The following is a 117977-nucleotide window of genomic DNA, read 5'->3' on the forward strand; positions in this document are numbered from 1 at the left end:
ATTGTAATGCCAAGAAACGTCTCAATCTCTGTTTGAACAGAGGACCAGGATGTTGTGATCAACAGACCAATGACCCCTCCATGAACCCCAATCCAAAGTAATACAATAGTATGTCATAAACAACTAAAAAAAATATATCATAGTATTGTTAGTTAAAAAATGTTTATAAATATATAAAACATATAAGTATATAAAACATTTCTTAATATAGTATGTGATAAAAAAGTCATAGTATTGTTTGTTAAAAAAATTATATATATATATATATATATATATATATATATATATATATATATAAAACAATTCATAATATAGTATGTGATAAACATGTCATAGTATTGTTCGTTAAAAAATGTATATAAATATATAAAACATATAAGTATATAAAACATTTCATAGTATTGTATGTGATAAAAATGCCATAGTATTGTTTGTTAAAAAAATTATATAAAAAATATAAGTATAAATATAGATATATAAAACAATTCATAGTATAGTATGTGTTAAACATATAGTATAGTATAGTGATAAAAAATATCATGGTATATTATGTGATAAAGAAGTTATAGTATAGTATGCCATAAAAGTGTCACAAAATAGTATGTCATAAAAAATGTAGTATAGTACATCATAAAAATGTCCTAAAATGTTATAATATAGTATATCATAAAATGTCATGTTATAGTATGACATAAAATGTTATAGTACAGTTTGTCATGAAACATATCATGGTACAGTGTGTCGTAAAAATTCATAATATACTATGTCATAAAAAAATGTCATGGATTACTGTCATAAAAATATGTCATAGTATTGTTTGTTAAAAAATGTATATAAATATATACATATAAAACAATTCATAGTATAATATGTGATAAACATGTCGTAGAATAGTATGCCATAAAAGAAATGTTGGTACATTTGATGTGTTTTATATAAAGTTTAAGCAGGTTTCATGTGTCTTCCTGAAGAAAAGGCTTCTGTCAGTCACTGCCATAAAGCTCACGGTGTGGAAACCTCTCAAAAGCACCATTTCCACCGGGGGAACTCTTTCCTGGAACTAAGAACTTTTTGAGGATGAAGATGATGAGAAGACGATCAAGAGAAATCGGAGGGAGACCTACCTGATCTTTACTTTAAGGGCCTGAATACTTCCCTTCTGTTTTCTTTATTTCTAAAATCCTGTTTTTGTTGTTTTGCTTCGTCATTATTCAGTCAGCACTGAAGGAAACAATCATTTAAAGGATTTTAGCAGAAGGCTGCAACATAACAAACTACTTACTTTCTGAATGCAAATTCATAATTCTAACATTTCCATCAGTTTACAGACATGAATTCTGAACAAGTGGATGAGTAAAACCCTGTTGACTTGTTATTCAACGGTCGGTAATCCTGCAGGCTACTGAACTGTTAAATATCTCTTATGTTTATACCTATTAATTATTTTTATCTGTGAAAATGATCAAGTGTAAATCAATGTAAACTAAGCTGTTGAATTTGATCTTTGTAACACCAAACTAGTTTCAATGACCGCTTCTGTTAATCCTAAATTCTGAGTCCTACTTCTGCATCATTAAACAATCTGAATTCATGTTAATCTCAGCTCAGCTGTCTTCATCTGAGGCTTCTACCTCACTGCAAAACAGAACACGCTGCCATCTAGTGTTGTTCCTACGGCTCTACAGTATACTCTATACTCTATGTACAATATTAGAGTTTAGTTTTGGCAGTTAGTAAAGAGAGAAAGTGATGTATTGCACCATTTTGTGTAACAGGGAGTACAGAATGTGCAGACTTTATAACAAGAGGGACAAAATGTAGGGTTTGTTTTCCACCAGGAAGCGGTCCCATCACATCAGTGTTTAGTTGAGCTGCTCCAGTATTTCATTGGGGGGACAGCAGCGCCCGTCAACACCAAGCTCAACATATATTAATGTGTACTTTTGTGTGATTCAGTCACTTTCTCCTGTGTGAATGCACCACATAGTCTGAACTCTGTTCCATTTAGTGTGTGTGGTATTCAGTTGATAAAGTGACACAGGTGGAATGGACGGTTTCCTCAGGGATCAGAGTTTATTTGGTTTCATTTAAAAACAAGAGAAAATGAAAGTCCATCCCAGACTAAAGTTTAATAAATACAAAACTGCAAGGTCACTTTTTTTTCAAATGCTCCTCTTTTAAACTTTGAAAAAATAGATTTCTTTTGAATAAACGGTTACAAGATGAAACCTCTACATTTAACTTTTCAACTATACTGAAACAAAGGATCACTGAACAGAAACTAAAATCAATGAAGACAATCACAGAGATCTCCCTGACTGAAAAGTGGTAACAACACTGAACGTTCCCTCGTCTCACTCATACAGTATGTGCTAACTGTTGTTAACTATCGGCGCTGCCTCCGTTTTCTACGATCCTGCGCTTCTTCTCCTCCGTTGAGGCTTTGAAGATGTTGGCTCTGTAGTACTGCAGCTCTTTAATGCTCTCCTGGATGTCACCCAAGGCTCTGCAGGAGGAAACCACAGTTTCACAGTATTCCCTTAGTCATGCACATTCCTCTGAACTTTAAAGTCAGCTTAAAGGATCATTTTGATTCATTTCAAACCGGATCTAGACGTCAGCTGAGGCAAGAAACATGACAAGCCCAGGTAACTTTAACTTATTTTGAAGAGTAAATAAAGCTGAACAGGTAAAGCATCACCCAAACTGTAGAACTCTATCACAGTTTACAGACCCACTTCTTGCTTCAACTTTAAACTCCTGTACTTACTGGAGTAGTGCAGTGTGTGGTTTAGATAACGTGGATAAACTGTTGGTTGGTTTCCAGCCTGTCTGACTGTGTTGTAGTGATTGAGTAGTGATGACTCAGCAATAACTGATAGCAACAAAGGCTAAAGCTACAAAAGTAAAACCTCAGTTGGAAAATAAAAAAGATCCACAATCATTCTTGACATGATGATGTTCATAAGCTTGTTTTGTTTACCTGTGGGCGGCTTTCTTGTGAGGCGCCAGCTTGTATTCCTCTGGAAACCACCGTCTGAAGGCATTTATTAAACAGAAACAAACACACATTTATCTAATAATACAGACATAGCGAAGAGAATTTAATTTTCTACTGATGTACTGCTAATTATACCACTTTCACACCAATGACCAGGGTTGGACCCGGGTTTTCTGACGCTTGTCAGGACAATTCAGATACAACCTGACTGTCACAACCCGGGAGCAATGCATACTAACTAGCTCAGGTGTTAGATACGGGCGGGGGGGTTACACCTCTGGAGGATTACAGAGAGAGGAGACGATAGTGACATCATCAATGTGTGCAAAAATGTCAAAGGATGATGCATGTTTTTGGTATACAGTTTAAATATAGAACACACAGCATCTTTAGCTTCATAAAATGTTTAATTATGTATGGAGCTGTAATGTATGCAAAAACTGTACATATTTACAGTATCTATTCATCAACAGGACCTGCTTTTCCTCTGTCTATATGCAGTACCCATTTATCATATATTAGACTATACGGTGTTATCTAATATGATAATATAAAATTTAATTAAATATTTTATTTAAATAATTGATTTTCTATTTTATTTAAACAGAAAATAAAAAAAAGAATTAAAAAAGTCCAGAGGACAGGTGATGCAACACTGACCTGCAAAGCTCCTTAATGGTGCTGACGTCAACGATTCGGTAGTGGAGGTGGTACATAAACTGTGGCATGTACTTGTCCAGGAACTTCTTGTCCGCATGCACAGAGTTACCTGCAGGAAGAGGAATCACAGGATGTACGACTGTAGGAACCTAATCAGTCGAGTGATATCACAGTGACTGCAGCTGATGCTAAACAGTATCTCACCGGCGAGGGGACACTGTCCAGGCGGGGTGTGCTGTCTGACGAAGGACAGGAACTCATACTCTGCTTGTTCCAGGGTGATTTTACTGTCCTGTACAGCCTGGGTCAGTCCTGACTGAGACACAATTACACCGGCTGTAAACATCACTCGCTTTGTGATTTTCTATCTATTTTTCTTCCACAAAGAACAGCTTACCTTTCCATGATGCTCTATACACCACTCCGACATCCCTTCCAGCAGCTCGTTTGGCTGGTTAATTATCAAGTTGGGGCCCTGCCGACAGAGAACAGATGAGCTGAATTAACAAGATGAGATAGAAGAGAAGCGGCAGTCTAATTGTGTTTATGTGTTTCTGTTACCTCAGCCAAAACGTTCAGGTCAGCGTCTGTGATGATGCACGCCATCTCAATGATCTTGTCCTTCTCAATGTCCAGACCTGTCATCTGAAATAACACACACAGAGACTTAGTTCTCCAACACGCGGCCCTCAAAAGCTGCATCGCTTTACATCTTACAGTACTTAATTCCTTCTTAAACAGCATGGACGGGTTCACAACAGCATCGACGGGCAGAGAACAACAGAATAACAGGAACATAAATAGTCAAAGTCTTTATCTTAAAGGTGTTTGCTGGGTTGTTCACACACTTTACCAGTAATATCCTATCAATAAATGTGTCCAAATCAGTATTTACAAGCAGATGTTACACCTTTTAAAAACCGGCTTATTGCTGCAATACTGTTTCTGGGTGTTATTTTGTACTCGTCGTCATGCATCTTTAAAGGTCCCATATTGTAAAAAGTGAGATTGTCATGTCTGTTATATTATAAAGCTGGTTTAAGTGATATATATAAATAAGTGAAAGTATTGAAATGTTCAATATACGGAGAAATACACACACAGTCCGTATTCAGAAACTCTGCGTTTGAAAAAAGCCGTGAGGATTTCTGTCCATTTGTGATGTCACAAATATACAATATATTAAACCATTACATGGTTTTAAACGTAAACATTCTAAATGTGTCCCAGTTTATTTCCGGTTGCAGTGTGGATGTGAATGACATCAGCTGACAGGAAGTAAACACGGACCTGAACTGTTGCCTAGCAACGCAATTCCGTTGAAATGAGCTAAAACCAAGCCCCAAGGGAGGGTGCCGGTCGACGATCTGGACTTTCGTAGTGGCCAAACGGCGGTACAACAACTTCCGTGTCTGTCACGTGATGACTGGGCACAAAAAGACTTTTTCCCATAGACTTATATTGGGAAAGAGACGTCTGGAACTCAGCGGATCATTTATTTTTGAGGTGAATCAACTCCACAGTACGAACACTCTAATAGCCCTTATTTTAAAAATTAAGTTTTCCCATAATATTACAACTTGTTTTTCTCGTAATATTTTAACTTTATTCTCGTAATAGTACAACTTTTTCACGTAAAGTTATGCCTTTTTTTCTCGTAATATTACGACTTTTATTCTCATAAAGTTATGACTTTATTGTGTAAATCTCAGATGTGTTTTCCCTCAATGTGGCCCTAATACTCCGTAGTACATTGTCTCTTTGGCCCTCACTGCATTAGACTTATATACTATATACTTAGACTATAAACTGTGTTACCTTCATCACAATGATCACATGTTTTGCGGCTCCAGACAGATTCTTATTTTTATTATTTTGCCTAAAATGTCTCTTTAGATAGTAAAGGTTGAGCCCTGGACTAAATCTTATTGAATACTGACTCTACTAGAGAGACAGTCAGGAGGATGGAGATCTAGAGAGACAGTCAGGAGGATGGAGATGTAGAGAGACAGTCAGGAGGATGGAGATGTAGAGAGACAGTCAGGAGGATGGAGATCTAGAGAGACAGTCAGGAGGATGGAGATGTAGAGAGACAGTCAGGAGGATGGAGATCTAGAGACAGTCAGGAGGATGGAGATGTAGAGAGACAGTCAGGAGGATGGAGATGTAGAGACAGTCAGGAGGATGGAGATGTAGAGAGACAGTCAGGAGGATGGAGATGTAGAGAGACAGTCAGGAGGATGGAGATGTAGAGAGACAGTCAGGAGGATGGAGATGTAGAGAGACAGTCAGGAGGATGGAGATCTAGAGAGACAGTCAGGAGGATGGAGATCTAGAGACAGTCAGGAGGATGGAGATGTAGAGACAGTCAGGAGGATGGAGATCTAGAGACAGTCAGGAGGATGGAGATGTAGAGAGACAGTCAGGAGGATGGAGATGTAGAGACAGTCAGGAGGATGGAGATGTAGAGAGACAGTCAGGAGGATGGAGATGTAGAGAGACAGTCAGGAGGATGGAGATGTAGAGAGACAGTCAGGAGGATGGAGATCTAGAGAGACAGTCAGGAGGATGGAGATCTAGAGACAGTCAGGAGGATGGAGATGTAGAGAGACAGTCAGGAGGATGGAGATGTAGAGAGACAGTCAGGAGGATGGAGATGTAGAGAGACAGTCAGGAGGATGGAGATCTAGAGACAGTCAGGAGGATGGAGATGTAGAGAGACAGTCAGGAGGATGGAGATGTAGAGAGACAGTCAGGAGGATGGAGATCTAGAGAGACAGTCAGGAGGATGGAGATCTAGAGAGACAGTCAGGAGGATGGAGATGTAGAGAGACAGTCAGGAGGATGGAGATGTAGAGAGACAGTCAGGAGGATGGAGATGTAGAGAGACAGTCAGGAGGATGGAGATCTAGAGAGACAGTCAGGAGGATGGAGATGTAGAGAGACAGTCAGGAGGATGGAGATGTAGAGAGACAGTCAGGAGGATGGAGATCTAGAGAGACAGTCAGGAGGATGGAGATCTAGAGAGACAGTCAGGAGGATGGAGATGTAGAGAAACAGTCAGGAGGATGGAGATGTAGAGACAGTCAGGAGGATGGAGATCTAGAGACAGTGAGGAGGATGGAGATGTAGAGATCCAGATGTTGAGTCAGAATGGACCTGAGCATCTGTTTTAACATCTGTTAACATAACGTCAGGTTCCCGTTACAAAACATACCGGTACCGGTACCGGTACTCAGAACACGTCAGCTCTGACTCAGCTAGTTTAATAACGTTACACGTTACACTTCACCGTTACCGGTAACGTCACCGTTAGTTACAGTCCTCAGTTCTCGTTACCATGGTAGCTCTGGTTACTCTAGTTACTCTGGTTACCATGGTAGCTCTGGTTACCATGGTTACTCTGGTTACTCTGGTTACTCTGGTTACTCTGGTTAGTCTGGTTAGTCTGGTCTGTATCTCAGTATCTCACCTCCAGGTCCACCCAGACCAGTCTCCGGGACATCGTGGTGGAGGACATGCTGCTGCTGGTTCTGCTGGTTCTGCTGGTTCTGGACCAGGAGGAGGAGGAGGAGGATGATGAGGGGTTTATTATTAGTCGGTTAACCGGTTCGTTTCTCTGAACAACAACTCGACTACTGAGAGAACGAGCTGCTGCTTTACTAAACCTGCTCCTGCAGAGACCAACAGAGACAACCAGAGACCAGGATGAAGACCGACAACACACCAGAGACATCCGGAGACAGACAGAGACAGAGAGAGACAGACAGCATGGACAGAGAGCTGCAGAGACAGACAGATCTGCGCATGCGCAGCTCCTCTTCTTCTTCTTTGGTGTTTATTGGCGGTTGGTAAACCAGCTTAGAGGTGCATTACCGCCACCTGCTGGACTACTGGAGGAGTGGAGCAGGAGATTGGCAGGAACAATAAATAAATTAATTAATTAATTAAATAAATAAATAAAAAACAAAAACAAAAAAAAACAATAAAATAAAAAATAATAATAATAATAATAATTATTATTATTATTATCAATAATAATAATAATAATAATAATAATAATAATAATTAAATTATCTCCATTATTCCTGTTGCCCTTCAGTAATTAATTAGAAAATTGTGTACTTTCTTAGATGTCTTTCCTAGCAGATTGTAATATTTCCATAATTTACTCCTGATATCAGTTCCCTTCTTTCTTTGTCATATTTGTTGTGCTCCATGAGAACATGTTTGACAGTTTCTGGTTTATTACAGTGCGTGCATAGTCCAGTTGGGTGCTTGCCTATTCTATAGAGTGTTTGGTTTAATCCTGTATGTCCTATTTCAGACGGGTAATGACCATCTCTTCCCATTGGGCTCCCCTCTCTGTATTCCACCAGCTCCTACATGTTTCTGAATACTGTACAAATGTCTCCCTGTGTCACTTAAGTCCCAATATTCCTGCCAGGTTTTGTGCATGTAGTCCTTAATGATAGTTTTAACCTCTGCTTTACTTAAAGGGACTGTTTGTAAGAATCAGAAATGTCTTGTTAACAGCAAAACCTGTGTCCATTAAGTCAACTAAAGTCAGCGTCCTGTTGCTGGCGCTTGTGCTCGCTCTACATAGACATGAAGGAGCATCGCTCAACACAGTGAGGCGACACACGTCAGCTAAAAGCACAATATCACTCTATATTTCAGCTTCAGGAGCTTCATTGAGCTGTCAGTGTGACTACAAACAGAGTTCACTCCACCGCGGAGTTGGAGGGTGGTGGGGCCGGAATGGAATTGGGCCTAATAGTGCCTTCCTGGTGCCTTCAACCCTCTCACCCTGTGTTCCCAGTATCCTCATCAAATCCCAGTTCCGTCCCTCCTCTCTGACTTGTTCCTGTAATCTTTGTCTTTCAGCCTCATACTTTTTTACAATGAATATAGAATGTGTTTGTGTTTTTGTGTGAGAGTGAGTGTCTTTGTCTGGTGAGGATCTTTGTTTCCCATCTAGGTGCTCTCTCTCTGATTGGCTGGAGGTGTGGGTTCTGTCTGGGGTGTGTCTGCTGCTGATTGGTCCAACCATCATCTCAGCAGTTTAAAATGCTCAGGTAGTCTGACAGCAGTCTGACAGCAGCCTTGTTCTGTCCTCTGCCTCCAAACCTTTGTGTTAAAGCTGTGATCTACAGTTGAATCAGTAGCCTTAGTGCCTTAGTGGCTTCATCATTGTGTGAGTTGTTGTAGGTTATCTTTGTTGCTAAAGATAGACTTCAGTACTGGACCCAGAACAAGGCCTATAGGTCAAAGACTCACCCTACTGGACCCAGAACAAGGCCTACTGGTCAAAGACTCACCCTACTGGACCCAGAACAAGGCCTACAGGTCAAAGACTCACCCTACTGGACCCAGAACAAGGCCTACTGGTCAAAGACTCACCCTACTGGACCCAGAACAAGGCCTACTGGTGGAAGATAGAAACTGTCATCAGGGCATCACATCAGACTGAACTCTTTGTCCCTGCTCACCTTTGAAAGGGACTATGAAGTCATTTCAGTGTTCAACACCAAGAAGCCCCGTCATCTCCTGCTGGAATCATCAACAGTAAGATCATTTATGGACTAATGGCCGATTTCATTATTATTGTTTATTGGGTTTTATGCTGATGTTGCTGCCAGCTGTGTGTGTGAATATGTGGCCACCATGCCAGGTTATGCTATGCTATGCTGTTTCTGTTTGTCTTGTTGGATCAGAATCAGCTTGGTTGTCCAGGTATGAGTAGACCTGCACACGTCGGCTACCAGGAGTTTGACTCTGGTTATTTTGCTCTCATTGTACGACGGAAATAGAAATGCAGCTAAAAACAAGGTGAACAAAGCTGAACAAGAGTGAGGAAAGAAGATAAATATACATGTCAGGTGACCTGTAACATTACCTCTGATGATGATGATGATGTAGAAGGCTTGTAGGATCAAACTGTGGTGCATGGCTCCTATTATGCCTTTCAGAGTCTTATAAGTAGATGTTTGGTCTTGGACGGGACATGCCCACCTGATTTTCTCTGTGCCCCCCCCACACTGTGATTTCTGCCTACACCACTGGTGCCCAAGATAGGATTATCATTATGTCCCTGTGCTGTTCAACACCAACACAAAGACGTGAGGAGTCCCAGAGAAAGGGACAGGCAGTGAATACAGAGGGTGAGAGAGGACGGAGAGGGAAATGTTGAAGGCAGAGAGACGAGAGGATTCAGGTCATTTATGCTACTGACCACTGACATGGTTTTAAAGCTATAGTGTTATTCATTTTTTGCTCTTTAACATCTTAAAATGCTCATATTTAGATCAGGGAGATCAACATTTTGTTGCAGCAAGTTTAACAAATTAAAATCTTAGTGACAACATCTATAACTTCGACCACAGAGAACAAAAATACCTCCGATCAAGCAGCATTGAGGTATATTTTAATTTTCTTTAATTAATCAAAACACAATGTTGGCACAAAACCTTTCTTTCTGTACAGTAATGTATGTTCACAACAGATATCCAATAGGATTGCCGAACATGATGAGATTCATTTTATTACAGTAGTAAGAGTGAGCCTAATGCATTTTGTAAGTGCTCAGTTATGACAGTACATCAACCCATGCTGTTCAGTTATAATCATTGGTAGAACTTGAGTAGTTATGGGATGTACCATTTTGTGCTTGCTTCACTCCAACCACATCCCTTTCTGACAACCTTTGACCTTATTATTTGTGTTCCTCGGCTGTCTCACGGCGTGCCCACACGGGGAACGTCAGCAGCGCGTGGCGGCTGCGGAACCTCTTGTTTTTTATTTCCCCCTCCGTGTTTCGCCTACTCTTTTACTGCGAGCCGCACATTCATTTAAAAATAAAAGCCCTGAAGCGTTTTTTTTTCTGTGGACAGAATTCCTTCATTTGTTAACACAAGGCTTTTATTCTGAAATATGTGCAGGACAGTGTTGTAGAACATGCAGTGACTTGCACAGCTCCATGAATGAATAAAGGACGGGGTTTTAATTGTGGATTATTACTATTATTTACAAATTACCATACGGTTCTTAACCTTTTTCTGTCTAAAATAAATAGAAATGACTTTTATAATGAAATGAAATGGCTGTTATGAAAGGCAAACTCTTATGTAGAAAGAAAGGGCTGGCAGCAGCAGCAGACATGCAGCTGGTGTGGACGCCACATGCGTGAAAGATGCAGCCGTTCAGCAAGGCAGCGGCCACGCGCTGCTGAAGTTCCCTGTGTGGACAAAGTGTCACGCTGTGTTGTCCATCATTTCTATTGGCTGATTGCCCTTTGGATCCTAAACACTTGTTGCAGCATGATTTTATTGTGTGGCTGCTTTGACTGATGGCCTATTAAACCACCCGGGAACTCACAATCATTTCAGAAAGACTTATCTTAAATTCCTCATAGAAGTTCTCAAACTGATATTTGCGGTAGTACCTGTGTTTGCTTTTTTAAGTCATTGTTCTTGATTCCAGCAATCTAATTTTTAGGCTTCAAACTAATGATAGCATTTTGTCTAGGGATGCACCGATACCGATACCAGTATCGGGTCCGATACTGTGCTCATGTACTGGTGCTCGCAAAACGGCTCCGATACAACGGCACCGATACCACTTTATGGCAGCGTCACGTTAACCTCTCTTCACCATCTTTCGGGTTCTATCGCACGCACTCATGCTCCTCCCCGCACAGGGGCGCGCCGACCCTAACTTTCATTGCGCAACAGGGTTTTGCTTGCACCCTCTGACTCGCTCGTGCGTTAGAGTCTTGGTCCGTGTTTCAAGACGGGTCGGGTGGGTTATAAACATCGCCGCAGACCTCTGGAGCCTTTTACGTGTGCCGAGCCGCACTAAGGACCAAGGAACGCCTCGGTCGACAGTCGCACCGGGAGCCCCGTCCCTCCCCGGCGAGGAGAGAGGGAGCTGCGAGCATTTTGTCCACGGCCCCGGGAAGCACCTTCGCCCCGAGCCTTTCTAAGCCGACCGAGAGCCGGTCGCGGCGCAGCACCGCGGGACTCCCCAGCCTGCCGTGTGTCGTTCACACCCTCCAGCTGGCTGTTAACGAGGGTCTTTTGGCACAGAGAAGTACTCGTATCGGTACTCGTATCGGCGAGTACCCAAATATATGTACTTGTACTCGGTCTGAAAAAAAGTGGTATCGGTGCATCCCTAGTTTTGTCTCCAGCTCTATAGCATTCTGGCTCACTTAAAACAGTGGGCATCAAAGTCCCCAGAAGACCAGAGATGTCAGACAGCAAGAATCTCACTTCATCCTCAGCCCATGTCAAATCACAGTACACAAAATGCTGGGTTTTACAGAGCTCTAGTGTTACGACATAATATATCAATCAAATATGGAAATGACAACCTGCTCTGGCAGCTAGAAAGTGCTTCCCAGAGATACAGTACACACACAAGTGTCTCACATTAAATGGGAAAAGTACAGACCTCAATACCCCTTGCACTACACTTGTAAACATCATGAGGTCCTTTCTGGAGGTACAATGGAACAAAAAGCAGCAGGTGGATGAACAAAAGCATCTGAAAGTTGCCTTTGCATGTATTGGGCAACATGATTCTCCATGCATTCTTCATGATGAATTATCCTTTGCGGAGCATTACACTGAAAGTCTGAAAAATAATAATTATTATTAAAGGGCCGAAACAATGTACAGCACATTATACAAACCCATTTGTAATGCAGCGAGCAGTAAACAGGGTGTTGAGGTGTCTGATGTGCAAGAAATGAGTGACATCTAACAGAGCTCGCTGCTGTGTCAGCTGCCTCCAACGTGCTCATGTGGAAAGCCATTTTAACAATAACCTCCGAGCTGTGAGCGGCAGAGGAGCAGCTAGATACTTTATTATTGCCACATAGCAGTGTTGGTGGTAATAGTTTGGTACAACATGGTTCTTGTTCTGATTGGTTGTGTCTGATAACTAACCATCACTAGACCAGAGGTCAGCAACCTTTACTATCAAAAGAGCCGGAGTCTGGAGCCACAAAACATGTGATCATTGTGATGAAGGTAACACTGTTTATAGTCTGAGTATATAGTATATAAGTCTAATGCAGTGAGGGCCAAAGAGACAATGTACTACGGAGTATTAGGACCACATTGAGGGAAAACACGTCTGAGATTTACACAATAAAGTCAGAATATTACGAGAAAAAAGAAAATAACACGTAAAATGTTCATCAATGTGACCCTAATACTCTGTCGTAACATAGACCTACAACAATGATAAATCAAAATGAAAATGTAAACAAAGAACAGTTATTCATTTCCATATTTAAAACTCCACAGGGAGCCACTGGAGAGGAGCTGAAGAGCTGCATGTTGCTGACCCCTGGTTACGTCAAGGCAGTCGACCAAGTGAACAAAAATGGAAACGGCAGAAAACTCCTGTTTGGTTTTTTTTATGAGCAGAGAAAGCAGACAAATGATTGTCATATTTTTTTTAAGTTGGCATGTTTTAGAAGTCCCACTTTGATTCCAGCAGGTTCATTGAGGTGTGTAGCTTCAAACGTTGGCATCTAGAATCCTGTTATGTCCTTCAGTTGGAATACCAATCAAGCGATGAAAAACATGTCATCTATGTAGGTAAAATGTTTCTTTGGAACACCTCGTCCATCCTCGTAATCCCAGTCATGAGCTGTTAGACGTGGGTCTGCATGCGTTTCTGCAGAGGCCTGGTGAGGTCGCAGTTCTGGGAGGAGGACTGGGAATAGTGGGAGGAGGATGAGGCCGAGGTCTTGCTGTCCTTGTCAAACTGCATGTAACCGTCCTGCTTGCTGTAGCTGCTGACGCTGCTGTCGCACTGCGTGTCGATGAAGGAGCTGGAGTCGCTGAGCGAGCTCCGCTGAAACTCCCGCTCGCACAGTTCGATGGAGCTGCTGCCCATGCCCAGTGCGAAGCGCTGGCTGTAGTCGTACAGGCGGTTGGGACCGGCACCCAGGGTGTTGTAGATGTTGGTGAAGGACATGCCGGTGGGCACCCGCTGCTTGCCGACGGTCATAGTTCCAGGAGGTGGGCTTCGGACTACGTCGGGAGTCTGGCTGGGGGCTGGGGACATGGTGGGGGTGGTGTGGTGCTCGTTGAAGGTGGCGTGGTGCTCGTTGAAGGTGGGGTGGTGCTCGTTGAAGGTGGTGTGGTGCTCGTTGAAGGTGGGGTGGTGCTCGTTAAAGGTGGTGTGGTGCTCGTTGAAGGTGTTGACACTGTAGTAGCCATTGGTGGGGTCCTAGGACGTGCAAAAGAAGTAAAAAAGATGTATTCAAAAAGTTGCAGTGAGACAATAAACTAGATATGTTGATACATTTTATTGTCTGTCAAATCATATGCAAGACTGCACAGCATAATTGAGCTGGTCTGCAGCTCTGTCTCATATTCTGGTTCCAGATGGATCTGTTCTATTGTGATGGTGTTTCGGCCCTCAGGCCTTCTTCAACATCAACATCTTGGCTGTTAGTCAGTTCCACAGCTTAAAATGAAATGCTTTGACTGGCTACTGGATATACAAAGAAGAACAACTGCGTTCCAGCTGGCATAACATCTGCACAGACGGGGGCGCTGTCATACAGCAGACAACATGCATTTCAACTTCAGTTGGACTTTTGAGTGTGTTTTGTTCCTCAAAATGAAAATGTATTGAGGGACAGCGTGGTCCTCTGCAGTGACCACTGATGGTGGAAGCATGCTTGGGCTACTGCGGACAACGTCATCACTGTCGGTTATAATGTCTTTGTGAGGATTCAGATGTGGCTGTGCTGAGCTTTAAATGACTATGAGGCAGTAGAAAGAACACGGTTGACTCAATGAGAGTAATAAGAGTCTTATCAAACCAGAACTAAATCCTGATGCTGCTGCCACAGAGCTAAGACATAAATATCTTTAATGGTTATCTCTTCCTACTCTTTTTCCCAGAAGGTTCAACAGGACCAGAGAGGGGAACCATTTCTCTTTCTCTCAGGTTATCTCTCCTGTGTGTGTCCCAACCTGCAGGCTGTGAGATTCTTTTGGACAGGCAGAAAGAAGATGTTCCACTGTTCCTCTTTTGATTGGTATTTGTAGTAACGTAAAGGAATGCTATGTTAGTTGGTCTCAACCTTTAAAGTTGGAGTATAGAAACGTGTGGCACGCTCTATCACCCCCTGTGCCTGAAGCCTCCGGTATGTGGCCTGATACACAGCCGTCTGTTATTGAACGGGACGCTAACAGTCCCTCTCTGCCTCAGTAAATACAGTAAAAGGGTAATTGACTCACTGAAGCTGAGCCATCAGATTTCCTGCAGGTGACATTTTGCCTAAATGTTGTCAGTGTTCACCCACCGTGATGTGCTGGAACTCCTTCTCTTCCTCCTCGAGCACCTCGAGCTGCTTCAGCACGGGCTCCTGCTGGAAGTCACCGCAGTCCATCTGCATCATGGTTAATCAGTTAATCAGTGTTCAGAGATAGTCGATACAGTAGACCAGTAAGCCTTAGACATAATGCCTAACAGATGATGAGAAAAAGCCTGCATCAGAGCGTCAAACTGCGTTCACTCACCATCATCTGTTTGATGCTCGTATGTTCCTCGCTCTCCCGCGCTGCGTTGTGATCTTTGTGGACGATCTCCACCCGAATGTCATTTTTAGCTGAAATCACTCCTTTGAGATGTGGAGGAGAGGAAGAGACAGAGCAGGGTCAGAACAGGGTCATTCTCTGCTTCTGTGGTCCTTACTAGAAATACCCTTTTGTACATTATCCTGTGGGAGAGGTGGGTGTCATTTCTTTTGGCTGATTTATTATCCTTATCCATCCCATTATTTATCGTACTGTTTAGTTTATATTTGTGTTCCCTACGATGTTATGTCTATTCCAACCTGTCAATATATTGATTTTAACAAATGTTAAAATGTCTTTACTATCTGACCAACACAACGCAGACGTCCACTGGTTACTCTGTACCACACCGTATCTAACCACCTAATGCACTCATGGCAGCTCCAAAAGCAGTTATCCTCACATCTCACTGTGACAGTGATAATTACAACACTCTTTGCAGCGTGCTGCAGTGGGACCTGAACTTATTACTGAGCACATGAATAAATTCCATCTTGGTAACACTATCGTGTTCCCGAACATCTGGCCATTTAAAAAGCTGGTGTTGTTATGTTGTGATTTGAGGTTCATAAACTTTGCAGTTCTGTCCGTTTGTGAATAATTCTGCTACTGTAAATGATGGACACTGAGTAATCTGTTCAGTAGTCTTCTTGTTTTTGATCTCGGAGCTCAGGTCAGAGAGTCGTCTTCTGTTCGGGAGGTTTAGGTTCTGATTAGTGGACTTTTGTTTGTTGTTGTGGGCACGGCTCAGCTCTGAAGCTTTTAATAAATAAAAATAAATACAAATTATGATATATTCTGTGTAACTGGGGAAGGGTGGGGAGTCACACTATACGTCTCATGTCTAGATTCCCCGCCTAGACCCCCAGGGGTCAGCAACCTGCGTCTCTTTAGCTCCTCCTGTAGGTCTATGGTACGACGGTATGACGGAGTATTAGGGCCACATTGAGGAAAAAAATAAATCTGAGATTACGAGATTAAAGTCATAGGTTTATGGGAAAAAAAGTCATAAAATTATGATAATAAAGTCAAAGGTTAACAAGAAAAAAAGTGGCAGTGGAAGCACACAGTCTGTGAACCATTCACACATTGTTGTTTATTAAGGCCTTACTTTCTGTTTTCACATCCCTCTGGCGCGAAAGGGACACAGGAAGAGAAGACATGACCAGATGGACATCCTCTGTAGATGGTGACAAACACAACATGTACTCTAGTCATACAATATGTAGGGTGGAGAATCCTGCCCTCCACACAGTGAAGCAGATATAAAGATCAAACTGCACAAACCCAAATCAAAGATTACAGCAACTCAACTGAAGGAATGTTTCACATCAGCTGATGCTGGCAGATACGTCTCTCTGTTACACTGTAAAAAATGATGGTTCATTATCATGAATGATCCTTTCAGGTGTGTTGGTGTAACCTTTGATTCTACAAAAACTGACCATACAAATTCAGATTAGATAATTATACATTTTCAGAAAGTGTCTGAATGTTAGTGTCGGGTGTTTCGGTGTCTTTGTCTGAACCAAAGCTTCAGTTCAGTGGGATCTTACTTCTCTGGAATCTGGTGCAGCAGAAAGCGCCCAGCGTCCCCAGGAGGATGGAGATGGCTAGGAAGGCTCCCACCGCCACGCCGATGGTGACGGCCAGTCGCAGAGTCTCTGAACAAACACAGCAGGACATTTCAGAAGGACAGAAACACACACACGCACACCAGTATGTAATTAGTTTTCTTGTTTATGAGGCCAGTGTTTCCTCTCTCACAGGCCTCTGCCAGGCTTTCTGTGGATATCATGACAGGAGCTCTGGAAGCTCTCCAGCACCAGATAGTGAGTCCTCGGGTGAGCGGGTTTGACGGGCCGGCCAGCAGACATAACTCAAGTGTGGAGCATTTAATACAAAAGTTCTACAGTTTAACATTTAAAACTTATCGTTGGGAGGAGGCTAAATAACACTCCAAAGTTGGTTGAATTCAGATGTCTGATATCCGTCTGATATGTCGTCGTCCTCACCTTGTTCTTTGAGTCGTATGATCTCGGTGTCGGAGCCGAAGCTGTTCCAAGCCGTGCAGTTGTAGATAGTCTGGAAATCACCGGGGACGATGTTACTCATGGTCAGTGTAGAGATCACACCCTCCTCTGTACGGACCGTCTCCACGGTGTAGCGTCCAGACGTCCCCGACTCTAACACCGTCTCCTTCCAGGACCAGGCCTGAGGGACAACATACACATGTTATTGGGAGCACACCTATCACCTATATTATCTGTAAAGTGTCCTTGGGTGACTAGAAAGATGTGTTATTATTATTACTAAGAGGGGAATTCAGCTGGTTGCAATCTGCAACCACACCTCTTAGATGCCACCACATCCTACACACTGTTCCTTTTAAATACTAAACGTATATCAAAAACATGGTAAAATGTGTTATACATCAGTGATATGAATCAATAAATGGAAGGAGGACTGAGATGACTCACGATCCGGTCGGGAGGAGGGGTGCTGCGGATGAAGCACTTGATCTGACCCTTCTCTCCGTAGAGCGCCTGCTGGGTCTGGGTGCTGGAGATGGTGGGAGGACCTGTAGAGGAACAGACGAGGCATGAACACTCAATCATCACAGAATATAAACTGGAGGGCAGAGCCATGCTCACGTCCCGTTAACAGTAAAACCTTTGAAACATTATTTATTTACTGGTTTTAATTGGTTTTGAGATGTAGTGCAGGTTGAATCAGTTTGAACCTTAAGTCATTTTACCTTTCTTCTTTAAAATTCTCACATAGTTTTCTCATATTTGACTGATATGGATTTTTAGAAAAGTAAATCAGCAGTATAGATCATACTAATATGAAACTGATGCACTGGATGTTATATAGACATCATTATATAAATAACAAATAGCTGCATACACGAGTGCTTTCCTCAAATACTAGACTAATCCGGTGGTTCCCAACCTGAGGTCCAGGTCCCCCTTAGGGGGGCGCTAAAGATCACAACAGGATTTGTCTGCTCTGAGGTTGTCAAAATTAGATTTGCACATGAATAACTAAAATTATAATAACACACTGAATGGATAATTTATACAAAAGTATAAGATAAAACATGATCTGTTCCAGTTTTCTGTTATTAGAACTTCTTCCTCTGTCTTACTTTTAGACCGGATCAAGTGCTGTGTGGACAAAGTGCACGACAGGTCATCGTACGTACCGTTCACAGTGAGCGACACCTCCCTCTCCCCGGCACCCACTCGGGGGACTACGGCCCGACACACATACTTCCCAGCATTCTCCTGCTTTACTGCTTTCATTGTCAGAGTGTTCTTGTTGCTGAGGACCTGCGTTGTGAGGGAAACCGTTTCAAAGGTTGGAGGAGACACTAGTTAATTCTGTCTAGTTAATTGACACTAAAGGATTTAAAAGCATTTCACAAGCTAAACCGTTTAAAGTTTAAATGATCTCTGCTGAAAGGATACGGAAGCGGAGGTGGGAGGGGATCGGAGAACACTGATGGAAACTCATGCAACTCATTTAGCTGACCTAATGTTTATCTAAATACATTTCTATAGTATTTTTAAAGTAACAGTACTTTTACTTGAGTATAATCTTCTAGCACTCTTCCCACCCCTGGGCCCAGGTTTAGGAGAAGCTTGTGCAAAATCTCCATGATCCTCTGGGACTCCCATGAATATCCACACACTCCTGCAGCTCCAGATCACTGTTCTGATGCCCCTATATTAAAAAGTCACAATGCATTTTTTTGGTGAATAATATTACATACCACTCCTGAGCCACGTTTCATCCATACGATGGTTAGAGAGGGGTTTCCTGTCCAAGCACAGTTAAAAACAGCGTCAGATCCCAGGTCCACCTGCAGAGACTGAGGCTCTGCCGCCATCCTCGGCCCGACTGGAAGACAGACATGTTGCAGAAATGATCTGTACTTTGGAAGTATCCGTACGTAACATTTAGGAAGACAACACAATGTCCTGCACGTTGGGGTTACTGGTGGGATGGCGGTTGACGCGGCCACGGATGTCTGTGACCGTTGGACGCTGCACAGAGTGAGATGATGTATTGCACATTTTTGTATCACATCCTTTGTCCTGTTTTAGGGATGCACCGATACCATTTTTTTTCAGACCGAGTACAAGTACAAGTACTTACATTTGGGTACTCGCCAATACCGAGTTCCAATACGAGTACTTCTCTATGCCAAAAAAAAAAAAGCTCTAGGTCGGCTTGGAAAGACCCACGTAAAAGGTGGCAGGGGTCTGCGGCGATGTCTGCAACCCACCCGACCCGTCTTGAAACACGAACCAAGGAGTCTAACGAACGCACGAGTCAGAGGGTACAAGCAAAACCCGGTGGCGCAATGAAAGTGAGGGCCCGTCTCGCCCGCATCGTCGGGGAGGTGGAGCTTGAGCGTGTGCGATAGGACCCGAAAGATGGTGACGAGAGGTTAACGTCACGCTGCCGTAAAGTGATATCAGAGCCGTTGTATCGGTGCCGTTTTGCGAGTACGAGTACATGAGCACAGTATCGGACCCGATACCGCAGGTTAAAACATGCAGGGTCAACAGTACAATGACATGTATGAGATGAGAGAACAGTTCAGCTCAGCACAAAGAAATATACTATATATACATATGAATATGAGGATTGTGTGTGAAAGTAAGTGACTGTATATCCAACAGTATTGCCACATCAGTGTTTTGTGTGTTTATTCAGAATATTGTTACATAACATGCATCATATCTCAGCTCGTCTGACAAACACTCACAGTAGACGTCGACGTTCCTGCTGATGTTGGTGTTCCCCAGAGCGTTGGTGACCTCACAGGAAACGGGCTCAGTGAAGAAAGAGTGATCCACAAGAATCTCATAGGTGTCACCGAGCACGTCTAAAATCACATTGCCTCCTTTGGCCCATCTGAAACCACCAGAAACAGAGTACAGAACAACATGTGTGAGGAAACTAAACGGCCTGTTCCTCTTAGCGAGGACTTCTCTTTAAACACACGATGTGGAGATTCAGTGTTGTTGAAGTCAGATGACGAAGACTCAAATGACTTTACAGTAATAATAATACAAATGTTGGGTTCAATTCAAACCAATGAAAAAGTCTCACAGAGCTGCTTTACACCAACAGCACTACTGCACGAACTACACGACTACTGTAACTAAACACTGCACTAAATGTAAGTTCAACTATCATGCATGCACACTCAAGAATAAAGCATTTATTACAAGTTTTAGGCAACAGCACGCAGGAAAGAGAAGCTGAAAGCTAACGGTGGCAGTCAGTCCTATCTATCTCTACTGAGTGGGATGAAGTGATTTCTTCTTTCTCCCACCGCTGCCACTGCGATCGGTTCTCATCTCCGTAGCCGAACTGTCTTCGTCCTCAGTCCAAAAGTCAAAATGTATTGGAAAGAAGATAAAATTCAAAGCATGTTTTTACCTAATTCCTTTTAGTATAGTTTATATCGACAGACTTTCCATTCAACATGTTCAGTTCACTGTTAGTCGTCTACATGCCAAAGTAAAAGCTGAATATTTGAAGGGTAAAATGCGCTGTAGCGGTGAGATCAGGATTTCTTTCTTCCAGAGTTGAACTGAGTGAAATCTCGACAAGACCCCGGGGTCAGGAGAAGACCCTGCAGGACTCGAGGAGGGCACTAATGGAAGGGTTAGTTATACAAAGAGGCCGATTCACGACGTGACGGGCTTCGTTAATAACCTAATAACTGCTGAAACTTCCACATGCATCCAGGATGTGGCCTGCAGAGTCACAGCGCCGTGAACCTCCAGAACAAAAGACTGCCTTTTCAATGTGGAATGGGAACATGTGAACGTCGAACCGGCTAATTGATCATAACGTGCAATAACACAAAGCGTAGGTTGGAAGGCCGTGTCTCACATAACCTCAGAGTGCATGTGTGGGTGTTTACTCGTCCGTCCTACTCTTTGGTATTCCTCTGGGGGGGATGGTGAGAAGGACTCATGCTGTGAAGAGCACTGGTAACTATTTACTTTCTGTGCATATGCAGTACACATATACATAAGCATTCATTGATTATATGTGAATAGCAACTCCCTTTGTTGGTTCCCTTCCTCCAGCTTCAGCTCTAACTAGCTGCTTCCTTCCATCCTTCTCACTGCTTCTGCAGAAGAGATTTTGTTTTCCTTCCTTATTCTCTCAACATGTTCTGCTCTGACATAATTAGAGCATCCTCTGTAGGAAGCAGGATGGTCGCCTCCGCAGCATTTCAAAACTTCACTACATCCTCGTCCATCACCATCTTTTCCACTTCGTCTGCACCGTTGTGTTTCCTTGCACACAGCTATCACATGCCCACATTTCTGACAATTAGAGCACCTTAATGGAGGCCTCTCGTATGATTTCACCGAGGAGCTCGTGAATCCCAGCGTTACCTTCCTCGGTATGTCATCATCTTTAAATGTGAGGAGCTCCTCTGCCATTTTCACCTCTCAGATTAGTCAGCAGTTCTCGCTTGGACACATCCAATGATAGATTATATATGACTCCTTTAGTTTCTTTGTTAGAACATGAACGTTGCTTTACTACTTCAACTCCTTTACCTAGCACAGAGGTACCATGCACCACGTCACCTATCTTTTATTTTAGTTCTTTCGTTAGTTTCAATGGACTGACAGAAGAAAAACCAGCTTAGTTTTAATCAATGCTTTAAAGCTCTCTTCATCATTTTGCTTTGGCCTCGTTGCTTTTGTCTGAAGGTTATCCATATCACTACCTTGGGAGTTATCTCCCCCCCTCGGTCACAACTATTCCTGTTAACAACACACAGAACATCCCAGTGAATGTGGTGAAGCTCACCTGTAGTAGATGACAGGTGGGTTGGCTTTGGCAGCGCAGCGGAATTTAACCAGACTTCCCTCCAGAACCGGCTGTGGATCCACGGTGAGGTTAACAATCGGCAGGTCTGAGGGGAGATTATGAGAGGGTGAAGGTCAAAGCAGGAAACGGGGGGCTTGGTCATCATTCTGACATATTCTTGGATGTATAAGCAACTTTACATTATACAATCACAGGTCGAACACGCCACTTAAGTTTCATTTTCACACTCCAAACTAATCATTTTAACCCAAACCACTATGTTTTTACCTAAACCTAGTTAAGTGGTTGTGTTGCCTAAACCTCAGCAAATGTTTTAATTTGAATTAACAACGTTAACCACGTGTCTACTGCGACTGTAGTGGAGCGTTGTAGTTTGATGCGTTGGCTACACGTTGCGTGAGAAAGTGACGCCGAGGTGCGTGACAAACCGTCGTTATACGACGAGTTGGGATGAGAACGAGTTGAAGCGTTGCGTTCCAACCCGAACAAACTAAAAATCATTTAGCCGACACTGAACAAAGATTATGAAAAATAAAATGCACAATAGAAATGTTATCAAAACAAATTTTAATGTCGAAACTATCCTAAAATATTGCATTTTCCCATTTTCACGGAAAGATACTTGGTAATCATGTGACGTGGATACAGGACAATAGAAAAGAACAGGCAAAAATTATTGAAGATGCAATCTACACCAACCACTACGTGCAAAGCACCAGTGTACAAAATGTTTCTGAAGTTGGCCGAGAGGCAGGAGAAATCACGTCAGTGACGGGGCATGGATGTGAACCGTCCCTTCGATCTTACTGGTGATTCTGGAGCAACGTCTTCGCTTCTGGCACCGCAAAATGACCTAGTCCAGAGACAAACACCCCTGTACCAGCAAAGAACAACGATCACATGATCGAACACGACTTCAACAACTGCACAATTAACGGCGACATCCGGGGAAATGTTAATAATCAACCCCAATCTGTGTGTTGCTTGGCAACCGTTCTGCTCATTGTTGCTGAAGATCTACAGGAAGAAGGATTTATTTGTTATCAGCAAATTATTTTGTTGCTGTGTGTTTATTTTATGAAACCTTGCCAGGTATATGTAGTAACTTTTTTATAAAAGCAATTAGCTACTTATTGTCGCCCCATAGCTGTTCTAAAAACTCTTAATCACAGCCTCAAGTGGCTTATTGATTCAGTAAACAACCTGGGAGAGTCAAGGCTGTATGAAGAAGAATGAAAGTTGCAGTACACTGTCGGCATTTCATTTAAGAATAAGGTCCAACGCTCCGGTTCATAGTCAGACAACGCTCCAAATACAATACTTTGTTGAAAAACTGAAGCAGTCCATGGACTTCTATATACCAGGGGTCAGCAACCTTCACTATCAAAAGAAGCATTTTCATCTGTCTGGAGCCGCAAAACATGTGATCATTGTGATGAAGGTAACACAGTTTATAGTCTAAGTATATAGTATATCAGTCTAATGCAGTGAGGGCCAAAGAGACAATGTACTACGGAGTATTAGGGCCACATTGAGGGAAAAAACATCTGAGATTTACAGAATAAAGTCATAACTTAACGAGAAAAAAAGTCGTAACATTACGAGAATAAAGTAATATCTTTATGAGAAAAAGAAAATAACACGTAAAATTACTACTTTATAATATTATGACTTTATTCTTGAAATCTCAGATTTATTCTGTTTCCGCAATGTGGCCCTAATACTCCGTCATACCGTCGTACCGTAGACCTACAACAATGATAAATAAAAATGAAAATGTAAAGAAAAAAACAGTTATTCATTTCCATTTTTTATAAATCCACAGGGAGCCACTGGAGAGGAGCTGAAGAGACGCAGGTTGCTGACCTCTAACCCCTGATATATACAGTGAACTGCCTGAATTGACTTTATATTTAAAATCTGAAAAAAGAAGAAACTGCTTCAGTGTAATACTGCACAGCACCTCTTATGCATCAAGAATGATTTTCATATAAAGTTCTTCTCGATGTTATATTTAATCTGTGCTTAACGACGTCTTCAGTGATCGACTTCTTTTAGACTCGAGACACATCTGTGGTTAGTTTAGAGACCTTCTTCTAGTGCCGTGTGTGATTAACGTTGGACTAACGTGGAGAACGGTGTGATAAACCACACCCTGTTCTACATGTGTGGCTCAACTTTAGCGATTACACCAGAGAGAGTGTGTGTGTGTTGGCATCTTTAGTGCGTGTGCTCTGTTGGTGTCCGTGGGGACGTTTGTGGACACACCGCTTCTGCATTTGGCTATTAATCATCAAAAGAAAAAAATGCATTATTTAGCTCACACTCCTCCTCTTTGTGCAATTACCTTCCAAGCTTCTCCCTTTTTTACAATTACCCAGGGACAGAGTCTGCCTCGTGGCTCCTCTGTGCCCTTCTACTCCCTCCGACTCCGGCTCTCTGCAGAGGAGCCACACAATATTAAAAAGGCCTTCTGCAAAATACCAAAACTTTTTTAATTGCCAGACCTGATTCTCACCATGTGACTCTGGGTTAAGGATTCATTGTGATGCAGTTCAGATTTCATTTGCATAACACAGATGTGCCATGCATATGTATTAGCTCTGCTTTTCTGTGGATAGAACTGCATATAGAGCTGTGCTACTGTATTTAAATTAAAGGAAATTGTTGCCTTACCCAGGACAGAGATTAGAAGATTGATTATATCTGTGTGTTCAGAAGAGAGATGGTTCACAGCGTTTCAAAAAGACTGGAATTAGTGGAATCTGCTCGCCTCCACCAAAAGAGAAAATACGCACTCTCTGGCTACTTGTCCACACCAGGCGGCTGCGTTACGGCTGCGTTGCGGCTGCGTTGCGGCTGCGTTGCGGCTGCGTTACGGTTACGTTACGGCTGCGTTACGGCTGTGTTACGGCTGCGTTACGGCTACGTTACGGCTGTGTTCCGGCTGCGTTACGGCTGCGTTGCGGCTGCGTTACGGCTGCGTTACGGCGTGTCCAGACCGCCCACAAGGGGGCTGCATTACCTGTTAGTTATTTATTTTAATTATCTGTGCCACTCTACCTGAGCTTTCCTACACTTCCCTGCAGATTTCACTTTATTCCAGGATCAGACTACTAGATATGTTTGACGGTTACGATGGTCACTCTGTCAGATTAGACGATTGAGAGTCATAAATTCTTGTCGTGACTTGGCCGCGACACATGATAGACTACACGTCGGTCCCCTGTTCCGACAACACACACTCTCCCGGCACCGCCGTATCTAATATATACGGATGTACCGGGGCTCAGGCCCCCCCGGGGCCAACCGTGTAAAGGGGCCCACGAGGCTCCTGGGGAAAACAATCAAAATATATTTCACAAGGAGAAGAGAAAGCGGGCGCTCAACAGGATGCTCCATGCACAAAGACGCAACGGCGGTGGTGTTTTTTACTCCGACACAACCTAGATTGGCGTCTCAGATGCAACGTCGGTTGTCGTGTACTACGACACACTACACGAGACAAAACGATCGATTGTCTCACACGACACTCATTTATCACTCCCGATCCGAGTCGTCACCCTGCGGCGGCCGTGTCGGGGTGTAATCGGGCTGATATCGTGGAGTCTGAACCGGCGTTACACTGCCACTGATTTTCTGTTCCTTGTCTTTTTTAAAACACCATTTCTGAGAGCAGCCACATCAACCTCTTGTCATCATGAAGTACAGCACAGTAAACGATCAGTCTGCAGACTGTTTTAAGTCCCGTCCGATGTCATGAAGTGAGTTGAGCTACAAGAGCTTATTTTATTTGAAGTTCGGGTGATTTCTACTCACGCTGAATGTCGATTGTGACGGAAGCATCTTTGCCGTTGGGGGCTGCTTTGTTTGAAGCTCGACAGGTGATCAGCTGACCCGACTCGATGTTGGAGGGCGACAGGTGGAGTGTGCTGACCGTGCTCTCCCTCTTACCGTCCCGCAACAAGGTCTGGAGAAGTGAGGACAAAGGAGAGATCATGTATTATCCATGCCGGAGCATCATTTCATCAACACATTCAACTTTAGTAACGGTCTCTTTGACCTTCAGTTAACGGAGCATGAAGAATCTTAACTTCACTTCTTTATTTAGGGACCAGTGACATTGTGTCTCTCAAGGAATAACTAACTTTCAGAGCGGTTGTTGAAGCACATTTTAAATGACTGGATAAATGATCCCACATTGATACCTGAGAGCTGTCCAGGTGTTTGGCCAATGATTCATTTGAACATGTGTATTTCCCTTCCAGGTTCTCCTCTCAGGCTGACCGTGTAATAGTCACAAACAAACCGACTCTTTAGCCGTTAAATCCACTTCAAAGCTGATAAAAGGCTGTCAGAAGCTGAAGCAGAAACCACACCAAGCCGTCGGCTGTGATGCATTTAAACATTTAAACAATCTAACGCAGCCGTCGACAATTCCACGTTCAAATAAAATGAGTAAATCTGTTCTGGAAAAAAAAAAGGACCCACAAATTACTTTCAAGTGTCATTATTCATCTTTTAAAATGTTTATTCTGTAGAGAATAAGTGTGGCCATTAGTCTCCACCTAAAATCATTTCACAATAAAAACACCCCAGACTTAGTCTGTACCTCAAAGTCTCTTTGATTAAGCTATCTCTGATATGTATGAATATAATATGTTGTGTCATTTACCAGAGCTCACATGATTTACAACTACATAATTAGTACCCAATAGCCAGCCTTTAGTCATCATGTGTCTACAGATGTAGGTTACACTTTTAATTGATAAAATATAACACTGTATTGATAGACAGAAAAGCTTATTGGTTTTAGGGAAGGATAGGCAGCGTTTTAATCCATAACAATAAGACCCACAGGCTGTAAATGAGGATGGAGAGAAAGCCCAGACTCATAACTTCACCCAGTCACCAAGAGGACATGAATGAGTCACACAATGACTTCAACTTTTCATCGTTCTAACTTCCAAGTCACTCGGCTGATCTGAGGTCACGCACAACTTTTCCAGCACATCACCTGTTTATCACTCTCTCTAGAGTATACCAGCTAATCTTCACAGAACACCCAGTGGCGAGGGGCTGGACGCTTTCAGTCAAAGGATCTAATACAGCACCCAAACCCTCAGCAGTGAGGGCCGGTCTCATAACGTACCTTCGAGTACATGGCTCCACTCAGCACCAGACCGTTGCGGATCCAGATGATGGACGCAGCAGGTTTGGCGACGTCTGCGTGGCACGTGAGGTTGAGGGGTTCACCGGCCCGTAAACTCACCACCGGGGCTCCCACTATCACCGGGTCATCGGGAGGAACTGTGGAGGGACAGTTAGATGTTACATCCTGGTGCGGTACACGTTGGAAAACTAATACCAAGACATTCACATGCCAACAGGTGCACACTAGAGGTGCACAAGGTGCAAAAGAACATAAAAAAGAGATTTACCCACTCAAATATAACATTTCTTATGACCTCATACTAATTGAATGTCTAATTAACAAAAGGTTTGGCAAGACTCAAACAAATACCTGCCAAGGACGTACAGCTCTTTAGAACATAATAATGATGGTAACCATGATTTATCTTGTCTTGCTTTAGATGTGTTAATATAACGGATATAAAAATGTGCAGTGAATGTGGAAAAAAGGAAAATAACGTGTTGAGAAGATGCGTTGGAAATACCATTTTATGACACTTTCTCATTCATTACACTTTGGATTTGAAGCCAGCAACATTGTGTTGCTTAATTCCTTGTTTATATCCATAATTCATTTATCCCTGATTCCCTCACATGAAAAACATTGAGGAATCCTGACCTGCTCTGTCCAGTAGATTTATTTCAGATACACTGAATCGTATCGTATCGCTCTCGATGAACCAAATATCATCCTGAATCGTATCGGAACCATGGAAAGTGATTCGTATACATGGTACGTTACTATGCAGAATGTTTAAAGGTGCTGTGCATGTACTTTCCCAAATGTGTACTTTCTTAATTAGACAACACATATTTGTTATTGCGGTTCATAAAAGGGAGAATGTTAATATCTTCTGTGGTGTTTGCTGTTAAAGGAACAGAGTGTATTTTTTTCTGTTGTGCATTGCTTTGTGAAATTTGGCGAACATGTAATGGATGTATTTGTATGTTCATTACACTTTGGGCTTGAAGCCAACGACATCATGTCCGCTTCATTCCTTTCTATTATAGGGGTGTAACATAACTTAATCTTTCTCATTCACATGTTTTTGTACCATAAATCTGTAGGGTGACTACTGGAAAAACTGACAATTTGCTTAGTCAGACTCAGACTGGTTTAGAACGTATACATCCAGGAAAAAGAGATTTGCTTTCAACGTCTTTAGATGTTATAAGACAAAACATAAAGTACTTCATAAATGGACACATGAAAAACTCATTGTCTCTCATTGGTCTGTGGAGTAACCTGTAACCTTCCCCCATTCCCTGGAAATATGGGAGTAGTGTTTGAGACATCCTGCTAAACCTCCAAACAGAACACAGAAATCATTTATTGCATCTTCCAGCCACACCATCAGGATGGAAAACCTCTAAAAAGAAGTCAAGGAGGAAGTCCTCAAAGCTTCTGATACATAGCACAATCCATGAGCAGCTATTAGTAATCATCCTTATTTGAGTAAATTGAAAGTGAGTTGATGCTCCTCACAGAATCTGTGAATATCTCAGTGTCACACCTTCACGAAACTTCAACTCTGAGAAACAAGCCAAGAAGCAGGATAAAGCAGGAGGAAGCTCAAAGACTATCTCCTCGTATGAATGGATCTGATCAGCCGGGGTTTTATTCAGAGTTGAGTGAATTATTTATTGAGCTCTCAGTTCATTAAATAGTAGATCTGAGGCGAACCTTAATCAAAGGCAACATGCAGACGAAACATCCTGAGTGCTGAGAAGAGAAAGGGGCAAACACTAGTTCAACACAGCTTTCCCTCCAACACTCAACATGCACTATACTCATGCACAATTCAACTGACTGGAGACGGCCCTGATGCAGGCTACTGTATGTACTTCACTTTCTATTTTATATATATTTTATACTATAGCTTTCAGCTTATGAGCAGCTTAGCAAGGATGTGAGGAGGGAGAAGAAGACCTCTGATCGGTGGGACCGGTCGTATCGGTTTGTATTAATACCAATGTTGTGACCTGACTGACGAGTTGGAACTGTTGGACGTTTGAAAAACAAAGGCTGTATTCAAAAACCTCATACTATACTAGTACTAGTAGTACAACCTCATACTATACTAGTAGTACAACCTCATACTATACTAGTAGTACAACCTCACACTATACTAGTAGTACTAGCTCATACTATACTAGTAGTACAACCTCATACTATACTAGTAGTACAACCTCATACTATACTAGTAGTACAACCTGATACTATACTAGTAGTACAACCTCATACTATACTAGTAGTACAACCTCACACTATACTAGTACTAGTAGTAAAACCTCATACTATACTAGTAGTACAACCTCACACTATACTAGTAGTACTAGCTCATACTATACTAGTAGTACAACCTCATACTATACTAGTAGTACAACCTCATACTATACTAGTAGTACAACCTGATACTATACTAGTAGTACAACCTCACTACTATACTAGTAGTACAACCTCACACTATACTAGTACTAGTAGTAAACCTCATACTATACTAGTAGTACAACCTCATACTATACTAGTAGTACAACCTCATACTATACTAGTAGTACAACCTCACACTATACTAGTAGTACAACCTCACACTATACTAGTAGTACAACCTCATACTATACTAGTAGTACAACCTCATACTATACTAGTAGTACAACCTCATACTACACTAGTAGTACAACCTCATACTATACTAGTAGTACAACCTCATACTATACTAGAAGTACGACCTCACACTATACTAGTAGTACAACCTCATACTATACTAGTAGAACAACTTCATACTATACTAGTAATACAACTTCATACTATACTAGTAGTACAACCTCATACTGAACTTGTAGTACAACCTCATACTATACTAGTAGTACAACCTCATACTATACTAGTAGTACAATCTCATACTATACTAGTAGTACAACCTCATACTATACTAGTAGTACAACCTCATACTATACTAGTAGTACAACCTGATACTATACTAGTAGTACAACCTCATACTATACTAGTAGTACAACCTCACACTATACTAGTACTAGTAGTAAAACCTCATACTATACTAGTAGTACAACCTCACACTATACTAGTAGTACTAGCTCATACTATACTAGTAGTACAACCTCATACTATACTAGTAGTACAACCTCATACTATACTAGTAGTACAACCTGATACTATACTAGTAGTACAACCTCATACTATACTAGTAGTACAACCTCACACTATACTAGTACTAGTAGTAAAACCTCATACTATACTAGTAGTACAACCTCATACTATACTAGTAGTACAACCTCATACTATACTAGTAGTACAACCTCACACTATACTAGTAGTACAACCTCACACTATACTAGTAGTACAACCTCATACTATACTAGTAGTACAACCTCATACTATACTAGTAGTACAACCTCATACTACACTAGTAGTACAACCTCATACTATACTAGTAGTACAACCTCATACTATACTAGAAGTACGACCTCACACTATACTAGTAGTACAACCTCATACTATACTAGTAGAACAACTTCATACTATACTAGTAATACAACTTCATACTATACTAGTAGTACAACCTCATACTGATACTTGTAGTACAACCTCATACTATACTAGTAGTACAACCTCATACTATACTAGTAGTGCAACCTCATACTATACTAGTAGTACAACCTCATACTATACTAGTAGTACGACCTCATACTATACTAGTAGTACGACCTCATACTATACTAGTAGTACGACCTCATACTATACTAGTAGTACGACCTCATACTATGGCAGGATGTATCTGGTTTCAGTGTCGCTCTCTGGATGCTCTGATGAGATTTCTCCTCTCTGTGATGGTTATACTTTTGACCACCAGGTGTCAGGAGGAGTTTGCATTAGAGGATAAGATATGAATGGAAGTGAGCAGGACAACGAGACCAACTAATGTATATAACACATATAATATAATAATAATGTATATATATACAGTATATATAACATTCTAATATTACTAATAATCAGTTCATTTGATAAGAGACTCTGTTCATCATTAATGAACAAAACACTGCTTTAATATCTCTGGCTCTTTAAAGTCCATGCACACAACAGCAGGCTGTGAAACCACATACATGCACATTTAATACCTCCCAATACTGTCTGCCACCACATGTGCACAGCAGCCGTCTGCGGTCAGGAGTTAACCGTCTTTGTGGCAGCAACAGACAGCTGGAGATGCTGAGTGTAACTGTGAGCAGGTTGGGGCGTTGAGGTGCTATAGAGGTTTAAGATGTGTTCACAACCACCACTACTTTGGTTTAACTACCTGCAGCGATGGAAACTCACTTTGTTCTGATGGATCAGCTGAACAGAAGTGACTTCAGATATCACTAATAAGAGATAAGATAACGTGAGGATTGCTTGATTTATTTATTACAGGACGGACCTGGCTCAGGGTAAAAACAGGCGAGACCTCGAATCTCTAGAAGAGACGCAGCTGCTGCGCGGCTCACACGGGCTGTGTGACCGCTCTAACCTGATAACACGGACGCCCAAGTATAAAAACGACACGTTCCAATAACGCCACGCATTGCTGACGTTCCCTGTGTGGACAGGACGTTATCCCCATGTGGCAGCCCCGTTATGTCCCCCACACAACGGGTGTGATTGGCCGGTCCAAATCCAGGACATGCAAGGGGACGTAGCAGCCGTTCTCGCCGCCGTTCTAGCAACAACGTTATCCCCAGACATTCGGTAGGCGGATTTAAGATTCTGACATGAAACCACAACATGAACAATATCTTTAATACAAAATAACATCCCCAATTTGTGTTGCATTTTAGGGAGAGAGCAGTCCGTCAGCTAAAGTTGACATAAGAGGACATTTTGACGTGTAACAGTATGGAGAGTACAGGTAAAAATAATAAAAAAAGATCTTTGATCAAAGCTCCAGAACACCAAAAACTGTGCAAGCTGTATTTGCATGAGTGCAAATCAGGCGTACAAGTCTTAAACAGCTGTCTGTGCTTATGTTCTGTTTGTTCATAAAACATGATATTCTAGTTTACTCACTGTCGGATGAGAATGTCTCATCTGTCTGGCAAACACACGGCGCTACACAGACAACTGAGGAAGGGTTGAATCAGTATTTACAAATGTGAATGTCTTGGTTTGGATTACACTGTGGAGCGTTTTACCCATTACAGATTCACATTGATTCTGCATCATCATCACGGGTATAATAAAAAAACATTTCACTTAATCTGTTAAGTGTGTTGCCTCACTCTCTTGGAACAATGCCAGCAGCGTCATGTGCAGTTTTAATTCCCAAAGCAGGCCACTCTGACTGGGATTAAATGTCGGGCTGATGTCTGAATGATTTGTCTCCTTCACCAAAAATCTAAACAAATGGTTCCCTTCTTATCTATAATTAATCATTTTAATGGACCCCAATTACCAAACATCTTAACTCCCCCCCCGTCTTCCACCGCTCTCCCCATTAAGTAAGCAGAATAAGATCGGTGGGTAAAACTGCAGCTAATGAGGGCGTTTTGAGCCGGGGTGTTTGGATAATGAACTGATACCTTTTGGAATATATCATACTTTAAATGAGGCAGGGCTGAATCAATAATGGTAATCAGTGTAGTTCTCGCTCGCCTGCAGGCTGCTGTTCTGAGATGCAAAGCCTTTTTTTATGTGAATCAAAGAGCTCGTATCGATTCAGGACCAAATGACAAGCTGATAGAAACTGATGCAGAGGGACTCTCTGATTTAAGCACATCTCATTGAGGTATATTCCTCATCGAGTATCATTTATCTTTTTGCTTTTAGCTCTGCTACATGAAGCTCCCGATTCATGATTCCATATAAACAGTAGGTTTCCAGAGCAGAGTGAAGTGAGGAGTCGGGACGTACCGAGCACGGTGAGGCGGGCGGGTCGGGACCTGATGGCCGCCTGGATGGCCTGGCACTCAAAAAAAGCGTCATCTTGAATCTCTGTTCTCTGGATCAAGAGGTGATATTCTCCTTTGCTGTGGTCTCCGATGATGTCGTATCGGGGGTAACCTGCAATACAATGGGAGAAACAAACTGTCATCTATTGTCCCGCCATCGCATTCCCACATGCACAGAGATTCACATGCACACAAGTCATTGGGTTTCAAATCAGTTTGTAGGTAGGTAGGGATGCACCGATACCGATATCAGTATCGTGAATCGGGTCCGATACTGTGCTCATGTACTCGTACTCGCAAAACGGCTCCGATAAAATGGCACCGATACCACTTTACGGCAGCGTGACGTTAACCTCTTGTCAGCATCTTTCGTGTCCTACTGCATGCGCTCACGTTCCACCTCCCCGACGGTGCGGGCGAGACGGGCTGGTGGTGCGCCCGACCCCGCAGGGCCGGGATCCCACCTCAGCCAGCGCGCACCGGCCCTCACTTTCATTGCACCACGGGGTTTTGCTCGCACCCTCTGACTCACACGTGCGTTAGACTCCTTGGTCCGCGTTTCAAGACGGGTCGGGTGGGTTGCAGACATACTGAACGCCCCAAACTGAACGCTGCTTCTGCATGTTTAGTTGTGACTCTTGGGGGACACTAAGCAGACTTGATCCAGATGACCTGAGAGGTCTGGATGGTTCAGAACATAACAGAAGATCAGAAATGTATTTTGGCCCTAAACCATTTAGTGCTTTGTAAACCAGCAGGAGTATTTTGAAATCAGTTCTCTGAGAGACAGGGAGCCGGTGTAGAGACCTCAGAACTGGACTGATGTGATCCACTTTCTTGGTCTTAAAGAGTCTCTGTAGATTGTTGGCGTGCATTCAGAGGTTTGGTCAGACGTCTTCAGTAGGCGCTAGGGAGGCGTTTGATGCTAATGTGCTGAATCGTTTGACACCTCATAGACACATACATTAACACACACAAAACCAACACACTGAGCTCCTGTCCTCTCTACCTCTGCCAAGCTCAGTCGATAGTGATGTTTGGTTAGGCCCCGGTGGATCCCTGGGGTCCCGGTCATTATGACTTTCAGTGACACCAGGGTAAGGCCCTGGAGTGAGATAGAGAAGATGTAATGGTGGAGAATTGTCCTCCAAGGCCCAATTAGGGGAACACTGCCGATGACAAAATGGGAGCAGAGAAAAGAGGCCGATGCAGACGGAGGAGGAATGCATCACGTTAACATGCTAAAATATGTCTGCATGACAGCACACACCTAGCGATGCTTTATACTAGTGGTCAGAGACATGCAGATGAAGTGTGCTGTTATTGACCTAACTCTGCACCTAAACAAGTAGACTCCACTCAGAAAGCTGATTGGAGGGAATTATTTCCTCAGGCAGTTTGAGTCTTCAAAACAGCCTGGGGAAAGATGGAAGAAGGGGGGGATAGGAAGTCACATGTGGTTCAGGAAAGAGCAAAACACGATTAACCATCTGCCAGAGCAGCAGATGTTGTAAGAAATTGCAATTTTCAAATGTTGATTTTTTTCTGTAACCCAGCTGGACGTTCTGACGAGGAAGCTCTCCATAATTGTGTATTTGTTTATGTCGAGAAGAAGTGGAAAAAGACAGTCTGTATGTTTTGAAGAACAAATGTTTTCCCGATGTGTGTTACAGCCCCAATACACACTCACACACACACTCTGGGTGTCATTTAAAGTGTTCAACCAAACAAGAAATGAACCACTGTGGGGATGTTGTGTCTGTCCACATGGACGAGACCTACAGAATCACAAGAACAAACTAAAAGAATGGAGCGTTTGACCAAAGATGGGTTTAGGGATGCACCGATACCAGTATCGGGTCCGATACTGTGCTCATGTACTCGAAAACGGCTCCGATACAACGACACCGATACCACTTTGTGGTGGTGCGCCCAACCCCGTTGGGCCAGGATCCCACCTCAGCCCGCTCCCTCCGGCCCTCACTGTTATTGCGCCACGGGGTTTTGCTTTCACCCTCTGACACGCGGGTGCGTTAGACTCCTTGGTCCGTGTTTCAAGACGGGACGGGTGGGTTGCCAACATCACTGCAGACCCCTGGCGCCTTTTGCTTGGGCTGAGCGGCGATCTAGCAGCACGACACGGTCGGGGTGCACTGAGGACAGTCCGCCCCGGTCGACAGTCGCACCGGGAGCTGGGGACGTCCCCGGCTAGGAGACAGGGCGCAGCGAGCCCTTTGTCAACGGTGTGGCGAGGTCCGGGCGGGGAGCGCTGTAAACCTGCAGCCGCGAGCCACCTTCGCCCCGAGCCTTTCCAAGCCGGTCACAGCGCACCGCTTCGTATGTGGGACTCCCCAGCCTGCCGTGTGTCGCTCACACCCTCCAGCTGGCTGTTAACGAGGGTCTTTCAGCACAGAGAAGTACTCGTATCGGTACTCGGTATTGGCGAGTACCCAAATGTAAGTACTTGTACTCGGTCTGAAAAAAAGTGGTATCGGTGCATCCCTGCCTGGGTTCAAAAAAGATGGAAACAAAACCACGAAGACAGATCAATAATGTGCATGAGGAAACACATCAACGTCAATATATTTAAATTATTCTCTTCTCTTCCGTTTGTAAGTTTGTTCAACATAATACCGTATGATCTCAATGAAATGTACTGAAACAAATGTAAATGATCTACCAGTCCCCTTGGCCGTTGAGTCAAAAAGTTAATGACATTTAAAATGAAATGAAAAGGCCATTATGAAAGGCAAACTCAATGTAGAAAGAGTGTGGACACCACCCGTGTGAGAAGCGCAGTAGTTCAGCGAGGTAGCCGTAACCGTCTGGCCCGGCTGTAAGCCACGACACGGAGCAGAATGCATGCTCTCTCTATTTGCCTGTTAAATTTTAATTTGCACCAGGGCATTTTAAAGTTAATCCTACATTAATCTCTACAGTGTTAGAATCTGCTTACATACGCCCTACTTTAGAATTATGAGATTTCCGTCCCCCTCACTTTGATTACCCGAGGAGCTACTCACTGTGTCCAGCCTGCCCTCTGCACACATGTGGATAGAACAAGACGCCTGAGGAGGGATGATCGCCGGTTCATTTCATGGGCTGCTTCTCATAAAATGAAACTCTTATTTCATCAGCACTTAGTGGAGGCAATAACTGTGAATTGCATTAGCTGCAGTGTCAAGTCCCCCTTAGGTCCTGGAGCTCTTCCTACCTGGGGCACGGCCAGTTTATGGGGCTCTTTTTAAAGAGGGTTACTGTTGAGGAAACGCCTGTGTACTCATGGGTTGTATACGGGAGCCTGCTAGACGTTTGTCAGTTCTGTTGAAACATGAGGTTGGCTTTGGTTATTAATTTCAGTTATTATGTTTTGCTAATGTGTCATTGATATATCTCTCTGTGTGGAGGTATACAGTAATGATGCTTACTGTGTTATTGACCGGGTTTGTCAGGTCTCTAACTTCATATGATTTATTAATATGTTCACTTTAACCCTTACCTGGTAACTTTGATGAGTACCAACAACATAAAACACTTTCGTGACACTGGACATTTGATCAACTTTAGTTTGATGTTGTGTATAGTTATGGATAACCCTACACCAGGTAACTTTACAAGAAAAAAACTTGTAATATTACAGCTGATGACATCAGACAACTCGCTAAATGAGATAGTACCTGACATATCCCTGTTCACCCCGAGGGCCATGCCGTCACGCAGCCAGAGCACCATGCCGTGGTAGCCGGGGATGGAGCAGGGAAGGGTGACCGGTTGGCCTGCCACCACCACCAAGTCTGTTGGTTGTTGGGTGAACACAGTGGAGCTCCCTGGAAGGGCAAAAAGAGTACATTGATTACTCTAACTTGCACAATAAACACATTAGTAACACACATTAATATGGAACCATTTTGTTGTTTTGTATTTCTTCTCAATTGCCCTCTGGTTGTACAATCGTGTTAAATGCTTTCGCTGGGAGGCTCCATAAAGAAAATAATAATAATTAATATAAAAAGACAGATGACATAATAAAATTAAATATAATATAAGGAGCAATAAAGATATCAAATTACATTTGTTTAACTGTTCCTCAGAGGTCTTTATTCTCTGGAGAAATGAATATACTCCGTACATATAAACAGAATACAAAGAATACTCCTGATGTATGAAGCGTTGTATTTTCTGTTTAGCAGTGAGTCATGAAGAGTTGATTAGTTTACTGAGTTTTCCCCTGACATCCATGAGCCATCTGCAAAACAATATTTTTCTATAATTAGCATCGCTAGATATAATCCAGTGTGTGGGGCTGTGATTCTCAAACTCTCAGTATATGTACCACTCCTATGCCGATGACACTGTGATTTACTGCTCTGCGTCAGGGCTCTGAGATCGAGTCTGTATCTCAATACAGGTATCTTTGAATTGTGATTGATGATTCTCCGTCTTTTAAGCCTCACATTCAGCAGCTGGTGAAAAACCTAAAGCTGAGGTTTTTATTTTAGAAACAAGTCTTTTTCTTCTAGGCCAAAAAGAGGCTCGTCTCTGCCACCTTTATGTCTGTGCTGGACTACAGCGATGTTATATACATGCATGCATCTTCTCAAAGCCTACGCAGGCTGGATGCCGTCAACCACGGAGCACTGAGATTTATGAAGAATTTTAAAGCCCTTATGCACCGCTGCTCTTCGTATGCTCGGGTAGGATGGTCTGCCTTGTCCACCCGTAGACTGAACCACCGCCGTGTTCTTATTTATAAGGCTATTCTCGGTCTGCTTCCATCTTACCTACGGATCTACATCCTTCAAAAAAGTACGGGAAGTTACCGTCTTCGCTCACAGGACTGAATCCTACTGACAGTCTTCCAGTATGAGCTGGTGTCACTGAACGTCTTTAAAGTGCTTCTAACAGATTTGGAAACAAGCACATCTGGCTGCAGATGTTTTGAATGCTGATGAATGTTTTTTTGACACCTTGTGATTCTGTAATTTGTCTTCGTTTTCAATTATGTTTGTTTTATGTCTGCAACCGTGTAACTGTGCTGCTGCTGATCTCGACCAGGACACAGTTGGAAAAGAGATTTTTAATCTCAATGAGTTTTTACTCCTGCTTAAATAAAGGTTAAGAAAATGTCAAAATCAAGTCTGTGAAGTTTTGAATAGGGGTTTGGCACACAAACAGAGCGCAGGAGATCATGATAAACATGGAAGTATAGCAAACAGTGCCAGTGGGGATTCCAGTGGGGGATCTATATATGTACTATGTCTGTGTCTCTTTCGATCATACAGGGTTTATACAGCTCTATGGGGAGCGCTGTAATGTGACAATCTAACCTCGTCTTGCGCTTCACAACAGTGCATTTGCACAGCGGGGCGGGCACTAATGGGAGGATGAATAGAACAAATGGATCTCATCATTACGTCTCCCAGCTTCTCCGCGGGAGACGACCGTCTCAGTCAAATCAAAATAAATACGTTTCTTTGCTGAAATGTTGACCTAGCTTTTCCTCCATCTGCCTGGAAGTCTCACCCATTAAACATTGATTTCAAGCTGCCAAATTGCATAGGTGCCTGGCACAAAGAGCGATTACTCTGGTTGTTCCTCCTGTTGATGTAGAGACTGTTGACAGCTTAGATGTGTGCAATTTAAAGATAAAGCACGGCAGCGTGGTGTTTTACTAAACAGGAAAGACAACTTGAAGCAGACAACAACTGTATGAGGAGAATGGAAAACATAATGTGTTGTTTTTCAAAGTGTTATGAAGTTGAAGGTGTCACTGAAGGTAGAGCCAATTAGAAGTCACATTTCATGAAGAGCTGTACAGACAAAGTCGCCTGCAACTAAACTCTAGAGCAGGGGGTGTCAAACATACGGCCCGAGGGCCAGAACCGTCCCGCCAAAGGGTCCAATCCGGCCCACTGGATGACTTTGAAGTGTAAAAATTGCAGAGAAGTATGGGATTTTCATTTTTCAAGCCTCACTTTTGAGATGCTTAATCACATTTATGACATTTTATAGGAATTATGTCCAAATTTAAGTAAAAAAAGTAAGTAAGTAAGACAAAGTTATGAGACATTGAGTCAAATTTGTGATTTTTTCAGTCAGAATAATGACCTTTCACATCAAAATGTGATATACTCAGTAAGAATTATCATAGAAAGTCAAAATTATGAGAACTTAAACTCTTGGAGAAAAAAAATCTATGAATCTTTAATGTCAAATAAGAGATAATTTTTCAAGTCACACTCTTGAGATATTTTAGTTCATTTATGACTTTTTATGGGAATTAAGTCCAGATTTTAAATTAAAAAAAGTCAAAATTTTGATATAGTAAGCCAAACTTATTATATATTAAGTCAAATTTATGACTTTTTAAGTCAAAATGAATAATTAATTCCAATTTTCCAATAAAATGCACTTCTATTCCTATTTGGGGTGGATGCGGTGCAGCACTAGCACCTCACGCAGACCGCCGCCTGCCTCCCTCCACGCCGCTACCGGGTGAGAGAGCGAGGAGTCTAGTGATCCGTTTTCTGCATGCACGCCACGGATGCGGCTCGCGCTGCAAAGACCAGAGCAGGCAAGCTGGCGCATGTCTGGAGAGTGAACCAGAGTAACATTTAACATTTCTTTACTAATAAAAGTGTTAAAAAACACTTTGATATAACGTTTGTTGTCCTTAATACAAGGTGCAAATCCTTAGTATCCATACAATCGGTTTTATATCGATATACGTCTCCCGTGAAGGACGACTTGCCGAGTACCTATCGATGTAGTTAGATCGTAGGAATATAAATCAATACATCGATGTAGGAGATGAATCGTTACACCCCTAGGTGTGTTAATAAAACTTGTTTTCATAATCATTCATTCAGCACCGCCCATTACAAATCCATTCTCTGCTGCGTGACTAATTCTGCTGTTAAAAGCATTCAGTATGAGCGTGGCGTTAAAGCCAGGAGGTTTTCACCATTGTTCAGTAGCTGTCAGTTACTGGAGAAAAGTGCATTACATGTCAACACCATTGTTATCATTGCTTTGAGATGAGAATCACAGTCTGCGTATAGGAAGGAAATGAATCTAGCATGTATCAGTGGGTTATTACAGACACATTCCACAGTGCTGTGAAGTAGCTGTGGAGAAATCTGACCCTGTATGCAGTCTTGAATGCTGAACTGCAACTATACTGAGAAAGTAAAAAAGAAAGAGCCAAGTCTCTAAAAATATAGTATGTTACAAACACAAAACACTTTGTACTGAACCCCCTGAACCTCTCCCTGTGAAAAATGAAATTGTTTTCCACTGTATGTTGCAGACAGGCCTTGATAGATAACAGTGTGGGTTTAGAAAAAAACATCCAACGTGTAAAAGTGTCCTTCCTTTCAGCTCTCTGGAGTTTCTCAGCTCCCTGCATCGAAAAATAAATGTGTCTTCAACGAGGGTAGAAATGGATCTAGAAAATCTTTGATTCATGGATTATTCTCTAAATCTCCGATTTATTTTTTTCCTCAATGTGGCCCTAATACTCCGTCGTACCGTCGTACCATAGACCTACAACAATGATGAATAAAAATGAAAATGTAAACAAAAAACAGTTTTTTAAAGATCCCCAGGGAGCCACTGGAGAGGAGCTGAAGAGACGCAGGTTGCTGACCGCTGGTCTAACTTCAGATGAAAGCACCCTATTGTCCATTCAACTGCAACAGGAGAATTTTAATGCGATAAATAAAGCCAGGTGTGCGTACAGGTGAACTCCACATTTCCCAGACTTTTACAGTTTCAGTTGAATTTGTTCACTAAAATCTCGGTGGGTGAGTGAAGACAGGCAGAGGAGCAGAGGAGCAGAGGAGCAGAGTACAGCAGAGACTCCGGTCCTGGAGACCAAAGCTACGGTCTCCTCCGCGTCCTCCGACCGCGGCCAACACTGTTTAACAGCTTCACTAGATACAACCAAGAGGTTTTGGTGCTTCACTGGAGTTTGTGTTGGAGTCTGAGTCTGAACAGCGGAGACACACGAGAGACCATGAGACACCGACCTGCAATGAATTATACGTGTTAGGACTTACAAACAGTAGCTTTTAAATGGTAATAATAATTGAATCAATACAGTAACTATTCTTCTAAACTCTGCTAGATTTGATCAGGCTGGTTGGACTGAAGGCATATTTGTGTCTCTGAGGACACCAGCAGCTTGCAGTCCTTCATCCTTTCCAGTTTCCTGCCGTTGGGTGCTGACTGATTGTGATGAGACCTCAGTGGTAAAAGGGTATTGAAATGGGATTTGTGCCTACACCTGTTCACTGCATTCATGTGCAGTCTGTTCACTCCCGTTCTCCTATTTTCAGAGACGGTGGCCTGGTGGAGACAATTCAGAAAAAATCACAAATGCATTCTTGTATTGAATAAATTCAAATTCAAGGTAACCGTTTTTAACCTCTCTGTGTGTGTCTGAACTACATTCACTTGTTCTGCCAAGCGTGAAGGGAGTGCACGCACACACAAACACACTCACATACAGAGGTGGTGAGAAAGAGAAGATAAATGAGTGGAACACAATGCACCGCCATCTTCATAGAAACGTATTCAGGGACATTTGGTTCTGTCCCGTTCACCGGCTCCTTCCTCTGAAATGCTTTTATCAAGTACTGCGATTCAAACCTCACCTGGTAGCATCGAACACATGCAGCTAATGGAAGCACAAACACTCTGTGAGTCTCTCATCTCTCTGTTTAACCCTTTGAAATACCCTAAATTGTGCCTTTTACGGGTTTTTGGGTTGGGCTCTAAAATAACTTGATGAATTGCTAGCAGACATCTGTACAGAGATCAAATTATTTTCATTACTGTTCAACAGTCTGTGAGTAATGGAAGGTTATTTAGTGTCGATAAAAAAGTGTCCCGACCGACCCCACGGGCAAAATCTGTCACCCGAGTGCCAAAAGCTGGCCAGGCTATGTGGCTGGAAATTAAAGATGTGACAGTGAGAATATGCTGACTACAAGTTAAATATCAAAATGCAATTTTCACAGCCCAGGTTTGCCTGATGCTTCTGAAACCACAGGATCAATGCTGGTTTTATGGCGACGCACAGCTGTGAGAACACGACACGATATTTCCACTGTTTCCATTTAAACTACAGTTTGTTCGTTGCAGAGAATCGTACTCGCGTGTTTAAAATTAAAAAACACCACGTCATTCTTTCTATTATCAACCCCAAAATTGATGCGATAATGTTTGAGACTTATTAAAGCATGGGAATGGCCATCATTACATACATCCATCATAATGTTCTAAGCCCTTATACACTCACAAATTAATTATCCAGATACTTTTGTGTTCATGTTAATACCATAAGCGCCTGGAACTTTTACTTTACCAACGAAGAATACTGATTATGCCAGCAGTTTATGCAAATCACCTCCAGATCTCCTGGTAGAAGTCGTCCCAGGTGAATAGAGTTTTAGTAGCAGTGATGAGCTTATGGAGGAAAGTCAAGCAGTGGTGCTCCACCCTAATATCCTCCAACCAGGCAGCCTGCACCTCCCTAACACCCTCCACCTGCATGCAGCCTGCTCCTCCCTAACACCCTCCACCAGGCAGCCTGCTCCTCCCTAACACCCTCCACCCAGGCAGCCTGCTCCTCCTAACACCCTCCACCTGCAGGCAGCCTGCTCCACCCTAACAGCCTCCACCTGCAGGCAGCCTGCGAGCTCCAGGCTTGTTGTTGCTTACGGCCTCCTACACCGCTGAGGATAGTTTAATGAAGCGAGGGCCGGCTCACTGACCAGCATGGTTAGTGAGACACTGACGAGTGTGGTTATGACATGTCTTACCTCCCTTGTGGGAGACGAGGGCAAATGGACTTATTCTTCTATGTCTTTTGTGTGCATGGTTGTGTACGAGCATGCATGCGTGCTTCCGTGTTTGTGAAATTTGTGGATAGGGAATGACAAGGGAGGGGGGGTTTTGAGACGGAGTGATTATAAGTCTTGACATTTCTATCCAAGAATGCCTGCTCAGAACTGGTCAGGTGTGTCGGGGTGATGCTGCGCCCACGTCTCCGGTTGGACGTGTTACTTATCCTGCCTGAGCACCTCTGGTCAGGTCACAGCACAGCTTCGTCCTAACATTGTTGTGAAATGTCGTTGCAGTTTTTTTAGACATTTATAGTAGGATTAGAAGACTTGCTTCCTCAAAGCACTTTCAAGCAGAGGTCGTGGAGAGAGAGAAGTCACCTGCCCACATCCTACTACCTCAATGTGGAGGTGACACACAGATTGCAGTGGCACATTAGTTCTGATAAGGTCAGCCATCCAACAGCAGAGTTGGTCATCATCTTCCCTGACTCGACCTTTCCAACATAGATTATCTCCATTAGCCGTGCAGGGCGGGCTGTTTAGATGAGCAGCCTGCCACTACTGCACTACTTCCTCGTACTGAGAACTGAGAAATGGAGTTGAATGCATACTGTATGTATAAATATACGAGTAGAAAGCTTTAGGTTCTCTGGCAGGCAGAAATAATGCAGTCACACCGATTGTGCAGAGGCCTCTCCCGGAGGTACGCCTGGATGCGATTCATGTGTCACAGTGAGTCTATGTGATCAGCGGAGGGCTTAAATTTACCTGATTTCTTTACTGCATTCGCGCACTTGTGACTCACAGAACCGATGAACGGTGTAGAAGAAGATGGAACATTGTTCAGCTTTGCAGAAAGACTATCTGAATCTCTGCTCCATCGCTGAGGCAGCTCTGACAAAGCAATCAAATATTTCCTCCACAATTTTGATTGCAGGCGAGAGTTTCCTCGACAGAGCCGTCGTACGAATGCAGTGATAAAGGCAACCTGACTCTACCTCATGCTTTAATCTAATAATACATAAAATATATAAAAAATATGAAATAAAATATGCAGCAAAATTGTACATTACTGTATCAACAAAACGTACTTATGGGGTCGGATCAGTCTCAACTAGGGATGTCACAAGAACCGATACTTCTGTACCAAGTCCATGCCAAAATTCTAAAAACGTGGCGGTACTCGTTTTCTACAGTACCGACGGTACCGTATGATGCCTGCAGGGTTCGAAGTTAACACCCGCCAAACGCCAAATGCAACCAATCAGAGCCCTCGGACAGCTGGATTTATGCTGGGGGTGTTTACCGCTTTGAATTATGTTTTTATATTAATTTTTTTACTTGGTCTTGAGTCCGTTTTACACCACCGGAGACGGGACGCAGCTGAAAGAAGGTTCAAATAGTCATACACGCCATATCTTAGCCACAGGGTATAGAGAAGTATAATCCATTCAATCATTACACTCGCTATTTATATCTAGACGAGTATATCTGACTTTTCAGTGTTCCGTTAAATTAATAAGTCTGTTAATTTACACATTCACACATCGGGAGTTTTTTCATTCATCAGCTGTCCTTCCTGCTTTTGGCAGCTTCAACTGTGTTACTGTTAGTCTGATTAAGTGTTTAACTTCTTTGTATTTGTCTAATGTAGTTTACTCTTCCTTTGTTAAATGTGTCTCTCTGCCTGTCTGTCTGCTGACTGTAGACGTGTCCATGTCTGTGATTGGTCAGATGCTGATTTACTGAGTTGATAACCAGCATCGTAAGACCGCTTAGTGGGATCTCGGTTGTTCGGTTTAGTGGAGCCAGATAACCAGAAGATACCCTGGAGATGTTGAACTGGCTTCGTAGTACAGGCCTCTGATCGTAAAGTGAAAGTGAAACAAACGGCGGTCTCCTGGATGAAAGCCTCGTGTTTGTTGGACCAATCCATCTCCTCTTCCTCCCGTCTGCACGCCCGGTGTGTCTCTTTTGCTTTTTAGACTATATGCACCACACTCCTGGTGCATTTACTGGTGCCATGGATGTATTTCTCATACTGGTACTAAGGGTGCCTTCTGTGGCGGCATCAGACGCCGACGGCTGTGACAGCGCCTCTGTATTACATCACCTGACTTCTGTCCTTTGCTCCGGTCATAGCCATGTGATAGCAGGACATCTATGATGTTGATAACCACTGATAATGTCCATTTAATGGGCGGATAACTTTTCTCTCTTACATTGTAAATTGAACTCTAGAATCCAAAGGCTACAGTAGAGCGTGTTGCTCTCTTCCCCGTGGTCCCATCACTAATTGCCTCGCCTGCCTCGCCTGCCTCGCCTGCCTCGCCGTGTGTCTGAGAGACTCTGAACAACGGCAGCGTTAATGAGACGGGACTCGCTACTTTACTCGTGTCTTAACCTAACCGTAGTGTTATAATGGCAATTACCACCTGCCGCGGTTCTGTGAGGCAGCTGGCGGTCTCTCTCGGCCCCACGTACATGCAAATTAGCATGCGTTGATTTTCTCACCACCGTCTCACATGTTTACATCTCATTCCCCGGGATCAGTGACGGGGCTGCTGAGCTGCCTTCTGGCACAAATCAAACTGAACCAAAGCCTTTTCTTTTTCTGGTACTACAGATTGTCTGGGTTTGTTCACACTTCTTTTTTTCATACCGTCACCATCTTCTTTCACCGTCTTTAGATATAACGAGGACCTGGAAGTAATAGTAGCAGTAATACTAATAGAAATAAGGCTGATTATAATGATTATTAGCAGTGGGTGTGGAGCCGGGCCGCAGCAGCAGACACAACCACGATCCGTGGACACCTGCGAGACAAGAAAGCACGAAGACTCCGGGGAAGAAATGAAGTTAGTTAGTTAGTGAGCCCTCAGCGTTATCAAAGAGGAAAGTCTTCAGCCTGCTCTTAAAGGTGGAGAGCGTGTCTGCCTCCGGGACTGAAACGTCTTTTCCTAACCACTTCTCCTTGACCTCGATGGAAAACGTCATGAGGTCAAGGAAAGATGAGAAGGAGAATTCATAAGGACTCAGGAAAAGACAACCGTGGTGTTCAGAGAATCTGACTGCTCTTTCACTAGAAGCTCCGTCATTATGATGCGACAGCGGCGGATGTTAGTGACGTCAGTCTGCCGTGGTGAAACTACAATGTTCTGAAGATGGACTACAAAAGGCGCCGCTCCACCCGTGTGTTCTTAAACAGCTCCTTCAGTGACAGACTGCTTCAGCCGCGGTGTGTTAAAGAGAGATACCACAGGTCCTGCTGCTGCTGGAACACTTTACATCAACAGATAATACAGATCATCTGACCTAACGAGGACAACCGGTGACAAACATCACTTCATTACCAATAAACAGGAATATATGATAAATATTGAGTTAATTGTTGGAGTTATGGAGAAGGTGTAGGATCATACACTGACATGTAATATTTATTTATGTTGATTATTAGTTAATTGATTGTTTAATGTTCATTTTATTAGTTATTCTTGTTTTGTTTTTTACTGAGGTATTTGTTACATTTTCCAAATAAATCATTAATTACAAATAAAGTGAAACTAAATGGTTGTCACTGTCCACTCATATTAAACATGAATCCCAATTAGTGTAGGAAAATAATACGCAATTTATTAATGATAATAATAATAATAAATACCGAATGGTGCGAAGCTTTAAATGCTGCGGCTGCAAGGAATTGTGGGATGTTATTCTCTCCTTTCCTTTGGTAAAGGATGCTCCAGTGTATCCTCTGCTAAAGGAGATAAGAAAGGAAGCATTGAAGCTCCTTTACTTTGGTAAAGGATGCTCCAGTGTGTCCTCTGCTAAAGGAGATAAGAAAGGAAGCATTGAAGCTCCTTTCCTCAGCATTAAGAGGACTCTAACAGCTCTCATCACGGCTGCTACTGAGAGACTGAGAGGGTCATTTCTCTTTCATTTGCCCCGGTTCCCCAGAAGAGGAGCTTGATATCTGAAAGCTCTGGCTCCCATTCCAGACTCTAGGAACCTCCAGTAACCCTGCTGCATGCTGGGAGCTTAGTGTTCTAGTGGGGTAATAGGGTACTATGAGCTCTTTAAGATATGATGTTGCCTGAGCATTTAGAGCTTTGTAGGTGAGGAGGATGATATTAAATTATACAGGAAGCCAGAGCAGAGAAGCTCAAAAAGGAGAAATATGATCTCTGTTTCTAGTTCTTGTCGGTAGTAGTATCAGTGCGGCAGCGTTCTGGATCAACTGTGAGAGTCTTTTATCAGAGCAGCCCAGAATAATACACATAACATCCTGTTAATAATCCAGCAGCTCTTAATTCATGTTATATACATATACAGTTATGGTTCTGATATTGTGACAGCTCTAGTATGTGTGTGCACAAGCAAGCATGTGCTTCCGACCTACTGCATTGTGCAATGGTTCTCAGAGAGCCGAGGCAATTTAAAACACGATAGGCCTGGAGTAGCCTTTGGCAGTGCCATCGGCAATATTCCCTTAAGGACAGAAGGAGGAACAAAGGAGCATCCAGAGGAGGAAGCCGAGCATGAGGGGAGGAGATGAAGAGGAGCTGGTGGAAGAACAGAAGACGGGAGACGGGCAGAGCTCAGGGTTTTAATGGTGTGGGGGGGCCGTTTTACCTGCAGCCTCAACTCTCCTCCTCCTCCTCCTCCTCCTCCTCCTCCTCCTCCTCCTTCATTTCAGAAAGTACTGGTGGTACCAGGTTGACAGCTGAGGTCAGACTAAAGACCCAGCAAAAAGCTGACTCATCATTATACCGTCGCCGTGTCACGCCCCTCGGCGTCACTTTGGGATTAGGTAACAAAGCCACTATAGTTAGGTTTAGGAAAGAACCACATGGTTGGCCTTAAAACTATATTTGTTCACACTGAACGTTGTGAACACGGGACAAGGAACAAACAGCTGATAGTAACTTTAACACCCGGAACAGGAACAGCGCTCTCCTGGATGAAAGCCCCTTGTTTGTTGGACCCATCCACCTCCCCTCCTTCGATCTTTAAACATCACCACTGTCAGCGTTTACTGAGGAGTTTACATAAAAGGAACGCCATGGTCATTTCATACCGGCGCTCAAGGGGCCGTGACAAAGCCTCAGTATTTCACACCCTGTGGGTGAGGACTGGCTTATTATTCTGAAACCACCAATAGTCTGAAAATGTCCTTCTGAAAATGGAGCTTCTGCCCAGTGACGATGCACACACCTGTAATGAGATGTATTCTATCTCAGTGGGAGTTGGGACACTGCTGTATTAAAGCCCAGCGTAGCTAACATAGTAACGAAGCCCAAAGAAGCTTTAAACTAAATGATGATGGTATTAAAATGTAATACTGTATACTGTGTCTGCATCATCGCCTCCACACACAGTAACATGAATCTGAAGAGGTGCTACAGTCATTTGGGTGATCTTGCATATACAGTAGAAGCCCTCCGACCGTGCTGCGCGCATGAACGGGCCTCATATTCTCCACATCTGTGTCAGTAGAGTGACAGACTCAGAATCAGCCGGTATGATATCTGTGATCACTACCTCTGGTCAGAGCTCCCAATATGCACCACTCTCCCTCCTGAGCCTAACGCCATGTGGCAGCGCTGGCACCTCTCTGTCCAAAAAGATCCATCACATCACACACACACACACACACACACACACACACACACACACACACACACACACACACACACAACCTTGAATGAATTCATGTTTAATGTGGGAGTTATCGGGAGTTATAGAATCTGAATTTAGGAGGGCAGTTCTTCCACACTGTCTTAAAGCCAGCTCGATCACATGACTTACAGTTGTTACACTTATACTCTTCCTACAAACACGCGGGGAGAGAGGGCGCAGCGAGTCCTTTGTAAAAAAAAAAAACGTACTGAAGAATATTAACAAAAAGCACAAAAAATAAAAATAAAAGCGAGGATGTGTCGGTATGCAGCAATCACAATAAAGAGTGAGGAGGTCACACAGTAAAAAGTGAGGATGTCTCGGTGGGATAAAGAGTGAGGATGTCTCGGTGGGATAAAGAGTGAGGATGTCTCAGTGGGATAAAAAGTGAGGATGTCTCGGTGGGATAAAGAGTGAGGATGTCTCGGTGGGATAAAGAGTGAGGATGTCTCAGTGGGATAAAGAGTGAGGATGTCTCGGTGGGATAAAGAGTGAGGATGTCTCAGTGGGATAAAGAGTGAGGATGCCTACTATAGGTGTGATTGCTTGCAGCAATCAGACAATGATTATTGTAATCAGTCGGGGAGAACGGCTGTGGTGAACAGTTGTCCAGGACAAAAATAGACCCCAACCATGTTCTGGCATGTTTGTGTTTTAGCCTGGGAGGCAAAAGCTGTGTTGATCGATCACATGATTTCAACATTGCCGACATCGTCGGTGAAGTTCGGAATGATCCGTGGTAACCACGAGGGACGGTTGAAAGTGAGCTACTAATTTTCAAGCCTGGAAAGCTGCTGTGCCGGCGTGGTACCTCCTCTCCCATCTGCCTACAGGCACCTCCTCTCCCATCTGCCTACAGGGCTCTGTGATTGAGTCCTTCCTCTGTCGGGGTTACCAGTGATTTGAGCTATCAGCTACAGAAAACATGAGGTGGTGGGGGGTGACATATTGATTCCCTTTATCTAGCATGTGAAAAAGATTTTGACAAGGAATCCATTGGGTGAAGGTGGGGGGGTTCACCCTGGACAGGTCTCCAGACTATCACAGGGCTGACACACAGAGACAGACAACCATTCACACTCACATTCAAACCTACGGGACATTTAGAGTCAACAGTTAACCTGCATGTCTTTGGACTGTGGGAGGAAACCTGAACACCCGGAGAAAACATGCCAACTCCATACAGAAGGGCCCCAAAAAAACGGGTTTGAACCTGCGACCCTCTTGCTAACCGCTGCACCACCGTGCAGCTTCTGTTGCAGAGCTGCTGAGACTAAAACAGTCCTTTTATGAGCAGGGAGAACAAAGCAGACAGGCTGCTCACATCAAGCAGCAAAGAAAGCAGAGCGCTGGTAATACCACAGTACACCCAGAGGAGATAAATTAAGTGTTTAGGAAGTTTTTATGAGAAACTGAATGGCTCTGTGTGCCCTCTCAATTTAGGCATACAGACACAATTCTTCTAGGTTTGCTTATGGATGGATGGATGGATGGAGAGAGAGAGAGAGAGAGAGAGAGAGAGAGAGAGAGAGAGAATAATTAGTTGACCGGCATGCAGACAACAGCTGCATATTGATCGTATTGTATCTTATCTTGTAACATCCCACCATATCCATCCATCTGCCTTCATAGCAGCCTGTCAGATTTAATAACACCAAGCAACACATGTTTACTCGTGGCTTCATCTATCGTCAAGACAACAACTATTCTCCTCAACTGGACATCCAGACGCCTCCTCTCTATGAAACATTGGTTGAACCTCCTCTCAAAGCACACATCACTACAGCAATCTGCCAAACTACATAATCAAATCACAGAATTCAATAAAACATTTCTCTTATCTGATCCTGCTTCTGAATTATATCATCTTCATATTACAATCCCGCCCCTTACCTTACCTAAACCACATCTTACCCGTGTATTTATACGTCTGTTCTGTCTGTCAGCTCGTTGTTTTCTGTCATTGGTAATATCTGTCTGTTGTGTCCACGTCCACTCTTTGTTGTTCTCTGTTTATTTGTTTCGATGTCGTCACGGTGACCACGCATGTGAAACAAACAAACCGGTTTTCACACATGAAAAAATAGCAATGTTTATAGAACAGTTTGTTTTTCTTTATCAAGCATGAGTTAGCCTGCTAGATTAATTTAACATGGGCAGTGCAGTTATCACAAACTATTATCCCACTGGTTGCACTCATTTTCCTTTTATAATCAGTACAGTGTGTTCTTTAAAGAAATATCTCACAGCCAATAAAAAGAAAATAACTATCTCTGTAGTAATGTGGCTTTTCATGATTAACTTCATTCAATATGATTAACATTATGAATAACATTATTTCTAGGCATTACAGACATTTTACGGTTTGTTAACGGGTATCTTTGGTATTTTTTACCAAGTCTTTTTAGGTTTTTGTGACTAACTGACTAATACGGACAACAACTTCTGAAATTGGCAGTAATTGTTATTATAAGTGTCTGACATTATGGAAATAGTCTCGTTCTGAAATCTGGCGAGGTGCCGGAAGAATACTATACTGTATACTGTATCGTGGAATACAGTATATCCACAAAAAACATGTGAAAATAGGGTCCAGATGAGATACAAAAGTTACCCTTTTATGAATTAATCCAAGAGGTGGAACATATTCTCTATCATTTTTCTGCAGTTGCAGTATTTATCTGAACATATTTATCTTACAAGTGTCACAAAACTTGCAAGGGGCTTCACAAACTGAAGCTGAACTACAATCGAAGAACTGCGTCATCATGTATAGAAGCCTCATGAAAAGAGATGTCACAAAGTGAGGATAATGTTTGAAAGGCAAGACAGAAAAGTTCAAAGCCACCTTATAAAACTAGTCAACGATGAAAAAAATGATTCGGAAGCATTTTTTTTGTTAGCTTTCATCTGGAACAAGGTGCTGTGTTACCGATGACAGTTATAACATTAAAGCTGCGAGCAGCGATGAACGGGACCTCGCACCTTCCCTGATGAGTGCAACGATGCCTGCCACAAGACTCTACGACAAACGGTTCATGAGTTATGAAAGGGGGTGTGGCTAATGTGTAGGGGGCGGGGCTATGAGTCTATATTAGCATGTAAATGACCTCAGGCCTGGACCACTATCATGACTGAGAATTTGGAGCACATTTGACAAAGTATGCTGAAGTTACAACAACTTCCTGTTTCATGGTGAATCATGCCAAATGGCCGCCTTGCCATGGCAACGCCGTTCAACGAAAACTCACAGTCCTCACAATAATGCATCATCAAGGTCTTCAGGCTTTTCTGACCACATTTGAGGTGGATCTGGTCAACCTGCTAGGAGGAATACAGTAAAATAGAAAAACATGTAATTTCCTGTTGCCAGTAGCGGGCGCTATGAATGAGACTCAATATGGACATGTTAATGACGTCAGGCCTGGACCATTGGAGTTACAACAACTTCCTGTTTCATGGTGAATGGCCCAAGATCTTAAGATGGTCCTGACCAAATTTCAAGTCGATCTGATTTAATCTGTAGGAGGAGTTCGTTAAAGTATACGACCTATAAAACGCTAAAAATGGCAGAAAAGCGCACATTAAATTCAAAATCGCTGACTTGCCGTCAAGTTTTGGGCATATCTCCAAGAGGCTTTTTTGTGCTTACTCACATAAAGTTTATTATAACTGTAAGTAAAGGAGTGCCGAGGCTTCGGAGCGTGTGTCGAGGCTCGTATCGTCTTAAACCAATGACGTAATTCACAGTTGAGAAGCCTTCCTTTGAAAAAAGGGTTCTTGAGAAGCAAATGGTTCTGAGTAGAACCTTAGCCTTTCAGGAAGAACCCTTTTGTAATCCTTATTTCAAAGTGTGTACTGCTCCTAGTTTAGATATAATTGGTGGCCATGCATGCTTTTGTTTTGCATACTTGCAGGCATAAATCTAGCAGCACACCAGAGGTGCCAGATTATAATTGACTAAAATAAAGTCACAGTTCACAACAGACAAGGATGCTACAGCTAATTAGTGGAGAGACTTCTGGTGGAGAGGTCAGAGAAAGCTTCATAAAAGTACTCAAACCATAAATCTGCATCATTCTTTCAGGCTTCATGGCTGCGATGTGTCGTGCCAGCAGAAATCTCAGCACCTGGCCAGCTAATTGTTGAGTCTTGGTGGATTGATTGATCAACAGCCCCATCAGCCCTGCTGATATACGATGTCCATTTCAGGCGATGAGGCAATAAAAACCTCACTGATTGCTCCTTTAATTTGAGTCTGTCCAAGCAAAACTATCCAGCAGCACAGCAGCTCTCCTCCCACTGCTCCCATTTCCCTTTCCTTCATGGACGCCGCCTGTGATAATTCTCCCATCACGCCAGCCGTCGTTACGTGCAAAGCACACTATAGTGCAGCTGAGGCATCACTGGGGCCGATGCTAGGACCAGATTCATGATGGAGGGAGAGACGGAGAAAGAGATAGGTGGTGTTAAACAAAACAGACTCCAGAGTCCATTAGCGAATCGAATCGCAGCCATTGAAGAAGCTCATACAACGTTTGCTTCCATTTCCCGCCTGCTGCGCTCTATTTTTCTCCATATACGACGTTTAACTGGTATTTTTATTATGTTAACAAGCAGGGCCTGGTGATTTATCAACCGTTTCATCCACCTTCTATCTCCCTTGAAACAAAGCACAGCAGCCGTTGTGGTTATTGGTACTGCACTTCCATTACTCAGTATAACAAGCACTGAATGCACAAAGCAAAAGGAAATTTAACAAACCCGGCTAGGGAGTTGTATGTTTTCAAGATGGAGTGCATTCAGAGCGCCGATGAAGCATGCAGAGAAGGAGTGCAGACGTTTAAAGTGGTTGCTATGCTTTCATGGCACTCTTAACTCCTTTGATATGTGTTGGAAGTTAAGTTCAATCAGGACAAGGAGAGACACATGTCAAAGCACTGATTAGAAAGCGTCCAGAGCCAGCTGGACACAACGGCCCTGTTCAGACCTGGTATTAACATTCGTCCTCAGTGATCGGATCACAAGTGGACAGCTTTAAGCACTTCACACCTGGCGTTAGAAAGCGTCTACACATGCGTCTTCAGTGATCCGATCTCACTTCCCCGCTCTATCAGTTGAGTAGGCGGTTCTTAATATGGCACAGGACGCATTCACTACACACTGCTAAAAGAATGTGGTCATATGTGGCCCAGACCACCTCTGAATGTGGTCCGAAAGATCCGATCTCAATGCGTCCTCAATGCGTCTTGAGTGCGTTCACACCTGTACTTAAAGCTGTCCACTTGTGAACAGATCACTGAGGACGCATGTTAATACCAGGTCTGAACAGAGCCTAACGCCCGGAACACACAGGGAACGTCAGGAGCGCGTGGCGGCTGCGTGGCGTGGCGGCTGCGTGGCGTGGCGGCTGCGTGGCGTGGTGGCTGCGTGATTCACAGATCGGGTGTTCACACCAGCTGCGTTTCTGCTGCTGCTGTCAGCTCTTTCTTTCCACATAGTTTGCCTTTCATAATGGCCATTTCATTTCATTATAAATGTAATTTATATTTATTTCACACAGAGAAAGGTTAAGAAATGTGTGGTAATTTGTAAGTAATAGTAATAATCCACAATTAAAACCCCGTCCTTTATTCATTCATGGAGCTCTGCAAGTCACTGCATGTTCTACAACAACTGTCCTGCACATATTTCAGAATAAAAGCCTTGTGTTAACAAATGAAGGAATTCTGTCCACAGAAAAAAAACGCTTGAGGGCTTTTATTTTGAAATGAAAGCAGGAAGTGTTGGTTTAAAAATAAGTCATTTTTTCCGTGTCCGTAACATTTTCTATAGATGTCTAGACAGTGAAACTGTAGTAATGTTGCTGGTATAATGTCAATATACAGTCAATAGATCACCTTCACTGTCTGTTGTTGCTATGAACCACGCGGCTTGCATAAAAAATAGGCGAGACCTTGAATCTCTAGAAGAGACGCAGCTGAGACTTGCGTCTCACGCGGGCTGTGTGGCTGCTTTAACCTGTTAACACGGACGCCGAAATAAAAAAAAAACAGGAAACGCAGCCGCCACGCATTGCTGACATTCCTGGTGTGTCTCAGGCTTTACTCTCTGCTCCCTGACAGGTGAGGCCTTACAGTGTTACAGCGACCGGGAGTCTGTTGCAAGGAGCTGCTGTTATCAGCTGCAAGTGAATACGGGTGAACACGTACACGTTGGCTCAGAGAATGGTCACAATTACAGCCATTACCGTGCTTAGTTAATAGATTACTGTCAGATGGAGCAAAATGATGCAGCCCTATAATTTCAGTCCGCTGCCTCAGCTCCGTGCTATTTTAGTTTCTCACTCCGGTCTGCATGCAGTCCCATTACTCTTTGTTTCTCATGTGGGGAGTCTGTTAATGTCTCACCTCCAGCCAAGAAGTTGTGCCACGATCGAAGATCTCACATCACGCTTGTAGAGCGAGTGGCGACGTCGGGCTGATAGAAGCTTATTTAATGAATATCCTAGCCGTGTGGCACCGTGGACACACCGTTAGCTGACTGCTGCCGCAGAAACAGCGTAGATTTGTCCAGCTGTTCACCATCTATACCCACAGTGAGCGCTGCTAATTGTGTCATTGTGAAGTATTACAAAGGGCCTGTTGTCTTAATGAGCATCACATTAGTCTTCCCAGCAAATGGCTTTTAAAGAAGGATAAAAAATGTATGAGTTCATACAGACGTGTTACAGAGAGAATAGATTTCTGAGAGGGGGAACTGTGAAATTAGCAGCAGCCTATGGGCTATATTTATGAGCACCAGTACACTGCCAAATAGTACACGACTGAATTCACAGAAGTTCTCCCTCCTGCAGTCAAAAGTCATTAAGTATTTTAAGATTAACATTTTTTTATCATTGAAAGGAAGAAAAATCCCTCTAAGAAATTGAGTTGTTCAACAATACGAGTGAATAACTGATGCTCATTCAGTCTTGTAAAGGGCTCATTTCATGGGTGGAATATGGTCTCAAAAAAGTACAAAATGCAAGTCTCTCTCAAAGATAATCCAAGACACACTGTAGTGTTTGAACAAAATGAAAATGCTTTTATTTTACATGGCAATAATTGTTTAAAATGACCAACGCGTTGCGACCAACATAGGTCTTCATCAGGGTCACTGTGAGCATTCAGCAGCAGCTTGCACATCTATATTGTGTTATTCTAATCAGTAGAGTGGGAGGGTGGTTCTCCATCAATAGAGAGGAGAAGAAGAAAAAGTGGAGGTGGAGAAGAAGGGGAGGGAGGGGGAATTAAAAGGAAGAGAAGGAAAGAGGAGATGAGAGGTAAACATAAATGACTAGATCAAAGACAAATATGATATAATGTGACTACTAAATCAAGGTGGACCCAATACTTTATGTGGGTCTACCCAATACACCTGAAGGATCCAAAGAGCACCTGTATGTGTTTACCACAGAGACCCAGCAGCGCTTCTACTCCATTGTCTTCAATAACCAGTGTATGTGGTTCCATTAAAAACAGCAGAATTAAATCTCTTCTATGTAAACAGATCGCTTAAATTACTCTCACAATAGTTCTGACTCTCAGGAGGCCAGCTACAGGCTCACAACCGTAGAAACCATCAGTGTGTAGGCTTGGGCCGTGGTAGTCTGAGGGTTAGGGAAACAGATTCAGCCAATGGGTTGCCAACTCCTGCACAGGCAGCAAGTGTCTCTCTCTCTCTCTCTCTCTCTCTCTCTCCTCTTCATCTGTGAGTACGGAGCCCTTGAGCCAGGTGTTCTCTCTCCAGCTGCTCCACTGGAGCTGCTAAGTGGCTAACACGGCAGGCCTGCTCCCACACATACCTACCTCTGCTTGACAATTTACACCTACAGGCATGAATGGCTAGATTGGGTCATGAAGTGTCAGGTCATGTCCGAGGTTTTATTGATTTGATTTTGGTACAGAGCCATACTGTATATTATGCATGTGTTAATGTAAGTCTTCCCACTGTTCCTTAAAGTTCTGCTGTTCTGACTGTTGTGAAAGTCAGAGAAGTAGGCAGAGATGTATAATTGGAAAGCAGTTGGTTCAATAACGCCGGCACTGACACCGAGGTCTGACAGGAAATTGTGAAATACAATGAAACCAACAAAGCAGACGGGTGGCTGCTCTGACTGATCTGAGAGCAGCAGACTGTAAACTGACTGTTGATGTGAAAATGACACAGTATCACCACGTTAAAGCACTTAACCGCCAGTCGCTGCTGCATCTGCTCTGCAGCTGACACTATCTGCTTCCTGCATGGCGTGCATTATGTCGGCTGCCGATGTATCGATAAGACCTGAAACCAATTTATTCATCAAAGCGTACAATCTGCTTTAGATCCAATATACTGTGTACCTGGCATCATTTTTCATATGTTAAACTTAAAGTCCAAGATACCTCCAGTTAGCAACTGCTCTCGTTTCTCACATTACAAATGCTTCTTCATGACTTGTGTTAGCTACAGATACATTAAAGCTGCCAAATCATACAAGGCGTTCTTTATAATCACCTCTCCAATCAGTCGTTCAGCTCCTCCATCTATTGGATTCATTAAATTGTTGGATTTGCAGTCTTACAGCTCATTAACTCACTACTAATTACAGCACATGCACACACCTGAGCTGGTTATGATGTCTTTGTTCTCCTCTCATTTTCACTCTATTCATCTTTTTTGTTGCTCTTTGAAGGACAAGTTCTGATGAACGCAACTCTTTAATGTGCATCAAAAGTACCTGTGGATATCTATCTATCTATCTGTCTGTCTGGTAACACTTCATTTTACAGGTCCGCAACATATCAATGGTAAGTAGGGGATAATTAGCAAGTAACGCATTTGAACTTTCTCTGAAATCAGCCCTACATTTACCTCAACATCTATCAAAAACATTATTTAATAATTAGATTCCGCTCTTTCCCAAAACAGGTAATAACTAGCTGGTAAAGTTTCTTTAATACATTACCAGGAAAGTAATTCAAAGTTCATTGATTGGCTTTATTCCCAGGTTGCCGTTTACTGGTTAGTAGATGACAACTTGTGATGACGTAATGCCACTATGGCAACCATAAACCAGGCTTTAGGGTTCAACCACCGTCACAGTTGTGACTGTTGTGTGAAATATAGATGGCTTTCCGTGGCTTCATACATTTTTTGTTTGTTTTTTTTACCTGAAAATCACGTTTTTGGGGTCATAAAATCTATAATATGCTTACCGAGACATGGCGCTTCTCTTGTGAGCTCAAAAAGCAAATGGGAGTTTACTAGCAGCTCTTTTCTGATTGGTCAAATTGACAGTGTTAAAACACTCCCCGGTCTCCCCACAATATATCTGTCAGCGCTGCCTAGTTTGACCGTTTGGTCAGAGTTCAGAGTGATTGACAGCCGGCTCTCATAGCCGGCAGCTGGACAGCAGACCTCAGATCAGCTCTTACTGCTTGTTTTCCTCCAGTCTGTGAAATCTTGCAGATGCCGTTAGAAGCACCAGAGGACACATGATTTTTTTCATGTTACCTGTTTCATGTTCTACTGTCACAATATAGCGACCGTTGTATAAAAATAACTTTTTTTAATCATATCTGCTCCAATCTCCCTACTTCAGTTTTATCTGTAATCTGTGTAATATAACTGCCGGGTCACTAAAGAGCAGACGTCCGTAGCATTGTTTGAAACAACAGCCGTGCATTTAAGGGCTGAACTTGATCACAGTTAATAAACTGGACTGGTCCCATACTACCACTGGTTTCTTTCTGTAAATGACAACATGCTTTTTGTCTGCTCGCCTCCAGAGTTAATATCATAAACTGTGCTGCATGACTGGCTGTTTTCATAGGCAAATAGGAATATTGTTCTGTATGCAACAATAGGCCCTCTCACTGTGTTTGGTTTAGCTCAGCAGGCAATTGTTCCTCCGAGCCTTGTTCAATACCAATCAGCCACGTTGTTAAAGTGAACAACATCAGTATGCTGCAGACTCCAGCAGCAGCACCACGTATCGGCCGCCGTGTGCACCACTCTAACCACCACTCATGATTACTCAGCATCCTCACTACTATCAGCCGCCGTCCTGCCCGTTGAACACCCAACACACACCCCCCCCTTCTACTCTCAATCAGCCTCTAACCTATGCAGCCCTGTGGCTGTGACTCAAAACAAATCTCTGCTTCCCTCTACAGTTAATCACAGTGGAAACAGACGATTCATGTAACTATCTGTATGCTGCCCACACGGTCCAATTTGCACAGAGACGAGGCTCCGGCCCTCCAGGACACCTTCCATGTAATAAGTTGATTGTTCATCAGGTGTTCCGCTCAAGACAGATTGAAGAGACACTTCGTCCTTGAATGACCAAATGACATTACCCGTAGTGGATTTAATAATGAATGTAGATGCTGTGTAGTGCAACGACAAATCTGTTCGGACCACAGTGATTAATGTAATACAGGTAACATCCAGGCGTACATGATATAGAGGGACTCTCACAAGTTATGACACACATGACACAATAAGAGGTTTATCACTACTACAATAACGTGTGTCTTTTTCTCTCATAGCAACATGGATATAATACCGTGTGACAGTTACAGAGTAACATCAGCAGGCCTCCTCTCTCGAGCTAGAGTCGTCTATGAGAGCGACAGTGTTACTGAGGATGTTGCACTCCCACTCAGCAACCAATAAGAACTTCCTCCATTAGGAGAGACATTCAGATTCAGTCCATTAGAGAGCCAGCAGAACAGCAGAGACTTTCATTCCACTATCAATAGACATAATGAGTTGGACAATAACTCCACCTTCAAGCACGCTGCAGCATCCAAACACAGTCTGTCATTGTTGCTGCTGAAGGTCCAGAGTGATGTTGTTGCTGTCGCGTCCACCGTCCTGCAACTGTCCTCAGTCCATCAGGGGATGAAAAGGGTTTTGTTTTGTCTCTGAAGCAATAATGTAGCTGTCGTCTCCGAATCCCTACAACCATACTGGCAACCACAATATAACGAAGGCACTGGATGATAGAAACATTATACTTACACCACTCATCCCTGTTAGAATGTGTGATTAGATTTCAGAGTTCTCTGCTGCATATATTTGCATAATAGTGAAGAAAACCTGATTTTCTTGAAAATACTATAACTCCTTAAAGTTTTAAAGGGACTCTATGTAAGAATCAGAAATGTCTTGTTAACAGCTTCACCTGTGTCCGTTAAGTCAACTAAAGTCAGCGTCCTGTTGCTGGCGCTTGTGCTCGCTCTACATAGACATGAAGGAGCATCGCTCAACACAGTGAGGAGACACACGTCAGCTAAAAGCACAATATCACTCTATATTCCAGCTGCTTGGCAGTAATGTTAGCTGACCAGACCAAGGTCTCTCCATGAATCAATGCTGATCCTAGTGTTGGCTTTTCCCGCCTCAGCCTCCCGACCGTGGCCGGAGGGAACGGGGGAGACGCCGGAGTTTTGGTCGGAGACGATAACGTTTCTCTCTGCGGAGCCCCGTCACTTCACAAGACACGGGAAACCTCTGTTGGTCTGGAGGAGCTGCAGCAGTTATTTCTGCACAAACGTCCACTGAACATTCACTAGATATTCTCAGAGCTAAACTAACTCTTCTGCAGTGTGGAGTGAGCAGCATGCACTTGAGAGGTGGAGAGAGAGAGAGAAGGAGCACGGTGTGTGAGTGAAGGCAGGCAGAGGAGCAGAGGAGCAGAGTACAGCAGAGACTCAGGATTATGACCACCAGCCACATGATCAGATGTCCCCCATCGGACGCAGTGAATGCTGGATGTCTGGACATATCATCTGCAGAAGATCAGAAATGCATAAAAGATTCTTTCCCAGCTGTGTTACAAGAGAAGAGATAAGGTGTGATGCGGCAGGTTGACGAGCACTGCTGTATTTCTATATATTTAGCTATCGTATACATGTATGTATAGTGAGTATGTACATGTAACCAATGCTGGTGGCAATGCTGCAGCGAGGTTAGTGCACGAAACACAAGCAGACAGTTCTTTAGCCAGATGTTGAAACTGAAAGTAAGTGTACCTGAAATGGAGGATTGCTTTACATCCATCCATGCATGTACATGCACACACATACACACTAGCTAATGAGCCAAACAAATTGTCACACAAACACACCTCTTCTGACAGAGAGCCAATGTGAGCTGAAGAGAAACAATGGGTCATTGTTGGCCTTGTTCTGCGCTCCGATCCACTGACCAGGCATCGCTCTGCCGGCTGCTGCTGAGGCTCATTTATTCTGGACAGAACAGAAAGCACAACCACTCTGGGAAGGAAGAAGAAAAAACTAAACACATAGAGGCAACGTGAAGATTAAAAACCACTGCTGAGGGCCCTCACTGTGGAGTAACAACACATCTGCATTAACAAGACAACATCTGACTAAATTAGCATTCATAAATCATGTTGCTTTCCATATGGGAATGCTGATATGCCTCTCTCACGTCCCCGTGGTGCACTCGGTAATGAATGTGGAGGAAATATTGAGAGTCCTTGCAACGAATGCCAAAGCAGCTCAACGAGGCTCTGTACAGCTCGTCGTTCTCTGAGGACGCTCATGTAGCTCCCCGGGTTGAGAATTATATGGAACACGATACGCAGCCAGTTCCACTTCCTGTGAACACATCCTTTCGGAGGAGAAGCGTTAAAATAGAGCGACCTCTGTCACTGTAGGCACCAATCAAGATCACCCAAGTCACTCAGTCGATGCCAGCTGTCGGTACAAACAAGCACCATATATGTGCACACATGAGTGGGAGTGAGAGGAGTCATTATGTAAGTCTAAGTGTCGTCAACAGACATAGCCTCGCCATTTGAGTGACAATGATTTCTCCTACTTGTTTCTATTTTAATGAGGAGGCAGCAGGCGAACACGGGAGGGAAAGCAGCCCGGTCGATGCACAGCTGTCTGTCGAGAGACGGCCATTAATACATCCAACGGTGCACTTCTCTGTGGAGTCTGTGCAGGTAAATATGCAGGTTTATATGCAGGTATGTGCCCAGCTGGTAATAAGTTGGAATGAAGCTGTCTTCAAAGTGTTTTAGCATTAATGTTGGCTTATAAAAAAGGAGGAATTGAACCGCCGTCAGAAGAGAGTTTGTGTGATGCGGCTGCTTCAACAGCGTGATCACAGCTCATACATCACATCGTTGTTTACCAGCGACACCTGGCCCGCAGGCTCGGCTCCATTCACCTTCAATTAAATTTGATCCATCCAAAGTTTTCTTTGTCTGTGTGTTCTCAAACTTCATAACCACAAAGAATATCTTCTGAAATTCATTAAATGAAAAGTGAATTGAGCCCCATCTCTGCCGCTCAGTGTGTCAAGTCATCAGTGCTATCACACACACTATGTGTGAGGTGGCAGCAGAGGCCTGATTTAAATGTCATCAGACACCCGTACGTCATCTGGATCTGCCATCGCTTCGTCATTCACCACCCGGGAGGCTAATTTAGTAGAGGTGGTGATGTGGCCTCTGCAAGCATTACATTCAAGTTTTGCCAGGGAATGTTTCATTATGGCACAACTTTAACTGCCACACGCTCTGTCAGATGTGCTTCTGTTTTCCAAGCGACGCTCGATAATTAAATGCAATCACAGGAATCTGTGCTTTCTTGCAGCTTCAGCATTAAAGGGACTGTTTGTAACTTCTTACAGTCTTATAAATCATTGCGGGTCGGTGTCCCATGCACGTTCGCGTGTGGCTACGCTGTTCCAACACAAACTACACGGAAGCACCAAAACCGCAAAGTTCTATCCTGTGAAGCCCGTCTGTTAAACAGTGTCAACTCTTCCTGCTTCAGCCTCCCGACCGCGGCCAGAAGACACAGAGGAGACCGTAGCTTTGGTCTCCAGGGCCGGAGTCTCTGCTCCTCTGCTTGCCTTCACTCACACACCGCACTCATTCTCACTCGCTCTCTCGCTCAACCTCTCACATGCATGCGCGCACACTACACAGTAGGGATGCACTGATACCACTTTTTTTCAGACTACATTCTCCTCCAGACCAACAGAGGTTTCCCGTGTCTTGTGAAGTGACGGGGCTCCGCAGAGAGAAACGGTATCGTCTCCGACCAAAACTCCGGCGTCTCCCCCGTTCCCTCCGGCCGCGGTCGGGAGGCTGAGGCGGGAAAGGCCAACACTAGGATCAGCATTGATTCATGGAGAGACCTTCGTCTGGTCAGCTAACATTACTGCCAAGCAGCTGAAATATAGAGTGATATTGTGCTTTTAGCTGACGTGTGTCTCCTCACTGTGTTGAGTGATGCTCCTTCATGTCTATGTAGAGTGAGCACAAGCGCCAGCAACAGGACGCTGACTTCCGTTGACTTAACAGCCAGAGGTGTCGCTGTTAACAAGACATTTCTGATTCTTACATAGAGTCCCTTTAAGTGTACACTATGTCTGTGGCCTATTACAAATTAACCCTTTCTGTCCCGACGTTCAGACACGATGGAAGAAAAATGTGGAGCCGGTCAGAAAGAGCTCGCCTGGACCGGCTGAACAGCTCTCTTCTGTCTCCTTTGTCTTGGTGGTGATCTGTATTCTGGAGAGACACTCTGCTGCTGAAATGCATCTCATGCAAATGAGCATGTAAGACATCACTGGTGTCGCCGTGGTGCATTCTTTTCCTGGAAAATGCAATCAAAAGTAGCCTTGGACTGTATTCCTATTCATTTAGTCTGCTTCGCTGCTTTTTTTCATTAGCAGCACGCAGCCTTTTGTTGCTTCATTCCCCCGGTTCTCGTCTCTGTTTTCCTACACACACTGTGCATGAGTACATGAAGCAGGGCCACACAGACGGGCACGTCAAACTTACAACTCAGCTCACAGGAAAGGAGTTGTTTTCTGCAGATATTTCTTTCAAACTGTGCAAATAAAAATGACCGGAGCTCTGTAATAGCCACGATCGGATAGATGTGTACCAGCAATATATCCACTTTTAACAGGTTAACAGTTATTTCTGCAGTATTATTAAGTCATTACCATAATCTGATGCAATAAAATAGATGAGGTTAACCAATTTGGCAAGAAATCTTCCTGATTGCTTTACAGCAGTGAAGGTATGAAGGCTGTTTTACGGTACAAAAGAGCATTCTTTTTCTTTGTAAGTAAAAATGATTAACCTCAATTCAAACTGGAGAAACAATAAATGCTACCACATCATCCTCTTAACACAGGGGTCAGCAACCTTTACTATCAAAAGAGCCATTACAGGCAAATCTGTCCGGAGCCGCAATACATGTGATCATTGTGATGAAGGTAACACAGTTTATAGTATATATAGTATATAAGTCTAATGCAGTGAGGGCCAAAGAGACAATGTACTACGGAGTATTAGGGCCACATTGAGGGAAAAAACACATCTGAGATTTACACAATAAAGTCGTAATATTATGATAATAAAGTCATAACTTTACGAGAAAAAAATTCTCATAATATTATGACTTTATTCTCATAATATTACGACTTTTTTTCTCCTCAATGTGGTCCTAATACTCCGTCGTACTGTTGCACCACAGACCTACAACAATGATAAATGAAAATGTAAACAATAGACAGTTATTTATTTCCACTTTTAGCCACTGGAGAGGGGCTAAAGAGACGCAGGTTGCTGACCGCTGGTCTTAACAGAAGAGCTTAGGCTGTCACTTCCCACCAATTTGTTTTTTGAACACTTGAACAGGTGAATCGGTCTCTCCGGGAGGGTCAATGTCAGTGCTGATAGTTTACATCCCTCTAACCTCAGACTGTCAGGTGTAAAAGCACAACCTCCTGTCTGCCCTCACCTGTCATGAGAGAGGACTCAGGACTCAGAGCCGGTGATTGCCTCAAGGTTTCAGTCTAAATCCATCAGTTGAGCTCCTCCGTACAGCAGAGAGGGGATGAACGCATATAGCTTTACATGTAGGCTTGATTTATGCCTCTGCTCTGGCTAAAAGAGTCAAAGCAGCGACACAAAGAGATTCACAAAGACAAAAGGGTGTGTTGAGCCGACGCTGTAGATAAATGCAAACAGTGAATTATGGTGATGAAAAGATGTTGATTCAGAGACGTCGTCACCGGATCGGAGCTCTGCTGGAGATCACAGGGACATTCACAAAGTCACTGCAGTGTTTCTCTTTCATGTGAGAGGTTGATGTCATTACTTTTCATTTAAGACAACATGGCAAATATGTTTTGTTCTCCTCAGAAAACCCGATACCTTCGCTGCTTTAACTTTAATGTGTTTTAGATTGTCTTTAATTAGCACACTAGCATCAGAATAAGCGAACCATAAGTGAAATCTCAGACGCTGTTCAGCAAACAAAGCCCACAAATCAAAGGTACTCTCACAGCTTTATTTTACAGATATGTAGTAAGTTCCTCGCTGTTTACCGTGAGACCGTCCTGACCTCTTCCATGTCGACAAGAAGAAGAGACGCCGTGTTATTTACAATAACAGAAATGAGGAATATGTGTCTCATGTACAAAGCGAGTGAAGTCTGAAATAGAAAATGCACTAAATTGCAGCAGCGATGAGGGAGAACATAATTAAAACAAAACTATCATTCTGAAATTGAAAAAGCAGCGTCTTGAAGCGAAACTCCACCTCGGATTAAGAGTTCTTATTTTATTATTGGGCCGTCTAGCTCAGGGGTCAGCAACCTTAACTATCATGTACCAGACGCCGCTTTGTTTCATGTACATTTCAGAACAACAGCTTGTATATCTGCCGTCCTCGCTCTTCCTGTTTCCCTTTTTGAATGATGAATACAGACTACCGCTGCCTGCTGGTGTGGAGAGCTATTTCATCTCACGCAGGAGCAGAACGTACGTGGTAGTTGGCCGTTGGCTGTCTTTCCTGGTGTGTTCAAATGAAACTCTTTGGCCAAGACGAAGGTGACGTGAGGCGACGCAACTGGTGGCCTTCGTCGCCGCTAGTTCTTTGATGTCAGCTTGGTGCGTCTGGGCCTTTCAACTACTAACTGTTGCCGCGGATGGGTTTACATTGTAGTTAATGGTACACCTGGTGTCTCGTACCGACGCTGAAGGGTGCCTTGTGCGGCGGTATGAAACACCGACAGCCGTGACAAAGCGTCTGTATTCGACGCCCTGGGAATGAAAACGGGCTGGAAACCCAATGAAAACACCTGAATCCACAAGCTGCTTCTCTACATACCAACACAAATCTGTAGAGAATATTGAGTAGTGAGGAAATCAGTGTGGAAAGCAACATTAACAGATAATCCTCATTACGCCTAATGAGAACCAGAACATTACCCAGGAGTATTAGCTCCTGTTTAGTCATTTTTAAAGGACCTATTCATCCTAACTTGGCAGTGAATGAAGCAGGTGAGATTGATTCAGTCTCGTTCATGTGTGCGACAGAAATGAGTGAAATAGAAATGAGTATTCCTCTCTTGTTGGCTTTTTACTAAACTAGCTCTTGTTTCATTATTTCCCTTTTACACCTACGAGAACACACACACATATTCAGGGATTGAAATGCAAATTGTTTTTGGGAATTAAATCATAAATTGTTGGTTGGGAATGAAATCACAGCACATCCCCGAGGTAAGGTAAAACAAGCCGAGTTGTTGTTGTTGTTTTTTTAGAGAGGAAACCGAGCTCAGATAATGAGCTTTCTGTGTCTTCTATTTACCAACTAATTCAAATACCACCCACACAGCCTTTAGCGCTGACATCCTGATAAAATGTGGTATTCTAAATATGCATCAGCTTTAGAGGAGGAGAAGGAAAGAGATGAGTAACGTGCACAGTGCCAGTGAAGAGTGCCAAAAAGGCTCTTTCCCTGCGATGGCCTTTAGCTGCAAGATCGGTCTGATATCTGCCGAGCTACAGGCCACCATGAGGTAATATCTGCAGAGAGAAGCAAAGACAATGAGATGTAGTGATGCTGTTCATGCACAGGGAAAAGGATAGGGGGGACTTGAAAGGACCAAAGATGTGTTTCGAAAATCAGCGACTGAAATTGTTCTTTGGAGAGGGTCATCTGTGATGAGCTGTAAGCTATCAGCACTCACTTCCCTTTTCACTGCCTCCCTCACATACACACACTGGAGACATTCTCCTCCACAGAAAGATGCTGGGAGGAAAATAGAGCCAGACAAAAAGAAAGTGCATTTAGATCTCAACAATAAGGAGCACCTTACTATTGACACGATGGCCAGGTAGCAGAGATATAGCTGCTGCTGCTGGGATGGAAGAGCCAAGGAGCTCATCTCAATCACCGCATCACCCTGAGAGCACCGGGCTGGTACCAATATGAACATTAGGAGAGCGTTCAGTAAACGGTGGCCGGCTGTCGCTCGCTGTCTTTCAAGTTTCAGAGGGGAACTTCCTGCAGCTCTGAGAGCAGGCTAAACTATGGCATTCAGCTGTAAACAAACAGAATATGAATAGTAATTATACTTTAAGCAAACTCTTACATTGTTTATGTTAGTTCATATTATCACGCTGTGATTTTAAACCATCATTTCAGAGGTGATTACTGGCTGGTATCCCTGAATGAGAACAGCCAACGTGTCTGACTTTAACTGCTGATAAATATTCTTGTGACAAAATAGAGATAATGATAGAGATGTATGTAATACAGCATTATTATTATAATGATGTAGCACACGGGCTCATATTAATGCAGCCAAGAACCAAATGCAAATTAGATTAGAAATTAGAACTTAAAGGGACTGTTTGTAACTTCCTACACGTATAAATCATTGCGGGTCGGTGTCCCGTGCGCGCTGGTACGTGTCGCTGTACTCTCCTCCTCTGCTCCTCTGCCTGCCTTCACTCACACACCGCGCTCCTTCTCTCTCTCTCTCTCCACCTCTCACGTGCATGCTGCTCACTCCACACTGCAGAAGAGTTAGTTTAGCTCTGAGAATATCTAGTGAATGTTCAGTGGACGTTTGTGCAGAAATAACTGCTGCAGCTCCTCCAGACCAACAGAGGTTTCCCGTGTCTTGTGAAGTGACGGGGCTCCGCAGAGAGAAACGTTATCGTCTCCGACCAAAACTCCGGCGTCTCCCCCGTTCCCTCCGGCCGAGGTCGGGAGGCTGAGGCGGGAAAAGCCAACACTAGGATCAGCATTGATTCATGGAGAGACCTTGGTCTGGTCAGCTAACATTACTGCCAAGCAGCTGAAATATAGAGTGATATTGTGCTTTTAGCTGACGTGTGTCTCCTCACTGTGTTGAGTGATGCTCCTTCATGTCTATGTAGAGCGAGCACAAGCGCCAGCAACAGGACGCTGACTTTAGTTGACTTAACGGCCACAGGTTCCTACATTGAGTCCCTTTAATGAACCCTTTTCAAAGATGCACAATGTGATATTGTCATCAGATAATAGGGTCCATTTTGGAGTGAAACTTTCACCAGAGAGAAGGAAGAGGATGTTGGTAAGACAATCTAACGCCTTCACTGTGTGGTGACTTATAATACTTATTATCACCTGCCTATACCCTACACACGTCTCGGTTTTTTTCTCACACCCTGAGTGAATCAGTAATATTTTGCTGGCAGCATCATGATGAAATCATACATCACATCTGTGAACAAGTTGCTGCCTGCTGTGCTCTCTCTCTCTCGTCTCCTTCTCCAAAATGTGTCACCACATGCACGCCGTGTTCCAGTATATTAACATGAAGGACTGACTAGTAACTTCTGTTATTATTTGACGCTGTATAAGAATAAATTGAATTGAATTGAAAGCTTTTGAGCTCAGCACATTTCTCAAGCATCAACTCCCACCACACCCCACCAGTACCCCCACCACCACCCACCCACCGCCCTCGGCGTGCAGCCTCTGGGCTTACCCGTTGCTCTGCAGAGGTGTGAGTAACATCCAAAACTATATTGATGGCTGTAATCTCTCTCACCCATCGCCCTCAATAAAGTCCAGCAGCCCTGACGTCCCCACGGTTGAGCAATTACAACGAGGCCATAAACTGTGTGATTCTGCAGGGTAGAAGTAACATGCTATTCTTTCCTTTCTCCAAAGAGATAACTCTTTTATATACCACGTCCGTGTGCACACTGTTCAATATAATTAGAGCATTGTTCCCGGCCCTGAGGATGAAATTGAAGAAGTTCATGGTGCTGTAATTACTGCATTCAAAATGCCAAATATACTGCAGGTCATCCTCACACTGAGAGGAGAGTCCACCTGAATTACAGGACATGATGAGATGGAGAGGATAAGGCAGAATAGTAACATAATTCAATATGTTTCATATCTAAATACCATCATAAATCTGTAGCTGTTTGGGGCCCCCAGGCAGTCTATCTAACATTAAAGTCTGCCCCTGGTGTTTTCCCTGTGAACCAGAGTGTATTTCACTAGTGTTTCTGACCGTGGGCAGCCGTGACTTGAGTGTGTGATGCAACTATATCATGGCAGTTGTATTGCTCAGGACACACGGAGGCACAGTGTCCAAGTTGTTTGTATGAGAAAGAGCTGCAAGCAGCAATACCACAGGCCAAGCATCCAGGCATGTTTTCAATGGGTACTGTACTTAAAATGTAGGTATTTGATATATTTCAATGTTACTGTATCATACAATTCCTATACAGTAAGTGGCGTATGCATACACTTGGAATACATTTTGACCAACAGAATTAAAGGGACTCGATGTAAGAATCAGAAATGTCTTGTTAACAGCTTCACCTGTGGCCGTTAAGTCAACTAAAGTCAGCGTCCTGTTGCTGGCGCTTGTGCTCGCTCTACATAGACATGAAGGAGCATCGCTCAACACAGTGAGGAGACACACGTCAGCTAAAAGCACAATATCACTCTATATTTCAGCTGCTTGGCAGTAATGTTAGCTGACCAGACCAAGGTCTCTCCATGAATCAATGCTGATACTGTGTTTTCCTGCTTCAGCCTCCCGCCTTCTGCAGCATGTAGTGTGCGTGCATGCACGTGAGAGGTGGAGCGAGTGAGAAGGAGCGCGGTGTGTGAGTGAAGGCAAGCAGAGGAGCAGAGACTCTGGCCCTGGAGACCAAAGCTACGGTCTCCTCTGTGTCTTCTGTCCGCGGTCGGGAGGCTGGAGCAGGAAGAGTAAACACTGTTTAACAGACGGGCTTCACTAGATGGAACTTTGTGGTTTTGGTGCTTCTGTGTAGTACGGCGAGCGCGCATGGGACTCCGATACGATTTATACGTGTAAGAAGTTACAAACAGTCCCTTTAACTGATGGCCATGAATGACGACTCAAAGTCAGCAAGGAAACAGGGAGGACACAGGGAGGAAACACGGAGGAAACAGGGAGGAAACACGGCGCTGATTTGTTTTGATGCTTTAAATAATCATTCATCATCAGTACAATCACTCTGTGTGAACAATTACTCTAACTGTTTCCCGCAATTAGAGTTCCTGTGCCAGAATGCTTCATTTTAATTTTTAAAAATGACCCGTCCTCCTCCGAGCAGATTATACTGAATAACAATCCTCCCGTTCTCTCACAAACACAAGAACAACAAAAACAACGACGACATAAATGTGTGATAATGGAGAAGTTGTCCCTTTTTAACTCAACTCACTGTGTTCTCACTCCTTACTGTGAACGTGTGCTGCATAGGATGCATCTTCTTCCCCACAATTAAATGTTGTCACTGCACAGGTTCATGTATTAAATGATGAGGGTGGTGGGGGGGGGGGAGCAGCAGCCGGGAGAGAAAAGAAATCAGCCAAGCAATTATTCACACAGATGTTTTACCGGGGGACATTAAATGGTAAATGGACTTTCTGGTCTTACCACCACTCAGAGCGCTTTACACCACTTACATGATTTCTTATTGTTCACCTCACAGAGAGCACACAACAAAACATGAATGTAGTATGTTGGATTAATCAATAAATATGAATAAAAATAGCTGCATTAAATAAATAAGTATATGTGAAAAAGGGAGAGTTCTGTTGTCCCGCTTCACTGAAGGTTAATTGACGGCCTGGTGAGGAAGAGAATGCCTGATAAAGGTCAGTCTGGCTCTCTGCAGGATGCTCCTTCCAGATGTTCTGGTAAAGGTCAGGCTCCTACCTTTTTAAAAGAGGGACTAAATGGTCAAGATAAAAGAAATTGGATACCCAGCTTGAGTGTTTTTGGATAATAACCCCTCCTCCCTCTCTTGGTAAAGATGGGAGCCAAATAGAAGCATTAAAGATTCAGCATTTCTTTCGGGGGAAGTTGGAGCTTTGACTGTTTTATTCCTCTCTGCAGACCTCGCTGTGTTACACTTTAGTTAAATCCATCCTGTGAATCAATGCAGAGACTTTCCATAAAGCCCCATTTACATCTTACAATGACATCATTAACTGGAAAGAGAGATAGCTGGTTGCTCGGTGTGTTCAATCGTAAGGCAAAACGTGTCGGGTGCTCTTGGAAAACAGGGGGGAAAAATCCGGTAAAACAGGAAGGCAATCTGCAAAATATCAAAAAAGTAGCAACGAAGAAGAGAACATATTAAAAAGCCTTTATTTAAGTGGCTAAATAATCGAAAAAGCCAACATGTTTCAACCAGTGTAGGTCTTCATCAGGGCTTACAAACACACAGACAAGGCAGATGTGGCCTCACCTGTATGGTATCAACAATCAATGGGAGGTAGTCACATGAACGATGAAGGGGCAGGTGCTGCAGCATGGCTCTGCTGCTGATGCTGTAAAGAGGTAAAGGGGTTCTCTCTCTGACTGACTTCTTGGTTTTCTGTGTAAATGCTGGAACATAGCAAAAATAATTGGTTCTCTTTCACTTTGCTCACTTGAGGCAACACTACAAGGTCATATATGAAGTGTGTGTGAACTGTAGCTGAGTGCTTTAGTAGGTCAGGGAGCTCTGTCACTCATCCCCCTTCACTTCTCCAGCGTTTCCCCTCATTTCACAGACCCCGAGTCACCTTGATAGAACATTCTCCTCACTTCCTGCTACGTTTGGGTGTTTGTTATACTTTTTTTGGTGCAGTTGTACTTTTCCCTCTGTTAGCTCTTAAGCCTCTCTCACCTGTTTCCTGCAAGCTGTGCGGCTGTGCTGCCAGAACCATCTGGAGGATATGTGTTCTCAGCAAGACTGGGACTTCCACTTCGACACAAACACCAAGCTACCTCAGCTCTGGCACTATACAAGTAGCGGCTCATCCCTCTTTGTGATACATTCACACATGCAGCTGATTGTCTCCCACATCTGATTGCTTCCCTCTCACATCACACAGCGAGGTGGTAACTTCAACACACTGTAAAGCTCAAATCATTACAGAACCTTTTATTAGCAGCTGCAGCCCAGATTATCCCTACACAGTCCAGAGGATCTGGTAAGATGTTGGAACACCTCGCTGCATAGTTTGGCGTATAAATGAAAAAAATGATGTTCGCAATTAGCAGCGTGTTGAAACAGATGACCACATGACGACTATGTAAAACGATAAAGGCTAACCTCAGCTGTTTTTAGCATGATAACAAATTGCTTGACATTTGACCGTGCCTTACTGTTTCTAAATTCAATGATTTTCTCACATCTGTCCTGTGGTTTGGCTGCGTGGTCCCAGGCCAACCAGTCTGTAGTCAAATCCATAGAGTGTCTTTACAACAGGGCCTTGAAAATCTTGGACAAATAAGGTACCATCATTACCGCATTCTGAGTAAATACAGGATGTTAAGTTTTGCCAACTTTATTGATTTCCATTATTGTAAAGCTTGTGTTTAAATGTTTGAACGGACTTGCTCCTCTGCCTCTCTGCAAATGCATCATGAGACTAAAGAGCTGTAGCAGATCCACCAGAGCAGCTTCAAGAGGCAACTGTAAAGTTCAATTCTGCAAAACTTTTGCTCAGACAGCTTTTTCTGCGAAAGGAGCGAAGTCCTGGAACTCGCTACGTGATCACTTGAAATCTTGAAAAAACAGGTGTTGAAAAATTTGCATCCGCTATTAGCACTGTGATACTTGCATCAGATCCGTTTTTAAGTTGTCTATGCACATTGTACCTGTTCCTACCAAATAAACCATGAAATGAAATTAAATGTTGCTTTATATATACATTTACAATATTGCCATATTTGTAAAAGCTTGAGTGATAAACTTGGGACCAATTGTTCAGCATCTCCAACGAGTCAAAACACAAACCAGCAACCATCCACATTAGTTATTTGATCTCAGTTGATATGTGATGTGGTGCGAGCAGGACTAGAAACCACATCAGCTTACAGTACTTTCCTATATTATTCGTAGCATACAGCAACCGTCTGCCAAAGTAAAGTACTCAACCAACTTCAAGAGGAAATGAGGATGTTGCAGAGAAAAGATGCTACTGTACGACTGCTAAAAGAAACTCCAAAACAGATGAGTTAAGAGTACTTTAAATCACAATTGCTCCAATATCTCATTTCCTTGTCTAACCCTGCAGGTGTCCTGAAGTCTTCTCTTCTACTATTTAAAAAACAAAGTCCTCCGACACCATCAGAGATCCATTCCAGCCACCCTGCAGTCAAAAATGAGGTCGAAGCAAATGTTTTTTCTTTTTCTTTTTTCTTCAAAATCTGGCTTCCTCCAACAAATGGCTCTCAGACTTCGTGCTAACCTCATTACCACCTATCATAAGCATCCAATTTCCTGTCCTCTCCTGGGAGCTGAAATCTCTTGGGGTTTCTCTCACAGCTCCACGAGTTCTCACCGACACCAGAGACTCTTTCATGTGCTCGTTGTGTGCATATATGAGAGTATCCTTCATCCAGTAAATCTTTTGATTGCATCACTTTGTTCCACACTGATGGGGAAGCACTTTATCATTGGATTAAGTCTCCGCTGAAAGAAAGTCAGGATTTGTCCCAGATCCTGCCTCGTTTTTATTCTAATATGTTGCGAGCAGTAATTTCTGAAGACTTGAAGAAAGTCCTGCAATGATGACAGTAAATCTTCATCATAAATGTTTTAAAAGAGAAATGCAAACTTCCGTTGTGTTTGATGTTTCTGCTTTGTGTGTGTGTGTGTTCAGGTTTCACACCATGAATCTGACTAACCCTGATGCCTGAAGTGTAGAGAAGTTTCTCTAATTTATCTTTCTAACTTACTTTCTTACTTTCTTTGAGATGTTGTTTCTTTAAAGAAAATGTTGACATCATCCTGTACTTTCTTCATCGGAAATGTACAAAATAAACTATTGTAAAATACAGGTAAAGGGTAAATATAGTGTTTGAGTGTTTGGCTCCAAGGCAATTGACATATAGCATCATCCGTACACATTGGTACTGTCAAGGTGATAATAAAAAGATAAAAGAAAGTCTAGACTGTAGACGTAGGTGGTGATTGGTTGGTTAGTTTCTTTGCTCCACCGCTGACTGCCTGTGATCCTCTGATCAGATCCACATTGTCTCTCATTGTCCAGCACGACCACTGACACTGGTCGACGCTCATTAGCCGTGCAGCGCTGACCTTTGATATCCAGTTTGCCAGGCAGAGAGTGCCACGGCAACCCAGCGCTTATTATAAAAGGTGTTCTTAAAACACCCTGCCAGCTATAAGAGTACAAAAGAGCACATGAAGGCTTGCATACTGTACGCCTTCATTCATTCGCTCGTGTCAATAAGTGGTTGGTTTTATCTGCCAGTTGAAGAGCTTCTGTGTGCTTTGGTTTGAAATTCAATTCATTGTAAATAAGGACTTTTGGAACAACCTGTTATGTACAACCTTGTTCCGGTGCGTCTCCTTCTCTCTCATGAAACCAAAGGAAAACCATCAAAATTGAAAAATCCAATTATGCTTCAGTGCGTTTCAACCGTTCTCGTCTGCATCAGCAACATCTGAGAGGAAGCCAGAAGAAGGTGAGAAGAAAATCCTTCACACTGACGACGGGGAAGTAGATATGATTCAACACAATTGGCTGCTATTTTGCTTCTTAAAAGATGGCATTAAAAGATACCATCTGTTTTCAAGATGAATACATCTCCATATCTTAAGGGAAAATGGGCTCTTCTTTTGCAGTGATTCTTGACTGTAAGTGATTGTCTGTCGTGGTAGAATTCATCAGATCTTCAAATTCAGAAAAGTGGTAATGCTTCTTAATGACATGCCAATATTTGACACAGTGAGGGGTGAAGGAATATAATCTTGAAGAAACTGAATAGGTAATTTCTCTAAATATCAGCAGCAAAATAATGTCCTAGTATTTCAACTAATATTATGGCTTCCTTCTTTCTTTCCTTTTAAGACATATTTTTATCACCAAGAAACGGGTCAACAACAAGGCTCGTATTAAATAAAGTTACGCTCATTCTAGCGCTCTGTGCTAAGGCAAGGTAAGGCAAGTTTATTTATATAGCACATTTCATACACAAAGGCAATTCAAAGTGCTTTACATATATAAAAGCAAAATAAAAAGACACAAAGTGCATAAGATAAAAACAAATGAAAGAATATAAAAGTATAAGTTAAAAGAGAAAAGTTAAAAGGTTAATGAAAACAATCAAAAGACAGTAAAGTGCAGCATTTGATCAATTAAGAAAAGCGTCTGAGAATAGTTTGGCCTTGAGTTTAGATCTGAAAGTGACTCCTGTCGGTGCATCTTTGACCTCATCTGGAAGTTTATTCCAGAGTTGAGCAGCGTAGCAGCTAAAAGCAGCTTCACCATGTTTCGTTCTGACGTTGGGTGCGACTAACAGATGTTTTCCCAGTGACCTTAGAGGTGTAGTAGGTGTGTACTGCGGAAACATATCTGAGAGGTAATTTGGACCTACCCCCCCTTTAGTGATTTGTAAACAAGCAGTAGTGTTTTAAACTCAGTTCTGTGACTCACTGGGAGCCGGTGTCGGGACTGAAGTACTGGAGTGATGTGATCACTTCTTTTTGTTTTCGTTAGAACTCTAGCAGCTGCATTTTGCACCATCTGAAGCTGTTTGATGGTCTTTTTAGGGCGGCCCATGAAGAGACCATCGCAGCTCCGTCGATGCATGAAGCCTCAGTGATGTGTTAGTTTCATGAACTTCTGTAGAATAATTAGATTTATGTTCTCAGAGTTGGTATGAGATGAAAAAGTGGGAAGAATGCAAGATACATAATCCTGTTAGCGAGTGTGCGTGAATAGGAGCTTGTAGCAGAGTGCATGTTGGGAAACTCCTCCAGACTACTTCTCCAGCAGAGCTGGAAGTTTCCCATCGATGATGCCAGCTTCGGCATAAGAGGCAGAGGAGCCTAATTCACAAAATGTGCTCAGAGGCTTAAGACTCGTGGTGGGAAGCCTGCCGCGCCGCTGTGGAACCACTGAAAGCACAAGTGTGCTGCAGAAGCCTGAAGTGGCTGTTATTCAGTGCAGACTTCCTGCTGCCAGTGACGTCGGCCAAAGAGAACACGACTGCGGGCTCAGTCGGTATAACACGGCACTCTGCAGATTCCTGTTGAGGATGGCTCAGTGTTCAGACTGTGTGAGAAAAACACTGTCACACTCTCACTTCTCCCCAAAATGTTCATAAAGTGAACACTTAAAATCTGCCGTCCCACAACGTGGCCGCAACATTTAAAGTGACGCACCGTTCATGGAAACAAACAATATTCTTATCTTGCATAGATAGTGAGGAGGTTGTGTTGCTCTGGCTCTATCTATTCAGCATGGAGAGGTGGTCGTGTTGCTCTGGCTCTATCTATTCAGCATGGAGAGGAGGTCGTGTTGCTCCGACAGAGAGTGAAGGTGATCTATTGACTGTATATTGACATCATACCAGCAACATTACTACTTCTGTGGACAGAATTCCTTCATTTGTTAACACGAGGCTATTATTCTGAAATATGTTGCAGGACAGTGTTGTAGAACATGCAGTGACTTGGAGAGCTCCATGAATTAATATAGCGCGGGTTTTAATGTTGGAATATTACTAATAATATTATTTACAAATTACCAAACATTTCTTAACCTTTCTCTGTCTAAAATAAATATAACTGAAATGAAAAACCCAACGCATTAATCACCTCTAAGTGAAACACTCAGGGAAGGTAGTATTTTCATCACAGTTAGAGGTACTTTTTCCACCACATAGTGGGTGAATTAGTATTTCATATGGCTGCATGGATTTCACCATATTTAGGCTGTTTTTATTAAACATATATGGATTATAATTTAGGCCCCACAAATCATTTCAGTTGTTTTAGCACACATTTCATATTTTGAGTCTATATGTGTCGCTGCTGGGATGTGTATTGAGTTTGATGTGTGCAGGTGGCTCTATCCTCCATCCATAAACGGTGTCCTATTAACGGCTCTCTGTGCCTGAAGTTGGATTGTTTGTTCAGCAGCAGTTTCAGCCAGAAATGTGAATTTGCAGAGAGAAATAATAACAAGCGTGAAGCTTCTTCAGACTAGCGGTCCGCCCCAGACTGAATCACAGCGGTGTGCTGATTTGTGTTTGGCAGCAGAAATGTGCTTTAGAACAAAACCAGCGAGGACTACAGAACCCCGGGAGAAACTGAGCAGGACGGGACGAGGACGGTCAAATGTTGAGTCATTTCATCTCAGCTCTGTTTTTTTACTACAGCTCCAAATTACAGCCAGGACCAATGTTTAAATGTTTAGGATTAAGAAATTATAAGTTTGGAAATGTATTTTAACTGGAAGGATGAATGTAAACTCTTAGAAATCAGGGTTCCTGAAGGGCTAAGGTTACCCAGAATGGTCATTTGCTTCTGAAGTACACAAGCACAGTATCGGACCCGATACCCGATACTGGTATCGGTATCGGTGCATCCCTACCAACTAATATTGCACTGGAAGGAAAAAGCTCTTACTTTGATTAATGAGCGTTTTAAAACTGCACATTGATTGATTTGAAATACATTTTCGGGGGTCGGAGAGAAGAGGAGCTGAGCTAAACTAAGCAGACCTCAAAGCCTCTCTAAGCTCAGCAGCTCTGTGTGCTGTCGGATACTTCTGAGTTTATGGCTTCAATCCCAGTTCAGAGCCAATGTTCCCAGCATGCACCAATCTGGTTGTCATTGCTCTACCCATATTCTCTTTAGTATTTTAAATACAGGATGAGAGGACTGGCTGGGCTCTGTCCAGAACCAGTGCTTTATAATCACTGAGGGATTATAGCGTGCACAAACTATACAACGACAAGAATCTCCAGTTTTTTGTCTCCACAGAGTGCTAAAATCCTTCCTGGCGTTTCCAATGCTCCACTTTCACACCAGCATGAGAGGACTGGGTTTTGGGGGGGGTTTCACAATACTCTTTCTTAGCAGTGAGCAGATGAGCACATGAACAAGTACAAGACAAAGGCTTCTCCTGCAAAGCTGTCTCTGCTCTCCTCCCACGTGGTTTGTCTGCTGGGTTATTCATTGTTGCAGGAGGCTCTGATGGCACCGGTCCAGGACATGTTCCTATTCACTGACAGATATTTCACAAAAGCCAGCTTTACTCCAAAAGGTTCATTTTGCTGTGAACTGATCCGAAAACAACAGTAAAAAAAAAAGACGTTGAGATCCACCTGAATGATGAGATTTGTATTCTCAACATGCGAGCAGGTTTATAGAAAGCCCACACACTCTCCGTCGTTTGATCCGAATAAGTGTTTGCAACATATAAAATACATTTTCTAAGCTTTTTCTATGGTTTTGTTACATCTGCCGAAGCCTTGGCTTCAAAGCCTGTTTTTCTATTTCATTATTATCACAATGGTGTTCTATAATATGGTGAAAAGTGCTATGTTTGAATGTATGCACGAGTTTAGAGAAGGAATTTTAAACCAGCTTGGAAGAGCAAAGCACAGGTGTTACTTCGTTCTGTATTTATACACCTTCAGGTTCAAGGAGACTGTACAGAAAATAAAAAATGTTACGGTCCAAAAGTACACAAGAAAAACTTGGCATTGTGAGCGATGAACCTGAAAAGAAGTTAAAGGTGAAGTTGTGTTTAGTTAGTTATATTTTTTAGTAACAGTGCTAGCTAAAGCAGCTCACTGCGTGTTTGCTGGGGAGGAAGGGTTATGTTCTAACGCAGTGATGGAGGTCAGGATGGAACTCTATTTAAAGCCTTGTTGGTGCCATTCAGACAAATGAAACAGCTTCAGCCTCACTCCAGTTGTCGGCAGGAGCACCCTTTGCTTTGACCGGCGCTAGTTTGTCACAGAGCAGCACGAATTCAGCTTGAATGTTACCCAAAGCGTGCACGGTAAGACCCTGAAGTAGCAGGCAACGTTCACTCATGAAGACACCTGAGGCCTGTACTATGAAGCAGGATTAGGGCTTAGTGAGGTAACTTCAGGGTTAACCCTTCAGGGTTTTCAGTCCTACGAAGGTGGATCACTTCTTACCGGGTTAGATCGCCATGGTAACTGATGCTGAACAGCTGACCGCTAACAGCGACGTACATGAAACCTGCCTTGGCGGAGGTCTGCGCTCTCCGAGTGCACTTCTAGTTGATGTATAATAAGCTGCTTAGAGCTAGTGTTAGGAAGTTTAACAGGTTATAATTCTCTCTCTCTCTCTATTATCTATTTTATATTTATGTGAAAACGTCAACGTAGGCTGGTTTGCACCGATCAGGTAACACGTGTTGCTGTTGCTGTTCCTGTGTAGCGTAAATGAGCCGATCAGTGATCAATGACCTCTTCCAACTTCTCTGAGCCGGTTGCTTTACAGGCTCTGAAAGTCTGGTGAGCAAGTGAGATATTCCATCATGAATTTCACACCTAATAACAGCTCAGGCAGAAAGCAGAAACACAGCAGAGGGTTGGTCATAAATCACAAACTGTGACTGCAAACGGTCGAGGAAAATCTGCAGCTCTTAATAAGAATCGGTCAGAAACTAAGCGCGGCGGTGACGGGACGAGATTACAGTCGCCCTGTTCTGATGTGTGCCGTCAGTGAGAGAAATGATTATGCTAATTAGGTATTGCATATTTCACAAATAGCCTGCTGCTGCGTTTTTCACGCCTATGTGCTCGTTCAGTGAACCAGAACTCCGACAGCAACCGAATGTTGGATCACTGTGGAAGAGGTCGACAAACGTACATATTGATCCTCTCTCCCAGCCTGTGTGTGTTGAAGTGAATGTCATCCAGATCCTTTGTTCTAGAAACTACAGTTCTTCAAACGACAGCACAACTTAGATCCAGCCAGGCTGCAGTCCTGAGCTGAGATGAGTCCACGCAAAGAGGATTTACCACCAAAACAGCAGGTTGGTATTCAGACCACAGACTTTGATTATTTAGTGCTTCTTCAGACAGCTGTGTGGGCTGGCTGAGCTTTACCACTACTGGTCCCCATCGTGGTACCGTTTGGTACAGTTCTGATGGGGCTTGTGATGCCAACGAGGTGTAGCTCTATAATAACTCCAGGAATAACCCTCAGCTTTGACTCTGATATAGATTAGCACATGCACTGTAATGTCATCTCAAAGCTTTGCGTCCTTCTAAGACACCAGCAGGGAGTACGGAGGGAGAGCACTGTGAGGTGCCGGGTCAACGATGACGACATAACTGAAGCTCAAATCACTACAGTACACCAGAGAAACCTTCACCCACTGTTGGCTGATTAATAATAACTATAATGTCAACGTTATGAGTGAAGCTTCAAACTATTCGGTAGTCTGCAGCCTTACGAGCCACACAACACTATTTATTCAATTTGACAAACGTGGAATTCGGACCTACCAGCCTGTTGTTGTTTTTGTGCTGTGGATTCTTCACTGGCGCTGCTGAAGTAGCCACTAGGTTCACTGTCGTCCACTTCACTTTCTACAGCTGCTGCTCGAAGTATCCTCCTCCTGATCCGCACTTCTCCTCCCAATAGTTCCCGTTTGGTGCCACGATTGCAGTGTTTTTGAACCCTTCATCATTTTAGCTACTTCCTCTTACTATCTTGTCATCACAGTTTAGCTCGTTTGCACGCTCTACTACCCGACTACGTCGCTGCTACGTGGCGGGGTAGCGGCGCGTGCACACGTTTTTTTGTTTCAAAATAAAAATATTACAGCAAAGCCAAAACTTATTTTAAATCACATTTCAATGATCTCATGGTTACGGTATTTTCATTTGTAGTAGTATTTTGATTTTGTAAATCCCTTTTTTTATATGAACTATTTATTGATGTCTTGATATTTCATTCTTCTTTTATTTGCTTTTTCAAATGTCAAATAATGAATTACTTTGTAATTTAGTCCATTAAGTCATAGATTAATACATCTGTAAACAAATGTATTAATACCTATTCTTTATTGTACAAGTAGTTATTATTCAATGAAATGCTTTATTACTACTTATGTGACGTTGCTCTGTGAGCTTGAAAAGAACCAGAAAGCTATTTCTGTCTGTCGGTGGGATGTTTGATGAGCTTTCAAGCAGACAAACATTGTGTAAGTAATGGAGTTTTGAGCGTTTTGTTTCATGACAACTAAAGTAGCACAGAAACAAGTTAAAAGAAAAGAAGGTTTAAAGGTTTATCTGACATGAAGGAATAGAACGGGGAAGAGCAGACATGGCTGGTGCCTCCAGAGCGTCCTCCTCTCCTCTCTCCAGCTGCACTCACTTATGAAGCCGAGGCGGTCCATAATCAGAGGCACATCAGAATTCAGCAATAACAACAGGACACAGTTGGAACAAGATCAATAAATCATCTCCTTGAAATCCCCGAGCAGAAGTGAAGAATAATCTGCCAAATGAATCAGGACATGTCTCCTCTGAGTGTTATCCATCGGAGACAGATGCATAATTAACGTGCCTTTGGCTTTCATCTCCTTCATCACAGCGAAGTGCCACTTCCTCAGCAGCCCCGGCTTTATCAAATACCCCCATACCCGCTCATGTCACTCCACTCCATCCCTCAGTGCGCACACACACACACACACACACTTCTTTCTTTATACAGGAACATGCACAGGCACTGTGCAGCTCAGTACACCAGCAAAATAAACAGGTATATTTTCAAAGAGCAGCTGCTGAGGCCGTCAGGCCTGCGTTCATATTTCTGAAGGAAAGAACAAAGTGTGACATTTCCATTTAAATTAACTTTCTCCACAAGAAACCGAAAAACTCAAAAGCAACAACCAGGCAGTTGGTGATTTGTTTCACTTTTAAATGGGTGTACTGTTTGATTGACAGCAACGTCTGGTGCAAAAACAGCCCAGTAGAGGCTATTGAGCACGTAGTGTTGAAGGTGTTAGAGATGGGACCGATCCAATATCGGTATCAGGTTCCGATGTGACGTAATTCAGGTATTGGATATCGGACTGAGGTCACCGATCCACAACCAAGCCCCTAGGAAGAGCGCCGGTTGTCGATCCGGACTTTCGTAGTGGTCAAACGGCGGTACTGCAACTTCCGTGTCCGTCTTTAACTTTTACGTGACGTCATCGGGCCCAAAAAGGCTTTTTCCCGTAGACTTCCATTGGGAAAGAGACGAGTGTAACTCAGAGGATCAGTTATTTTGAGGTGAACTTTGGAATATATTTAAATTAAAGACATTTTATGCAAAAAGAGCTCTGATATCAGAATTATATATCAGTATATAATTCAAATCAGTACATTCAAAGTCAGGTATCTGAATCGGGTCGGTGGATCGGTGCATCTCTGAAAGGTGTTCCCAAAAGATGCTGTAAATTAATTTTCCTGATTAGAGATCGATCCAAAGAGAGAAAGAAAGAAAGCAGGCACCCCCGCTGTGTGAATGTATCATGGAGGAGGAGAAAGATTATCTCCTACCCCCCCTCTCAGCTGTCACGACTGCTCGTCAGGAAGCAGTGCAGTCGACCAGCCAGCCTCCATGAGACAACTCAATGTGCCATTTGAAGGAAAATAGAAATAAACACTGCAGAACGGCTCCAAGAGAAGCTTCTGAATTGGCAGGCGGTTCTGTCACATCATGTGGTTAAAGTGATGTAATACACAATCAAACCAGCTGTCTTTACTGAGCAGTAGAAAGCTGTAGCCATTTCACTTCAAATAGAAATCTCATTTCAGCTGATTTCAATCTGTCACACTTGTGTTTTTACGCAAATGAGCTGCACTCCAGAGGTGTCAGGAAGTTTACATTTCCAACCTATTTGTGGGGTGAATACTAAAATAATAATTTTATATACTTGGCTATATACTATTTTAATCAATCAAATGTGGCTGGGTGGTTAGTAGCACATGTTTCTGTGGTGTGACAAACCCAGAATGCAGATTTGTTATTGCTTTACACTCGGGGCGCACCGAGGACAGTCCGCCCCGGTGACGCTTTGTCCACGGCCCCAGGAAGCACCTTCGCCCCGAGCCTTTCCAAGCCGACCTAGAGCCGGTGGCGGCGCACCGCCTCGTATGCGGGACTCCCCAGCCTGCCGTGTGTCGCTCACCCCCTCCAGCTGGCTGTTAACGAGGGTCTTTAGGCTCAGAGAAGTACTCGTATCGGTACTCGGTATCGGAGAGTATCCAAATGTAAGTACTTGTACTCGGTCTGATAATAAGTTATCGGTATCGGTGCATCCCTAGTTTACACGGCCTTTAAACTATTGTCTCTGTGAATGTCCAAACAGAGTCCTCAGTCTGTCCTGTGCCAACGATCGTCTCTCTGTGGCTGCTCTCCACTCTTTGAGGAGAAATGCTGCATTCCAGACGCCAGATTCAAAAGACACTCAATAATGTAAACAAGCATTGATTTTGTTCGGGGCTTCACCCCGGCCTGGATTGCTTGTAAAAAAGAAAAAGATTTCATAAGCTGCTGAATTCAAAGTGATAACATTCTGTAATATCTGAAACCCCGACATGATGCAACTGCAAGAGAGTGCTTCATAATCTGGCGTTTTCAATCCAAGCTTACTGGCCTACTTATATCACACTTTTCCCACTCTCTGTTCTCCTTCTTCCCCCAAGATTCTGCATGATTTTCCTGTCTCGTTCCCATGAAAGAACGATTGGAGAGTATGTATAAAAACACTCAAGTGTGTGGGTTTTTTCAATGGATCCATGGGGGTCAGTGTGCTGAGCGCTGAGAGGCGAGGAGCCAGGAGCTAGTGCGGTGTTGGTGGGTGCAATAGGGATTAAGGGCACCACAGACTGAGTATGGCAGATAAAGAGGATTTAAGCAAGATGTGTATGGGGTTCTGAGTGGCCAGTGAGACCTGATGGCTGTGATTTTTGGCACGATTATCCCCCTTCGTATTGTTAACGTTGTGCACTACACACTGGCTCTTTCTTCCCGTGATGCCTCATTTTATCCTAAGTCTTCTAAAGTGGAACGAAGAGGGAGGTCGCTGTGTACAGAACAGACAAACACTGGCATGAAACTGTCAGTCATTCTGTTCCAGGTAGGTAGTTGCTGAGCTGTTAATTGTACAGTTCTCATATAGGCCAGGTGTTGTACTGAGTCTGGGAGGGATGTAGACATTATCTCAGTTCTTATAGTATAGCTAGTAGTTGGTGTTGGAGCCCAGGTAGTCAGACTCTCTCTGTCTCCCATCCTTCTGTCTCTAAACCCCAGCAGCTTCCAAACAAGCTCTACTTTATTTTGTTCCCATTCCAGGATCCCACCTTCAGCACATATAATTAGTGATTTGTTCGCCAAGAAATCTGCATCCTTTCCTTTTGCAGTACGAGTAACGGGATGGCGGCTGACCAAACCCAATACATTGCAGCATAATTAACTACTTCATTAAGCGTAGCTCTGCTCCCAGGGAAGCCAGCAGACCAACAGAGCACATGTATTTGACTCCGTTCCCGCTGACTGCCAAAGGAGACTCTATTTTGTGCCAATTTTTTACACTGTGCACCAACATGTAGTTACAGAGTCTGGCTTTCTGGCACTACTTCACCTACTTCAGAGGTGCACGGAGAAGGGAAAACAGTCTGAGGAGGTCAAAACTGCACCAACACTTGTAGTATAAAGAAGAGCTTTATTAATAGAAATGCAGCTTCTTTTATGTAGCAGTAACATCATGTTGAAAAGGACACTCTCTGAACCTGAGTAACACATTTAAGAGATTTAGGCCATCCCTCAGGAAAACACACATTTTCAAAATGTGGATACAGTATTAAAAAATAAATGCAAATGTTTTACAGACTATTTTATCCAGTGTGTAACATCTGGAGACGTCTAGCGGGGAGGTTGCAGATTGAAACCTCTCCGTGTGCCGAACGTGTAGGACGACTACGGTGGCCGATATAATTTATTCTCTGTGTTACTTCATTAATTAACTTTGAATGTTGTCTGATCTCAATCATCATAAATATATATATATATATAACAAAGCCACTAAAGACTTGCGAGAAAGCAAGTATTCTTGGTCCATCTCCTTGTTCAGGTTCTGAATACAGAATCATGTTGCTGTAGCAGACGGGAACAATGGCAACGATTCAATGTGTGGTTGTGTTTGCATTCTTCTGCTCATTGGCATGCTGAAGAGGCTCTGACTTTATCAGCAGCAGATTGCATTTCACCAACTGGTAATTACTCCACTAACTCTGACGTGTCCATGACAGTGACAAAGGGAAGTTAAATCGCTCCAGTTTTTGTTTTTTTGGTACTTCATATGTTCACATAAATAATGATACTGAAGAAGCCAGGATGTCGTTCATTCTGTCCCACAGAGGCGACCCCCACTGGGAGGAAATAGAAATCAGACTGATGGAACGCATGCTGATCTCTTGACCTCTTCCACTCCTGGAGGGCGCCGACGGCCTCAGACGACTTGACTCTTTCAGAGGCTGTAACTCACTCAGTTTTAGAGCTAGAGTGAAGGTACTGGTATCATATGAAACTAGAACGCTTACAGGAGGAATCTATTAGTAACCATGTCATGCTAGCATGTTTGGAAGAATGCTAAATAACGCTGTGAAGTTTCGCAGTTTTCCAGAACAGAAGTGCTCGCCAACCAATCGCTGAAAAATGCGGCAGCGGCAGTAGTAGTAGTAGCTAAGAGAAACCAACATGATACCTGTGTAGAGCATTACTGGCTTCTACATAAAGAATACTGCCTCGGTTATAACCTGGTGTGGACGTACTATTTTAAAACTCGCAGTGTGGCAATAAAAATAAGATCAGCTGATGTTCACCTGATGGTGTAGCACACTGATGAACATACTGTGGGTGCTCTTTCTAGAAGCTTCAGCTCGGAGCCAGTAACTTATTTTGCTGTCGTTTGAGCCTGAGCTGAGACTGCATGAGATGAAGTGTAGTCTAAGGCTCTAATAATGATTGAGATTATATATTCAACACCTGATCATGCAGCAGTTTTGTTTGGAAGCAGGTATCTCTCTTTCTCATCAAGCCTGATGGCAGCAGTGAGATCAGAGTTCCCTCGCTGGAGCATCGAGCTCTGCCGTCTCTGCAGGGACCTTCCTCTCACTACGAGGATCACTGCAACTACACCGGCATCATCATTTGTCACTTCTAAAGCTCCGTTTGACAGCATCTATTTGATGGTGGCAGTGCGTCCGGTGTGACAATGATTGGCGAGGGAGGTCTGCACCGTGGTGGAGGGAGATAACAGGACAACCACTATATACCTCCTGGTGATGAGGAGACAATGGCCTGGTTGGCTGTGGATATCAAAGGGGATATTTTCAGACAGGGCAATGTGAGTGTCCACGTGTCCACTATATTTACCTCTGTCTAACACAGATTAATACCAATAACTACAGCATCAGGCAGCGTTTGCAGAGGCTGTGAGTGACAATCATGATTTATCACATTCACTACTTTCTCCCCCTTTAATCACAGACTATCCCCGTCATGACGCACTGACAGTTTGGGAGTCCTGTAGAGTTTCCCTCAGAGGAGACATATTGTTGTGTGGGCATACGTACATTATTTTTCAGCTCGTTTCGTCTCAGGCTGTTATCATTCAAATTGTGGAGGTCAGACGACATTTTGTCCAGGATGGAGACACCGTCCGGGTGAAAGACTGACAGGAACAGCCGGTCCTGAGGGAGTAATAAGAGGAGCTAAATGCCTGTTGATGCGCAGAAGGAACTCTGTAGAATAATTAATCAAAACGACACGTTTGATGTACACATAAACACGGAGGGTTCTGGGGTTCAAAACTACACTAAATGTAACCAGCGGATATCTGTTGTGTCCGTGCGTAATTGTGTCTTGACATCACTCTCTATAGAGACTGCAGCGGTGCGCTGTGCTGCCTCTCTGTATACTTATCTCATGCGCACAAATTAATTAATGAGTGGAACATGATAAACGTCTATGTAAATATAATATTATTATTTTAATTCTAGTGGAAACCGGGACAATTTGTTAGTGACATTTGGGTGTTCTACAGATATGTGTCGGGACTCGGGACACGTCAGAGAACATGGCTGTAGCGTTGTTGTCGGAGAAGCAAGTTTAGCATGTTTCCCTAATATTTGATGGCATTTCATGGTGATTTTATGATTTATTACAGTAAATATATGACTTATTGGCCCCTTTAAAGTGGCAATCTCAAAGATTTTGATTTAAATAAATGTCTTTTAAGTTACTATCTATCACAGAGTGAGGTATGCACTGATGAAAGCATTGCAATATTTATATATTTGCAGTATTACGAACTGGGTGTCTGTGGTGACGTTTCTGGAAGAAAAAAGAATCCTTAGTAAGTTACTGTTAAAGCTGCTGCAGCCTCATTTTAAAAGCATTTAACTGGCAAACCACAACATGACTTTAATATGATGTATAGTCACAGGAAACGCAGCGTGTCAGTGAGCTGACCGCTATAGTTCATCAAAAATGTGTCTACAAAACAAGGCAACGGTCATTTGAGGCATTTTTTGACAGCGGATCAGTTTGAAGTGTTGCATGCAGGGAGGAACGGAACCGTCAGGAAGAGCCACAGTGAGCTGTTAGATGAAGAGCTGCAGGCGACAGGCTGCACACCTCCAACTTCTCAGCCAGGTAACCAACTACTTTCACTTTCACTGTGAGCAGACTCTCGCTGTGAGCAGCATAAAATCAGATCCTGGTTGCTCACAGAACGGTGGAAAAAAAGCCAGTTATTGCTCGACTTCTTTATTAAAATGACTATAGTTTGTTTTGCTGCCCCCAGACCCGAAGTATTAAATCACATTTGTAGTTAACCACCAGTTAATCGGGTATCAACCAGGACTGAAATCTTAAGGATTGCCACTTATTTAATTCACCTCGGGACACCACCCTTCGAAAAAGGGTTCTTGAGGGAGACATTGAACCCCAAGTTGCTCCCTGGAGCCTTACAGCAGCCCGATGCTCCTACGATACTCCTACTACGATGCTCCTACGATGCTCCTACGATGCTCCTATTACGATGCTCCTACGATGCTCCTATTACGATGCTCCTACGATGCTCCTACGATGTTCCTACGATGCTCCTACTACGATGCTCCTACTACAATGCTCCTACGACGCTCACATGTATGACGGGTTAAATGCATCAACACGTTATTTCAGAACAAAAGAGTGTGTGAAGTGGGAGCTTTGCATTTCCTCTCTGTGTGTTTAAGGCTAATCAAAGTCCTGGTGCGGTGCCGTTTAGTTGGGGCCCCAGGCAGTTGCCTATCAGCTATAGAGAGTTCTTATGATGTTTAGATATGAAAAAATATTAAATCATTTTTACTATTCTAACTTATTGTATCTCCGAAATAACTCACTAAACGCCCCCAAAGTACTTAAAAAATATGCAACTTCACACTCTGAAGCCCGGGACGGACTCCAGATTCAAAGTCTCGTCCTCCCAAAACCTGTGATTGTGAGCCATGATTGTTGTGTAGTTGCGCTGCAGAATTGAAATCCACTGCACCACTGAAATACTGTATATATATATATATACATATATATATATATATACACACTTGCTTATATTTCATTGCTTGTGTACAACACTTTATTTGTCAAGCTTTGTTGCCCTCGTCCCTATACTTGTTTTAGTACATTTAGAGAGATGCTTAAAATCTGAATCACATTCCTTGTACAGTATGTATATAAAACTGATTCTGAATATATGACTGTATGACTGCCGACGTTTTTTCTTCGATATTACTAGCCTTGCAGCGACAGGGCATAAAACACACAGGGCTCTAATAGGTTTGGGCTGTAACAGCTGCAGGCTTTTATTTCTGCACTCACAAGTTCAATTCATTCATTCAGCTAAATGACTTTAAATTCTGAGTTTTTTTCTGTTGTGGTGACATTTTAGTAGTAAAAGACGTGTGAGAGGGATCTCTACGGCATCTCTCTGTCATCAGAAATCAGATGTGTGTGAATGGGTACGTACACAAGGCAGTGTAAGGATAGAGACACATCCTATGGAGGGTAGAAAGAGAAGGCATTGGTGGCAGCTCTACGCTGGCACAAGCAAGTATTGGAAAAAAAGGTATTTACTGGGCCCAATAAATACACACGGGCCATCCCAGAGTGAGGATAGATCACTAAAATCACTCAATCTCTCTTAATATGTGCTGGTGTTACCAAGTTCAAACTGCTTTAAAGTCACTTTACTGCAGATACAACCGAATATTTAAAAGATTATTACAAATCTATTGTTTTGTTTTAGTGTTGGTTGTTTTTTTTTCAATCAACCATCTTCCTGCTATATACACAGATTTTCCAGATTGTGAACTGTACGGAGCACCGGGAGGTTTGAGTGGCGTTATGCTCTTAAAGCCATTTTCTGTTAATGATTTCAAAGATCCCACGAGTCGCTGCAGCTCCGTCATGTCAAGATTTTTGAGGTTTACATGGCTTGACAAGTGCCATACTCCCACGGGCTGCAAGAGGAGAGACACAGTGAGGCAGCAGGAGAGGGAAGGAGAAGGGGAAAGATGGGGGGGAAATGTGAAGGATTTAAGTGATACCTGTTTTGTTGGCCTATCAGGGTGCAGATGTGCAGTTAGCTCACCTCTCAGAGGTGTGTTATAATGTGCCACTCACTCCCAGTAAGAGTGATTTTCAAAGACGCGTAGATTCCTTGGTTCCATTTCCCAAGTTTAGCTGGCTTGCATGTGAGTTGATCAGACTGACAGAGTTCCTGCGCCCCCAGAGATGCCAGGCTTGCCAAAGCTCCTTCACTACCCCTCCCCTCCTACTTGGCATTCCATTTGATAAACTCAAAGTGGCACCTTGGCGGTGCAGCATTTTTATTGTTGCTTTACCCCCAAAGTACCTCTCCTGCACTCATACAACCTGAGAGCTTGGTAGTAATGTGTTAGAGTGATATTATTTTCTTTTTTTTTACCACATACAGTCAAGTTTAGATCGCCTTCTGTCAGCTCAGAGAACTCACAGCAGCCGTGTTCATATACATGTTTTTAGTTGAACTCTCTAGCCTGGCCTTTAGGAGGTAACCTTGACTGGCATTGACCTCACACAGTGCTCACGCTTCTATACACAACATCAGGGCAAAGTGTTCTTAAAGCAATGCAGCAGAGCTTCATACACAGGGGCAAACCCCAGGACACTTCAAGGGGCTATCCGTTACCTTGCCAAGAGCCATAAACAACCTCGATTGCCAAGAAGACCTGCAACTCTGTGGCTCTGCACTCCTAAGAGAAACAATAATCTCCTCTTGGTTCACGGGAAGATGGATATATAATATGTTGAAACAACAGAAGAAACTAATCACCGGCACTCACAGATAATAAAGAGTCTTTTTTTAGTTTATTCTGGGCAATCGGCTCTAAGCCGTCATCAACGTGATCACTCAAGATGCAGACACCAATCAGGAATTACATTATGGGAATCATCTGTGGATGCACCGCCACGACGCATCCTCTCACAACAACAGAGGCGTCAGTCGGTAAAAGACTTCCGCGAAGGATTGTGCCAGTGTTTTTAGCTCTCAGTGCATTGAAGGGACTGGAAGATCCTCCGTGATGGCGGAGGGGAGCGGTTTCCGGGTCAAGCGAGGAGATACAGGACGCGAGGAAGTATTGGGTGATCCGATCACAAGTGGACAGCTCTACGTGCATCTGTTCACTTCCCCGCTCTATATGCAAATAAACACGTAGTAAACACACGGCTGATACAGCAGACGTAAGATTACAGGAGTGATCGTAGTAATATCCTACATATTTGTGAATTTGGGTACATTTTACTAACATAAAAATATGCTATACTATATACATAACATAATATTCTTTGCCAAGCAACAGCGACGTACAGAGCCTCAGAGAGACACATCTCCGTCAGTGTGATAATAATGCACTTCCTGTCTCTAGTCTGTAGGTGTGTAGTCTATAGATGAGATATATATTAGAATACAGTTGTACTGATAGGATACAGTAGAGCACAGAGGCCGTTTCTATTGCTTCTTTCTGTCTATTCACCTGAGGGGCACTGAGTCCTCGCGGAACCCAGCTGGACGTCAGATGAGTAGGCGGTCCTTAATGTTGCCGGGACACACTGCTAAGAGAATGTGACCATATGTGGCTGAGACCACCTCTGAATGTGGTGTGAGTGATCAGATCTCAGTGCATCTTGAGTGTGTTCACACTTGTACTTAGAGCTGTCCACATGTGATCGGATCACTGAGGACGCATGTTAATACCATCAACATAAATGATCAGTATCGGCCAGTACGGCTCATCGACAATCGGCAATCGGTCTTGACGGTAAAAAAAAAAAGTGAAATTATTTTTGCTCCCTTTTTTTTCTGCTGATCCGATCCGTGACTCAAATTTGTGAAACGATTCCAACCGTGATATTTGTGATCTGTTGCTCCCCTCAACAAAACTCTCATAAGCTGGAAGACAGAGGAAACCTGCTTCACTATTTTATTTCCTAACAATATCTGATCAAAGTTGTAAACACAACTAAAAAGAGCAACACCTGGTGTAGGGGTAGGATTCTCATTTCGGTGCGATAGATCCCGGACGAGCCCCCTATTGTTAGGCAGTCCTATTGGAGTGAACAACACTCTAACACCGACCCAGACCAACCACAGAAGGCACCTTTTAAAAGTCTCAAATCCATAGGATTTATTAACAAGGAAATATGAAAAAGACAATATCAAGTCCTAAGCTGAGGTGCAGCAGAACCAGCAGCAGTCGTCCCCCCCTACCAGAAGCTTCTCCCTTCTGCTGCTGCTGGAACAGGAGCTTTTAAGCACTTCCTTCCCAACCTTGTTGAGCAAATGCGGCCCACCTGGGCAGAGCTACTAGAGAAGTAAAAGGGACTACAGCACAGAAAACATACAGCCGTAACAACACACACACCTAAATCCACTCTAATGTTTTCTCCCCTTATGCCTCGCAGAGAGAGAAAAGTAGTGTCTGCTCCTCCACCCGCCTCTCTAGCAGCTGTCTGATCTGACATTAGGGCCTTTTATAAGGTTCCCTCCCACTCATACCTCATTACTGGACCCTCAGCGGTGCCGTTATCACTTTAGATAAGCCCACAATATACGACACTCCGAGTCCATCTGTGTTTATCAACCTCCAGTCTCCCCCCAGCATGCCCCGAGAGACTCCCTCGCTCCTCGTCCTCGCTCCTCATCCTCGCTTATCAACTCACTTACTGTGACAAGGTTTGCAGACCTTAACCAAGTCTTGGCTTCGGTCTCGTCATCTCCATGTAAGGCCACAATTTCTGTGGTTGTCCCCTATAATGAAGAAGCGGGAGGCATGTGTAATGGCCACTCTGTGCCTGCTGTGGGGTATCGGGGGGAGGACTTGGGCCTGAGCCCAGTGAGACGTGGCTGTGTTGTTTTATTCAGGCTGTGGCTATGTTTGATCTGTGTGTCATGTCGGGATGGGAAACCCTCCCATGGAGAAGCAGATGCTGAAATAGGGAAGTTACAGCTGACAATTTTTGTGATATCACGGGAGATACAAACATGATTCTAATTAATTTAATGAAAGCACTTAAATGCACTTCTTCTTCCTCAAAAGCATCTGTGAACCTGACAGCTCATCTTATAGCAATTAACTTCATCATTGTTTCAGACACAGCTTACCATAAGCAATAAAGGATCTCTGTCCTACCAAGTAACGGAGGATATAAAAGTATAGTATTGGCATATACTCATGGAATTCATTGCTGCCAATTTATTTAAATGATAGTGATAAATCTAATCTTTACAAGGAGGTGGAAGTATTATGGATGTTAGCTTCAGCACAGTCGCTAATTTGGATCTTTGTGGGAAATTTGGCCTCGAGCGTCTGCCGATTTATTTCAAACCATCAGTTTAGTGTACATCTTTTGATTGATTCGGTCTCTGCTGAACGGGCTGCACGGCGTAGAGGATGTTCCCACTGTAACATATACTGGGCGCTGCGTCGCCCCTTCGTTGGACTGACAGGCGAGGTTCATCCCCACGCAGTGATCGTTTATTAGAAATATTGTAAGTCGCTGTTTTACTGCTTAATAAGAAAGTAGAGATCAGTCCAACCCAGCTGACTCGCCAGTAGGAAGAATTTGTTTGTCACCACATCTCCAAAATAATAATAATAGAGCCATAACTGTTCTATTTCAAAGAGTTATTGATATGTCATCATGGCATATTGGAATTGATTTGTAAATGGAATATAGACTATTGGAAGAAGGTCTGGATTCTTCCTCATAAATACCTAGTAGTGAATAAAGCTAATGAAGTGTCCTTCAAAAATGAGTCCTAAATATTACCGTCAGTCACTACATGCAGAAATTAGAAAAGACATAAAGACTTGTCATTTGGTCATTATTATGGGAAAATGTGGTGTCAAAAAACAATATTTTCTTATAATAAATAAACGTTTTCTTTTAATCTTTTATTCATAAGTAAAAATTTAACAATAAATACCTTACTTTTTAGTTTCCTTGGAGGATGTTGGAATCCGGAGAAAACCCACGCTCTACACGGAGAGAACATGTAAACATGCAAACACTCTATGTAGCGTCTAATCATAACAGAAGATATCTCAATGAGTTATCTTTATTAGAAAGGTTCTGCCGGATCTACAGGACAAATTCATTCATAGAAAGCATGCAGAGAACATGTATTTTATAAGCTCCCATGGTGATTGCTTCTGCCCGATGGGTTTGTGCCTCGTGGTCATTAGCTCACAGACAACTGCTGAACATTAATGACAAGATGCCATCACGATGCCATCGACCAGCTACCTCCCGGTTCCACTCAGCCAACCAGAGAGAGATAGAGAGCCTAATCTATGCAGCAACCAGACTGGACTAAACAACAGAAAGCCCTAAACAAGTGTCCACTGGGAAGCGTGAGGTGCACTGCTATATTCAAGCAGCACAACACCTTTGTGATGGGCTGCATGGTAATGGCAAGGAAACACATCATTACCTGGAGGTGAGGTACTTGGTTCCCGCTCTTAATGTCTCCCCCCCCCTTCAGGAGTTCTTGTGTACAAGCTAAAAGGCTGATTTACATTTATATTGCGAAAGAGAGGCATAGGGTTGTAATTGGTGTTGTGGAGCCTGATCCACATGCAAACACATGCCTCTCTGCACACACTCATGCACTCTGCATACTTATGTCCACACATATACGCATGCAAACAAAAAAAAAAAAACCTTTGCACCATTGATCATCCGAAGAAGACCTCAACTATGAGCATGTGTGTCCAGCTGTGTGTGAGAGTGTGACTGATGGGAGAGAGATTGAGTGAGCCAAGCTCTGAATAAAGAGATAAAATCAAATCACATCAACAATGTAGAGAGCCGGATCTGTCCAGCTCCAACCCCGTCTGTGGTGTGATGTGTATTTGACAGAGTTGGCAGTTCACCAAAATGTTCACGAGTACGTCTATATTACACGCCTGTGGCGTCTGATAAAAATAAATGCAGTGGTGGTGGCGTTTTACACAGCTGAACGCTTCCATCAACATGATGGAGATTAAATGAAGTAAAAACTAGAATTACCGCCTCGTGGTTATACGCCTCCGCCAACCAGTCAAGTGTCAGTTTACATCCACGTCTGTCCAACATGTCATCACTTCATTATTTCATCCTGTGAGACGTTTGTGTGAAATTGTCATAATTATCATATGAATTATTTGGTATATACGACAACGTCGACCTCGGGGGGTAACTGTGTTTTTTTGCAGCTACCGGATCCAAAGCGAGAACAATTAAGGATAATAAATCTTTTATAATAACAGTTATCTACGCTCTTTTGCAGCTCCCCCATCTGAAACAAGCAAGGTTGATAAAATGTGAATAAAGTATTACATATAGATACAACGTTTGAGTTTAGCGGTGAAGCACAAAAACCCAATTTAATGGTTTTTTTTTTGTTGTCCATACTTTTCATGTAAATGTCGAGCCTCATGCTATGGAATGCCGTTGCATTCACTATTAAATAAATAAACAAATATATGAATGAATAAGCCTATGAAATAAATAAATGAGGCAATAAATATAAAAAATATACATAAATCAATGTCAATATAAATATATAACTAACACTTATCAACGCTTATTATGGAACCTTAATATAAAGGTAATGTTAATTCATTTTTTTAATGTTTTAAACTGAAAATTCTGGCCAGATCTTCCCCTACCATTGCGTTGGGGGCCTCGCACCGCGGGGTGTGCAGACTGCGGAGCAGAGAGACAGCATTCAAACACTCTGCAGTCCGCTAACTTGTTGCTCTCACTACCAGCATTAGCTGCTCTGTTTAAATAATGTTTTAGGCTATAAAAACGTGCACGCAGGCTACAATTCATGTTCAACACTGCCTTTAATAATTAAGATGCTGAGACACAACATCAGCTCTCAGCTCTCATTCCACGAGGTTCGATATCAGTGTCAGCCGTGAGCGAGACACTTCAGTGTCTGTGGTTGAAGTCTGACCACAGAACTCGAGTCAAGGTGAACAGCATCCTACTGAAAGATTTGTGTGTGAGTGTGAGTGGGGAGAGGAGGGGGTCCTTAAAGACGGACGAGGCATAAACAAGCACGATCACGCTCCACTGGGAAAGTCAATATGGCTTCCCTGTGTTCAAAAGATGAGGTGATGTGCCGCTCATACCCCCAGAGCGAAGCCCTGTCTTCTTCAACCACAGGCGGGAGAGAGAGGGTTCAGGAGACGTGTCACGGTGTGTTCACCTGACTGACAGCAATGTTATCTGGAGGTCAAGTCCCGCAGATCCCTGAATGAATCCTGCTGTCGATGCACAACAACAACCACTAACAGCCTCTCTCCGTACACCTGCGCCGGCTTGGCTTAACTCGGTTTGACTCGGCATGTCGGCCCAGCACGGCCTCCGTTACAACTACTCGCTTCAGGGTGTGTGTAACCCGCCGTGGCTGTGACTAGTGGTCAAAGGAGCGGCTGTAAAACGGTGGATAAACACATTTCATTTCCTATAAACTCTTCACAATAAAAGCCCCCCGTTATTTTGTTATTTATTCAAACCACAGAGATTCAGTTAGAAGCTACAGATGAGAGCTGAACCCAGCGTCTTCCTCTCGTCTGGCCTCCTGCACAGACGTGAGTTGAGTCTCGCAACTCCCTTGTTGCGAGACGTCACCGCAAACCCGCTTAGAGGCAGGATGGGTGCACTTTGGCCCGACTCCGGAGACGGTCCATATCGGGCGCGGCTCGGCGTGCCTAAACTTGTAATGGAAATGTAAATCAACGCGGCATTTGTTTGACATTGGTTTGGAAAAGCCCTCTGAGACACGTGCAGGAGGTCGGTAGGTCTACACGTGCTGTTAAAGTTGCTCTGAGCTGGAGGGGAAGTTCAGACTCATGTTGATCTCCTGGCAGCAAACTCAGCACTGATTCCTCTTTTATATAATCAACTGACGAGCTGACGAGAGTGTAACTGCTCATCAACCACGAAGCACTGGGGATGAAGAGTTCACAATAACCTAATAATGCAAGACTAAAACAGGTTCATCTTTAATTGAGGATCAGCAAAATATATATCAGAGTCTGTGGTCTCACTTTGATGAACTAGTTTCCTCACACTAAAAGATGCAGATGCATCAACATGAAAAACAATATTAAATCAAATAGGTATGAACGTGAAGCCTTTGACAAGCAGGCCAATGGGGGTATGTCCATTCATATTTGTGTCTTGGTTTTCACAGACGCAGTTTTAGCCTTTATTAAGAATTACATTTAATGAATATTTGACTACTAGTAGTCTAGATGGAAAGTATTCAGTATATAAATGAACCACAGATGGGGCTCCTCTATGATTAGTGTTGTGATTCATGATAAAAACTTAAAAATGACTTTAATCTTTCCTCTTCATCGGCTGGCCTTCAAACAGTGTTTACTTCACACCAGTAATTGTTCTCGACAATCACAAAGAGCTCAAGAACCAAAAAAATGAATATTATCTCTGCTTTTATGTGGCCGTCTTTCTTTTGTGATCTTTCTTTTGACGATCCCTGAAAGCCTTTAAGGCAAGACTTTTATTTCAAAGTCCAGTTTTCTCACAAATCAGAACCAGGCGGCTGCATCAGAGAATAACGTTCCATGACCATTAACTGAGACACTGCAGAAGCATCATTGCATTTATTGGTGCCATTACGCCACACGGTTCATCGGTAATGAAGTCCTTCTCTCTGCCAGCAGAACTAGAAGGTGTCTGTTGCACCTTTTAATATACAGACATGTAAAACTTACCTTTGTCCAATGTCCACACTGAGACATCCGTTTCAAAGTGTCCGTCAGGAAGCGTCTGTGCATGATAAGCAGTTTTGCTGAGCATGGGGATGTGGCACAGAGTGTATGGTTTATTAACAGGGCTCTGACGGCATCCTGGGGATTACAGCTCCAAAAACCCAGAGGATTGAGCAATACATCAGCAGCCCAGGGTTTCCTGGTCCACCTGTCCTGGAAGTAGGGATGCACCGATACTGATACTTTTTGGACAAAGTGCTTGGTGCGCCCTCTCTCCCCGCCGGGTAGGGACGGGGTACCCTGCTCCCGGTGCGACTAACGCACGCACGAGTCAGAGGGTGCAAGCAAAACCCCGTGGCGCAATGAAAGTGAGGGTGGGAGTCGGGCGCACCGCCGGCCCGTCTCGCCCGCACCGTCGGGGAGGTGGAGCGTGAACGCGTGCGATAGGACCAGGAAGATGATGACGAGAGGTTAACGTCACGCTGCCGGTGCCGTTGTATCGGAGCCGTTTTGCGAGTACGGGTACATGAGCACAGTATCGGACCCGATACCCGATACTGGTATCGGGTATCGGTGCATCCCTAGTTGAAAGATTTCAATGTCACGGACAATTGGGAGAACAAGTGATAGGCGGGCTATATAAAGCATCATGCCGTCCCTGTGATCTCAGACTGTAGGCTATCTCAGACTCATCGTTGTCATCAGGGTTTCCACCGGCGTATTGAAAGCCCGGCGGCCTGCTGGGCCTAAGTTGACTCCCCGCCGGGGCCCGAGCATCGGGGAATTTCCTCTTTGTTTTGCTCGATTTTTCAACTAAAAAGCCTTTTGTGTGGTGCACCGGGGAGCACGGTGCTACAGAGCATTGCTTCTGCAAATGAAGCAGTCATTTGGAAACTGTGGCCCCCTCTCAGACAAAAAGGGGGTGTGAGGGGGGGTGGACTCAGTTTCTCCAACACCAGCACACACTCATGCTCTCATAAAACAAGGCAATAAAGCTGCTATCCTCTTGAGAGTTGATGTACGGTGCCTGAAAGAGAGCTACTGAGAGCCATATTAAAGGCTTTATTACCAGTGTCAGATTCAAATTAGTGGTGGTGTGCCACAGCCTACTGTGTGTGTGTGCATGTGTGTGTGTGTGTGTTAAGATTCAGTCACACACTGCTGGCTTTGAACGCTCAACCTCAACATTAAGAGAACATTTGGAAGATGTGCACGTCGAGCTGAGTGAGCAAGTTAAAACAGGAAGTCAGCAGAACACTACAGGTGAATTAGGAACGAGAAGAACAACATGATGCTTCATGTTTACAGAGTTTCTGTAGCCGTACTGTTGCTCAGGTAGCTGCCAGTATTTGGTATAAGGATGTGTTTGACTTGTAGGTTGTTCTGGGTGTGAAGTCTAGTTTACAGAGCAGGAAGTTAATTAGTGTTCAACACTTCATTCAAACTGGACAGAAACAAAGTAAAACTCACCTAAACCGTCATCGTTATTCTTTCCAGCAATCACCAAGTGTGCTTTGGTCCAACTCAACTGGAATTTCACCGAGTTTAATGTGAAAAAACGCTGAATCTACAGTTGTTGTCCCCTCCTCCCTCCACCCCGCTCTCTCTCTGTCCCTCTCTCTGAAGGCAGAAGGAAAGAGGCAGGGTGACGCTTCATCAGTTACACCGCGCATGTCTTAAAGCCTGTGGTGTTAATGCAGAGGCTGACCGGAGTTATTAAAAAAAATTCCCGAAGCCGGATCATGATCCGGATCGCCACCAAAATCTAACGGATTGTTCATTGTGCCACACCCCACCCCTCCAAGAAAATACATTCAAATTCATTGCAGACTTTTGGAGTAATCCTCCAAACTAACAAACCAACCAACAAATGGACAAACCAACCAACAAACCAGCCAACAGATCAACAGACCAACAAACCAACTAACCAACCAACAAACGGACAAACCAACTAACAAACCAATAGATCAACAGACCAACAAACCAACAAACCAACCAACAAACAGACAAACTAACTAACAAACCAACAAACCAACAAACCAACCAACAAACCAGCCAACAGATCAACAGACCAACAAACCAACAAACCAACCAACAAACGGACAAACCAACTAACAAACCAACAGATCAACAGACCAACAAACCAACAAACCAACAACCAACAGACCAACAAACCAACCAACAAACGGACAAACCAACAGACCAACAAACCAACCAACAACCCAACAAACCAACAGACCAACAAACCAACAAACCAACCAACAAACGGACAAACCAACAAACCAACAAACCAACAACCAACAGACCAACAAACCAACCAACAAACCACAAACCAACAGACCAACCAACAAACCAACGCCAGTGAAAATATAACCTTCTTCCTAGACCTCCGGCCTTCGGCGGAGCTAATAATAAATTGGACTTATATAGCGCCTTTCAGGAAACCCAAGGATCATAAAAAATCATACTAATAAATAAAACAGAAGAAAAACTGTAGCCAGGTAATTAAAACAAGTGATGTGTAGGAAGAGTTAGAGGTCAGAGGCCTTGATGAACAGGTGGTGCTTGAGGTGTTTTTTGAACGTGTCCAGGGATGAAGCATTTCTGATTTCAGGAGGGAGAGAGTTCCAGAGGGCGGGGGGGTCGCAACGCTGAAGGCTCTGTCTCTCTATGGAGGGATTTGTATGTGAGAAAGAGGAGTTTATAGGTGATGCAGGACTTGATTGGAAGCCAGCGAAGGTGGATGAGTGTTGGGGTGATGTGCTGCCAGGGCCTAGTGCGGGTCAGAACCCTGGCAGCTGAGTTCTGGACATACTAGAGCCTGTCCAGGGCTTTACTGGGTACCCCGGACAGGTCTCCGTTACAGTAGTCCAGATGGGAGGTGATGAAGACGTGAATGAGGGTCTCTGCTACGGAGTCGGAGAGTGATGGCCGGAGTCGGGAAATGTTTTAGTGACGGATTTGATGTTTGAATGAAAAGAGAGGGTGAAGTCCAGGATGACGCCTAGGTTGCGGACCTCGGAGGATGGGCAGACGGAGCTGCCATCCACGTCTAGGAGGAGATCTCCAACCTTCCTGTATCTAGCATCCAGTATAGAGCATCAATAATCTCAATAGTCACTAAACATTTCTGTCACATTTCAGTGTGAACCCACACGGCAGCAGTGAAGCCGGTCGTTTCACATTCAGTGAATGGACCTGAGCTGTGAAGTAATCAGGATGGAGGCAACAGAAATCAATAAGAGCAGTCGGAGCGTTTAAAGCTTCTTCCAATCAGCACTTTTCAACTCTCACTTTGTTTACTGCTTTATTTCAGCAACGCGTGCTCAGAAAAGAAAAGTTGGGTTGGAACAAATATGCACATATACAGTCTGACTAATATCTTGCTGATTTAAATAACAAGAGAAAGCACACTGAGACCTGTGGTCTGTGTTCCCATACATGTCCGCTCAGCTCCAACACAAACTGACACATCACTTGCTGAAAAGGAGATGCAAAAGAGGGTGGTGGGGGGGTTCCACGCTGGTGTGAACAAAACAATTGATGAGCAGCTGAGCTGATATAAGGCCACATCACACCTCTCCGCTGCACAGAGAGCAGCGCTTCAAACTGCATCCAAACTTGCACACAGTGAGGGAGGAAGATGAGAAAAGGACCTCGTCCACTCACTCACCCGTGCTGGCAAAGCAGTAGAGAAGAAGAAGCAGCAGCAGCCAGGAAATCATTGTCATCGACCAGTATACAGATGTGCTGTTGTCGTTGCCAGATGCTGATGCTGAGGCAGAATTAACAGTTGGACACAAAGAGTGAGTGGAAGTGAAGCTTCCTCCCTCAACTGCTCCTCACTCCGTCTCCCTGAGTCCTCTGCTCTCTTTCTCTTCAGTCTTCAGTGCTGACTGTCTCTCTCTTTCCCTCCTCGCTGTTCACACTGCTTTACTACTCCAGCTCCCAGGCGTGCATCGTGTGTACTGGCTCCCTCTCTCCTCCCTGCATCTCTCTCTCCTCCCTCTCTCTCTCCTCAGTCTCTCTCTCCTCCCTCTCCTCTCTCTCTCTCTCTCTCTCCAGTACAGTCAGTGAGGACAGAGCTTCAGAGGCTCCTCCCTCTCTCCAACAGTCTGGACCATCATAATCATTAACGGGACAGTAACATGACGTTTAGCACTTTGTACAAATGGACAGTAAAATATTTACTGCATTTGTTGACATTGAGAATGGAAATTCAGTGAAAAGAAGACGCAATAATCAAATAATATATAGAGCTTTTAAAGGTCCCATATTGTAAAAAGTGAGATTGTCATGTCTGTTATATTATAAAGCAGGTTTAAGTGCCATATAAATACTGTGAAAGTATTGAAACGTTCAATATTTGGAGAAATACACACAGCTCGTATTCAGAAATTGTGCGTTTTGAAACAAGCCGTCAGGATTTCTGTCCATTTGTGATGTCATAAATGTACAATATATACAGTATAGAATATTACACAGTTTTAAACATAAACATTCTAAATGTGTCCCAGTTTATTTCCTGTTGCAGTGTATGTAAATAACATCAGCTGACAGGAAGTAAACATGGACCCAAACTGTTGCCTAGCAACGCAATTCCGTTGAAATGCACTGAAACGGAGCGTTTCAGACAGAGCGTGAATACAGGTATATTCAGACGGACAGAATGAGGAAAATAAAGTGTTTTTTGAACAACACAGCATGTAAACATGTTCTAGTAGAAACACAAAATACAAGTATGAACCTGAAAATGAGCACGATATGGGACCTTTAAAGCATGCAGCTTTGTCATTTGGGATTCTCTGTGGTTTTTGTGGGGGGGTTCTCCCTAGATTATAAACAGCAAAAAAAAATGTCTCAAAAGGACATTAAAGCTGGAGAGGGTAGAAATGGAGCAAATTTGATTTAAAAAAAAAAAAGTGACAGTAGAACATGAAACAGGTAACCCGGAAAAAAAATCGTGTTCCTCCAGTGTCCTCCGGTGCTCCCAACGACATCTGCAAGATTTCACAGACCGGAGGAAAACAAGCAGTCAGAGCTGATCTGAGGTCCGCTGTCCAGCTGCCGTCTATGAGAGCCGGCTGTCAATCACTCGCCAACTCCGACCAAACGGTCAAACTAGGCAGCGCTGATCAAATATGAATCAATATTCTGTTACGTTAATACCTGTTTCTCTCCTCAAATGTTCTCAGAATCATCTTGTAGTGCACGGTTTAGCTGGAAAAGGAGAAAGTTTGTGACGCCGCCGCCATGTTGAGATATCTTGAAGGAACGCCGAGCATCCGGTCACATGACCGGAGCACAGCCAATAGGAACGCTCTCTCTCTCTGAAATGACCTGTGATTGGTCAAAGTCTCCCATCACGTGCTAGATTTTTTAAATCCTGAAAACAGAGCCATGAGGAGGAGCAGAAGTCTAGTTTTCTCTCAAAACACTTGAATTACAATATGCTGAAAGGTTATTATGGGATTTTTGCCCAATGATGCCAAAAATATACTGCCTACTGCAGCTTTAATATTTGTACTTGCTGAGTTGAGAAGCGGGAAAAAGTCTGCTCTGAATACCAATGTAATGCATGGACCTACAGAGATAATGTGCTTTAATCAAGATGTCTTTGCTCTATGATGACTAGATTATAAAGGGTGTGTGGGAAGAAGAAGCCAGAGAGCAGTGCTGACCGGCCTTTTGACCCAGTATTTTGGTTTCAAGCGTGTGCTCACATATCCGACTCACAGCACCGAGGCCTGTTTTTTCTCTCTTCGTTATGTGTGCAATCACTTGGCCTTTTGTTATTAGAATGAAATTGCTTTTATTTCTTGGGGGAGATGGGAACAAGGTCTGGCAACCTGTCAGGGAACAGATCTTTAATCACTGGCCTTGAGTAAACCTTGGGAGTTTTAAAGATGTTTTAATGGCCTGCCTTGTCGCTGCATCGTTCACCCTCTGACTATTAGAGCCGGGGAGGACAGCGGGCTAATTGAAGTGTCACTCAGTGGAGAATTGTATTTTGTCTTCCTCTCTCTCTCTTTCTTTTTATTTCTATACTCCCTATCTTGCCCTCTCGCCTCCCTTATTTCATTTAATGGCTGTGGACACTTCTTTTCCTTACCTTTCCACTCTCTTTCTCTTTCACATGGAGACACGAGAAGAATCTGTTTGAATAAGAACTCTCTGAGTGTTTTAACGCTGACAGCTGAGCCGTCCACTGATTACAATCAAAGTTCAACTGTGATGATGGAGACTGTGAAGGAAATATCCCCGTAAGGAGACTCATTCAGGTGTATTGGGTATTTTTTGGGGTTTCCTCTGAATGAAGTCAAATTAGCTCCGTAATGTTCCGACAGCTTATGGATCATTTGGAGAATTAAACTAAGAAGATGAAACAGAAGGTGCTACACACCCTGGCGTAGTGGAAACCAGTGCAGTACTTACTAACTTACTTACTTAGACCTTTAAATTCCCTAAGGAACTCAGGCCATCGATGAAACCCCTACATTTTCTCCGATCTTGTGCCCTTGTATCCGGTTGTTGCCATGACAGCCCTTCCCTCTTCATCTCTTCATCTTCGCGGACGTCCTCTCTTCCTCTTTCCTTGTGGGTTCCATGTAAGAGCTGCTGCTTTGTGATCCATTTATTTTGTCTTCTGAGTGTGTGACCTATCCACTTCCATTTTCCCCTCTTGATTTGAAGTTCTTTTGTTCCCTGCTTGGTGCGTTCCCATAGGTTGGCGTTTGAGACGGCGTTGGGCCGGTAGATTCCCAGGAGGCGTCGGAGGCAGCGGTTGATGAATGTCTGTAATTTGTTCAGTATGTTGGTGGTTGTCTTCCATGTTTCGGATCCGTAGAGTAGAATGGATTTGACATTTGAATTAAAGATTTGTAGTTTGCTCTTGAGTGATAGGTTGTTTGTTTTCCAGATTTTGTTTAAGATGTTGAATGTTGTCTTTGCTTTTCCAATTCTGGCTTTGACGTCCTCCTCCGTACCTCCGTCCACAGTAACTATGCTCCCAAGGTATGTAAAGCTGGCTATTTCCTCCAGCTGGTTTTGATCCATGATTATTGGTGTGTTGTTCTTGTTGTTGATTCTCATTAACTTGGTTTTTGATGAGTTGATTTTGAGGCCAATTGGGAGGCAGCAGTTATCTCTAGTTTGTGTGATTTTCCTTGCATCTGTTGGTGGGTGTGTGCTAGTAGAGCCAGACCAAACCAGTGCAGTCGCTCCACTTTATGAACTGAATTCTCAGACTCAAGTAAACAGAAAAGTTTGATCTAGATCTGCTCTCCAAAGAACAGGAATCTGTTTGGATTTGTGAGCTACAAACAATTAAGCCAAAAGGTATTGAAGGTATAAAGCAGTAGAAGGGCAGATTGTCCTCTGTGCTCGGTGTACAGCGATGTAACAAACCCGTTCTTATCCGCCAAATACGGCCGCTTTGTATCCGTCAGAGCTAAAGGGAGACTTGTGCCTCGGTATCAGACATCAAGGGGCGTGACAAAGCACCTGAACGGGGCTGTTATTGGCTGGGCGTTACACCCCCACATGGAGCCCAAAGGCTGTTTGCAGACGCCAAGAAGTGTCCCGAACACAGCAACATGAGAAGAACAGAGAGAATCCAGGGGGCTGCAGGCTCTCTGTAGATACAGACACCATCACACACTGCTAGAGGGGCGTAGTGATGGTTGAGAGGGATTATTTCAGTATCAGTCTGTACATCGTTTTTTAGGCAGTTGTTGCATATTGTTGCCCAAGAACACTTTGACATGTAGACTGCAGGGGGCCAGGAATCGAACCACCGACCTTTCCCCCACTGGTCATCTTGTGGGTTTGACTCAATCTGGATCCGTGTTCTCATATAAAGAGCTCGTTATAATGTAAAATATCCATGATACTATGGAAGCATTATTCTCTCTATGACTTAATTTCATATGAGGAACATGATATGAGGAACATGCATTGAGAGTTGAGTTTTGGAACTGATGGAATCAGTTTATTGAGCACAATCTAGCTTGTTATTAGCTCACCTTCCTCACGATAAAGTCAGTAGAAGATAAATATGGTCTGTATTGTTGATGCTCTCCAGGTTTTAACCCTTCATTACTTGCTTGTATTTCAACACCTGCATGGACTCTTGTGTCCACGGTGCCGGCGGGGACAGTGTCTGATATTTCATTAATTGTAAATGATTTGGGAACTTGCCATCCAAGGTTGTTTATTCCAAGTTATGTGATGAAACCAAAGTCATTAGCTGTAGATGATTCAAGATCTCCCCAAACATACGTACACATACATGCATTCATGGACTGCTGGATTGTAGCATAAACTGGTCTCTGATGAGGAAGTCTTTTCAGTTTACGGCCAGAATGTCAACATTTTGGGCACCCTGGACTTCTAACCCCAAAAAGGCACAACTAGACCACACTGTCAACCTTCCTACCAAACACAACTAGACCACACTGTCAACCATCACACCAAACACGACTAGACCACACTGTCAACCATCATACCAAACACAACTAGACCACACTGTCAACCATCCCACCAAACACAACTAGACCACACTGTCAACCATCATACCAAACACAACTAGACCACACTGTTAGCCATCCTACCAAACACAACTAGACCACACTGTCAACCATCATACCAAACACAACTAGACCACACTGTTAGCCATCATACCAAACACAACTAGACCACACTGTCAACCATCACACCAAACACGACTAGACCACACTGTTAACCATCATACCAAACACGACTAGACCACACTATCAACCATCACACCAAACACAACTAGACCACACTGTCAACCATCACACCAAACACGACTAGACCACACTGTTAACCATCATACCAAACACAACTAGACCACACTGTCAACCATCAGACCAAATCTGAAGTTCCTAAGTTAAATAGTTTCTGAGTTCTGCTCCGGAAACGAAAGTGTGACACGCGGACGGACGGACGGGCGGACACACACGTGGAGCGTTATATACAACTACGTTGTCGCAGGGGTATAATTAGTATTTTATCTGGAATATCAGATACATATATTTATTACATAAGCACAATATCTCTGTATCTTTATGCGCTGTATATATCATCATGTAGGATAGTTTTGAGATGCAGCATGGCTGAGATCTGAGCCCGAGGGCTCCACTGACTGTCCCAGCATGGAACGCTGCTTCAACCTCGCAGTCTTTGGCTTTTGTTTGTTTATCCGTAAGGAGCATTTCCTTCCTCTTCCACCCAGTGTCACTTTATTTTAATGATTCCTTTGTGATCATTTATTCATTTGGTTCAGTCAAACTGTTGACATTTGGGAGTGGATCGCAGACTGTCTGATGTATTGTACAGGACGACTCTCAAGCTGCTCCTGTGTGTGTGTGTGTGCTCGGCGTGTCGTCCACAGATGGTTCAGATGGCCTTTTCCCAATCTGAGAAACTGGGGCGACCAGCTGAACAGCAGGAAACAGCAGCAGGCTTTTCACAACAAGGACAGTTTCTTACAGCGATCCCCAAAAGGTTAGCTTCTTTTAGTGGAACGAGGCAGGCGGGAGCCATCTGTGTTCAGGTAGGAAGGAGGCCCACAGTTCCTATAGAATTCATATAGAAGAGATCCCCCATGAGCATGTATTCTTATGCGACAATGGCAAAGAAAGTGGGTGGAAACCTTGACCCGCTCTGAGTGGACGGCCATCAGCCTGGACCGGTTGGGTTTGACATAGCTTTATTGTGTGTCCTTTACTTTATCTTAAGTATGCTGACTAGAAGCCAAAGAGTTTTTGAGTAATGTAACACATTTTGGCATGCATGCACATTTGCCATAATCTGGCACATGCACGGTGTGTGTAGGAGTGTGTTTCTGCCGCACTGAATGTGCTGACTTTGAAGAAGAAAGTTTGGCAATCACTCCCTCGCTCCATGCAGCGAATTGGGGTGAGCAAAGATGTTTCCATCCTTCTGCCTGCTGAGAGAGACGGATTGGTTCAAGCCGGGCCGCCGCATGGGACCGAACACACCCGAGGATGCCCGAGAGCTCCAGGAAGCTCCACACGAGAAGCGGCAGCCCCCTACCTTCACCTGGCCGTCTGAACCACCAGGTGAAACCCGACATTTTCCTGTAATAGAGGGGTTGATGCTACAGATTACTAAGAGTAGAAGCGTTGGGTCGTAGTAGGATCTCACATCAATATAGCAATGATACAGAATCGCTTCAAGTGTTTTCCCTCTGGGCTTCCCGACCTCTCAGCTGCTGCATGGAGCATTAATTCAATTTGATTGGTCAAGTTTTCATCCACTTAGTGGTCTCCTGTTTCCACAAGTTAATACATCAGTCCGAGATATCCCTTACTGATTTCTTTACTTCTTTTGAAGATTTCTTTTTATTAGCAAAAGGCTTATTTTACAATTCCAACGTGTATCAACATTTTTTTTTGTTTTTAAAACAAATATTGAAACCAGAAAGATAAAATAAAATAAAATAAGAAATGAATAATTATAGAAAGAAATGTGGTAATTGATAATGAACCTATATATTATACCATATATTATCAAATATACTTTAACTACAAAATAATAATTGTAATAATGAGTAAATGAAAATATAAAAATATATTATGTATACATAATATATCTGTTCTCCAGAGGAGGATCTGATCAGTTATTTCACTCGGAGAGCGCAGACCTCCGCCAAGTTGCATGACTTTAAAAACAGATCCCAGCTCACAGCTGGGATCTGTTTTTAAAGTCATGCAAATGTTACCGTAATGACACCGTGTTAATAACAAGCCGACCACCTCCAGGTGTGTTTCCGTGTAACGTATCGCCGAATGCCTCTCTCATTCAGCAGCCTTGTTATATCTTTATAACGTAACACTACGTTGTCTCTCATCCCGTCATCTACCGCTTTGTTCTTTCTCACCGCGGACAGACAGCAGCTCCCACACACACATTCACACACGTCTCTCTGCTCTCAGAAGGAAGCGTGGTCACGCGCCATCAACGCGTCATCAGCTACATTGTGCATGTGTTATACCCTGTGGTCTTAATGCTCAGGCTGATTGGAATACTTAAAAATATTCCTGAATCCAGATCATGATCCGGATCGCCACCAAAATCTAATGGATAGTTCATTGTGCTACACCCCACCCCTCCAAAATATTTCATTCAAATCCATCGCAGACTTTTGGAGTAATCCTGCTAACAGACAGACCAACAGACCAACAAACCAACAAACGCCGGTGAAAACATAACTTCCTTCCTAGGCCTTCGGCCATGGCGGAGGTAATTAGTCGTAACAGAACACTATTTTGCATTTTTTTTTATCAAATAAAGTGCTTCACATCTGTGGGATTCACATTACAAATGAAAACAATCTGTTGTTGTAATACAGGCAGAACTTCTGTAACAGCTGGATGAGCTATAGGCCGACGTGTCTGTGCAGTCGAAGTCTTCCATCTCTCTCAGACATCTCCGTTGAAGTACATGATTGTCAGCCTCTTTGTGTTCAGCTCAGTGAGTGCCTCTCTCTTATCTGTGAGGAGAGTCTTGTATTTGCTGAAACTCTTCTCACAGTCGACTGAGCTGAGCTGGGAAACAGATGTAGGGCGCTGCCACCCCCTGCAACCCTGGGAAATCTCACACTCATGCCCTTCCAGTATTCAGCAAGATCCAAACCAGACGGTCAGTAGCTCATCTGTTTTGGCACCTAATGTTTTGCCGTTCCATTCACAAGGTCGGCCTCCAGATCCCCCGTTACATTGTGTGCAGAAACTGCTGTGGGTTTCCTTCCAGACTTGTCAGATCCATCATCAGTTTGGAGCAGAACCTCGCAGATGGAGGTCAGCTTCACGGTGAGGGTTTGCACCTTCTCCTCTGTTTCCGGCAGGCTGAAGATGTTTGTGACTATATTGGTGCTTGAACTCCCCGGATGAGTTCAACATTTACTATATATAACGCTACAATAGCTATATCCCAGTTATTGCGTTCACTATTTGGGTCAGTTGTACAGTTTATAAGTTTTTCTGTTCTGTTATTGTTATGCATTGAATATAATCATAGACTGTCTAGAAGAAGTGGACGTAGTCACCATGATGTCACCCATTGGTTTGTGGACTCAAGATGGGCATTTTGGCCGTCGCCATCTTGGTCTTTGGCAGCCTGAATTGACACGAGAGGGTGAAGCTATAAGTACACCAGAACGCTGAAACTGAGACTTGAAACTAGAGATTGAGACCATAAACTCATGTTTACAATGTTTACTAAGGTAATAAATCAAGAGAGAAGTAGGCTCATTTTCTCATAGACTGTATTCAAAACCTCATACTATACTAGTAGTACAACCTCATACTATACTAGTAGTACAACCTCATACTATACTAGTAGTACAATCTCATACTATACTAGTAGTACAAGCTCATACTATACTAGTAGTACAATCTCATACTATACTAGTAGTACAACCTCATACTATACTAGTAGTACAATCTCATACTATACTAGTAGTACAACCTCATACTATACTAGTAGTACAACCTCATACTATACTAGTAGTACAACCTCATACTATACTAGTAGTACAACCTCATACTACACTAGTAGTACAACCTCATACTACACTAGCAGTACAACCTCATACTATACTAGTAGTACAACCTCATACTATACTAGCAGTACAACCTCATACTATACTAGTAGTACAACCTCATACTATACTAGCAGTACAACCTCATACTATACTAGTAGTACAACCTCATACTACACTAGTAGTACAACCTCATACTATACTAGCAGTACAACCTCATACTATACTAGTAGTACAACCTCATACTATACTAGTAGTACAACCTCATACTGTACTAGCAGCACAACCTCATACTATAGGCTACTAGTAGTACTTACTGTTTTGACCAAAATGTAGTATTCAGTATGCGAACAAAAGCTAAATCTACAGTATACCAAAGTCCCCGGATGTCGTACTGATTCGGAATAAATCTCCAGTCTGCATCGGACCAGTCTACCTCGCCTACTGTATTCCACAATGCAAAACGCTGGACCGCTACAGGCTACGGTTACAACAACAGCAGCAGCAGCAAAAAAACGGCTAGGTTTTTACATTTTTCATAGCTACTGTATTTCATCACTAAATTCACTTCTGAAATCAACTGTGTAGATTTAGAATATTGACAGTTTTATGATATTAGATGGTGAATCGAACATTTGCTCCAACGTTGTCAGAGTTTAGAAGCTCCACAAACTGCCGTGACAGATAGATATAGCGCCTGCTGGGGTCGCTGCCTCTCCAGCCGGGCGGTCACGCTCACAGACCGTTATGAGCTGGCTGGAGGTCTCTAGAGACCGGTCTGTAGACAAGAGGCTTTTATTTCCTTCATGACAGATAGTTTGTTTAAATATCACAACACAGATGTCCATTATAAATGAACAGGAATCTGTGTTTACCTGTCTTTCTGGAGTTGAAAAGCTCCACAATCACCTGATGGGCGTAGCTCGCTGGAGAGCCAGCCAGTGATGCTCACAGACCGGCTGCAGAGTGGTGATGGAAGAGGAGCGGGAAGAGGAATGTCAGTAGATGTGGTCTATATGTCGTATTTCATTGAACATGTTTGCATTAAACTGTTTCACTGACTGATGAAAGCTTTAATATTTCTATATCATAAAAGGCTGTGGAGCAAAGGAATGTGTATGTGATGCAAAGAGCAGAGAGTATTGAAGGTTTTCTATCTGAACCAGTGATATCACTTTTATGCATTGTATTGACTTTTTCTGCAGTCCTCCTGCCTCTGTCTGTCTTTAAATATTAATTTCAGGGCATTTGTTATTGTATTCACCGGGAGTCTATAGCCTTTCCCTCCTCAGCTCCGTGGAAATTGAATCTTGTCTCTGGTGAGGCACTAATGCAGGCGGTTCAGTTCCTAATGGATTGAGTGCATATTGAATGCTTCAGTTGCTCCTCGGGGTAGGTGCAGCTTAGTGAAGGAATTATCCCGGCGCCTTGAAAGATGTGAGGGGAGAATAGTGCCCAAATAGAAAAGCTCCATCTTTGTTCCTCTCACTTTTCCTTTCTCTATTTTCTTTGGCAATCTCCGTCCGTCCACGCCTCTCTTCTCTTGTGTCTTTATCAGCGCAGCCTTTGAGAGACTTCACTACGGCGTCACCTGCCACTCACATTCTAAGGGTTAGTTGTTTGGGGTGTTTTTTAAAGTGGGGTTGCTCATCCATGGTGAGTGTATTACCTGATGACGGTCGGCACACCGTTTGGAGAAACGGAGAGGAGTACCGGCGTGGTAGCAAAGCAACGTACTGCTGTGGAACGGGCCGGCAGCAAAACGTATTTTATCCCCCTAAAGAAAGGCCCACCTATTGAGAAAAAGAGAAAGCTAGATGGCACATCGTAATATCATATCCCCATGTGACGAAGGCTTACGCTATGTGCTTAAATAAACTGGAAATTCCACATAGATATGGAGCAGCCAGACAGCTAGGGGGTCCATGGGCAGGCCTCCCCGGAGAAAACTAACCCTGACAAACGAGATCACGCTAAGCGGCCCAAAGACGGTGGTATTTAGTTTATATTACTAATTTGATTTATGTATTTTTGCACTGCAGAAACGTGGTGGTTTGGATGGAAATAAACCACTTAAACTGCTTTCGTAGTCAAATCTCTTTTATTTATAGAACCTTAGGTCGTTGGCTCAGCTCCAGAACCCAAAGAGAAGTTTTAATATGGATCTTCGAGCGCTGACTACCTAAGTTAAAGACAATGGAAGATGATAAAAATGCACAGTGTGAGAAGAATGGAAGTGAATCACCACATCACAAGGTGGTTTGCAGCATCTGACCAACCACAGACATGGACAGGTCTACAGACAGACAGGCAGAGAGACACATTTTACAAAGGAAGAGCGAACTATATTAGACAAATACAAAGAAGTTAAACACTTAATCCAGACTAAAATTAACACAGTTGAAGCTGCCAAATGTAGGAAGGACAGCTGGTGAAAGAAAAAGCTCCCGATGTGTGAATGCTTAAATTAACAGATTTATTAATTTAACGGAACTCTCAAAAGTCGGATATAGACGTCTAGATGGGGCAGTGATGTATTAATAGATTTTAGAAGTGTAATGCCAGTTTATTAGGAACACGGAGCTAAAACTAATGCAGTCTAATACAACAGTCAGCCCTGCAGTACGTCTTAGTCTCATAAGGATTAAAAACTCATTTAAAGAGCTGTTGATTTAACTGTGTTTCAACATCATATTTGTGTTACGCTAATAACATTCAAATTTTCCAAACATATATAAATTTCACATTCATACACATCTTCCACAACCATTTAGCCTAAAGGCCCATCATCAGGGAAAAAGGAACGAAAAAGCCATATATGACCAACACTGGACTATCGATCAGTAATGTGTTCTTAGATGGTGTTTGAATGAAGATTTGTTAGAGGATTGGCGGATGTAAAGAGGGCAGCTATTCCAGTGATTGATGGCATGATAAATGTCTTTTTTAAGGCATTTGATTTTGGGTGAGGTAACATGATTTGGCCGTCACCTGCTGTTCTAGTGAAATGACCATGCTGCATTTGGTAATTTGACTGTATAAAAACTCTGGTTTAGTAGAATAAATGCTGTAACTAAAGAATGTCGCTTTGCTTAAGGTGAGTCTTTTCTCTACTGGTAACCATGACAGTTTATGATGCATGCTGTCTGTGTTTGTTCTCATGGGGCAGTGTGAGACTAGTCTTGCAGCTCTGTTTTGGGCTATTTGTAGTTTCAGCAGTGCAGTTTTCGGTGCAGAAGACCATACAGGTGAGCAATAGTCCAGGTGGATTAAACTTAAAGATTTAACTACTTGTCCCAGAATGTGTGCTGGAACATACGGAAGGCATTTTCCTGACAATTGTGTCAATGTGTTCTACACATGACAATTGACTGTCTATAGTTAGTCCCAGTAATGTGACCTTATCCACCTGCAGCTTATGACTAGATCCCAGAATGATGTATTTAGTTTTTTAGATATTTAGCACCAACTTATTTTGTTTTATCCAATCAAAGACCAAGTTTAGGTCTGAAGGTAGAACTTGGTCTAGTTCTCCGCTTGTATTTGCTGCGTAATACAGTATGGAATCATCGGCGTACATTTGTATACTCGCTTTACGCAAAACAGATGGCAAGTCATTTGTGAAGATGGAATACAAGAGAGGTTTGAGACAGCTGCCCTGCGGCAGGCCACAGTCATTCTTCATGTGTTTTATTTTTCATTGGCATTGCTGCCAACCTCAACTACAACCATTCGCCTCCATCTTCACATAAATCACCCGGTTGTCACAATTATTTTTACAGTCATTGTGAAAAAAACATAATCTTTGCTGTGACATTGATGTGTGTTTAATGAAGGGTTGCATAGCTTTGGCTTCTGTTTCTCCAAAACAAATTAAGCCAACTAATAATCTACTTTTAACACTCTGTTATAATTCCATACAGTTATTTAAACCCAGTTTACCTGATTGTGTTACTTATTGACTGTTGCTTGCATGTGGCTTTTGTACGTTGAAGTTCGGGAGTTCGGCGCCAAATCCTACCATCTTTCCCAACAATAGCATCATTCCTGCAGAGTCTTGATGGGTGAGAGCCGGTCCCTTGATTTAATTATGACCATCTGAACAAATGAAGTGACTATTAGTTGACTGGCAGAGGTTTGGAGAATCAGTGGGGAGTTGTGTGCAAGTTCCGTTGTGATTTTTGAAAAAGGAATTCCTGCTGGAAGCCTTGGCAGGCGCAGTGATTTGGCATATCTGACACAAGCTTCCATTAACTCTGGTCCACTTTGCACGGGGGTTCATACTGTTAATGAAAACACTTTGCCTCAGGCCTCTGTACAGCCTGGTGGAGGATATTGTTGTCTTTCCAATGAGACTAAACATGGTAATATCTGCCGGTTGCATTTTCTCTACATGTAAAAGGAACCTGGATTCATTCATTCATTATTCATTATTCCTGCTAATATGAATATACAGTATATATGTATGAAGGATTCATGCACACTGGGGGGAAACACATGCAGTATTTTCGTTATGTGGATGTAGACTTTGCAAAGATTTCTACCCTTCACGCCATTAGTTTTATAAAGTGTATAGATTATATTTCATATATATATATATTTAATAGGAGGCCTGCCATCATGAAGTGGATGCAATCAGAGAACATAAATGGGCCACTTAACTTAAGCTATCAAGATTAATATGTTGAGGATGAAATGCTTCCAGCAATGAAATATGTGGAGGGAATATTGAGCACACAGTTTCACTTTTGACGGCACATTTAAGATCAGGAGAATTATTAATGTGGAGTTCTTTCAGAGCTGTTTCCACCAGAGTCTTTCTGTTTTTACTTCTTCTACTACTGTCTCACATTTTACTATAGTCCCCCTGTGGCGTAGTAAAAATGACATACAATATATTGAACAGAAAAATAAGATAAGCAGTTAAGATAAATGTATTGTTTTAATACATTTTGATACATATCATTGATTCCCTGAAGCAATATCATGATTTTTTTAACATCATCTTCCTACTCTTGTGCACCCAGTTGTAAAATGGTTTGGCATATTGAGCACACTCCTGCACCGTGAGGCTGCTCAGATGCTGTGTGGTGGATTTGTTTTTTTTGCTCAAGCAAAGCCAAAAGATTTCTTTCTTTTCAATGGCTCTCTTTGCACAGACAGTATGTTGAAATTAAAAAAAAAAAATTCAGAAATTATCACATGCACATCGACAGTAATAGTATGTTTACGGGTCAGTATTTGGTGCCGGTAACAGTTTTGTGGATAATTACCTCCTTCCAAGGCCGAAGACAGAAGGAATTCTCCTGATCTTAAATGTGCCGTCAAAAGTGAAACTGTGTGCTCAATATTCCCTCCACATAGTTCATTGCTGGAAGCATTTTTTCCTCAACATATTAATCTTGATAGCTTAAGTTAAGTGCCCCATTTATGTTCTATGATTGCATCCACTTCATGATGGCAGGCCTCCTATTAAATATATATATATATATGAAATATAATCTATACACTTTATAAAACTAATGGCGTGAAGGGTAGAAATCTTTGCAAAGTCTACATCCACATAACGAAAATACTGCTGCTGCTGGCATGTGTTTTTTGTTGTTTGTTAGTTTGTTGGTTGGTTTGTTGGTTTGTTGGTACGTTGGTTGGTTTGTTGGTTGTTTGGTTGGTTGGTTTGTTGGTTGGTTTGTTGGTATGTTGGTTTGTTGGTTGGTTTGTTTGTTTGTTTGTTGGTTTGTTGGTATGTTGGTTTGTTGGTTGTTTGGTTGGTTTGTTGGTTGGTTTGTTTGTTGGTTTGTTGGTTGGTTTGTTGGTATGTTGGTTTGTTGGTTGGTTTGTTTGTTTGTTTGTTGGTTTGTTGGTATGTTGGTTTGTTGGTTGTTTGGTTGGTTTGTTGGTTGGTTTGTTTGTTGGTTTGTTGGTTGGTTTGTTGGTATGTTGGTTTGTTGGTTGTTTGGTTGGTTTGTTAGTTGTTTGTTGTTTTTTTGGTTGGTTGGTTGGTTTGGGTAGGGGGGTGTGGGGGGGGGCGGAGGTCTGCGCTCTCCGAATGCCATTCTAGTTTTGTTTGGTTTTCACTTGTTGCATTAAGGAGGCTTGAAAGGCAAATGAGGTGGCGGCAATCTCGATGTCTGATATTCACCACCTGGGTGTGAAAAATATTGTTGCTTCAGAATGCCAGAGGCCAACTCCATATCCCGATCACTCAGAGAAATAGATGCACCTGTCGACAATTTAGAAAGAGGCTGAAATGCAGAATGGACGCAATCACTCAGGAAATTAGACATCTTGAGTAAATGGGACTAAAGTGGGTCGAGCATTTGGAATGAGAGTGTGTGTATATCTCATATTTATACCCCAGACATGTGCGATTGTGGAGAAATATAGAAAATTAAAAATGTCTCACTGAGAACGGTCACATGTACCTTTCTCCCCTCATAAGCTTCAGGGCCTGCAGCAAGTGTGAATGAGAAGCACATTTCAGTGGTTTATAATTTGTTGTTTCCCCGTTCGTTCACACTGCCAGCTCGTGTGTTGTCATGATTACATCCTCTTTAAAATATCAATTAATTCTGCCTCACTAATCAGCTCCCAAAGCAACTCCATATCCAGCGTCAGCTAGCTGGAATCCAGCGTTTGAGTGCCATCTAGTGTTCATGTAAAACTACAAAAGAGCTGGTCAGGATAGGAGGATACTTTGCCATTATTATTATTATTATTATTATTATTAGTAGTAGTAGTAGTAGTAGTAGTAGTAGTAGTAGTAGTAGTATTGCAGCTCATGTTATCAGTACTCAGAAGTGATGCAGGGAGATACAGTTCCCTGGAGGGAAAGCCCAAGAGGAAAACACCAGGGTCCTTTTTAATTTTCATTTTAAATAATCTTCTAATTACCTTGGAAATACATGCCCAGAATCTGGAAATGAATTTACGCTCCCAGAAGCAACAGAAATATGTCTCTTACATTACACTTAATGCATAATAGAGGAGAAGGGGAGTGATTTATTTTGTGCTTTAATGCTCAGAATCCTGCAGAGAACCTTTAAGTATAGTTTGATGCCGATGCTTTTATACTTTACTTACCGGTAAGATTTTGAATGCATAACTTTTACTTGTAACAGCGTATTTTTACTCTGTAATATTTACTGAAGTAAAAGATCTGTTCCTTTTGTCTTAATTGACTGTCTCCCTCTCACCTTCCCTCATTTTCCTCCTCCTTCGCCTCTCTTCTATTCTCTTTAATCTCACTTAAAGCAGAAGATATACATGAAAACCTCAACAAATCCACATAAATATCAAGAACAGAACAGATGAGGATAAACATTCTTCATTCCCAATATCGGTTATATTTATTTCTTTTATACAACCTGTTTGGACAGTACAAAACAAGCCTGATGCACAAATGTATATAAAATAATTCAACATGTTTATGTACATGTTCTATATAATGTACATCATAAGTTAGAAATGTATATATACTGTACACTGGATCAGAGGATCAGACCCTGAGATTGACTTTAATCATGACAAATATCCCAATATGGGAGAACATGACACTTAGCTTCCCTCCGTCACCGTACACGCTGAGAGAACAACATGGTGCGGCAGATACTACAGTTCATACCACGACACAGTTATTATGTGCAGAATGCTAAATGTCACAGTTGTGTGCAGTACAGAGACACTACACAGAGAGATTGCAATACAAAATGGGCAGCATGATTCTGAGTAATTCTACGTATTAGTTTGAGTTCAAATCTTTTTTTGCCCTGGTGTTGCTAAATGTTGTAAACCTCCAGGCCCGATACCCGATACTGGTCGGGTATCGGGTCCGATACTGTGCTCATGTACTCGCACTCGCAAAGCGGCTCCGATACAACGACACCGATACCACTTTACGGCAGCATGACGTTAACCTCTCGTCACCATCTTTCGGGTCCTATCGCACGTGCTCAGGCTCCTCCTCCCCGACGGTGCGGGCGAGACGGGCCGGTGGTGCGCCTGACCCTGCTGGGCCAGGGTCTCACCCTC

General features: G+C 43.1%; 2 protein-coding genes across 2 annotated transcripts; both read right to left on the reverse strand.

Annotated features, from left to right (window-relative positions):
• Positions 1-2054: 2054 nt before the first annotated feature.
• On the reverse strand, positions 2055-7486 carry smfn (small fragment nuclease). Its single transcript, XM_037749396.1, has 7 exons — positions 7134-7486; positions 4223-4306; positions 4059-4136; positions 3866-3977; positions 3662-3770; positions 2984-3037; positions 2055-2506 (listed from the first exon to the last, which is right to left on the reverse strand). Exons 1-7 carry the CDS (start codon positions 7395-7397, stop codon positions 2383-2385), a joined length of 825 nt encoding a protein of 274 aa, XP_037605324.1. The 5' UTR covers positions 7398-7486; the 3' UTR covers positions 2055-2382.
• A 5436-nt stretch (positions 7487-12922) lies between these two features.
• LOC119476126 (kin of IRRE-like protein 3) lies at positions 12923-101494 on the reverse strand. Its single transcript, XM_037749362.1, has 16 exons — positions 101031-101494; positions 36966-37115; positions 33251-33400; positions 27302-27459; positions 25969-26119; positions 22129-22234; positions 20051-20199; positions 19049-19176; positions 18479-18605; positions 17751-17851; positions 17286-17484; positions 16827-16934; positions 16382-16450; positions 15214-15314; positions 14997-15083; positions 12923-13909 (listed from the first exon to the last, which is right to left on the reverse strand). Exons 1-16 carry the CDS (start codon positions 101086-101088, stop codon positions 13328-13330), a joined length of 2424 nt encoding a protein of 807 aa, XP_037605290.1. The 5' UTR covers positions 101089-101494; the 3' UTR covers positions 12923-13327.
• Between the last annotated feature and the right edge of the window lie 16483 nt (positions 101495-117977).

Source organism: Sebastes umbrosus, chromosome 17 (assembly GCF_015220745.1).
Source record: "Sebastes umbrosus isolate fSebUmb1 chromosome 17, fSebUmb1.pri, whole genome shotgun sequence".
Lineage (NCBI taxonomy): Eukaryota > Metazoa > Chordata > Actinopteri > Perciformes > Sebastidae > Sebastes > Sebastes umbrosus.

What these genes read in the sequence shown, in the direction of transcription:
- smfn (XM_037749396.1), bottom strand. Translation starts at nt 7,397, where the DNA reads ATGTCTCTGGTGTGTTGTCGGTCTTCATCCTGGTCTCTGGTTGTCTCT. An exon ending in ACCATTAAGGAGCTTTGCAG is followed by an intron (nt 3,038 to 3,661) that starts GTCAGTGTTGCA and finishes AAATGCCTTCAG; the next exon opens with ACGGTGGTTTCCAGAGGAAT. An exon ending in CACAAGAAAGCCGCCCACAG is followed by an intron (nt 2,507 to 2,983) that starts GTAAACAAAACA and finishes TTCCTCCTGCAG; the next exon opens with AGCCTTGGGTGACATCCAGG.
- LOC119476126 (XM_037749362.1), bottom strand. Translation starts at nt 101,088, where the DNA reads ATGACAATGATTTCCTGGCTGCTGCTGCTTCTTCTTCTCTACTGCTTT. An exon ending in CGTCACAATCGACATTCAGC is followed by an intron (nt 22,235 to 25,968) that starts GTGAGTAGAAAT and finishes ATCTCCCCTCAG; the next exon opens with ACCTGCCGATTGTTAACCTC. An exon ending in CATACGACTCAAAGAACAAG is followed by an intron (nt 16,935 to 17,285) that starts GTGAGGACGACG and finishes GTGTTTGTTCAG; the next exon opens with AGACTCTGCGACTGGCCGTC.